At 42.7% G+C, this 144,179-nt stretch overlaps 2 protein-coding genes across 6 annotated transcripts; both read left to right on the top strand.

The window, feature by feature from the left end:
• Positions 1-74,140: 74,140 nt before the first annotated feature.
• On the top strand, positions 74,141-105,989 carry KCNJ16 (potassium inwardly rectifying channel subfamily J member 16). 4 transcript variants are annotated; one of them, XM_048964898.1, is made up of 4 exons: positions 74,141-74,170; positions 78,330-78,414; positions 79,704-79,799; positions 101,982-105,989. In XM_048964898.1, the coding sequence occupies exon 4, from the start codon at positions 102,058-102,060 to the stop codon at positions 103,345-103,347; it is 1,290 nt and encodes a 429-aa protein (XP_048820855.1). In that variant the 5' UTR covers positions 74,141-74,170; positions 78,330-78,414; positions 79,704-79,799; positions 101,982-102,057; the 3' UTR covers positions 103,348-105,989. The 4 variants fall into 4 exon arrangements, with proteins under 4 accessions (XP_048820855.1, XP_048820852.1, XP_048820854.1 ...); XM_048964895.1 differs by lacking the exon at positions 79,704-79,799; XM_048964897.1 differs by lacking the exons at positions 74,141-74,170; positions 78,330-78,414; positions 79,704-79,799 and adding exons at positions 85,596-85,690; positions 88,596-88,793.
• Positions 85,591-128,706, top strand: KCNJ2 (potassium inwardly rectifying channel subfamily J member 2). Of its 2 annotated transcripts, XM_048964899.1 has the most exons (3): positions 85,591-85,690; positions 109,223-109,394; positions 123,311-128,706. In XM_048964899.1, the coding sequence occupies exon 3, from the start codon at positions 123,527-123,529 to the stop codon at positions 124,808-124,810; it is 1,284 nt and encodes a 427-aa protein (XP_048820856.1). In that variant the 5' UTR covers positions 85,591-85,690; positions 109,223-109,394; positions 123,311-123,526; the 3' UTR covers positions 124,811-128,706. The 2 variants fall into 2 exon arrangements, with proteins under 2 accessions (XP_048820856.1, XP_048820857.1); XM_048964900.1 differs by lacking the exons at positions 85,591-85,690; positions 109,223-109,394 and adding an exon at positions 118,286-118,418.
• The last annotated feature ends 15,473 nt before the right edge of the window (positions 128,707-144,179 follow it).

The raw sequence follows: 144,179 nt of genomic DNA, 5'->3' as shown, positions 1-144,179 counted from the left end.
ATGAAAAGCCGTTTTTTCTTGAAAAAACAAAAAAAAAAACCAAACAACAACAACAACAAAAAACCAACCGACCTGATCTTGATTACTGGTATTATTGAGAAAGTTCACTGGGAAATGAAAGCAATCACTGCTGTTGCCATTAATCTCATTTTATGTTAGTTTGGCTTTTACTGCAGAAAGTAAAAACTCTTTGGTTTTCTTTAAACCCAGTGCCATATGTGAGTTAAAGCAGAATTGACAGGCGAGTCCTTGACGTAACCTCACGCACGCTGTGGTTAGAAGCTGTAGAACAGCAACGGCCCAGATGTGATTTCCTCACTTTATTCAAATTAATTGGGCTTTAATTAAAAACGCCACGCTTTGTTTTGTTTTGTTTTAAAGGGACAGGGCTCGGGGAGATCATTCATTTGTTAGTTATCTGCGTTTTTCACGGTAGATCTGGTCTGGTGCGTGTGAGAAAGAAAGTTCATCGTTTTTCCATGCTGTCATACCTCAAGCATTTCGTGCAGGGACTGAGAACACGCTGCTGAGTTGCTGTGCTCCATAGAGCAGCGCCCCGTGATGTTAGACCTGACTGCACTCCCACCTTGCCTGCAGGAATGGGGGCCAGTTTGTCACTGTCTGATGGCTTAATACTCCATCCCAGTGGATGAGCTGCTTCTCCATGTCTCCATGCTGCAGACGCTACATGTTTTAATACCCTTTATTGCACAGCCCAGTGGAAGTTGGAGCTATAGAATTTATTAGATGATCTTCCTGGATATTAAAATTATACAATATGTTTATACAGTGGAGGTACTCCTTATGAACCCCAGAGGATGCGTTTGACAAGCACAGGACTTTTTCTGTCTGTGTTACACCAGGAGCTGCCTCCTCTATTTATTGTGCTGGGAATAAGGAGTAAATGTTGGCTCTTGAGTGTCTGCTTTTCAGAACAAGTGAGTTAAAGGCAAAATAGCAGTGACCCTCAGACAACGTGAAGAATAAACATGGTGAGAAAGCCATCTGGGCAGAGAGAATCTGGTTCTAAAAGCAAAGGGAACGCTTTGGGAAACACCTCCTTCCCAAACCTGTTGTGTTCATAGTGATAGGAGAATAGGTTTTAAACTCAAAGAGGGAAGATTTACATTAGATGCGAGGAGGAAATTCTTTACTCAGCAGTGAGGCCGTGGCACTGCCCAGAGACATGTGGGTGCCCCATCCCTGGAGGAACCCATGGCCATGGAGGTCCCTGGGCAGCCTGAGCTGGTGAGGGGCACCCAGCCCACGGCATCCCTGCTGGTCACTGTCACTCATTAGGCACTCTTTTATGAGCACCCAAAGGCTTGCGAGGTCTCAGCCACTGTTGGAAGTGATGACTTTTTAATGGCAACCATCGCGCTTGAAAAATTCCCCAAGCCTGAACAATGTTCTGGAGACGGTCGTTTCCCTGGGGAGCCAGCTGCCCTCCCTCTTCTTGCTCAAATATTGAGGTTAATTGGGGAAGTGGTGAGCTTTTTGAATTACCACTGCAGTATACAGACATCTATGTGCTTCTTTTTAATGTTTTGTTTCAAAACCTTGTAAAAATACCAATGCAAGCTTTTGCTATTACTAATCACATTAAGCTAGTGGACACATTTTATTATTTGGCAGTGAGTTTATCCTATGTACTGTAACTGAGTCCATGACGAGATTCCCACTGTTTGCTTACTTAGTAGTGCAGATAGAAAGAGGATGATGAAAATGAAAACTTTATTTAGGCCACATAATCCCCTTCATTAAGTGTCAGAGATGCTGGATAAGGCTCACTTGGAGACCTATTAATGGAACCACATCTGCTGCATTCATAATAATAAAAGAATGGCTATAAAGTGATTAATTGCTGCTAACAGAAGCAGGCTTTGCTTTGCAAGACAAATATGTGGCACATTTGGATATGCAAAGTGCTTACGGACAGGAAATACAGGGCAAGGAAGCACAGTTCTTGCTGAGTTTGATTTGCATCACCATAAGGACAGCTGCAAGGACAAGCGATGTCCGTGCTGGGGTGGGTCATGTTGGGCCACTGTGCTTGGCAAACCCATCCCACCCAGACCTTCCTGAGTTAAGAGATTACTGGAAAAGCAGCATCATTGCCTTTTCCTGATTCAGATGCATTTTATTCGCAGTATTTGTATTACGGTAGTCACAAGAGACCCTAATCAAAGTGGGGCCCTCTTGTGTTAGATGCTGTCCAGATGCATAATATGAAACAGCTCTTCCTTTAAAGAACTTCAAGGGTTGCAGATAAGCCAAAGCATGGGAAGGGAAATCCAGACACGAAGAGGGGAAGTGCTCTGACCTGCCTGTAAGTTTGGAAGACAGCTAAGATCCTATAGGTCTCAGTACAGGATTACTGGACTGTACCTTCTTAATGACTGAAAAATGATGTATGAAACCCTTAACAGCAAGAAATCAGCATTTGGCCTCAGCAGAGCCTTCTGCCCTGTGCCTGCAAGGGTCTGGCATGGGAAGGCAAGCAGCACTGAGCAAGAGAACATAAGAACTGGAAGATGCTCAGGCTGCTTGAACAGGGAGCTCAGCAATGTTCCTAGCTTACAGTGACTCTGTAAGAAGGCATGTTGTACCCTGTCAAATGGATAGAAAGTATGAGCCAGAATGGCAGGAAAATTCTGCTTATTTCCAGGCAGAATGCTAGCATGTTGATTAGAGTCCAGATGAAGACAAAAAAGCCAAAGATCCAATGCGCAGTGCTGGAATTGTATGTTTCTGTAGAAGATCTAATGTATTCATGCTGTCAGGTCACATACATTAGACCTAGAAACCTGATGTTTTCTTTTTTCTTTTTTCCCCTCTTTTTGGAAGCACTTGGAGCAAATATATTGAATGAGACATTTGCAAGCATGGAGCCCATTAATAACACAAGCTGAATGCAATGCTGCAGTCTCATTCATACTGCTCTTGGGAGCCAAGGAAATTAAAATCCTATACGTTTCTTTTCTGCACAGGGGAAATCAAAGCCAAGCTATGGGATGGGGCTGATTAGAGACAGGTGAAATGTCTGTTTGTTTTTAAAGCTTTACAGCTCTCATGTTGATAGTCCCTGAGTTTTCCAAGTGCATTCTGCAGATATCTCAGAGCAGAGATGGCTGCAAGAGAAGAAAACAAGCCTGAAGACCATCTGAGAACCAGGACCTTTTCAGATGCCAAAGAACAAAGATGCTGCAGTAAAGGCTCCTGCTGACAGCTGCTGGAGACATCCATCTCGTGCTTATTGCATTCCCCACATCATATACTTGTGGGTCTAGGAACCTGTGGTCCAATTTGTGTTACAACTGCAGAAATAAAGAACCTGCCGTAATCTAATGAAAGCAGGAAATAGTGTGAATGATAAAAATTACCAAATTCTATACATGAATATATTATGTAAACAAGATTAACTCATCTATACATGGACATACTGTGACTGTACATATCAGACATCTCATTCGAGGTGCACACAGAGCCATGTCTGTGCCTACATAACCCTCAGTATGCAACCCATCCTTCTCCAGGCAACCACTGTAAATCAGGATGCAGCTGGCCGTTAATTGGGTATTAAGTGGACAGACAGACATCAAAATGACTTTGCCACGAATCCGATGTTCTCATCTAAGTAGACTGAAATGTTTTATAACTGCTTCCTCCAGTCAACCTCCCATGATATCCTAGACTTGCTAACGCTCTTTTTATTGCTGCCATCTGATTGTATAACTCTCCACTGATAGCAGCTCTTCATATTGCATCGATTATGAAGAGAACAGGAAAATGAACAAAATGTACTCATTCTGTTTATAGTTTGAACTATAATTTTGTGGCCCTCCTTGGATGCCTTAACAGAAGAATCAGAGGCACTTTTCTCCATGTTTGGCAACACGTTCATAATTTGGCGGGGAGCTCTGTCCAAGTTTTCTCAGCTCTTGTGCTCGCCTGTTTCACGGATGACTTTTTTTAGGACATAGGAGGTGGACAGGGCTCCTAGTGCAACTGCTGAGGCATGGCACGAGCATCTGTTCAATTGAAAATTTCCAAGCAAGAAGGTTGTTTATCAGCCTTTGACAAGGCAGCCTCTGTAAAGCAGCTTTTTCTCTGATGCTGCATTGAGCACAAACCCCAGCTGCCCACTGGTGTGTTGCTGGGGCATGGAATGCCACAAAGAGACAAGACCCTGATAAGATATGAGGGGGTACGGATGGGGATGTACTTGGCAGAGGTTATGTTTGTCCCCAGGGGAAGTGCAGGCAGGGTAAGAGGGGCCATTGCCTGTTTGCATGGACAAATCTCATTCCCTTCTCTGTCTCAGCTGCAGACTTTGCCTTTTCTTGCCTTGAAGTGCTGAGGAGGACAGCATGACCCATTGTCAGCTGTGACAACCTGACTGCTTCGCTGCACTTCAGTCAACCCAGTGTTGAGTGACTCAAGATTACAGTAGCCTGATTAAATTAGAAATGTAAGGTACAGCGAACCTGGCTTTTTTAGAAGCTGTAGGAGACGAAAAAGGAATTTATTTATTTCTCTCCTGTATGCTAAGAATTCAATGTAAATCGAATAAGTTTGTATGAAGTTGCTTATTTGCTTTGGGCCCAAGTGGTAGAAATCTCTTCTATGCAGCAAGGAAAACCCTTAGACCAATGTAATAACCACTGAAAATGTGAGTGCCTGTCGTGAACAGGCAGGTACGAAGAGAAAAACAAAATGTTGGATGAAACTGTAACTGCAATTCTGTTCAAACTGGGCTGCATTTTCTAATTCTTTCTAGGCATAGAGCTAAGCTAGAAGATCGCATGAAGCTAATGCTATCCCCCAGGTCCCCAGTGAGAGACCACCCTGGGCCATCCTTGTGCACTGCCGCTGGAATGTGTGCACTGCAGTTTTTGTGGGAATATGGCTTTTTCCTATATCACCAATTCCTCTGTAGACAGTCCTGTATAAAAAGGCTGATCAAAGGAAAAGAACATTGAGCCCGGTTTCCTCAGTTTCCAGGTTTACTAAACAGCAACGTTCAAAACAGTGTTACTGGTCTTGTTTTTGTTTTGTTTCCATAGACTTTGTTGATCAAGGTTTCTCCAGGCGTTTGTTTCCCAGGCCCCAGCATCCCACCCGTCCCACAGTGGTCCATCAGCTGCCAGCAGCCCAGCAATGGAAAGGGACATAGAGGGAAGATAAAGGGGAAAAATTCCTGTCCTCACAACAAAATGCTGCAATAATTGGGACAGTGAAGGACAAAGAAGCCATAGGATGTCACATGTGGCTGTTTAAAGGGACAGCCCTCCTCCCATCCGAAGGAGCAGACCTGCCTTTGGTCAAGCTATCAAGCTATCAGCTATCTCCCAGGATTTCATCTAGTCTGATTTTCTGAGGCAGGGTGAAATTTGCCATTGGCAAAGATGAAATAAAGCATGAGTAATGTGTATGTAGATCTGGAAGATATCTTGGCACGGAGATCAATTTCCTGCCCTGACGGATTTAGAAGCGCTCAGGTTCCTGCTGCGCCTGGAAAGTTGTTTCAGAACATCTTTCCTGTGATGCTCAGAAACCTGCTTCATGTTTCCCCCCTCTATTTACTCACAACCAGTTTGATTCCAGGCCAACATTGTCCTTCAGCTTAAATAACTATCTCCCTTCCCTGAGGGGTTACATTGCCTATTTATAGAAAGCAATCCTTTTCCGAGCCTTTCCCTCCTTTTCCGAGCCTAAACAAAGCTATTTCTGATTCTCCTCCACCACCCTGTTTGCCCCACATCTTCCTCTGCACCTGCTCCTCTGTGCAGTGGGGTGAGCTGAAAACCCAGCACAAGGCAGGCCCTTTGCTTTTCTTTTTGTGCCTTTGTATCTGCCACAGTCTTCAGCTCTCACTACACCCACTGTCATCGATCTTTAGTACAGCCACATCTTTCTCTTCCTATTGCATTTGCAACTTTGGAGCGCTGCTTATCACAGACGTTTTTCTTGGTTGTCCCTCCTCTCATTTCCATGCTGTCTTTATCGGCAGGAGGAGATACAAGGATGGGCTGTGGCACAGAGATGCTATTTGGGGATTTTGATTGCTCTGACAATACAATTTTCTTGCATTATTACTGCACTCCTGTAGATACGTTGCTGACACAGCCTGGCTCATTATCCAGCAGCTCTTTGCAGCCCTTTGGAATCATAGAACATCCCAAACTGGAATGGATCAGCCAAAACAATCATCGAGTGGAAGGTGCAAGTTTGATCTTATCCTTGTGTACTGTTGGTCAAATTGAAATTTTGGAGATGTCTGTTGTTCTTCACAAAATATAAAGGAAGGCCATGCCCAAGCCCAGGATTCATCAGCCAACTCTGGACACCTTGGAGTTGGGTAAGATGAATTTTACCTTTGTCTGTAAGCATGCACATCAGTAAGATGGTAATGGTTTTGGCTAAGCTGCTTCCACCACTGAGCAAGCAGATCAGGAACTCCTGAGACAACAAATATCTCTTTTATCCGGAGATGATATATTCTGTTTTGGGCACATGCATATGAAAACAGAAAGAGGACCTCAAACTTCCCCATCATTACCCTACATCTTCTCTTTCTAAAGTGCATACGTTTACCACTGGCTACAAATAAGCAATGTGACACTTCTAGAAGTGCTTCCCATTGTGCTTGAAAAAATCTAGGTAGTTTGGTGTTGGTATTTGTCACCTTTCTTTTAGAGCAGGGCCACCAGATCCAGGGCAGCAGCAAGTCCCATTCCAGGACCTCTGCCCTCAGCCCTCAGCCTGCCTTGGGCACAAGGCTGAACCCTTCCTCTCCTCCCTCTATACAACCTGTGCGTCAGGCTGTCATCACAAGGTAAGTGAGAGGCCCGTAAATCTTTGGGCTGTTTGTTGTGATGGAATCTGGGCAAGAAAAGGGACTTGGAGATCATGATGGAAAATACTTTTAAAAGCAGTTACTCTGTGGCAGCAGCTTTGCTCATTGAGCATAGGAATTATTTTGGTGTACAATAAATCTTTGTAGTTCCGCAGTCTTGCTTGTCAGGTATCCCAACGAGCATCATCCTTGGGCCAGATCCTGACAGGTTTAGCTCTGGAGGCTGTGCCTAGCAGGGCTGTTATGAATTCATTAAGTATTTTCTTTTCCCCTGTTCCTCACATAAGCCTTCCACGCAATGTAAACTGGAAACATGTAAACTGGAAACATCTCTTTCTGTTTACAGGAAGAAAGGAGCTTGCTCTGCATGTGCCTGGGAACAGCATCACTTCTAAGCACTGGGGTGACTTGCAGTGCATCCAGTGGGGCAAAACTGGGAAAGCATCTGGTTCAACTGGTGTTGTGCCCTTCCCTGAATATTTCCCCAGGCATCTGAAGAGAGCTACAGGGTGATGGCATGGGCACAGCACTGACTCAGGAATAGGAAAAGCCAGCATCTGGGGTTTAGTTTTTGCTACAGCTGTGGCCCCACTGGCACAGGGCTGCTTTGCTGTGGCCTTGGAGGTAATCAGTGTGCCAGCAGTGCCCTAAGGGCTGCTCAGATGACTATGGATAACTTCAGCACAAATCCACTGGCACATTTCTGCACAACAACGCAGACAGAGTTCAGTCTAGATTGTTAGCAGAGTGGGAAAAAACCGACAGATGGGTTGTAATTCATCTTGTCCCTCGAAATTTGCTTATGCTATTCCTTTCCTTCTTTAAGTTTTGTTTAAAATCTTCAGTGGGGGTGGAGAGCTGAGAGGACATTTTACATGAATGTCCGAGTCCTGAATAGCTTTTGGAGACAAAAGGAAACAAAAACTTAACGGTCTGAGCCTGGCTGTTAAAGACTGTCACCTTGTTTTTCAGATCCTCAAGGAGATCCAAGTGCTTATGTAGCTAAATTCCAATCCCTTTCATTTTCAGGCTATTCCCTTTGTGCTTTACTTACACCACTGGGCAGCTGCATCTTTTGGAGCTCTGACTCAACGTTATTTACAAGTTCAATTGATACAAAGGATTTTATTTCCAGTGGGGCAACTGTGGATATGTGTTTTTTAATATTAAGAAAATAATCCAATAATTATTTGCAGCAAGATGGCAGATATTCCTTTGCAGAAACTGCTCTTTACTCTTCACAAAAAATACCAAAAAAGTGTTTGGAAAAAGTGCAGCATGCTTTATTTGAAACCACTGTAGCAATTTTTCCCAGTCAGCTTTGTCAGGAGTATCTTTAAATAGGAAGAATTTCATTCTATAGATGGTGGGAGTTAATCATTTCCCCTTACACACACACACGTTTAGTCAGACTTTGGAGAAGCGGCTCCAGGCGGTGGGAATGGAAAGCTACCAGCATCCGAGCAGGAGCGGAGCCTGCAGAAACCACAGGGCTGTACATGACCTAGGAAGGAAGCACAGGGATGTTTCCGAAACCCATAGCATATAATAATTCACTTTAATGTTCCGTTGTTGTCTTGCCTCTATGGCAGGGAAATAAAACCAAAAAACTTCAATGGAGCTGCCTCCTGGTTTTCTGGCCGTCAGCTGCAGGAGAAATGCTCTCCAAACTGCAATTTCTGCAGGGACAGAGCAAACTGCAGGTCAGCTTAAAAAAATCTGTGCTGGGCCACACAAACCCATGGTCTGCTCTTTGGGAAAGGCCCAGGAGACAGGATTTGTACAGCTTCAGGTCAGCGCTGGACCATCTGCAGAAGTGGCTGAAATGGAAAAATCCCTGCACAGTCTCACTTGCAAGCAAACAGAACTATAATAACAAGACCTCTCTTCATGCAGCAGAGGAGACCAAGATCTTCTTGGGTCTGTTTGGATAGCCCTGTGAACCATAGCCTGAAAGTGCAGCTTGTGTTACCAGTCCTGGAGCGCTGTTTGCCAAGAGGCAAAAAGCAAATCACTATTTAAGACATCACCAAACTCCCATTGGGCCTCATCACGTCCGACAGATTTGTGAGTCAGTAAGAGGAAGTATTTTACTGCTATCCTGTTTGGTCAGCAGGTGGAAGGGAAACAGCTCTTGCAAACCCTGGAAAAAATGAATTTAGCAGGACTTGAATTTCAGTGTAGTCTTATTGCTTTCAGCCTCTGTCTTGTTTCATGTTGTGCCAGCAGATTTCTGGATATTTTACAGATGAAGACAACAAGATTCTTTTGGCACAAAGAATTTCTTTTTACCCTATATAATTTTTCTGCTGCTTCCCAACTTTTCATCCCATATCTTCCTAATGAGCCCTAAATGCTCTCTTCTCTTGTTAACTTTGCCTCTGGTGTTTGAGTTTTTACTTTCGCTCTCTGTGAAACTTTGCTGCAAGGTGAAAACGGTTAGACTTCCTTAAACTTTATGTTTTACAAAGGACTCGGATAGTTCATAAACTGCAAAAGACACAAGTATTCCCTAAGGAGAAAGTGCTGTGTTTTATAGGCAGGCAACTCCATAACAGAGATCAAGTCTTGGGTATATAGTGGGCATTCAGAAGGTACCAGGAATATTTGGACTTGGATGTGGATCTCTTATATTACCACTGGCGGTCTCCTACCTTCCTCTTTATGGTCCTCTGAAAGGTGAGAGTAGGATAAACCAGGTCCTTGACGAACCCTTGAATGTAAGTTAGATTTAAAGACCCTTTAGGGCCAATTTTTCCCACTGTTTCTACATTTCTGCTTCAGCAGATATCCATCTCAGAACAGCAAAGAAGAAATGGGGTTCACTGTTCAGTAAAGTAGATCAAAGCTCTGAAGTTTCCTTAAAGATGTTCCAAAGGGATGCGCGATCTTGAGTGCTCAAATCTGCGTCATATAAGAAACTCCAAATAGTATTCTAACATAGATTGAGTCGTTGGGTCAGTTCTAGCAGAGCTGATGAGAGAACAATGTATAAAACACAAAGTGACCCTCTGACCCACATCATGTGCTTGTTTCTGTAACTGCATTCAAAGAGTGGATTTTGGAAAGCCCAGCGATCTTTTGACGCACGCAGACATTTCATTTTCAGGTTCCACCTGGGACTTGTAGTAGCTGCACAGCAAGGAGAGCAATTGTTTTTTGTGGTTTCTTTCTGGCTCGGTCCGCAGGCTGATGCACCAGGAGTCTTACGAGAAATTCTGCTTTGTTGGGATTTCCTGCACGGTTCTGCACACAAAAGCAGTCCAAGCGATTCAGCTGACACAGTTATTGGAACCTGCAGATGATTTTCCCAACACAAATCAATTTGGGAACTCTGCTTTTCACTCACTGCACTTTGTTACATCCTATGTACCTCCTGGGTCATATGATTTGGAGGCATTTTTTATCATGAGCCATCACAAGTGTTACAAAGTACCACTGTATTTCCTTCTTTAACGCTGCCAGCACAGGGAGAGCAGAATTTTGATTGCCAGGAAGAGATTTCAAACTACTGAGATTTAGCAGAGTTTACCATGCACCGTCTGAGCTGCATGAAATCTCTGTTTTGCTTTTTGTTGTGTTTTCTACATGTGACCAAATGCAAACCCAAGTACTTAGCTTCTAACCTCTCTCACTGCGTGCTGAACAGAGTTAATGTGCAACAACCATAGACTATGCCTGCACACACTCATTAACCACGAGAACATGAGGCTCAGCATCTTATGTTTGGCTTGAGATGTATCTCTAGGTCTCAGGAAGAGTCAGCACATTGCTTTGTACCCAGCACTGGCACTTTATTAGCAGAGGGAGGAACTTCTCACCCTCACCAGCAGCAACACCTTAAACACCTTACAGCATCCTGTGTCTTGTTTTGGGGCACAACCCCTATGGCCACAGAGGTGGTGTGGAACAGTCGTAGTCTGACCTCTCATTATGTTTAACTGTTTCTTCTATTGTATAATGATCAGCAAGTCACAAGAATACCAGTGCTCCTGTTCTTCCAAATAGGCAGTAAAGACGAAAAAATAATAATAAAAAAAAAAGCCCTAACCACAACCAAACTGATTATTAGACTGGGAGGTCTGCCAAACAAAACTCTCCCTAATGGATGTGCATGGGGCACTTTCTTGCTGCTGCTCGGGCCAACACTACTCCGTGTGGTCTTTGCTTTCCTCGGCATTATCTGCAGCCTTCATTTCTGCTGCCAGAGCAAATCTCTGCCCCAGCTCAGGGTGGGAGGAAATGAGATGAAGGAAAGAATGCACTTGTAAAGCAGAGTTAGGACAAGTTTGTTAGCAGGAAAATATTCAGCTTGCAAGAACAGAAAAAAACCCTCTTGATTACAAAAGAAAACCAACAGCAAAGGCCCTACAAACAAAGAGAAGAACGAAAGCACTGTGATTACAGTGAGTAAATAAGAATCATTTTGAGATCAAGAACACATTAACGTACTTAGCAAATGAAAAGGAAGGACATTTCATTCTCTCACCAGCCTCATTTTATCCGCACATTGAAGAGATCAAAGCTGGTGTCTGGTATTCTGAGACTACACTGAAGGTAGCTTGTGTTTTTCTGATGCATGCCCCATTTTAAACACAAAGGATGATGCCTCTGACCAAAAAAAAACTTCATGGGATCAAAGCTGTAGGGAGCTGGTGTCTGGCCCAGCCCAGGGGAAAGGCTCCTTGGGATCAGGGAGGTGTTGAGGATGGGAGGAATCTGTTTCCCTGTCAGTCCTTATTTTCAGACTATTGTGGAGCTCTGATACAGTGATTGGCATTGGAAGAGCTTTGATTTTTTATTTCCTTTTTCCAAATGAAGAGCTGAAATTGAAAAGAAAAAAAAAAGCCAGCTGGCCAAATATTGCAGATTAATTGCAGAGAGATATGGAATGGAATGAGTTAAATCTCAATTACTGCAGTATTACTCCTAAATGGTTTACTGTATGATGTGAGTCATGGTGTGGTTTGATCTTCTGTCTATGCAGAGTTTGCAATTTTTATTATTATTGTTATTATTTTAAGCAGAAGGTTCATCAAAACAAATTACACCAATGGCTTTATGGAGCCCAGCAATGCAGCCTGGCAGCCCCATGGTATCGATCCCCCAGAATGTGAGAAAACCCTATTAGAGCACCTCCCCAGCTGGGCAGCAATATCCTTTCGAGGAAAATTCTTTCCTGATCCTTGCTTTAAAGAAGTGATTTGAGATTAATGTAAAGACCATTTGTCATTTTGGGTATAAGAAATGCTAATGGCTTTACCAGCTTCTTGCGTTTTCTGCAAATTAAGTTTGCATTGTGAACCTCTCTGTCAGGTACAAAGCAGTAAAGAAATAGCAGCAATCAAACTGACTCACTCATCAATTCCCTGCTAATTGTCAGACGTGTTTATTGCAGGGGAGAATTGATAACCTGTAGTAAGATGTGATGGATTTAGCCAGCTGTGTTTCTACAATTTCAGGCTGGTGCATGGCCAACAGAAACCAAGCAAGTTAGACGAGTTCAGAAAGAGGGAAGAAAAAAAAATAAGAAGTACAGTAGTGTTGATTCAGCACTGGTGTATTTTCCTCTCCTGATTATTTTTGTAATAATAAGTGTCTGATAAGTGGGCTAAAGACTGACTGGAGGAGATGGGGTTGGAAAAGAATTGCCATTCTGTTTGTTGATATTCCACCAGTTAATTTGAAATGTAGGCAAGTCATGGAATAATTTAGACTGGCAACATATTTCATGAGACTTTCCTTCTCAACTTCTCAAGCTTAAAAAAAAGAGAACATGCTGTCTCTATTAGTAAGCACACAACGGATCTTGATAAGTAAATGGAGTCAGAAGGAATACTGCCTACACAAGAAATAAAAGGAGACAGAATCCACAGCACAGAAAGCTCTGCTCCTTGCAGACATTTGCATTGCCATGCCACTGTAAGCTGGCTGCTGCAAAACCCTGCCCCTGCATTGGCCCCTCTCACTTGGGATGTCCTCTCCCTTTGGGATGAAAATGGTGTCCAGCCCTGTGCCTTTGGGACACAGCCCCTTCCATGCTGCTGAGGGTTGTGCACTCAACACAGCCGTGGCACATGTGCATGGCTCAGAAATATGGCTGGAAGGGGCTGCTCAGGTGTTCTGCTGCCAAAACTGGACAAGGCCTTGCAGGGCAGAAGTTCAGCTCCTGACGTATCGTATCCTGAGCACAGTGATGTGGCACCCTTGTCTGGTGATGTTCTCATCTTCCTCTGGCAAATTTCCTCCTACTGATATCCCGCCAAACCAAAGTTAATGACCCCAAATACTGGGAACACTCAGATGGTATTTGCAGCTGACCACATTCTCCCCAGTCTTTCTTCATCTTGGCCCACTCAGTTCATGAGCTTGCAGAGAACACTTCATCCCTTGCCCAGTAGGGTTTGAATTCAACCAGAATTCGCAAGCACTCCAATAAAATTTGGGCATGATCTGTGAAAACCTAGTACAATCTTAAAAACCAAAGATGTCCTGATGATGCCTGACTGATGAATGCATCGTGGCCAAAGACAGCTAATGAGGCAAGACCATGTTAGTCCTACAGAAATCCTGGCAATTAATCATACAGTCAAAGGAGCAAAGATGATGACAGAAGCCAATGACATCTTCACATGAGACTTAAATGTCTTCCTGACAGATAATTCATTCAGGACACAAGATTACTGAGCTTCATGCTCTGAACTTCATGAAGGCCTTTGATCTGTGCCACATGGGGTTAGATTAGAAAAGGCATGAAATGTATACAGGCTCTTCAAATTGCAGGAAAACTTCTCCTTGATCACAAAAGAAGATACGAATCAAGGAGAATTCCTTAAGGAAAATCTCAAAGTTGAAGTTTTCAGCAGTGCCCCCAAATGCAATTAGGATGTGGTGAACCTTGGTTTGCTCTTGAGCTCACCTGTGTGAACAGAAATCTGGAAATAGAAACATTAGAGCAGCTTCCTGCATATTTTGCAACCTGGATTTTATTAATATCTTCCCCAAGCTGGGATTATTTTGCTCATGACTGTTGCTCGAGCCTGCCCAGGCTTTGTTTGGAAGGAGAAAAACACTCCTTATGGAGGCACTCTGTATTACCAAATAGAAAATGATAGCATTCAACAGCTTTTATTTTTAAAACAACCATTAAAATTTAATGCATAATCATACCCCGCTATGGAATCCTGCAAGAGTGTTAAAAATAACCCAACAGGAAGCATAAAATCACTTATTAAATTCTACAAGTATTTACAGTAATTTCTGCCATGGACTCTATAAAATTCCTTAAGCACCCTCAATTCCATCTCTACCAGATTCTCCAGGATTTTTCCAAAGTGCTCTGCTATTTCTTCTCCATTTTGATGAACAAAGAAGCAAAGCAGCCTGCTGCAAATCTGAGATGTGATGAGCTCAACGCTGGTTGTTGCAATGCACAGCACCAGGCTTTCAGATGGCGAAACTCATCATAAGGCTGCTGCCTTCAGCTCTGGGCTCGGGTCTCCAGTTCATCCTCTGCCTAACACTCATCCCAGTTCCCTGTAACAAGATTATAAACCCATGTGGCTCCTGCTTTTTGGCTCCCAGTTAGTCAACTTCAAAAGCTATTGTGTTAAACCTCGGTATATTTTAGTAGCTGTAAAATTAGGTGCTTTGGTTCATAGCTTATGGGAGGGGCTCCTGAGATGTTCTCTCTAACGTTTCTCTTTGGAGGTGGACAAGGCAGCCAAGGGCTGAGCTCATTGGGACTTCGTGCTGAGCAGGAACGGGGGGATCAGCAGTGCTTGCCAGCAGACTGTCTCCCAGTGACTGTCAGGGTTATGCAACTGGATGTCTCCATGGTGCCCTGGAAAACTGCTGCACCTCTGCTAGAGATGCTCTTTCTGAAATAGCCTCTGTGTTTCAAAGAATGACACTTGCTGGCTGCCCAGACACAAAGGCACAATCGTTTCCATTACAGAGCTTGTCTCATCACCCCAGGTTGTGCTGGCCCCGAGGAGTTGCTGTCTAGAGACTGTGCAACTGGGCTGCGATGATGGGTCATGCTCCACGGTCGGCTGCCAGGAGTACTTCTGGGAACAAAGACGTTCCCTGATTTTTCTGCAACTGAAGTAAATCTCAGACAAAAAACCCAGAGGGAGCTGTTGGCACACATCACGAGGCCATCAAACAGGAATCCTGCTCATGGATCAGCCAGCTCCTTGGCAGGCAGGAGCTTAGGAACCATTTAGCACATGAAAGCTGGTAAATATGTATATCTATGTGGATATATGTATATGAGACACTTACGCATAGGGAAGCTAGGCTAGGCATATCATTTTCCATAGCTGAAAATGTGTCACTCAGCCATAATTGCTAAGCTAAGAGTAATCAAAATGATTGCTTTAAAGGTTGTGATGGGGAGCTCAATTACAGCTCTCAGAGATGCTTACATCCACAGTTGTAGTTTCGATAGGGTGGCTCTGACGAGTGGCTGAATAGAGGCAGCAGCATGAACCTGGTGAATGATGGGATATTCTTTTCAAAATCACTCAACAACATGCTATCTTTGCAGGCTGCAAACTTCCCAATAGATGAGGGTTCACTGTGGTACTGAAATGAAATATAAACAGATGCTCTTCTGCAATTAAGTCTAAAGAAGCTGCACATTTGCATTCATTTCACACTTGCTGGTAGAGTTCCTCCAAATTACTTCCAGGCAGTAATGTCTCTGGTTTGGGAGCCCAGAGCTGAGGCAGGAGATGTTTTCTGCAGCTCATGTTGTTTTGCAGCTGCCCTCGGGATGGACTGCTTGCCCACTCCAGCACAACTGATGTCACCTGAACACTATGGGCCAAGCTTCCTAAGCCAAACACAGATTGAAGACCAAAGACATTTTGGAGCTTTGCTTTTATCATTTGTGTGTCTTCAGCCTCTGTTCACCTCTTCCTCGTGCAGAACTGGTGCTGCTCACACGGTACAGCCTCTGTAGAGGGACAGATGGGTGCTCAGGGAATTCTGACAGGAATTACAGGGAGCTCCAGCACTCAGCATTGCACTGACTTTAAGTACTTGATGGACTTTGGTTTTCCCAGATGAGTTTTCTCCCTGGCACTTGCTTCTACCTCAGACCTGCACCGTGCGTTATACTGTTTGCATGGCTAGCATCCAGCCCTGGCCTCACCACAAAGGCCAGGTACATAATAAGGTGTGCGTTCCTTGGGTTATTTATGAACTAAGAACACATCCCCGAGCAGGGCAGAAATACTCTGTCTCTCTTCAAGAAGCACTTCTTTATTTTCCAGGTGCAACCAGCGTTTCTAAAAGTTCAGTTTCTTCTTCCAATTCCTGGTCATCCTCCTTCTCCTCATGGAAGATGTATGCATTTGTCACAAGCTATTCCTTGATGGGGACATCAGTCACCCTGTAAGCCAGGTTGTGCCAGGAAGGATGCAGGTAGCAGGGATGGGGAAGACACAGGCGGCATGATGGCTCTCGCCTTTGCTTCTCAGCGCGTTTGGAGCAGGCAAGTCACCTCCTCGCAGCATGCTCCTGCACTTCACCCCAATCTCACCAGCCTGCTTGTCACCACCATTTCATCATCCCACACGTAATACAGCAGGCTTCGAAACACTGAGAGTGCTTCTTACAATGCACAGAAAGAGCAATCACGAGTGACAGCTTGTTTTTTAATTTTATAATCACCATAAAAGTCCTTTCCATCTTGGAAGGAGAAACATAATGGTGAGGAATCCAACTGTATCCTTTGGAAATTGCCCAGCTGACTCCAGAGGAGGATCAAATCTCCAGAATGCAATAAAGTAGACAAATTTGTCCATGTCAATGGGAAAGTCATTGGCCTCTAGTCAAAAGTATATTCTGTATTGACCAAAGAAACGGTGCTTGGGGTCAGGAACTGAGCAGCTTTGGAGGATTGAACGATAGGAGAATAAAGGGCTAAACTGCTAATCCTATCATGAAAATATAACTTAATCTGGGGCTAGGTATTAAGGATAGAATCCAAATCATAGCAAATTCACCAAATTTGCTTCTGTGTGCTTGTGCTGACAGAGGTACCAGCTGGCTTTTTTTTTGTTCTGCACAGGGTTGCATCCAATTACTTGCATTACATCCAAAGCACACGATATTTCTCATGTGATAACATTTAGAAGTTTAATCCTTGCGAGAGGATTCCCAGCACTCAGAAGCCAGGCTTTTCCTGTCACCCTTAAGAGAAAAATAACTTTGCACAACTTGCATTCTGCACACAGGGCTGCGCACACGAGGTCCGCAACTCACCGGGGACTAAGCCAACCTTGGCTCCTGCTTTGTGACCTTCCTTTTCATTTTTTTCCCCATTCTTTGCTTTTGTTTCTCCTAGAGGCTCCTCCTCTTGGCCTGTTCACGGCACATGTACGGGAATTCAGATGTTTGATGCTGAATTAGGATGTGCAGCACTGCACACAGCCTGAGCTGTGCACTTGGCTGGGGCAAGGCTGCCCATGCTCCATTGATGGCACAGCCGCAGGATGCAGGCAATGATACTTGCTAACAGCTCATCCCCCGCTGATGCTGTCATCTTGCTTCACCATGCAGCAATAAAAACTAAAAACAACATGTAGCGGGGGGGAAGCAATTCACCTAAAGATGAAGGCTTGAAAAATATAAAAGCAGGAGAGTCATGCACTGGTGATGGTACATGGTGTTCCATGAGCCCTGGCTGTCCTTCCACAGCACTCAAACTCACTGGTAGCAACGGATCTTTAATGCTGTTTGCAAAGCAGCTGCCCTGCTGATGGTTTGTGAGCATGGAGGGAGGACAAGCACACAGCAGGCTCGAGCCACTCCAGGGTTGAAAGCCACTCAGCAAAAAGAAACTGAAGCACCACTCAGCTCTGCATTTGAGGGAAGCATTTCTTGGAAACGAATGGAGGAAATAAAACACCTGTTCACTTATACAGAACAGAACAGGCATGCTTTTGAAGAGGAGTGCATTTAGATCCTAGGTGTAATTATAGCAGCACTGGCGTTATCTCCTTTCTTCCAGAGTCCATGCATCTGTGGGATGTGGCTAGTAGCAATAGCAAGGCCACATCCCACCCATTACCCTCAGATGTGTCACTCAGGGGGTGCCCAAATTGTCCCAGCTGCCCCCAGATCACCTTCAAGAGGCAGCAGCACAGCACCCAAGCTGGCCCTATGCTTGGTACTGGGCAAACCCATCAGCCCTTACAACAGAAAGACTATCTGCTCACATAGCCTTTATATTCCTGTCTCCTGAGCTGATCCTTCAGCACACATCGAGCCCACACAACAGCTGGAACAAGCATGAGACAAACCTGTTCTGCTGTAGCCTTGCTCTTCTGTGCCTTGCTTGTCCTGGTGCCCGTGATCCTCCAGCTCTCTGCATGCTGGAACCACAGGGTATCTTACTTAGCACAGATGTAATTCATTAATGGGTAATGTTAGCATGATTGACTGCAGATGCTACAGCAGATTTAAGCACTGGGTCTGCATCAGAATTCCTTTAAGTTTGCTAATATAGTAAACTGATTGATTAATTAACTTGCAGACCATCTGACTTCCCGCTTTTGTGGCAGTTTCAGTTGGAATATCAAGTCACTTGACAGTGACTAGGGAAAGAAATATGTGAGATGCCATGCATACCACAGGCAGCAGATTGATTTTTTTTTTACCAGGAAAACAAACGTTTCACGTCTGATTGAGAAACGTCTTGTTTGGAGATCGCTGCAGTATAATTAAATGCAGGAAAAGCCAAAAACACAGCTGCCACCTCCTTGCTCCACTGCTCACAACATTTGGAGGGCTGAGGGGCAAGGCAGGCCAGGTTTTTGGAAGAATTCACCAGGCTTGAGGTCAACTTTGTAGTACCAGAGACTGGAGCCAGATTCTCAGTCATGCTCAGCCTCCTTCTATGGAGAGGAGGTGAAAAAGAAAGCAAGCCTGCAAATATTCTTTCAGCACAGGCGTTTCTATTGCAATGCTGAGAGCACCTGGGATTGTTGCTGGTGCTGCTGGGGAACTCTGCCCGCATCCTGCCTGCTGCAAAATGCCTTTGACCAGCGGGCTGCTGGCAGGACAGCAGCTTGTTTAAATAAAGGTATTTGCTCAGAGGAAGCTTATTAATTCTCACTCAGTGTCAGCAACAGCGGAGAAGCAGCGTGACGGAGAAGTTCAAACGCTAGGGAAATGCAGTCAACCTATAAACAGGAAGTGAACAAAAAAAAGCCCAGATCGCAAGGCATGTCCTGCCCTTAATCACTGTGGGCTCAGCTGCCCACTGCTGTTTTCAACACTGGATGCTCTGGTAGCTCGTCCTTGGCTGAGTTTCCTAGTCCTAGCAGCAGCCAATTCACAGATAACAGCACCTCTGCCTGGAGGACATCTTCCACCCCCAGCTATAGAAAAGCTGGTTTGGTGCTACCAGACTGCAGAGCTGCTCATTGTGGTGGTGGCATGCCAAACTGTGTGTGCATGTAGGTGCTTAGTGCTGGAAAAAGCCTTGTGCCTGCTGCCTGTGCCATTCCAGAGGTGATGGACCCCATCCTGTTCCCATTTATTGCCCAAAGAAAGCATTGTTGTCTTCCTGGTACTGTGGTGCAAAGCTCACGTTCCCTTCTGGTTGGATTCCTGGGAGTCTGAGGGCCATTGTGCATTGATCTTTTTTTAGGAATGATTGCACTGAATTCAGCCCTGTGCAAACGATTTTAGAAGAGCCAGGTACATCCTGACAGAAAGACACAAGCTGAGCTAATAAGAATTCTAGAAGATTTTACATGCACGTTGCAAGCTGTGTCCCGAAAGGAGCAGGACAGGGTGGAAGAGGCAGCAGCCACTGGCAGAGGAATGCAGGGCTGAGTCACAGCCTCATCGTGCCAGCACTGCCTGCCTGCTGCCTGCAGTGCCTGGGAGAGTTCTCCGTGTTTCTCTCTCTTCCCTTTCTGCACAGGAATCGTTACTCACTCTGCACACAATGCCAGGTATGTTTTATTGTAAAACAGGCAAGGACAGGGAGCGACTGGGCATGGGAATGCAGTTGATTGGAACTCTGGATTTCCTACATGACTTCAAATTATAACAATCCCAGATATTAAGATTTTGGCATCGGGACTGGTTTGGAGGATAATTATGTGCTATGATCTAATTTTTGGGATCTGCATGTAGTTGCCGAATCTCCATGGCTTTCCTGTCTCCCTCGAGAGCAGCTCAAGCTATGGGTTCCTTAACTCTTCACCCCCCAGCAAATTGTTTTTCTCTTTTTCCCCACCTCCAAGATCTCTGGGAAAGCCTCTCTCCAAATGTAGAATTCAGGCTCTGTAGTCCTTATCACCATAGTCCATGGGAAAAAAAAAGGAAAGCAAAGTGCAAAGTGCTGGCATGATGGGCATCTTTTGAATTTAATGCACCATTCAAGAAGTTGGATTCAATGATCCTTATGGATCCCTTCCAGCTCAGGATATTCTATGATTCTGTGAATTCTGTAAGTTAAATAACTGATGCCAGCATAGAGGTTTATGGATATGCACACACACAAAACACTCCAGCTTTATCACAATTGATTAGAAAGCCTTTTTCCTAAGCACTTGTAAGAAAAGCACATAGCTTGGGTGGATTGCCATGTCCCAGGGCTGATGTACTCTGAGAATGAAGCCCTAGAGATGAGAAGTGAGGTCCCCCCGGGATGAGGACACCTCTCTGGCCCCCTGCATACTGCTGTGTTCTTTGGTCCCAACAGCTCCCTTCCTGCCCACTGCCCTGCCCCAGCTTTGCTCCAGCAGGCACAGAGCACAGCCCTGGAAAAGTTCTTATTGCCACCCTGCATCGTATAGCAGCTGTGATCAATTCAGCCAGGCTGTGCTCATGGAGTGATTTACGCTCCTTGACTGTCTCTTTTCATTTAAAGTTGCCCTGGATATTATCTCTGCTGTGATTCACTGCTTTGCACCAACTTAATTCTCCTGAAAGACTGTTTCACCTTCTGTGACTAATTGGAGGCTTTGTGTTCAGCTGCACCTCTGGCGGTAGGTATGGAACAGCCCAGTAGTGGTCATGGCACCGAGTTGTTGGAGCTCAGGAAGTGTTTGGACACTGCTCTCAGACATAGGGTCTGAGTTTTGGATGGTTCTGTGTGGAGTCAGGAGTTGGACTTCGTGATCCTTATGGCTCCCTTCCCACTCAGGGTATTCTATGTCTCTGTGATGGCAGCAGAGTGTAGCCTCAGGGCTTGACCCCAGCCTCAGCCTTTGCTAGGGGACATTTCACATGGAGACAACACCTGCCTGCATAGCCTGAGCTTGCTTGGGTAAGTTTATTCTCATTTCCTGATAAAGCAAACCATCCCCCTTCAGGCTTGCTGCTAGGAAAAAAAAAAAAAGAAAAAAAAAAAAGAAAAAAAAAAAAGAAATCAATCAAACACTAAAAACACGTTAAAATAAACAACACACACCAAGAATCTGTTTTCCCTTGTTTCCCTTTGTCGGAAGTCAGCAGGGCTTTGATGTGGGGATGCGCGTTTGATGCCAGTGTTGCTGACTGACAGCCCAGTTCTGAGGAAGGGTTGGAGTTCACACAAACACTCCCACGTTCACAAACTTGTCCACAAGAGCATCCAAGAGCCCGGAATTGCCAAAATCTGCAAATCCCAGCGCCCGAGGGCTGGCAGGAACAGGCTCCCGCAGGCACCTGCCACAGAGGCCCCAGTGCAATCGCTGTTTTTTTCCACTTTGGTTCCTGTTCTGGCTGGAGATTAAAACGCGTGGTGTCAAGAAACTGAAGCAGAGCCCCTCCCTAAGGCCTGGTGGATGACTGGGGAAAGGTTGGTTTGCAGGGAATTGAGCTGAACCTTTGTGAAAACTCAGCTGAGCAAAAATGCCCAGGAGCGCACAGAGATGGAGGCAACAAGGGATTTGAAGCTTCTTATCTCCTGAGAGCCTCTCCCAGGAAAGATCACAGCCCTCTACAGCAGCGTTCAAAGCAGTGAGAAGAAAGCTCTTCTGTCTTTGCTGGGCGCTTGGGGCTGCACTGATCTGGGGTTTGCCTTCTCTCCTTACATAGGAATACCCTGAGGGTTAATAGAGAGCCACATGGTTCAGCACTGCTGAAAACTCTCCTCCAACTCTTTGTCCACCCAAAGCTGCTTAAACCGGATGCATTTTTGCTCCTGGAGCTTCAGGAATCCTTTGCCCAAACCCGATTGCCAAACTCCAGGGTCTGCTGATGACCAAGTCTTCCAAACCCTCAGAAAACAGAAAAAAGTGTAAAGTCATCTTAACTTTAGACAAGCGGGACTCTGCACGTTTGGGTGGCACCTTTCTTATTACAGGGGCTGGAATCAACCCTGCTTTTGGCCCAGTGACTTTTCAAACAACATCCACTTGTCCCAAGCTGTTGCTTGACCACGAAGATGGTTTTTGTTGACCCCAGATGGTTTTCATCTAACATGGTATTTTTGTTCCGAAATAATAACATTGCCAGTTGTGAATGAATTAAATTGTCACTGCCCTCACTTTCCCACCAATTATAGTGAATTATGAACAACTCTTGAATGAGAGAATTTCCCTTGTAGTTCTTGATACTGGAAGATATATTTGCCTTGTGGCCAGCCCTATATCATCTGGCTGATTTATAGAACCATAACTTATGGCATTAGAGGTGATCTTTTTCTCAGAGCTTTCCCTCAAAATGATTTCTTTTTTTTCTTTGAAATCACGTGGAAAATGAAGATGATAGATTTTCCCTCTATATATTTTCCTTCCTTTAATAACAATTTGAAGCTGCCTGGAGGCCTTTTAGTCTGCATCCTCATTGTACATTGACTCAGAAACACACCATTCCAAACACATTTCTCCTAAGTTGAAATAGACTTCACATTTTCTAAAATATTGATCATTCTCTATCCTTGCAAAGAGTGAATATGACACTCAGGACTTAATACATTCAGGCATATAGTAACTTTTTCCTATTGAAAGCCAACCCCTGGAAACAGATTTTATAAGAAAAACAGTTTACCACTATGTTATCAGCAGAAATCACCTTGCAATGAATGCTGCTGTTGCTAAAACATTTTTTGTCTGATTTCTTCAGGATGCAAGAAAAACTTGTTTTCTATTTCTTTTTGAATGGAAAAGACACGATCCTTAAAAAGCACCATGGTATAAATGGTGAGAAATGCTAAGACTAATTTTGAATTGAGACTGAGAGTGGAAATATGGGAATCAGAATGACTGCTCCCTTCGAGATGCATGTTTCTCATCTGTCTGATGGAACTTACGAGTTGTGTAGCATCATAGAATGACCTGGGTTGCAAAGGAGCACAATGCTCATCCAGTTCCAACCCCCTGCTGTGTGCAGGGTCACCAACCACCAGACCAGGCTGCCCAGAGCCACATCCAGCCTGGCTATGAATGCCTCCAGGGATGGGGCATCCGCAGCCTCCTTAGGCAACCTGTTCCAGTGCATCACCACCCTCTGTATTTCCATGGTTAAACTGAATTTGGAGACTATTTCAGCAGGAAAAACTCTTCTACAATTCTCAGAACCTAAGGCAGAGTTGCAGTTTCCTCCAGAACAAATCTCTGCTTTGAACTATTGACAAGATTAAAGAAGAAAAACAGTCTTATATTTCCAAAGTTATTCTGGGATTGAAAAAATCTAAGGGATTTAGAGATTTTTTAAATGCTCTCTAAAGAAAACAGGTCATTTGGCTTCCTCTTCTGAAGGCTGCTAATCTACCAGAATAGATGTCTATGTGAAATTTTGCTCCTGTTGGGCTGGAGTTCAGTTAGATTTTATTTTCAAAGTTATTTTTTTTCTGGTAATATCTAATAACATAAAAACCTGTCGGTAAAGATACCTCTGCCTGGCCCACCTGCAAATGATGTCATGGAATTTCTCCATTCTCCAAAGGCTACTCAGCCAAACATCTCATTAGAGAGGAGGGAGGGAAGTGTTTGTTGTGAAATAATAGAAAGAGAATATTTAATAGGTCAGGCTCTCAGAAACACCTCCAGACAGGCTGGGCCAGTCAGGGTCAGTTCATTCTCCCGGGGCACGAAGCATTACTAATATTTTCCATGGGCTAAGTACAAGGGCGAATTTGCTCTGGGTGTTCCTCCAATACCTGTGCTGCCTACGTTGACTTTTTCCTTTTGAAATCTTGGTATAAAACATCATCTGCTGTTGGAGCCCTTTGGATTGGGTTACAAAAAGTTGGTGGCATTTTGCCTCTATTCTTCAGTTTATTCTGTTATCTGGATCTCACTTTCCTTGACCCCAAAGTCATCTCTTTGCTCAAGCTCCCTCTACATGATGATGTCCCATTGGGTGAAGCTCACTGTCAACACTGCATTGCTCCTGGGCATGGGCATGCAACATTCTTGCTTTGCTCCTGTGCAGTTCCCAGCTCTCCCAGCATGTCCCACTGATGGATGATGTAGGCAGCACTCCCGCTCTGCACCTGATGGGGTGAGGCTCACCAGAACATTACATCCCCATGCTTTGAATGGGGTCCTGGAGCCTCAATGACTCTTGGACAGATGCCATTCAGCCACTTCATACTTCTCAGGCTTGCGTTTTCCTGCCATCTGCAGATGATTATTGCAAAGCTCGGAGACCACCAGCTCCTGAGCAGCCCAGTCCAGTTATCCCAGTAGGCTAATCTGCTGTGGTGTGCTGGCAGGGCAGGAGCTGGTATCATTCATCTCATGAACGAAAGGCACTCAACTCTGGTTTGGTTGGATGGTGCAGCAATCTCAGACTACTATTATGAACAGGTCCTCAGCAGCACGCCAAAAACCCGGCCCTCTTGTGAGAGGAAAAGAAAGGAATAAAGTACTTGAGAATCCAATATCTTTGGTGCTAATTTTAGGCATGTGTGCTGGCATGAGGGGCTTGTTTCATCCACTCAAATCTGGTGCACTGCCACAGAGTCAGATTTACAGACTATTGCTGTCCCAAATAGCACTTCATGTGCAGGAAGTGAGGGGAAAAACACTGGGTCCCTCATCTCTGAGGGGTTTGAGCTGAGTTACACAAACAAAGTTACGTTAGCAGTGGAGTTATTTACAGGTTGGCTCGATGAAGCCTTAGTGACAGATTTAAATGAATTAATTCTATGACTTTCGTTTACTGTCTTCCCTTCTTCCCCCCTCCAGCTATTACATGTAATTACAGGAAAGCTTAGTGTATCACATCTTCAAAAAGACGTAATGAAAAGCAACAGCAAAGATATTCATTTCTTCCTTCTTGATTATTTGCCTTGGCTGCTGAGGTGGGGTGTGGATGGGCTGTTCCCCACAGCCCCCCGCAGTGGGCACCCACATGCTCAGTGCAGACAAGGTCTGTCAGCCCTACAGCAATTGCTTCGTGCTTCCTTGGCCTCTGAAACCATTCTAATGATTATGTGAGACCCCCATGGTAAGCAGCCTGAATAGGAGCTTTTATTTTTTTAAGCATTAAGAAATAATGTAAGTGTAAGGTCTCATAAAATTCTGTACTTGCTGGACCCAAAAAGCACAAGCATCATTCTGAGCCCATAGAATCGTGGTTCCTGGCCACCTCCAGGGATGGTGACTCCACCACCTCCCTGGACAGCCTGTACCAATGCTAGACCACTCTACCATCATTAACTCAGGAAGAGGAAAGACATGAGCATGCCTGCAAACACCTCCAAAAATGATGGGATTGAGGATAGAGCTGTGGTGGACAAAGGGGGAACAAAACAATGGCTGGGCACTGACACAAGCGACTCACAGTGCCATCAAGCCCAGCTTATGGCCCACAAGGCCACGGACCAGTGTTCCACCATTGCCATGGGAGTTTCTCTGCAGTTCACACTGTGCTGTCTGCAACCTTAACTTCCAGCATATGAGAAGGACTTACTTGTGAGGAGCTACACATGGCTTAGGGACGTGTTTTAGTGGGTGTTGTGGTGATGGGTTGATGGCTTCACTTGCTGATCTTAGAGATCTTTCCCAACCTTAATGATTCCATGATTCTATGATCGTTTAAGACAAAAGAATACGTCTTCACAAGTGCAGCTGATACAGAGTGGCCACATTCCCCCCAAAAGCTCAACTATCTGCTTTTTTCACATGTGTAACAACTGATTTTTGAAAGAAAATACAAAACTGGATTAAGAGAGAAAAGCAATTAAGTGATGATGGTGGTGGACATATGGCTGGATAAGAGGAAATAAAAAGAAAAAGAACACTGCTAGATTTGTTGCCTTCAAAGAAAGAAATTTGCTTTTTAAGTGAAAAAAAGTTTCCACTGGAACCTGGGCAGAAAGTCAGATTCAAAAAGATATAATTTGAGACGCAGTCCCAAATGAGGACTTACATTACTGATCCTTTTTTTCTTTTCTAAATGATCCTTCTTTTACATACAGTCAGGAAAAATTCTTGAATAAATAAATACTGCTGGAAGTTAAATTGTTATGAAAAAAAATCCTCTCTTTTTTCTTACCAGAGGCAAGTCAATGGTAACGGTCTTGGTAGATTATCTTTCACACGTGGACAGATGTGCCTGCAACATGAAATGCCCCAAGTGATAAGAGAGCTAAGAGGAGGAAGTCGCACTAAAATTTTCAATGTTAAAGCACATATTTAGATGTTATACTGATCTTCAGCTGAAGTGATGCAGACCCTAGCTCTCTGATCGGCACAAGGGCTGATAAACATTTCAGGTAGCCATGGAGGAGTCAATGAGCCCAGTTGGAAGTTTTTGCTGATCCCTAGGAAAGGCTCAGCAGCACCAACATGATCTGTGGAAAACGATCCCCTTCTCCCAAGACAGCATCTGGGATATGGAAACAAATAAATGAACCTCTGCCTTATGTTTCCTTAGAAAACAGGGTTTGAGAGCTCAAGGGTCCTCTGTGGGGACCTGAGCTTCTCCCAACACTGCGGTGCTGGAGCTGGATGAGCCCCACTGTTTTAATCATATCACTGGAAACATACAGACGCTGATCCGAACCTAAATGAAAATCTTACATTAGGAGAGAATATGGTGTAGGTGTTTTGGAAGCACGGATGTGTTCAGTGAAACACTCTCCCTCTGCGGACACGAACCTCGCTTGGACTTGTTTGTTCTGCAGCACCTTTCTTGCTCTGTATGGTTACAATTTAGCTTGCATTTTTTTAACCTAAAAAAAAAGGGGTAAAGTGAGAAAACAGAGGGGGGGGGGGGGAAGAGTGAAAAAAAAAAAAAAAAAAAAAAAAAAAAAAAGATTTTTAAATCAACTGTCATTTCTGGCAAGGCTGAGGATCCCAGTCAAGGTATTTGTTTATTATCAGGTATTTCCTCAGGATCAAATCCAGAGGAGAGAAGTCTGGTACTAGTTAAAGTCTGTTTAAAATCCTTCTTGAAAAGAGATTTATGCGAGGAAATTACCTAACCTCAGGACAGAGGCTTAGTCAGAGGCAGCGTGGTTCAGCCGCTCACAGCGCGCGGCTTTTTTTAGCCCCAACGAAGGCACCCAGTGAGAACAGCAGCAGATTTTCGCTCACATAACGGGATCAAAGCTCCCAATTGTTTCGAAGGAAATGACCCAGTGGGAGGAGCGTGGCGGGCACTGCTGTTTGCTCTCAGCCTCCAAAAGGCTCTGGAGATGGATTTGGGCACGTGGGCATCTCGCCTAGTGGTCGCACTGCTTGTTCCCTTCTTTGATGGGACAGCATCCCCCAGATCCCCTTTAATTCTACGCCTCTGGGATGCTTTTCTGGTCCTCGGCTGCTTTTCTCTTTGTAGTAGGAAAGGGACACATAGCTCTAATGCAGTGGCAGGAGAGGACAGTTGGAGGGCAGCCCAAGTGACCACTGCGAGTGTGCTGCGGAGTGAATGTGCATGGGTGAAGTAACGGATTTAAGATACAAGGGAAGGGAAATGTGATCCAGCTCAGCAAACAGCAGCAGAGGGTGTGTGTAATGACCGAGACAGGCACTGGATTTAAAGCACAAAGGATGGAAAAATCTATTAGTTCATCCCTGCCACTTCCCTGCCAGTAGCAGTCGGATGCATTTCATTGTCTCAATGATGGGACTTCCACTTTTTCTTTGGGAATAAAGTTCCCATCCGCAGCCTGCTTCAGGGACGCTTCACCCCACGGTCAGGACAAGCCACTGCAAAGCACGTGGCCAGGGTTGAGATGAGGTTTTGAAGGCAAAACACCGACTGAGCAGGTTGAAGTATTATTTTTTCAAGGTCACCACTAAAATATCTGGCAGGCTTATCCCCTGGCTGGGAAATTTTACTGTACTTGCAGAAAACAACCAATATTTTTTATTCTGGTGCCCAACTCTTAGCTGTCTGTGTTGGTTTAACTTCACTGACCCTAAAACACAAACTTAGAGTAGCGTAGTGTTGAACCGGTTCCCTATATGGATATGAATTATGTGTGTAATACAGTAAATTATTGTGAAACAAACATCCAGCAAGCATCCTGTATGGAAACTCTTTCTTCTTTCATCTTCATTGATCATTGACGTATCTGCTGACAGAGTGTGGTTATACCGGCCGCCTATGATCACTCCGAAACGTCTCAGAAATAAGTCTCCATGCAGTTAAGGTTTTCCGCTGCTAAGAAATATCTTAATGCTAAAGGTTTGTTTACAAGGGGTGGCTGTTTCCACTTGCTGGTGCATTAAAGAAGTTGTTTTTTCCAACCACTAAGTAGATCTAAACATTAAGTGTTTCTTAAGTTGGGTTTCCAGCTCCTAGACTGCTATAAACATTAACTTTTGTTGGTTTAAAACAAAACGAAGCAAAAGAAGTCGCTGCTTTCACTTCTCATGTATGAAAACAACATATGTATGTATTTTTTAGGTTATTTCTAAAAGAATCCTCGTGCTGCAGGCTTTGGATCATGCAACATGGGTGGATGAGGTGGGGAGAAGTGGCTGGGAGAGATCAGGGTGCTGAAGTCAGTGTTGGGTGCTTTGGGGTCTGCAAACTGTGGGGTGTGAGCTCAGCTTTGGAGTTCTCTCGTCACTCTGCTCATAATTGTCCTGAGTGTTGATGTCACTTTTCTGTACAAGAAAAAAAGCTTTTGCTAAGCTGAGCTTCAAGATAAATTGGGGGCTGAGGTGTTGGGCAACTGAGCAGAGGATGGTGACCCCAACCCTTAACCCAGTTAGCCACCCATGCCACATGCCCTAGAGCATCTCTAAGGGTCTCAGTACCACCACATTGGGCTGGAGTGTAAAAATATCACCAAGGTGGGGATTTCCACTGTCACCTCATCCCAAGGGGTGGGTGGTGGGTCTGGAAATGACTGGATGCACTGAAAACACAACCAAAATTGGTGATTGGTGAAAATGGCTGCTGTACCATCATACATTTCCAGTTAGATCCCTGGAAATGAATGGTCAATAGTACAATAATTGCTGTTTCAGGGTGGAAAAGCCAGTGTCTGGAAAACACAACTGCAGTATAAAAACACAGCTTCAATCAGCTGCAAGCAATGCCACGAACTGCTCGAGCATCTGCACAACCCCCTTGGTACTACAGAATAGATTCTTATTCATACCCATGTTCTATTTACTACAACATTTTTCCAATCTCTGTAAAATTAAGGAAGTTCTGGTGATGGTGGGAATTAATTCATGGCTTGAGCGCCCTGAACCTCCGTTGAACTCTGCATAGCTGGAACTCATTGTGGCTGAATGATTAAACTCGAGCAGGGCCAGACGGGCTGCTAAGTGTTGGGAGATGCCTTTCCTCATCCAGGAAGTGAGAGCCACTTTCTGAGAGCTTCACCTAAGGCTCAAGTTACAATAAATCTGCTGCAAGAACTCACAGCAGTAGATCAAAACCCCACGACAGCGCACACCCAACGCTCCGTCCTGCTCCCATCCTGGGCTGGGTCTTTATGCACCAGCACTGGGTGGTCTGCTGATGCATAGATGCCACATCAGCAATTATCTGAAAAACTTCAGATTTTTTTTTCCTTTCTGGTGTATCCTTGCTTCCTTTATGGAAAGTTTGGGAGCTGGAAGCTGTCTGTGAATTGATCTGAAGTCATAAAACTCCTTTAGAGGAGGCAGAGGGCACGTTGGAGGTAGCCTGCACATTCCAATTCAAACACTTTAAATTATTCTTATTAAAAATGGCACATATCAGAACATCAGAAATGTTCTGAGTACTTGAGGGTGGCTCAGAAGAGGAATCACATTGCTTCTATCTCAGACATCCAGAGGAAGAAGAAAGTCATGAGTTGTCAAACACGCAGCGTGGTCAAAATATCAAAATTAAGTAATTTTTAACAGAAAATATGAAAGCAAAAACCTGTTTTGTTCCTCCGTTGCTGCTGTTACTTTTAATGAAAAAATTGCATAGAAGTTTTCCTGATTAGAAGAAAAGCTACTCATATCTCCAAGACATTTCAAGTGGAAATTGCAGACACACTCTCACGTTAGCCAAAAATGTAAAAAGCATTTCACTACTATAAAGCAATAAATATCTGTCATTCCTCTGTGCAGTCAATTCTCTGTTTCCCTTACTACACTGCTCATTTAAAGGCAATGACATCCAAGTTTCCTATCATCAGAGTTTGTTCTGGTCCATCTCATTTCCCTCTTTCATCACTGAGGGATCTTCATTTACTTTTCTAACTCTTTGATTGCTCACAACCGCCGGAGGAAACACCATGCGTGCAAGTAAGAAGCACGAAGAAGAATATAACAGCATCAAACAGCCTCTTCCTCCAATAGTTTCCCTGATGCAAGGCAGCCCAAAGGCAGTATGATGCATGACGTGCACTCTTGTTGGGTTAATTCCCTGTCTGAGCAGGAGCAAGGCCACCAGCACAGCCTCTCCTGCCCCGTGTAGCAAAGCACAATGCACGGAAGCTAGCGAAAGTTTATCGCTAGCCCCTCAAGCAGGGATGGTCACAAGGAGACAACACATGTTCCAGCACTGAGCAGAATGTAGAGCCTTACAAATGGCACATTTCAGAAATGGGAACAGGATATGTTTTTCCCATGGTTTGAGAACAACGTGAATACTTTCTCACATGCTGTTGGTGAAGTATTTTGACACACCTGTGTGTTTTGAGAGCTCAGTTGAACTTCAAGGTCTCCTAGTCAGCTGGTAAGGACACTTTTCCTCTCTAAGAACATGGATGGATTACATGGAAATATGATTTAGTTTTCTGTTTGTACTGGATCACAGATCAGGATGTTGCAGCTTTCTGCTTGCAAGTGAAAGACAAGCAAGAACACCTCCAAGATGCTCACACAACTCCCTTCTTTATTTTTAACCATACTGAATAGGGAAAATCTGTTTACATGCTACAGAGGATGTTTTACTGCTGTTACTTCCTACAGAAATGTCCTCAAACTTCAAGTGTTGGCAGAGACAAACTGCTCCCCACATCTCCTCCCAGGAGAGAAAGGATGGATATTGCCCCTCTCAGCACCTTCAGGCCTGTAACCACCTCTTCCAGCTCTGAACAAACCATTGCTGCTTCAGGGCAGCTGCACCTTGTTATCCCAGATGGCAATTTGGGCTGCGCAGTGATGAACAGGAGCCTCAGCCCCTGGGTGCCTCCAGCCCATGGGCTTCTGCAGGGAACCAGGCACTTGTTCAACACAGCTGACTTTTTGAAGATTAATGAAATCATAGAATTATACAATCATTAAGGTTGGAAAAATATCTTTAAGATCCCCCCACCTCAACCCATTCCCACCATGTCCACTGACCACATCCCTCAGTGCCAGTTCTCCACAGCTCTTGAACACCTCCAGGGATGGTTGCTCCACCGCCTTCCTGAGCAGCCTGTGCCAGTGCCTCACTACTTTTTCTGAGAAGGATTTCTTCCTAATATCCAACCTGAACTTCCCCTGGGGCAATGTGAGGCCATCACCTCCTGTCCTGTCACTGTTATCTGGGAGCAGAGGCCAACCCCAACCTAGCTCCAACTTCTTTTTATGGAGTTGTAAGGAGTGATGAGGTCTTCCCTGAGCCTCCTCTTCTCCAGAGCCAGACCTTAAATTCGTTTGAGACCTCTTTGTATAATGAGTTTGGCTTAAACTCATCTGGGGCCGTGGGTTGGGGAGCAGGGCTGTGCAAGGTGGATCCTTCATCAGCTCCTGTTCAGAGGGCAAACAACAGGAGGATTTGCTTGGTTTTACTTACATCCAGATGGTCCGACACCCAACACATCACTCAGCACTGCTAGAAGTCTATATTTAGAGGCCATCATATTTAAGCATCCTGATTCGGGCCAAATTTTCCGATGCACTGAGCACCGGCAGCTCTGGCTGCGCTAATGCAGTTGCCTTGCCCAGGTATGACAGCAAAGTCCCTGAAAGAGAGCAGTTCTGGAGGTGTTTTTCTAAGCTGTAAAACAGGATGGCTGCAGTAAATTGAAAGTTTACAGGTTTCCATCTCCACAAAACAGTTAAACAGGGCACAAAAAGCCAGAGAATTGTGATATTTTCCCCATAAATGTTCTTTAAAAATGTTTTCAATGACCATTTGGCACCGGAATATAATTTCCATCAAAACCTGTTGAGGGACAAGAACAGTTTCCCTCCTTTCCTTCCACAACCGGGAAGAATAATTAATCTCTGCAAAGACTATAAGGAATTTTCCAGATTAGAAACCCAGCTAAAATCAATACCTGGCCTCACGTGTGCACACACACGTGCACGGCCGTCTTGCAAGCTGCTGCCTCCAAGAGCTGCCCCTCTGCAGCCCTTGCAGGGCGTCGGGAGAACTCAAATGAAAAAACCACACGAGGCAGCATCACGCACAGCCGCCCGAGCTACCTGTGTTTTATAACATCCACTCTGTTTCCAATTTCATCAGCTTGGCAAACGTTCTCCTGGTGGAAATAATTGAGGCCTGAAAGTCAAAAGCAATGGAGGAAATATCTAAGCTATGAAATGTCAAGGCGCTTTCCAGAAGGGTTCCGATCTCCAACCACATCAAGAAGGGTGTCTGAAAAGACAATCAGGCCTTTGGTCAATTAAGCCTCTCTTTTTTTTTTTTTCATTTTCTTTTGCTTGGGAATGCAATGCCGGAGGAATGCCCGGCCCCACGGGGTGCTTATCTTCCCCAGGCCTGCAGCCCTTGCTTTTCAGCTTCAGGTTCTGTTTTTCCTCCTGAAATATTTGTATATTACATAGAGCTCCATTCTGATTATTCAAAGGGAGCAGTTTAGGATCTTGTTGTTTTCATTTTATTTTTGTCTTGGGAAGGTAAAACCTTTGACACTTCTAAATGGAACCCAAGGAACCAAAACCTGAGCTAAAAATAAATACTCTTTCCCCACTTAACTCGTACTAAAAACACATTTCAACTGAGCCAAGAGTGTTGAGCCTCCTGCACAGAGGGATTAATTTCACATGAATGTCAGTCACATCTACTGCCCAGCAAATCTTCACATTCTATGGTTAAGGCTCAGAGAAGAGTCACTGAATGCAAGCTGTGATGCATCACAAGAAGATGTTCTGCCTGACGTACTGCCTGACACAGCCATGCCAACCTCTTGCTCCTCCATGTGCCAACAGCTGCTCCCCTTGGAGAGTCATGGTAGCTCGGTAGCATGTCTTTTTGTGTGCATGAAATCTTTTAAACTTTAGGAAACAGGGGAAAGAAGGATGAATATATTCCTTAACTTACCAAAAAAAAAAAAAAAAAACAACAAAAAACCAACAACCAGAAAAATAAAACAAAACAAAACAAAAAACCAAACCACCAAAAACCTAAAAAAGATTCAGCTTTATTTTCCCAGGGGAGTTTAACTATATTAGTTTACATCCTGTGGTATGAACAAATAAACAGTTCTTAACCGATTTCAGACTTGCTGCTGTTTGGGCTGGCAGAACATACAAGGCTCTGCTGAGGCTGGGGCTCCCCGTTTCTGTTCCATGCACCCCTTGGCTGCAGTTTTTCTTCTGCTCTCCTGCTCCCTTCATGCTCCCCACTTCCCTCTGATGTTCCCTGGTCCTTTTCTCACTCTTTTATCTCTTCCTCCACCCCATATTATCTTTCTCAGTTGCCAAATTACCTCTTGTTCCACCTGCTCCAACAAGGGGCTGGCTTTTATAAAATTAACGTGGACTAGGAGTAGGGACCATATTTAAGAGAAGTCCACTGAGCCCCGCAGGCTCTGGGTTCAATCCTTTCCCATCTCTGCTGGCCCCTGTGATGTTCTCCAGCATGGCTGCTCACACATCATAGAATCATTGAATCATTAAGGTTGGAGAAGACCTCTAAGATCCCCAAGCCCAACCCACCCACACCATGCCCACTGACTGTGTCCCTCAGTGCCACATTTCCAACTGCTCTTACGGCCAGTTGCATTACACCAGTGTTGCCTCCAGCATGATATGTGGTGCAAGGAGGTTGCTGCACTCCCAGTTGTGCTGTTTATCAGCCTGCAGACCCCTGAGGAGCCTTGACATTGCTCTTCACTGCAATGGGCTCCCAGCTCGCTGCTGCAACCTTCCAGCCTCCAGCACAGGCTCTGCAAGCATCTCTACAAAACCACATGCTGAATGCATGCCCTGACAGGTGCAGAGAGCATCAATCCTTGATTTCTTTGCTCAGATAAAGCCTGAAAGGAAGAAAGTAATCTCAGAGGCTGAGATTGGTTGGAAATCACTGTTTATCCCCTTGAACTCCCTGCAAAGGATACAATAGAACAATAGGCTCACAGAGCTCGGAGAGGCAAAGCCCTGAGGTCACCTACGCAGCCTCCCAGCTGGAGCAGCATTGTTCCCTGATGGGAATTTCTGCAGTGACCATGTGTTTCCTACCACTGTTACCCTGTTTCTCCCTCCCCCAGTCCTTCCTCCTCTTTGTTACTCCCACAGAGGCTTCAGTTTGTTCATTAAACTTTCACACCAGTCACTGAGGGAGGCGGGTATTGGGAACCCTTATCTTACAGATAGGGAAACTGATGCAGAAAGAATGAGAGTGACCTTGTGAAAGCCACCATGGGGCAAAGCTAATGGCAGCCCTTGGAGCAGGACAGCCCACAGCAGAGACATAGGCACAAGGCTGAAAAGTGCAGCCCGGGTGCTTCTCTATGTTTATCAGCATCCAGGTGCGCTCGAGCTAAGGAGATGTGCTAAGGGACAATGGTTACCAGTTTACTTGAATGACACAAACTTGCCTATCATCCCTTTGGGATGTGAACTAGGATCTCTGCAAGGCTAAGGACATTTCAGGATGGGAGGGAAGCATCAGCCAGGCTGCTGACATGGGAGGTATTCATACCAGTACACTGATAGGACTGCTGCTCCTGCAGGTACAGGAGACAGAGGTCTTCAGGAGAAAACTTGGATCATTTATCACATTTCTGACACCCCTGTGATAAGAAGTATGTATATATATGCCCATATATAAACACAGATAAATGGTATGATACGATAGGATATAATTAGTATAGTACTGTACAGTATAGTATGGCACAGTGTAGTATAATGGCTTTTGCAGGATTCAAAGGGTGATGTTGTTCCAGTTGTCTGAGCTGGCGGTTTCCAGTTTGTGGCCATGTGGTTGGCTGTGAACTTGACTAATAAAAATGGAGAAAACTTTTTTCTTTTTTCCTTCTTTTTTTTCTGTTCTTCCTGACCCTCGTCAGTGCCATAAATACCTGTGTGTAGCAGAGGGTTTATAAATAGCATGGTAGCATCCACTGATGGTGGAGTAGTATTAGGTCTGACCGGCAGGAGCCAGGCTGGAGCAGCTGGGAGAGGAATACATAGCCAATAAAGATTTGTGAGGCCAAAGCCATTCAGGAAGCCCAACACCAGGCAAAACTGGGCAAAAAAAATACCAATCTGCCATGGGATAAGTTTCTGAAATGGAAATATCTTAAGCCAATATTGCCCCTGTGAGATAGCACTGAAATTCCATACGAATTTATGGTGTAGCTGACAGTAAGCTTGACTAACTTGGTGTGTCCGGACATCTGGCCCAGTCCAATAATAACATAAAAGAGAATTTCGTACATTTTCTTTGCTGATCCTGAGACTTTGGACTCGGTTTTTGGAACTTTATTGTTGAACGCTTGTCCACAAATTGTCAGATTCTCAAATGAATTTGTTATTCTAAATTGTTCATAAATTTCCTCAGCAGCAGCTCTTGGTATGCAAGACCTTTGCAGCTCAAGTGCCATTCGTTGCTTATTCACTTCGCACAGTAATATTCTGGTTCCTTCACTGGAGAGTCTGTGTTACGTTCTTTCCAAAGTATTAAAAAATTCGAGTCTATACCCAAAACTTGAACCCAGATTGGCTTCAAAATATTATTATTTTTAGGAAAAAAACACCAAATTTGGTGCTTTTTATTTGCTTTCTTGCTACTGAGTCTCTGGGGTTCACATTTTCAAGTCCAGTTTGGAAACCAACCTTCAAAATAAAGTGAGCTGCAGTTCCCACAGAAATTCAGTGCTTTGAAAGTCAGCAATGAAAGCTTTCTTGAGAAGAACAGAACTCCTGAAGCTCAGTTTTTGATGGACTCTTTGATGTCTAACACAAGCTGGATTCTTTGATGTCTAATATGAGCGTGAGTGCCCACTGATGCTCCTCCAGCACCTGGGACTTTTCCTCATGCTTTCCTTCCACCTTGGTTCTTTGGGTTTTTCAGATGCAGAGCTCACCCAGAGCAGACCCCTCAGCAGAGGCAGTGATAGCATCTCACTGGCTGCCCACCTCCAATACGAGTGGCTGACTAACAGCTGGTTTTACAGTCAGAGTAACAGCAGCCGTGCTCAAATTGCACTGGTTCACTTCAAAATAAACTATTTCCAGGAAAGGAATTTGGAAGATAATCCTTATCTCAGCTATGGTTCAGCACAGCAGCGTCAGCTCTAAGCTGAACACACGCACACCAGCCTCCTCCCTGCATACATCAGACACCCCTGTCCTCATGAAGAACAGAAGGAACTGAAAAATCAAGTGGTTTAAGGGGTGGAAGTCGAATTTTCCTCTTGAAAAATGAATGGTTCTTACCAGGCTGTCTTGTGAGGATACTTATATCTGGAGAGAGAGCAAACGTAAGGACTCAGCTCCATTGAGAATAACTGGTATTTTGATCCCACCACCTCTGCACATTCAGGGCGCTGCTAGCAAACCTGGAAGCATCCTGTAATCCCATGCCACACAGCACATAAGCAGATGGAAATGGCAGGAGCTTGAAGGACACTGTGCTCCCTGTAAGGGCAGATGCAGACCCCCTGCATCCTTTTTCTGCTCCTTTTTGCTTCAGTAAATTTCTGGATAAGAATTATTTCTTTTTCCTTCCGTCATTTGTTTTAATCCTCCTGGTGATAAATGCAGGTTTCAGTCTCTGGCCCATATTGCTGTGCATTCTGAAATACTGGTGTAGGTGAAGTATCATTTAACTGAAGGCAGGAGTGCATTTAATGACATCTGCATCACATCTCACTGTTAGGCAAGATCTTATCTCAATACGTGTAACCCCCTCCTTCATTTTTTCGACTCTAAACCACCTCCCTCAACACAGCTCTTCTTTTTTCTCCCAGCATTTTCACGGAAAATCACGAGTTTATCTTTCAGATAAGATGCCATTCCTCTTCCAACTCTTCTCATTCCTTCTTTCCCTACTTTTCCAGTCCTTCTTCCTCTCTTTTTATTTTTCCATTAACAGAGAAAGCAGAGACCAGAAACAGCAGCCACAATTTTGACGCTCACTGCTCAAATCTCAGATCATTTTCTTTTTGCTTTGCTTTACAGTGTAAAAATTTTCCAACTTCTTGAGCAAGTTTAATCTCACAGAAGAAAATGGTGCTGAGCTTACACATAGGCATTCACAAGCCATACCAGACACAGCAGTATGCATCTGAAGAATTGCCTTCTTTAAGGCTCAAAGCAAATTCCATTTTACTTCATGGATTAAAGCAGATGGGAAATCATTTGAGCCTTCTGTGTATGTCAAGCCTCTCCAGTAAGGTAAATGTTTTTCCTACAAATAATGCCTTGCATGTTTGATCAACTTTGTAACCACAATATCTATAAGAGCCTCAAATGTTAAACAACACAGCAGCCAAATATATTTACCAGCCAGGAGATTTAAAAGCCATTCTTGACGTCAAGCTGTGAAGATCAAATATTCTAACTTGATGGCTGCCAATACGGTTCCCAACAATTGTCAAGGTCCAAAACCCATTGTACTTGTTTTTGTTTTTGTTTTTTGGCATCTGAAATCAGTCTTTCATTCAGACCACTTATGTTCTTAAATAAATACGTTTCTAGGTCAACTTGCTGATGGATGTTAGTCTAACTGTATTTTAAACCTAATGGTAGTATCAGCTTCTAGTAGGGTAGGAACTAGATTTTAGGGAATCTGAGTTGTGCAGTACAATATGAAGTTAGTGACTTTTCCAGGAAGTCTTTGCTACTGCTAGTGCAGAGGCCCAAATTAGGAGATTTAGCTTTGTTTTTCTTCATGCTCTCTTTTTTCCTTATGCCTAACTATACCACAGTCTGTGCAGATGCCCCAAGAAGTGTTAACCCCAAGGTTAATATTCCCCTTTCTTTCTTCCATATTTGATACTCCTTCCCTCGAAGAGACAAGAGAACAAAAGCTGCTTCATCCACACATCCTCAAGTGTCTGTCCTGGTTGTGAGCATATAGCAAATGTCCCAGGTTTCTGAGCAACTTTAAAACAAGCTGGGTTAGATTTGTACTGAGGATGGAGTACTTTTCCCTATGCAGGCTATAGAACACAGGGCCAGACTCTGATATCATTGCTGAGGCTTAATGATAATAGATAGCATCAATCAGGGAGGATGCTTCAGGAGTAAATGGCTATTAAAGGAGAACAAGTGTGCTAGCCCGAGCATCTCCACCCACTGCAGTCAGAAAGAACATAAAAGTCTGACTCTGACACCTCTGGGACAAACACTGCAACCTTTCCATATACTGATAACCAATAATGGCCTTCGTGAGATTACAGCTGGGAGTAATTATTACTCATAATGGGTATGGATTGCTGAGTCAGACCTCGAGATAATCTGAAATGCCAGTGCATTGTTTAAAAGGCAATAAACTTGATTTGCATTTACTCAGCTCTGACAGAATTTATGGCAAGGACCTCCTTTGAGGAATTTCTGTTTCTTTCTTTCTTTTCAGCTGTTTTAGGAGCAAACCTTTTTCTCCCAGATGCATGGGAGGCCACATTCCCCTGCCTGGGGCTGGTGGAGATGCATTACCAGTTCCCTCAACATCACCCCCAATCTCTGAAGGAGCTGTGTTCCCTCCGGAACTCATGCCCTGCAATGTGCTCAACTGGTTAATAAACCCACATGGAATACTTAAAGCATGTTCTAAATTATATTTTACAAATGAAGAGCAGGGAGAAAGGATAGAAGAAGAAAGCTTGCACTGACCATAACTGTTCAGGTTAAAGAGTGAGAGAAAGAAGTACCTGGCTTAGTCACCCACTGGGTAATCCAGACACCACAGTGCTCTGAAGCATCTGCACTGCCCCAGATTTAGTTTCTCAGTTTGATGCTGTTCAGCCTTTACACCTCAGTTCAAGTCTGAGCTGGATGCCCATGATTTGGTGCTTGTTGTATGTCCAGGAACACAGGATGTGTTGCAAGGTACAGAGGAATGGCCTGCAGCTAGCATCCTCTGCTCTAGCCCCGAAGTACAAATTAGCTAGTCTGGTATTTGATCACGGGCTGTTCTGAAAACACTTTTTCATTCTGCACTTTGATTTTCCACAGCTGTTGCCAAGACAGAGTCCTCTCCAGGACCCCCTCCCACCCCATCCCATCCCGTCCAATCCCCTGGTTCTCCATCCTTGTTTTTTGCTTTTTATTTCCCAGATCTAACCTTGGCTCCTTCTGCCCCTTCCCTTCCACACTGGCTTTTGTGGCCTGCCTGCGAACTTGCCTGTGTGCTGTATGTGTGCTCATGGAATCTCTTCCCTCTGGCACTGCACCGTCCCAGTGTACTCTCACTGGTTCTGATTTTTTAATATAGAGCTGTTTTGCCTTATTCCTGGGCACTGGACTGTGATGCAAAAGGCTTTGAATTAATGAAATATCTATAGCAGCTGACTTTAAATTAGCCTTAAAAAAAAAAAAAAAAGAAACTCTAAGTTCTGCTTGTTCTGATTAGCTCAATTACCTGCCAGTACAGGCTTCTTCATTATATTTCCTAATTCTTTGCCCAATCTATTATTAAATGTCTGAAGGAATTGCTTTCCTCTGTTTTCATTGAGGAAATAACTCTGGTGCCTAATAGCTCTCCCTGGCAGGAAACCTCTCCTTAAAATCATCTTTTTGCACCTCCTCCCTTCACCCAGACTACACCAAACAATTCCTGTCTGTCCTTAAGGAATATATGTCTTCACATTTTCATAGGCAATTATTATTTTTCCACTTTCCCAAGTAGCTGGCCACAAAGTAGCTACATTTAGAAGATCTCTCTCTCAGATGCTTCGAGAATATTGCCTCATCTTTTGCAGAGTAAGTGGCAGAGGTAACAACACATCCAGCTTCTCGTGAAGCTCTGAAAGCTTCCATGCAACCCAACAAAGTGGTACTTTGAGCTCAACCCTTGATGGTACAGGATGCTTTGGACCAATTGTTTTTGGGAAATGACTCCCAATCCTGGCAACACTTGCTTTTCCTGTACTGGTAGAAGCAATGGGTCACACAGCCCCAGCCCAGGAGATCAGGTGGAAAGTGAGCACGATGGTGGTGAGTTGATGGTTGGACTTGATGATCTGGGTGGCCTTTCCCAGTCTTAATGATTCTGTGATTCTAAGATGTAATTAGTAACTGCTGAGGGACCCACCATCAGCCTATGGCTGCCCTGAGATGGAGAGGGATTGCTGGGGTTTATGGGGCCTTGGTTTGCCTGGGCTGTCCCCCACCAGCAAAACATGCAGCACATGAATTGTTTTGTGGCAGACACTTCCTGTAACCATGCAATAACCACCTCTGTGGTCTGACAGAGTCTCCCAAGAATGACAGCTGGGTCTGGCTGGCTTTGTCACTGAGATGTAGTGGAATAGAAATGGAAGAGAATGAAGACTGAGGGATGTACAGAAGGCCCTGCCATCAAAACTGCATTTTCAAGGACTCTAATCTCACAGACAAACAAATATGCTTAATTGCTACTTAAGTTGTGTTTTTGACATTGCATTTTTAATAAGAAAGAAATTATTCTGGTTGCGTGTGGGGCTGTGGTGCAGCACAGAGCCCCTGCAGCCCCAATGAGCCCACAGACACAGCCCTGTCCAGCCCTTCTGGTTACCAAAATCACTTGTAGAGCAGTGTGGGCTCTGCTGCCTTCATTTGGGCTGATCAGATACAGGATTCCTTGCTCAGCTATTATTTTATAAAGAGCTTCGTAACCGAAATGATTTAAGATGTTACGGGGGCTGGGTGGGATGGCTGAGCATCTAAGCACGCCAGACTCCAGGCCAATGGGAATTTAAATAGCCATGTACTAAACTCCCTGAAAATAAAATAGAGTTGTGAATGCTTTGAATGGAAGTTATCCTCTGCCACAATGGCACCTGCAGAAATGCCAAGTTTACCTACTTATAATGTTATCTGTGTCTAAATGCCCATAAATAGCTAAGTAAAACACTGCAGTTATATGTATGTGTGGGTATGTCTTTTCCAGCCACTGAAATGTTAAATCAATTTTATAACAAGTTGCTTTTCCAGCCACTGAGTGGCTGTAAATGTTAAGTGTTTTTACAGGCGATTTTTTCCCCAGCTGCTAAGCAGCTTTAAATGTTATCAAAAAAAAAAGTTGCTTTTCCAGCTGTTCAACCACTCTGAGCGTCTTTAATGGATTTTTTTTTTTTTAACTAGCAAAAACCTATTTATATTTTACTCACAAAGCAAGTGCAAAATTGTCCTGGCTCTGTCTAGGTCTTGTTTTTATTGTATTTTTTTTTTCTTTTTTTTTTTTCTTTTTAAACTGTGAATAAAAATTCTTTCTCTGTCTCATGAAATTTTTTATTGAGAAGAGAAGGGGTTCTGGTTTAATGAGTCCAAGATGAACATTATGAACGTTCATCTTAGCATTTAGATACCTCAAAAGGCACCGTCCTTGTGGTATGTTCAATGGAAACACTGTTCTTGTGGTATGTTCAATGGAAATACTGTACTTGTGGTATTTTCGATGGAAAAAATATTATTGTGGCTTTTCCAATCAGGAAATGCTGGTCGGTCTTTAAACCAGGGGAAAAAGAGAGAGTGGAGGGTGAGAGAGCTAAAGTGAGGTGACAGCGAAATGGAAGAATTATTTTATTGTAATGAGGTGGGGAGAGATATACGAAGAGTTTAGGGCAGGAAAACGGAAAATTCTTGTGGCCCTTGAGGATTCGTAACAGTGGGAGAAGGAAAAAGATCTGGGATAGAGTTAAGGAAAGGTGTAGGGCAAAGTTAGGAAGGAAGCAAATAAGAGGTTGAAGAGAAAATGAAAATGAGAATGAAATGAGGCGGCACAGAGGTGAGTTAGAAGGAAGGTGAGTAAAGGAGAGAAAGCTCTTGTTAGGTGCAGTGATTAAGAACACATCTGATTTGAAAGGATGCAAGGATTCCCTTAAACTTTGGGTGCCAAAATCAAACTGGAACGTATTGCCACACGTATGGAGAATTTAAGAACTAATTCAAGTTAATTTTGATATCAGTCAATTCCTTAGGGGAAAAAACAACAGTATTTAGTTTAGACAGGAAACAACCAAGGAATTCTTTCCAGTCTGATAGTCCTGATTGTTATTATTTTCAGTGATAATTACAGGCATGTGCAGGAGACCAGCTTCATTCACCTATGCTGAAGTGGGATTGCTTCTCAACCAATAGAACAGCAAGTTTTGTCCCTATGTATTAAAAGTACATAACCTTTTGGCTTTAAGTGTCTCAATCCAGCTTGAGCTTATATCTTCAGAAAGCCTGAGGTTTCTATCTGCTTTAACAGCGATTCACAAGCTCTCTATCTTCAAATCTATTCTAGATTTGAGTACACTGTTCTGTTCTACTGCAGTTTTAATGTGTCCTTTCACTGATACTAGACTCATTCAAATTTGCAATAAAGCACTTCGGCCATGTTCACATCACTTTGTCCTTGCTTTCTAAGAACTTTTGAGTTATCAGGCTTTACTGGCCAAAAACACAGTGGAGAGCAAATTTTAGAATCACACACAGAAATATTTACAGCAACTGACATTTCGGTTTCTACCAGGAAATATTTGCAGCAGATGTGCTTACACATGCATCCACTCAGGACTGGAAACACCGCCGTGTGATCCATCTGACCAGTCACAGTGGAGCAACTCTGATCAAATTTTGGAGACTCATAATGAATCCCTCGAGTAAACTGTTCGAAAACACGACGTTTACACAATAAATTTAGGCTGCCTGATAAAATCCAAAGACCCAGCACAGCCAGTGGGCAGATTTCTCATCTCTTCAGATCAAAATCATGAGCAGATTTTAAATGAAATAACCTATAAAAAGAAGAGAAAAAAAGCAGCAGGTGGACCAACATACAAAACTGCTAATCTTGCTGGTGAATCGTTACAGCAGTAAATCCTGCAGTGTCTGCCTTGCCCCGTGTCCTTTGCCATTACTACTTAAAACAAGCAATCAATTAGATTAATTAGATCTCAGATAGCAAGTTATCTACACTGCCACTAATTGTATGAGCCTCTTAAACACGTACATTTAAAGCTCAAACACTTCTGTGAATGTTGCACTGACTATAGTCAGTGTCTTACTGTATATTTATATATTCTATGTTATTATTAGCCAGTGTGGCAGCAAATCCGCAGTTGCGCTCTGATTGCAGTGCTTCATTTACACTGCTGTTATTGCTTCTGTTAATTGACAAGCGACATCAATGCACACCTCTGTTTTTAACTCATTATTTTTGCTTTCTTGACATCCTCAATTCAACCATCAAGCACTTCGATACCAGAAGCATACGCTCTGGCTTTCAGACACATCCTAAGGATCTGTTTGACAACTTTCCATTTTCTTGTTGTTAATTTATTGTATTTTCAGCTGAGACTGGAAACTGCTGGCAGATTTTGCTTCCTTGTACTGTGTAGACTTTCTCTTCAGCAGGTAACAGAGTGAAAATCCATCCGCACAGTAAGTGAACTCATCTTTAGACATACACATCTCACTGATACTCTCACTCTGCATGGACAGATCTGTGATCAATGAAATCGAAGGAGGTGGCATTAGGAACATGGACTTGGCCTTGTCAGCTCACACTCTTTGCTAGTGCAAGCTAGTTTAAGATACATAGTTTTAGTCCTCTGTCCAATCTAATGGCAAACTGCTCAAATAACGGAGCTTCTCCCACATCCTTTGGAAGAATTTTCCACAGTCTAATAAGATTTCAGCACTTGGAAGTTAATCCCGTTATGTAGCCTAAACTTTCCTTTACTTAACGTTACGCTTTTAGTCCTTATACCCCTTCCACCATCCTAAACAATTCATCTTCTTCTCAGTGTTTACAATCCACAAGATTTCCTTCTTCCTTCCAAGAAGAAGTTTCCAATCAGTATTTATAAAATGGAAAAATAAATGACAAACAGAAGATTCAGTAGAAAAGAACCTCCTGCACCACAGCAGTCAGATGTTTGTGCAACAACTGTGTGTATTTCAAAATACATATTACTTCTATAGCCTTCCTGCATCCAAATATACCATTAAAGGTGCTGGGCACATCCTCAGTCCAACTGAGGTTTATGAACTAGAGAGCTGCATACCTTTGTCTTCCAAAGTAGTAAAAAAAAAATGAAGCCAAATAAACCCAGGATTTTTTTCTTGTTATTTTGCTATTATTATTTTTGACTAAGCATGGAATGATGGAGTTTACATGGTCAAGGGCTTGTTTGTGAAAGGGAATTGTGTTATGGTGCTGGGGCATCATGTCCATATAAAGAGTTAACCTCCCAGGATACAGAATCTTTGTTGTGTCTGATGAAGGCAGACTTTCATTAGGCCTTTTACCACCAGTTCTTGGAACTCTTCCACTTCATGCAAGTAAAAAAACCACAAATATTCCTCTACTTATATCAGTACCAGAAGCTGGGAGCATGGAATGCTTCAGAATGCTTTGAACCCCGTAATTGTCTCTTGTAATAATACATTTTTTACATTCGAACTCGTGAGTTATCAAGGAGAAAGAACGTAGCAACTTGGTTAAAATGAGGAATTAAATTATGGTCATGGAAAAAAGAAAAGGCACTTTCCACTGTTCTCAAAAGAAAGTGTCCTTGGGAAAGAATGAATCAGAATGGATCCCTGTCCTTCTCTGCAAGGCTTTGTTTTGTATTTCACATACCTGGGGATGGGCAGTAGGAAGGGCATGGTTGGATAGATCTGAGGTCAACTTATTCCTATTTTGGAAGATCTTCCCAATGTGTATCACAGAATTTATCCTGGGAAATCCTCTACTTTTACACAAATGTATCCCAATAAAATGTTTTGCCATAGGAATCTTAATCCTTTCTTCACACACTATAGGAAAATGCATTTCTTTTCTTAGAAAGCCCATGATGTGGAAGTGAAGAGGAAAGGCACAGTGTTTGCAAGGACAAACAGACATCTTCCAAAAACTAGCTCATTGCTTCAATTTGTACAGACTCCAAATCCACAAAATGTATAAGAAAGTGTAAACAAACAAACAAAATGAAACCTAGCAATGCTCTGAAAGAATTTACAATAATTTATACTAAATTGAAGGAATACTTATATTTGAAATAATTACACGGAAACAGCATCTTTTTTTTTTTTTTTTTCTTTTGTAAATTGATTTGATTATGTTTCCTGGGTTAAAATATCAGTATTCAGGTCAAAACTAAAATTGTTGACCCCTTTGGCTATCAAATTAACTGGAGAAGGGAGTTAACGCTGGGGAACAACAGAATGTAGGTAGTCAGAGGTCTGGACCCCAACCACTTCACAATTCCTTGAAAGAACACGAAGCTTCAGATCCTACTGCAGGGTGACTCAGGGTTCTTCGGTCTGCATGCACACATGATGCCAAATTGTCTTTTGAGGAGGAATTGGCAACATCTGTGAGCAAAATGCCTATAGATAAACCAGTTCCCAAATCTTGGCTCAATTCAGACTTTCCTTAAGTAAAAGAAGCCACAGCAGAGAGAGCAAGAGGTACTTGGGAAGCAGCTGAAGGGTACCAGTAAGGGAATTGAGGAGAGCTGTATAAGGATAAGAAGGCTCTTTTCAGTGTCTTAATCTTTATTTACTATATAAGAAATTTTATTGTAGAACCCGGAACCTAATCATGGTTCAATCCAATTAAAACTTGATTTGAACTTTGCTACTTTATTGCTTTGTCCTTGACCTATGCTGGTCTACTTTTTGAGAAATATGTCCCTTGTTTCTCTAAGGGGAAATTTGCCCTTCTGCTGCCGTGTCCCATGTTCTGCTGGGATGTCCCATGAGGGACCCAGCCACAAAGATTGCTCTGTGGCAGAGGATCAGAGCAGAAGGACCTCTGAAATGGAAGAGAGAGCTGCCTGAATACAAATGGGGTACAAAATCTTTTGTTACCAGGCTGCCTTTGGTATCAGGACCAGAGTCAGATAAGGAAAAAAACTCCATTTCTCTAACTCTGTTTTATGTCGAAGACGTCCATTTTGGCTTCGCTGTCTCGCGTGGTAATAACTCACTGCCACATATTATCAACCCCAATCTGTCTCAAACAGAGCCACACACAGCAAACTCTGAACGAGGGAGGGAAGTGTGCCAGAGGAAGGAGATCAGAAGCCCAGGGAAAACAAAACCCAACAGTCTCAAATCCAGAGAGAGCATAAAAAAGCCCTTGGACATGACTTCACATCCCACTCAAAATCCCAGGAGCCGCCTTTCACTTGTGCTCAGTCACACTGAAGTGTGGCCCACACTACAGCCCCTGGGGAATAAAGAAAGAAACCAGCAAGTCATAGCCGTTCTTCTGCACAGGGATCTTCTCCCTGTGGGAACCTCCAGCACTGTTCCTGCTAATACATGACTTCAGCCACTACAGATAGGGGAAGTTTTCTGTGCTTTGCTGCCTCAACAATGGGCTCAGGAACCCATGCAACCTTTCATTTCCGTCCTTTTATTTGTAAATTACTTTCCTTTAGGAATATTACTATTTAATAGTTGGGTTATGATGTCAAACTCTTTAATAAGTACTATGCTTTTTCCTCTGCAGTTTTGTTTTTATTCTAAACATGTCTTCTTTCCTAAACAGATACAATTTTAAGGGGGAAAAAAAATAAGGCCAAACATGACCAGAGAAGACCTTATTTGTTATGGAAAAATTATAACAAAGATTTTCTGTGGGTTTTTTTTCCTCCTTTGCTCTTCCTGTTGTTGGTAATACAAGAATTTTTATTGTTCTTTGGTGGTAATCCTAGCTTTATGTTGAAAATCAGAGGGATTTTTTTGCTTCTTTTTCTCCTCTGTTTCTGGTTTGGTTCTTTGGTTTGTAGCCTGAATGGAAGCAAACCAAGCATTGAAAGCGCTTGCCGCACACTGTCAGAAATGGCACTCAGGCAGCGCGCTGAAATTGCTCAGCAAAACATCGGTTCCCATGCAATGACTAAGAGGGCATGAGGAGCAGCTATGCATGTTCTGTGCACACTTCTTCACCTGGGTTTACACTGTAAGCGTGCATTAAAGTCACGGAGTGAGTATGGAAGATTTTGGCCACGTTTGCTGTGTGCTAAATGAGATACTGTGCAATGATGTGACCGTGGAGATCTGGCAGATGTCACCAGCTATGGGCACTACAAATGACTGAAGTTTCTGCACTGAAGTTTTCACCAGATAGAAAGCCCTTTGTGAGAGGTTCTTTTGAGAGATTAGGTTCTATTCCATTCAATTTTGTTTTTCCTTTTTCTGCCCTCTTGGTTGGGGTGGTGGCAATCAACAAAACGTGGCTGGAAATTTTGCTTCTGCAAAAATGGAAAACTGAATTTTATTTTTCATACAGAAACACCAGCAGTTGACATATTATAACTTCAAGACTAACTGAACTGACACATTGCCTAAGTAAAATCTTGTGCTTACTGCCTTTGTTTGCCTCCTTCCATATAAGCTGCTCTGCCAGTGTTTATATAAACAGTCAAGGCTTGGATTCTTGCCTTCTTTAAGAAAAAAAAAATCCCATCCTTGATTAATAAACATAAAGGATAAACCAGAAGCAAAACAAAAACTAACAAGCCAAGAGAAGGCACTTCTCCTCATTCTGCTCAGACATTACAGCACAAAGCTGCCTCACCACCATCTGCTCAGTCCATCCCTAAGAGCTCAGAGCATGAATGAAGCAGAATGAAAGATGGAGGGGAGCACTGGAAAGTGCTGTTCCACTTGCCTTTACCCTTCCATGATAATGCCAAGAGGAAACAATTAGAAATAATGTCTCTTGTTATAACTAGGTCTATAGCCTTTCAACATGACAGCTCTGGCAAGACTTGGAAAGACATCCAACAGTCTAATAAAACACCTTTAAATATCAGTTTTGAAAGTTAATTCTTTTGGAGCCACAGATTTTGCCAGAAAGGGAATTTTTTTGCTGCAAATATTTGTCGATTTTTCAGACGAGTGGAATAACACAGAAAGTCTTCTGGAAGTTATCAATACCTCATTTGCCACATTAGCCTACTCATTCAACCTGCAAATGAACTATGAGCATATCCTTTGTGGTGGGAGAACAGCAGAGCTGTATGCACTGTCTGAGCTCTTGGGGAAACAGGGCAGAAGGGCTTCTGATGCTTCTCTTCTCCTGTGCCCTTCCCAGGGAAAGAAATGACCTTGGAAACTGCAGAGGCTTTGCTGATTTTTGCAACCAACAGCAGCACTGGAAGTGGTGCAAATAGCATTTCCACTGCTCACTACTTTACATTGAGAGAGTATTTTTACTCTGAAAGACTATTTTCCTTGGAGCATTCATAGCCTTTGGGAAATTTTCATGTTCTTTAGCCATTGTGTTTGCCTCTTCCTCGCTTTCTTCCAGGGAAAGCTGAAATGACTTGTAATTAAAATATTTACTTATTTATGTATTTGTTTAAAGCAGCTTTCTTCTGTTGCTCGGGAAGACAAATTTTGAACAGTTGGAATGATACAGTGCAACCAACTTCCTTTTCAAATAGTTTTCCCCTTCTATCTAGAAGTCCTGCTTGATACGGATCCAATCATTTGCTTATGTAAAGAGGGAAGACAAGACTTCATTTGTAAATAGACCTGGAGAGATCTGCACTAGCTGAAAATATTCATTGTTAACTCAATGGACAAACATCTTTGTGCTGGGCCAGATTCTGTCAGCACTGTTTGGTTGCCTGCTTTTTAATTTTGCAGGATCAACTTGTGATTCACGCTGATACAGCTGAAAACAAAGCCTGGTCAACTAATTGAAGGTGCTAATCACCAGCCAGTCTATGACTGGAGGTGAAACAGAGTCAAACTGCTCATGTGATCCACACTGCAGAATGTGAGAGGATTCGAGGTTTAGGAGCCTGGTTTTACCCGTTCCAGAAACAGAATATAACTATGGCAATTCCAGGTGAAGGCAGGAGTGCTCCGCTCCCATTTCAGCTCACTGTGACATTCACAGATCACCTGCACGTGTTGGGCTTTCCCAGTTTAAAGTTGGGACTCAAGTTCCAGCCCACACTCAGCAAGGCACCTCTGCAAAGGCAGCTGTAGGGCAGCCAGGTCCTCTGCTGCCATGACCCACACTCACCCCACTGTTCCACTTCATTGGTGAAACAGGCATGGTTATGTTCCTCAACGAGTATATTTACTTGGAAGATAGGCACATAAATCACTTCAGTCGAAACCCAAACAAGCATATGACAAATACGGTGTTTTCAAAGGTTAGTTGTTTTGCATTGTTTTGTTTTTGTTTCTTAAATGAAGGAAAAGCAAGAGGATGGGGTTGTGCTTTTATGATGTGCAAAAGAGGTTGTAACCACAGAAAAATCTGCCTCCAAAAGCCAAATATTATTCATTTTGGTGGAATGCATTGTTAAAATAGCTCAGCCTTTTAGGAAGAAGGAGGCTTATGTAAACCATCTAGTTTACGTTCTTTTGAACAAAAAATCTAAAAAAAGAATTGCACCTATATGCATATATGATGCATTCCTCATATACATGTCCATAGACTTGTACACATCCACATTAGTTAGTTAACTTCTTCAACAGACTTCTAGAGCACATGTAAGAGAAGAGATGATCACAGGAAGGGCAATGCTGTGAGCTATGACAAAGTGCTGATGACCTTGATTAAAAGCAACAAACCCCAGGGCTTTCATAGGAGCCAACAAATTTATGCACCTTGCTGGGATTCATTCACTATTACCAATGGCACAATTAGAGCTGAATCCTCCCCACCCATCCTCTTTGGTAAGGATTTGGAAATGACAGCACACCCATCAGAAAGGATTGGAACACCAGCATATTTTCAACTCTTCAACAGAGTCTCTTTGATTGACATCTGACTGCCTCAAGTTTCACGTTAAAGTCCAGCAGATATGACACTGAAGAATTTAATACTGTAGGTGCTTATGCTGAGATTTTCTGCTTCCTTAGGATTTTTCAAGTGATTACGGGGAGGCTTGCATACATTCAACTTAATAATGCATTTATTTTACATTATTTCCATATGCCTTCTGTGTCATTTTTTCCTTTCCTGTATTTTCCCCTATATTATTCCAGTATTCTTCCAGTATATTTCCCCTATATTCTTCCAGTACTCTCACACAGTGGACGTTGATCTGCGCACACCCAAGAACAAAAACATGGATCCTGCTGGAAAGCAGCTCCGTGCCCAGTCCCCTGCTGACATTATGGTGCTGTTTAATTCCCTCCTGTTGCATATTTCCCCTTATCAGGCTTGGGATCTTCCAAAGCCAGAGCATTGCCCCTCCCAGCTCCTCCCTTCCATGTCAGATTGGAGCTGGGAGATGCTCTACGTGGAACTCATCATTTTCTGTGATGTTCTTGACTGCCTTGGCTGCAATGGGGAGAAGTGTAAGGGAACCAGCAAGTGGGTTATTGCATTCAGGTCTAGTTGCTGTCCATAAAACAGAAGAGGAGCGCTGGGGTCTCTAAAACATACAGCTTGCTTTTCAAAACAGAAACCTCTGAATCTTCCCCTTTCTTCTGTTTCAGTTCTTAACACTGTTGTTGGCATTCATTGGAAAAGAGCAGGAAAAACCTCTCAGCCTCAGAACACAGTTTCTTTCTGCAAACAACTCTGATTTAATCATATTTATCTGCGCCTAATGGCATCTGCAATGACGCTGCACTAAGGGTAACAGAGATGCAGGGCAGTGGCGAGGGACAGTTAGGAGGGGATGAGGATGACAGCCTCACTGCTGTCATGTAAAGCTGTGGGCACTCCTGGAGGCCTCTCCCAGTCACACAAGGACAGGATAAACAGCAAAAGTCAGCTCAGATTTATCAGCAGCAAATGATACCTGAAATACCTGATTGCTTTCTGCTACGAAATGATTAGCTCCATGGAAAAGGGCAGAGAGGTTGTAAGATATATAATATGACACTCCTCGTTATCATATGAAAATGCGCAAAGCAGTTGAAAAGCCATTTCCCTTCTTAGCAAAAACTATGTGGAAAATATATAAACTTGGATTTGTAGTTCTTTCACAACTTGAATCCAACAAAACACTTCAGGTATCTGTGCTTGCTATTCCAAAGGGGAATGTTTCTGGTCTTTCTTTCATCCAAACCTTCCCTCTGTTCTCTCTCTTCTAGATTAAGACCCATTTTCAGGACAGTTCCTCTACAGATGCCAAAGGTCCCCACATGCACGTTATTAGAGTAAAGTTTAGGAGCATTCCTGAAAAGGATGCTCCAATGAGTGACTTTGAGGTCATTGACCCAACAGCCAGGAAGCTCAGAAGTTGAGCTTTGAGAAGTCAGCAGCAGCAACACGAAGATTAAACATTCAAGCTTCTATTCTTCACCCTTGGATTTTAGTCACACGTAGCTACAGGGGGGGAGGGAAAGGCTCAGAATCTGATGATTTAATTGAAACTTTAATTTGGGAAAGCTCAAAAATGTTTAAAATAAAGGCCAAAGTAGTTAGTGTTCTTTCTCTATACTTCTTGTTGTTAATTTGCATACTCCAGCATCTCATCTCCCTGCAATTTCTGTTCCCATCAATGAGATTTTTTTTTTTAAATCCTATTTCATTTTTGCTGGGAGTAGATGAAACACTGTGGCTGCTTTCCTTGGCCTAAGGGAAAGTTATATGCGTGCAGTAAAACTACTCCCTGCTATTATCACCCGAGGAGTTACACACATAAAACCAGTTTTTATCCATGAACGAAAAGAGAATTGGAAATGCTTGTAAGTTATTATAATTGGTGAAAAAGATTGGATTCAATAGGTGATTTTCTCCACTCTTCCAAGTGTAAGTAGAGCCCTTCTACCTCAGGAGAGCTGTGCTGATTTATAACACTTAAGGATTTTACCCACAGTAAGGAGGGAAAAGCATAAAACTCTTTTTTCTTTTTTTTCCCCCTGAAAAAAAGAAAAGGAAAAAAAAAACACAAACCCTTCCAGCCTCCGAAATCCACTGAGTTTTAAAGGAGAAAGAGTGTGAAGACCATGTCTCTGTGAGAATCTAGGATTTGAAAGGTGACAGAAAAGCAAAACAGAGGAGAATGGAAATAATCCAACACAGGTGAGAGAGATTTAGTTCCCTTTTTGATTACACTCGTGATTAAATTATGCTGACATACATGCATTTTCAAGGAATTCTTTAGGACAAAATAAACTCTTAAAACTGGCAATATTTAAGATGCGACATTTGAGATGATTTAAGGTGATCAAAACTTAATGAAAGAGTGTTCTTCAAAGAGCCATGGGAAAATTCCTGGTTAAAATGAAAGAAGTGCCATACTTCAACACAGCCAATATTTATGGGTCACTCACTTGTGCAGTATAGTGCCACTAAGCCACTAAGGCTGGGAGGTATCCACACCACAGGGTATTTAGGTAGTAGAAATGGGGCTCACTGCAGCATTTGGTGAGGGTTCCATCTGACATTTGATCAATTATTCAGCTTTCATTATTGCATGATCACAACACAGCTTCCCCATTTGAAGTTAGTGCTGGAACCAGAGATCCTCTCAGCATCCCAGTTTGCTGCACTGGCTTTAGCAGGGGAACCTTCACAAGGGATCAGCTGTGCTTCACATTCTGTCTTGTGCAACACCCTCTCGTTTACCAGACAGGGATGTTAGCAGTGCGATGATGAGGGTAAAAGAGCTTTGACAAACACCAAACCCCATCATCATCTCATTTTGGTGAACTCCACATTTTTTCCTAAATAAACTCCATGGAAAACTCATGTAGGAAACCATAACGTGCTACAAATGAGAACCCACAGATTTTTTTTCCCCCTTTTTTTCCTAATATGTGAATGCAGGGATAAAATTACTTCATTGAGAAATACATGATACAAGAAAGAACACAAGGGTAGAAGAAAAAAATATCCCAAGTCTATCGATGTCTAAAGCATTTGGTTTTTCCTCAGGAAAAAAGTTCTGTCTTAAAGCTCTCCTATGCCACAATGCCTAAAATTCACTGGAAACTGATGTACTGAAATGACTGTTCAAACCAGTGAACAATCATTTATCATTACTTCGCTCTTCTGTATGGTACTGATATTCCTTCAAACTGAAAATACGTAATAATCTTTCAGACATTAATGCACAAGTGACCTTCAAAACCCAAACCAAAACACTTAACCTGAACTTCTAATGAAAATCAGTATTTTTCAGATCAAGCTCTGCTCAGGATCTAGAAACAAAGATCAGCCTAAATGCTTTGCAGTCACTCAATGGTGGTGTTGGTACTTTTTGCAGTTTTACCTGAGAGTGACTCAAGTTTACTCATGTATCACTAAATGGATTCTATTGCTGTTGTGCATCAATTCCCTTCTCTGTTGAACTGTTCACTTCCAGTGTTAGCCAAGCATAATAGCATGGTGTTTGATACTGTGGAAACATGCACAAATTACAACCCAACAACCACAATCCTGGACATATTTCTATAGAGGGTAGCAAATATAGGTCTCTCTTCTTAAGAAAATCAGTGCTTTGTCATTTCTTTTGGTCTCCTGTTGCACAGGATGTCTATCTAGTTGGAAACTGCGCTATGAGAATCATTAGAATATGCCAATTTTCCATGTTATAATTTCCTGATAGAAGTTTCCATGAATGTATCTGAAGTTCAAGATGATAATCATGAGAAGCCAAAAAACAATATCCACTCCAAAATGAGGCAATTACTGGGCTAGCCCTTTGCATCCAAAAGGCCACGTTTAGGCTCTTGCTCTGGTCTACCCAATTCCTGTTAAGGTACTCAGGATTTTAGCTAGAACTGAGGTTATAATCTTTTAGGGTAGATATTAGGAAAAAATTATTTTCTGAAAGAGCAGTTAAGTTTTGGGAAAGCCTGCCCAGGGACTAGCAGAATTTCACATGGGCCCACTACCATATGGTGCTGTGAGTTGCAAATTCCTCTCCTCACTTTTTACATAAATTCTTGATATAATGTCAGAAATAAAACAGATTTAACTGATTTAATTCTTTATTGTGGCTATAGAGTCACTTCAGGAATGGCAATGGGCAACATCCGACTCCAGAACGCAATCTAAGTCCCTGTTTGTAAGTGCAGTCTGGTGCTTTCAAAGTCTGCTCACAATGGGTGATGTAAAAGCTCAGGTGCTTCAACAGCCACAGCTGCTCCAGGCTTCATTTCCAATGCTGTTGTGAGGAATTCAGAACTGCATACTGGATGTGATTTGCTACGCAGAGGGTGAAGTCTGAGCAAGGATTTTCTTGGTTGTAATCTAACTTTGAGATCATGTGGCACTATTTCTGTTCCAGTAATGAATATGTTGGCAAGCATGGTCCTTAAATTCTGCCATGTTCATGTAACACAAAGGCAAACTGAAACATGTCTTGTTTAATGTTTAATATCTACTTAAAGAGAAAGGTTGTTTTCTGTAGAACTGGTCTTGTCTAAGCTCCTTTTGGTGAGCAATCAGGTTTTTTACTTTTTTCTTGTTGATGTAAAAACAAGTGTCTTTCATTGGAGAACTTTTGGGCAAAAAGCAAAAATATTTTGGTCCCAAACCAAAAAAACTTGAAGCTTAAAATGGCAAACCTCTCATTTTCAGCCAAACAATGAAAACGTTGGTTTTGGCTGAACATTTTTGGCTTTTCAACAGAAGTGATCTTTTTCTCGGTCAAAATTTTTCCATGAGGTGAGGAATAAACATTACGGTTAAAGCCGAGTGTAACTGGAAGGAAGGAGCAAAGGCAGAGATAAGGAATAAAAACAGTTTATCACAACCATCATGAAGCTACTGTTACCAAGGTCTGCTAGCAGCTATGCACCAATCCAGTAAAGAAACCCTGAAACCTATAGCCTGGTATATTTATAGCATGATTCACGGTCACTGGATGTTCTATAAACACATTTATTGAGCTGTTTTTCTCGCAATTGTTTCCTTTTTTAGAAAATTATCACCAGGAAAAGCACTTGCAGACTATTCCTACCTGCGCAGAGATTTCATTGCTGTCCTGGTGATCTCAATTGCTACACAGGCAATAAATAGTTCTGTGTGCTTGTGACCAACCTTGTTACTTCATGAAAATTGCAGTCCCATGCAGGCATCTGTCAGGAGATGCCTTGTCACCCCTTTCCCACCTGCTGTATACAGTCTCAATCTGGAGCAGATCGGGATGTGTTTAGGGATGGCAAGATGAGGGCTTCCTACAGGAACAGGGCAAGCTGCTCTCACCCAAATTTCCAAAATGGTGTTCTCTGCACAAATCAAAATCTCTGTGTTGGGCTCTGCAGATTGGCTATTCTTGTGGCACGGATTGCATCCAGCTCCTTTGTGGCACAGATTGAGTGATCACAGCGAAAGAGGTGAGATGGGAAAAGCTGGTGGGTAGGAGGATGGGGATCCTCCAGATCAGCAGAGGCAGAAAAGATGTTCTGCACTCCAGAGCTGGCCTGTAGTGAAGTTCTTACTGATGGTGCATGTCTGATTTCTATACTCCTTTTTTTCTTCTGCCCAGTACTTGGCTTTAAAGAGCAAGTTTTATCACAGCACGGCATGAGTGCTAGGCTACTCCAAAGGCTGTGCAGTGTCAAGAGGAGAGCATTCCCCTGAATGACCAGGGCATGCTCCTGTGCTTTCCTTTTCTCTTTACAAGTCTTCAGGAAATACTTGATCATTGAAAGCACTGCTGCCAGCATCATACACAGCAAAATAAACTCCAAGTAAACTACAAAGACCTGATGCTTTTGTCCTCTATCTTTTGTGCAGAAACCATGATCAGAAACTTTTTTAATCACCGACTGTTTTAATGTTTCCCAACCAGTTCATAAAGCGGCTTTCAGGACATGACGCAAAACAGCAGTTCAAAGCCATAGATCTTTCTAGTTAATCTAGAAGATTAAGCACCTCACAGCCACTGGAAAGTGCTCCTTGGGACTACAGTATTATGGCCTGGATAAATCTGGTTTTATAATCCTGCTTAGTCAACACTGATCTGGATAAACGGAGACCCATCGTTTGAGAATGAAGCTCAGAAAGAATGATTTGGGCAAAGAGAGGAAAACAGCAGCACATGTTTTCGACAGGGACAGGAAGGTGGCATAGGATGTTGAACCACGCCAGGGACAAAGGATAATCCCCAATTGCCCTTTACAGTGGTGTTTCACAGAGAGTCACCTTACTGTGTGTCCTGGGGTGAGCGCGGTGGGCAGGGCCAGCTTGGCTGTGCTGAGACAGCTCAGTCCTGCAGCCAGCAGCAGACTCTGGGACAAGGTGCTACCTGAGATCTGGCACGGTCTTGAACATGCATGAATGCCACCGAGATCAAGGAAACTTGCAGGGCAGCCAAAGTGCTCATTTCTGAGGGCAAAAATAGATTATACTTATCTGCCCTCCTCACCTTGAGGGAAGAACTAAGAATAGAAGTAAATATGCACACTAATCAGTTGATTTCCAGGAATCCCAGCTTACCTACCAGCATTTGACATATGAGTAAATGTATTTCTACCAGAAATTCCTCATGAGAACTCAGCTAAACCATTGCACCACCCTGCAGCTGATAACAGCCTTTAGCAACCAACAGTAGAGATTTTATTTTTTTTTACCCCCAAGGATAGCAGTATTTGTCCTCCTTTACTTTGCTGATTTGTCCTTTACCAGCACTCCAGGAAAGCTGAAAAGAAGCTTGGCTCATGGATGTAGCTGAGGTAATTGTTTTCCTCTTTATGTTTTTTTTATCATTTCTGAAGTTAGAGACATGTAAAGACAAAGCACCTTACTTACAAAGCTTTCTGATGAAAGGATGAAATGCGGTCTGTACTCTTGACTAAAAAAAATACCCTCAGTTCTACAAAGGCTTCAGTTTTCTAACAAGTTTTATATTCAACTGCAGCCAGCTCAAGTTTGAAGTGCATTAGATTGTTACATCAGCAGCTTAACTACTGGGTTATTAAAGCACTGATCAGATGAGTGAAGAACCGAAAACATTTATTGCAAGTAAGAATTTTAGGAAATACCTTTTTTAACACTTGTAAAAGAAACACTTGTGTGTACAAATATTGATAAATGGTGCAAAAAAAAAAAAAAAAAAGTTAGAAATAATTGTATTTAAATCCAGGTTGCCTGTATTTCTGAACATGTGCTGCTAAGGCATAAATTATTGGCTTAGTACACACATTATGGCCAAAATTCACTTGTCAATGTTTTGCACATTGTCAGATCAGCTGGTCACAATGGCTTTGTGTTCTAGAGGAGCTGCTTTATTCAAACAAAGATTTTGCAATTAGCTCACAAACGAAAATCAATTTGAATTATAGAGCTTTCTAATACAGAGCATTTGTCTGCTCTGAATCGATGCAAAACCTTTGCCAGTAAACACAGAGAGAATGGAAGTGTTGAATGTGCAAAAGTTTGCTCCTACTCACCCAAAGTGATAATATTAAAATAAGTGTTCCAAGTACTTCATGGCAGCAAAACCCAGAAATGAGAAAAGAAAGCTTTTAGAAAACAAAGCAGCACGTGAAATTCATTACCTGAGTATCATATCATTTTGGCTCAGAAGTGCTGCCAGGGGGACACAAGAAGGAAGGAAAGATCCCATTCCTCACACATTTGTTGCGATCCAGAAACTTTGCTTTCTTGTGAAACTTCTGCACTAAAATCACTGGAGCTAATATTGCAGAAAACTTTTGGACATAGATTTCTATTATTCTCCTCATTTAAATTTTTTCATCAACTACATAACAGAAAGTGTCAAATCAGCACTGAAGATTCCTCTTTTTCTTTCTGTTCTTCTCTTTCCATTGCCTTAGAGAAAACTGTGTCTTAGTGTTAAAGCAGCGAGATCCATCCAACTTAAGCAAAGGTTACACAAGCTAATACAATTACTACGGTCTCCATATTTTCCCAATAATGAATCTAGCTCTAATTCAGAAGATATGCCCTGCCTGGGAAACAATGTGAGGTTGAATGAGGACAGAGCAATGAATGAGATGTCATAAAAGCCTGACGTTCTTGAGTGCCAGCAGAATGGTTCTTTTCTGATGGGTGCTCTTGGGTTGCTAATTTGAGACATTTGGAGCATTTGGTATACAGCTGTTCAGCTCTGAGTGCAACGGCAAGCATTTTCAAGCTAAAACCACAAGAATGAACCGATGAGGCCATTTGGAAGCCATGTTCAGAGAACTTACCTCCTCTGAATACATTGTTAGATTTTAGGAGCAGAACCCCCCTCCCTTCCCTGCTGGTTTTCCTTTTGCACTTCTCTAAGCACCTGACCTTCCCAGAGATGCAGATATTGTAGGCAAAGAAGCTGGGAGCAGAGTTTCACCATGCTGGGTGATGCCAGCGGTGGGGTAGAGGGAGGAAAAGGGGTCTCATTCCACAGACAACTCCTTATTCTTCATTAGAGAATCTGTAGCTATAGCAATTGATATGGACTCTTTCATTTCTTCCCTAACACGTGCACATGCAGTATGCAATATGCTTTGCTGACATGTTTTACTGGCAGGAACCAGCTTGGGATTGTCCAATAGGAGGAGATAAGAATCAGTGACTGCTTTTTCCATAGTTGATTGGTTTTGTTAACTGTTAACCTGTTTACTGATCTTGTGGTAGTGGATGACATCTATCCGAGCTGTCACAAACAGAGATATTCAGTGCACTGCATTAAAATGAAGAAGATCAAGGCCAGTGTCATAGACATAAGGAGAAGGTGTTTTGGTCAAAGGGTAAAACGTGTGAGACTGGAATGCATGATGAGTTTCCTCTGGATCAGTCACTGAATTGACCTGAGTTTAGAACTTTCATCAGCAATCTTGGGCCTGTTAAAAAATTGGGAATGAAATATGGATTCCGGAGGAAGGAAATACCAAAAGGGGAAAACCAAGCAGTCTCGATGGACTGAGTAATGGAAGTGGGCTGGAAAATTAGTAACACATAGTGTCAAACCACAAGTGGTCATAGCAAGAACTTTTGCTATATATTCAGAATACACCAGATAGAAAAAAAGGGAGAAGAGGAAGATGTGGTTATGAACAGTGGAAAAAGATGAATCCAATCCAATGTATCAGAGGAGGTAACTGCAGATAGGAAAGTATTAGAGTAGTTGTAGTACTGTAATTACATTTTTAATTGAAAGACCACGAATTTTTTCTCATATTCTTTTTTTTTTTCTTCCTTCTGAACTGTAGTAATTTCCTTGACACTCTGCACATTTCTCTATCTTTGACTGCATGGAAAATCAAACATGAAATTGGTGCTAAAAACGGGGTGCACCGTTTGTTCTTTAACCAACTCCTGAAACCTTCAAAATGCTTCATTGTGAAGTGCAGGAATCTGAAAATGACCACCAAAGAAGAATCGATGTTATTACATTGTTTCTTTCTCCTTTTTTAGTTTTTTTTTTTTCATTTTCTTTTCCCCCTGGTATTTCTAGAAAATTTTATGATTGACTTTTATGCCATCAGATTGCTGACAGTAATTTCGCATCTTCAGTTTCTTTATTTTTGCCTCTTAATACTTGCGCTGCTTTTCTATAACCATCCTCAAGAATTAAACTGCTTTTAGAAGTCTGTCAAGTTTGTTCAAAGTTCAACAGAGTTGAAGACAAAAAGGGAAGACCAATTCACAAGAATGGGCTGATTCATCTGTTTACTGTTTCAAAAACTGCACATCATGTGCCCTTGATAACTTTTGCTAGGGCATCTCCTTAGATCTCATTCTATAGCTTTCTCACTCCCTTATAAAGAAAAATGAAAGAGAAAAAAAAAAACAAACCCACAATACTAATTTCAGCAACCGACTTTAAATATTGTGCTTGAGCTTCTAAGTCAGTTTGAAGAAAAACACAGAGAGGAGAGCATAGCCACACAGAGCACATGTAAGACTGATATCCTTCTTCGTCCACCCTTCCCCTCTACTACAAGCATTCAGTGCCAGTTATTCTGTTACATAGCTGTCTCTGAAAGCTTGCATATGCAACTTTATCAGGATTCTTATGTTTCTTTCTGCTGCTGATGTTTCCATCCATTCCTGCATTTAAGAGTAAATCAAATATAAAGTGATGTTCACCATGTACATGCTGTGCACAGCACACTTGCCTGCCCATTTTTCACTTCCTTTTCACATCATTCTTAATAGGCCTTTAAGGACATATCTGTATTCCCGCAGTGTTATTTATGGTTCTGACATCATCCCTCAAGGTGAACAGTACTTTGCTGTAGAGTATTTACTCTTTTATAGTAAATCTGCCTGCTGCTTTCTATAAAAACAGGAAAACAGCTGCAACTTTTATAGGTGAGAATGAAGGTTTCTCCCCCCCTCCTAACATACATTTCATCATGGGGAAGTTAAAAGTGATTCTGGGAGGAGAAACACAAAGCATGAGTGTGGTCCTTCCTGACTGAATTCTATCTGTATTCCTTCAGCTGACATTAAACAAAACGCATAAAGCCTCAACAGATGTTTTTATTATCATGCATTACTTATGTGAATGCAATATGGGCAAGCACAGTACTGAATAAAAGAATGAAGTGACCTTGGACCATGGGAGTAGGCCTTTCTTTACAAACATCTTGTTAAGTAGTTAAGTGTATGCACAGTGTCTTTGAATTAACCAGCACAGAGCAAAACAAAATCTGTACAGAAATACAGTCAACAAATCACAGGCGTTGGGTACTTTCACTACAGAGGCATGGGAGATTCAGAAGGTTTAACAGCTTCTACTTGCCTCTCCAAGAGCACATTTGGTAGAGAGAACTTGCAAATACCATGTAAAGAGTAGCTCTGGAGTGGTTTCTAGCACCTGCATCTAATTAGAAACAAAATAAAGCATAATTATTTTTAGGTTTTTTTTTTTTCTGTCTCTTTTGTAAGTGCAATTTTAAAAGGAGTCGCTCATGCTATTTCCACTTGCATCTGATCTGAACAAAGTGTGATGCTGTAGTGCACAACACGTGCTTCAACCCCAACTGCCTCCAGCGCTTTATGCACTTAACACAATGAAGCTTTCTGACAGCTGGAAAGATCTGAAAGGCTGGGGGAGACGAATGGAAACTTCTTAGTATTACCACCTCTGGGATATGTCTTTGTATTAGCATTTCAGATGAGGAATTCTTATGAATGAAACCCCTCATCAATGATTATCAATGGGAAGAGTTCATGTGTCAGTCCACTCCAGTTAGTGTGTATTTTGTTAAATTTCATATACTTAGAACAACGTGGAGCAAATCAGGGTCAAACCAAGAATCAACATTGTTTTAAAGCAAAATATCTGCTTGCTCAAAGCATCAGTGCCCTTAAATGAAGCACTGAATCCAGATTGTCTTTACCCCTAGACTGCAGTCTCTGCTGGTGTTTAAGCCTCCTAAAAGTCCATGCAAAGCCTCAAAGTTCTTGCCCAAAATGCTCAGTATAGTGTTTACCACATTATATGCTGCTCTATGTGTTATCTCAGAGGACTTTTAGGCCCAAGTTTGAGATTTCTCTTCCTGACATAGGCAATCCAAAATATCACAGTTGTAATATAGCACTGCTGAACTCCTCAAGGCTTCAACGGAAACTAGAAGCTTTATTTTCTTAGCTGGCTGATCAAGCATTATGTCTGAATCTTCGGACAACTTTTCTTCCAAGTGCTCTCCACGAAGTTAATGGGAGCACAAATGTGTTTAAATAAAGACAACTTATGGAAAACATTCATAAAGACAAACTTGTCTCTCGTGATCAGTTTTGCTGATGTGTGTAGACTGGACACTGTCACTACAGCTTCATAAGAACTTTAGAATTTGCTCCCTCTTTTGTTCCACTGTCAACTGGCCAAATATTTCAAACATTCTGCCTTAACAAATGTGCCCTTGTGGGGGAAAGTCCATTAGTAACAGAGTACTTGCATCTTGTCAGGACCAGACTTTAATGGCTGTTTGAATTTTAACTATTATTTGCTAGCTGCTCCTGCTCAAGCCAACTACATCCATAATAAAAGCCATTAAATACCAAGTAACTGGCCTCAGTGTAGCTGCAGGGTATAATGCTGAGTATGATCTGAATTTATCCATTGCAAAGCAAAGACTTTGACCCACACAAACCTTCTGGAGATGGAAACTGTTTTTTGGAAGGAGATTGCCTATTGCAAGAATAAGAGTATTCTTCTTTGCCACAGGGAAGATTACGCATAGTCTGAAGGTAACATGGCAGATTGTGAGCCATTTTCCTATTTACAGGATGAATGAAGACAGTGTAAAATATTTGGTAGTGACTTACCACACTAAACATGAGACAAGGCAACCTGCTGTTTGAATCAGTGGCAATGTACACTGTGTAGAAGACAGAAAATGCACTGCATTGGCTCAGCAAAAAGCAAGGCAGCTGTCAGATTCCTGGATAAAAAGGCCATGTGAGTCAAGCTGAACTCTGCATTTTTTTGTCCCTTGCCATTATTGCTACTCTCTGAGAACCAGAAAGCCCTCACTGCACAGAAAGCATAACTCTGATTATCGCTGCCCAGCGATACTGCAGGGCATGAGCAAAGGAACTGCAGCAAGCACAGATAGAATGGTAAGTTGTTGTGGTTCATATGGGTAAGTGGGGTTCACATGCAGTTCATGTGGGCAAGTGGGCACATGAAGCCTTGATTGTGCAACATCAGAGAACACACCAGAAAAATTCTCAGAACATCCATGGGTCAGAGTAGGTGATTAAAGCCTCTTCTCACCCCAGCAAGGAGAACACAGACACTGCTCAATCACAGCTTTGTCCTGCTGTAACCTAAGAAAGGAGGCTGAGATAAAAAGGGGATGTGCTGTCCATCTCCTGAGCAATAGTTGAAGGAAAGCATTGCATCACAAGCCAATGGAAAAATGGCACTGCCCCGTGAGAGATCTATCTTCCCCAGTCTTTATGGTTTTTTTGCAAGGATGTGGGGTCTAAGATGAACACTGGCAGCATTTCCACTTACACAACAAATCTGATTCTAAGCCATTTAAAGTGGTTAGGAATAATAAATCAAAAATCTGTAGAAGAAAAATTAAAGGCATGGTGATCAATATGAGAAGAATGGGTATCTCTCACGTAGATGTGAGGTAACAGAGACAAGTAAAATACTCAGTGCATGAAAGCAGAAAGGTAGGACAAAGGTTAAAATAAAAGTTTTCTGGTTATTTACTCATGACCCAATCAAAGTCAACTGAAGAAAACAGAAAGCCTTAGTGAGCTTTGGGATAGACTGCTAAGACATTTGCACATCTTAAATGCTTGCTGGATGCAACCAGCGCACTGAGACCAGAGTACTGAATGCAGAATTAAAAATAAACAACACATTAGCTCAAATGTGAGCATAACACAGAGCTCACAAAGCAGTTTTCCATACAAAGCCCTTAACTCACAACAAAACCGACAACAGAAGAAAAAATAACACAATCAAAACCAAAATTCAGCCCTCACAAGTGATGTTCAAAACAATGCTTGGCTGGAGAGATGAGTTTTACACCATATTCCAAATCCAAGCAAGCTCCACAGCTGGAGACACTAATCTGAAAATGTTCACTGCATGAACTGATCCCTGCAGGGGTCAGGAAGAAATTTATTTCCCTGAAGAACAATAACGTATTGGCAAGGTGTACCACAGGAATGCTTCACCTTTTTGAACCAGCGAGTGTTGCTGGTGGCTGGATAGCAGACTTGACAGACCATTACGTATCATCTGTTGAGGCAATATCAGTGTAATATTGAAGGTGGCCCTGGAAAAAATGTTTAGCTGAAAGAACTTCATATTCCTGTAGGAATAGCTTACTGAGGCTTCACTAGCAAGTTACTCAAGCTGAGATTAACGATACTTTGCTCGCTATCTTAAGTAAATCATAACACACTTTGCTTTGAAGGTGCTTCACATAAAGCATGCAGCGTGTGGGGGAGCAACAGAGTTCACCTTCTTTGAATTAATTGACTTATGCAAAATTGGCTCTCTCTTTCACTGAAAAGCATAATGCTGTGTAATTTCCTGGGGCTGGAAAGCACATTCCAACATAGGTTAAAACTTAAACTGCTTCCAGAGTGCTTGGATCATCCCTGTGTTTGAGTGAAATGTGCTAGCTGACATTTAGGCCCAGGAAAGCCCTGAGAAAGCAGATAATCACAGCTATCCAGTAGTGGTTTTCACAGAATGATATTAAAGTGCTTGAGTTACAAGACTAATTTGCTTCTGTATATGTTCTTTTTTTTTTTACTATTTTATTAGAATCAGCTCAGGAGTTTGCATGATTCCAGTGATGTTGAATGGGGATTAGTTTGAAGTGAAAATGTGTTTTCCATTTGTCTGAGAAAGACACAACAGGGAGCAGAGCCCAGGAGATTACTGAAAGCTCTGGGTGATTCTGAGAGGCCAAAGGCCGAGTGACTTCAGATTTCAGTGGAGTGCAATAATCCCTTAGAAATGCACAGCCTGGTGTGTCTGATTGTGCAATTATGGTATGGAAACTGTAGTGCATTGCTGAGCTGTGGATTACTCACTGTGTATCATTAGCACAGGTATGATACCAGCGCTGGGCACTCAGCAGTACCAGCTGCATATGGAGTTACCTGCAGAAAAAACTTCCAATTCCCTTTTCCCTGCTTCACTGGGATGCAGTGTCTCTTCTTAAGTTTGACAGCAATTCAACTACAGAGTAGCAAACGGTGTAGCTGATTAGCTGATTACCTGATCTGTGAACGACGAGTTAGCCATTTTGCCCACCTCAGGGCATTTATGCAGTTATTAGTGGGAATAAAGAATTGTTATTTCAGGGATCAAAGAGGCTGCACTGTGCACTGTTTTCCTATTCTGTGCTATCTGTGACATATGGTAGACTTAAATCTTTGTACTTATCACATGCCTTGCCAGCGCAGGAACATATTGGCTTGTTTCATAATGTGTCTTTTATTTATTCACTTCAATTTGGTTGCTAAAACAAACATTTTCCTTGTCTGCATAGCAGTGTTTTCTGTGTGTTTCTACAGGTGCACTTAGCAGCCCCATGATTCTCCCTGCATCCATCCTGAATGCCAGCTCCAGATGTGGGTGCCCTGAGAGACATCTCAAACATCTCTGATGCCAGATGTGACAGACCTGAATCTGGGGAGCCTTCCCACCATGACTGCTCAACATCTCATATCAAGAGAAAAATGTTGTGTCTACAGGGGCAGCAGCACCCATATAATCCTTAATTATACTTAAATTTTTGCTTTCAGAGAGCCAAAATACTTTATCCACGATGGGAGTAATACAATAATGTTGTCCCTACTGATTTTTCCTTTATTCCAACTATTTGCTAGCTGCCTTTCTGTGGATAGATTTGAATGCTGTTAGTGACCTTGTGAAAACACTGTTGTCATTACTAGAACCAGGTCATAAATACCCCTGAGCACAATGAAATGTCTCACCTGCAATTCTTCAAATAGTTTCCACTGCTGTTAATACTTTGAGGTGTATGAGGTCTCACACACGTCTATCCACTAAATAGCTATCACCTGCACACAATATTTTGGCATCAAATATCTTCTACATAGAATTCATAGAAGTCTTACTTGAGGATTTATCAATGCACCAAATTCCTGATTTCCTGGAATAGTTCATCTAGAGGGAGAAAAATCAGCTTCAAATGGGAAACGGAACCTTTCCAAAGTTCATTGGTGTTGGAGGTCAAGTTTTAGTTCAGCTCATTACAGACACAGATGTTAAATTCAGATTAGGAGTTACATTTTGGAAAAGTTTAAGATGTTTTGGGATCTGTGGTTTTGGCCTAACCCTCTCTTTAATCAAAAATGACATCCCTGGGCAAGAGAGTCTTCAGCTTTTGCGTACCTCTCAGAAACGTGCATTCAGACATACAGAAGCTATTTCAGTCTTGATGAGGTAACTCAGGTCATGTTTATTACCACAGCACAGTTGAAAAATCTCCTCCTGTTCAGACAAAAACCCTCTTCCACACCCACATTTCATTTTTTGCCTACAACTTTTACAACTTTTTGGGGAGTGTTTTGTTTTAATGAGAAAAAAAAACAACACTGTTTCATTATGATTGTCAAATCAAATACATCACATTCAAAGAAAAAATTTAAGTGAAGACTTTCTCTTGTTCGTCAGCTGTGGCCTCTGTGAAAATAGTGGTTACTATAAGTGAGATGCTTTTGGATGTGAATATTTTCCTTTGAGATCTTTTTAATTACTTCTATGAGAAGCACAATGACTGAAGTCATGTTAAATTTAGAAAACAGCTTCTTCAAGTCTCCGCAAGAAATGCTTGCACGCTCATTCCTCAATGCAGGTTTGTATTTTGTTTATCCTACTTAAAGGGCTGGAGAGTCCTAACATACACCTTATGTGAAACACTAAGACACCAATATGGGCCTGTGGAAATACTTTCATGTGGTATCCCTGAAAGATCTGACTCTGTGTGCTTTCACTTTCTGAAACTTTCTCGTCTGAAAGTGGTGCCTGGTCTCTTTGCACAGAGTTCAGAATGCACTACAGAGAAGGGCACCAAAAGAGGGACTGCGGCAGAAAGCCAGCTTGTGCAGGTCAGGCAGAACTGCCTCACTGCTGTGCTGTTCTTCAGCCACCTGCCTTCAGAGCAAAGGCTGGGTTGTATCCTTGTTTAAACAGAAAAAACAGCAACAAAACATCTTATATAGCAGTCAATTTACAGGATTGTATTATAATCACAGCTAAAAATCTGATAATAGTGATGTATGATGTAAACAGCATTTATGAGTACTTATAAAAGTGAATGTAGCTACTCAGTGTTATTTCTTCCTAGCAGGTAAATAAAACTTTCATTTGATATGTGGGTGAACAAAAGACTTAGCCACAGCCATGTGAAACCTGGAACTGACCCCAGACATTCTCTGTCTAGCATTACACAAGGTAGAAAAGGAATTTACTAAATATAGTATTTTCTGCCCAATATATGTGCCAAACAACTGGAAAAAGAAGTTAAAAGGATACACATGAAAGAAAAAGAGTACCTCAACTACTTTATGTAAAGAGATGAGAGAATTTAGTTTGAGTAATTTCAGAACAAAATGATATCAACGGATTGGACAGCATTCAGAAGTGACCAACAATGATTCTGAGCTGGAGAGACTGATTCATAAAAGTAAAATAATACTGCTCATTTGTACATCTTGTTTTACCAAACATAACATCAGCGTTGGAAAGGGATGGTTTAGTGGGGTATATGAAACAGCTATAATTAAAGGGATGAGGTCAAGGAAACAAACGCCCCAGATAGCAGGGAAAACTTTCTGACAGTGCTATCTCTTAAGCTGCAACACTCTGCAAGGAGAAGTGATTGAGGCCACATCTCCTAGAATAGTTGAAATTAGATTAGCCAAAGCACCAGAAAATGCAGCACAAAAAGCAATCCTGGCTTGGCAGGGGAGAGGACAGGATTAGCAGAGGTCTTTCCTACGGTTACAGAGGAGCTGTTGTAGGGGTTCAGAGTTATTTTTGTCTTTTACAACAACTGTTTGATGAACGACTCCATTATTTCCCAGCTGTCAGTGAATAAGAAGAAAGTGTTTCCCGTGGAGTAAAATCTTTCCTGTAAGGTAAAGAATCAACTGGAGAAAAATGCCAATGTCACATTCCAGTGCTTCACTCCTTATTGTGCTTGGCATGTTGCTTCCTCTGTCCTACACAGCAATTGGTCCATACCAGGACAGAACCAGCCTGTTCTGTCTAATAAAATTTTATTGCATTGCTTTTCAAAATAATTTCTATACTAGCACTCTGAAAGCCAGGAAGGCACACAGGCAAGAAAAAACATGCTTACAACTCATTATGAGAATAGTTGCACAAAAGAATTTGACAATGCAGCACAGTTTGTCACATCAGTTTCGTTCCACTAATTGTTCCTTTTTTTTATTTAATGAAGAACCATCACCCTAAAATAGACTGTTTCCATAAGAATGCACAGAAATGAAATTGAAAATAAAATCATTAAGTCTTATTATCTGCACAGCCAAGCCAAATTCATTTTTTTTTTTTCCAATGACCTTCTCAAATTCCTTTCTCTGTGTCAATTGTGCTCTCTTAAATATTGCGGGTAAGGAGGCAAAAGGGGTGAAAGGAAGTGGTCAAACCACCATGTTCTCTGGTGTTGCAATAATGGGAAGCTGACCATTTTCAGCATTGTCAGTAATTACAACGTGGGTTCAGCCCCTGGAAATACTCTCTCATCAGCAGCATGCTGTTTGTAGTAAGCCCCCCTCAGTCCTTGACTTTAAACAAAATCTATCAGAATCTGGGCTGGAATTTGCTTTGCCTCAGATGCCACAGTTCCCCATCTCGGGTTATGGAAGCAAAGCAGCTTCTGAGGTGACTCAGTAGACTAACAGTGCCCCATGCCTTGCTACAGACTTTTGGCTCTTGCTCAGCCACCTGACAATGCAAACCTGTCATCATCCTTCATTTTTATGTTTTTCCTAAAAGTAGGCCCTGTCACAGGAAAGCTGAACACTGTTTAACTCAGTCTCTCGCTTTCGGTCCCCACCTGAACTCTACAGAACCCTGAACTTGGGCTGGAGGCAACCACGCAGCCTTGTCGTTAGAGATGGCTCCCAGCTGCTCCTCAGGCCTCGTCTGAAGCCCTGTCAAGCTGCTAAGGGCTGCTTCGCCTCCCTCACACACACTTTGCCTTCGTCATTTCTGTGGGCTGTTCCCCTCCCTCTTCCTCCTGTTCTCCCTCAGAGCTTCCATAAGCGCAAAGCTTGCAGCTGTCCTCAAGGCGCCATGCTGGGCAGGAGGGTGGGCCAAGGGACTGCATGAAGACCCAAGAGGTGCAGAGGAGACCTTAGGGACATGTGTAGGCCGTGTGCTGTTATACCACTCTGTATGAAGCACTAAATATCCCTCCTATGGCCTGGTTTGAGGAATTCCTGAAGGTATCCTGGGTGGAAAAGGATCCCGTTATATAGCCTGTGCCTTCAGGCAATCTGTTCCAGAGCCCATTGAGCCTTTATGGACTGGTGTTTAATTTATTAATTTTACTATTTTTGTAATTTTCCCATCACAGCAGATTACAATGTTGTCTCTTCCAGGTCACCCTAATTTCCTTTTCAGTTCCAGTTCAGGTATCTCCTTGTTAAGGACAGAGGAACACTGGTTCCGAAACAAAGACAGGTTTATGCAAGGCCCCATGAAATCCTGGGATCTGCAGAACAATGATGTACACCAAAGGGCTCCTCCAATTCGTCCTGGACATGTTGGAAAGTAGAGGAACTGATTCTATTTTCCAGGTTCCAAATTCACTTAAACATATCAAGAAACTTTCTTTCTCTCACAGCATGGAAAACACAAGGAGAAGTCTATGTTTCACAATGAGGAAAAATGGTTTTTAGATGGCTGCGAATGAACTGTTTAATATGAAGAGAGACAATCTCCATTTAATTTCCTCTGTCTCCAGCAAGATAAGTCCATCCTCTTCTTATATCAATGGAAGTTGTGGTCCGTAATTTCTCCTTCCACCCTTCTAGATGAACCTAATGTCCTTCACTCTTGCACAGGTTGATGACGTAGAGTCACCCTCACAAAGTCAAGTGCAGTTCCTACCTGTTCAAGTTCCATTAGCAAACACCACTCCAGAAGGGCCTGAGAAAAAGGTGGGTCACAGCCAGTCACAGCCCATTACATGCACTTAAAGGCTGGTGCATAGTCAGTGCACATTGATCCTTCAGGCACAAGTTCCTTTTTAGGCCATGCATCTCCACAGCATCTGCACTTGCAAGCAGTGACAAACAAACACCATCAGGCTGGTGGGATCGACTGCTTTTGTACTGTCTCATTCTGTGCACCTTCTGTTTGCCTGTTCTATTCTGATAGTGCTGAAAAGATTCCAATTTTTAATGGGGAAAAAAATGGAAAAGAAAAGCATAGTGCCATTGAGTCCTAAGAGTGCCATTGAATCCCTAACTCATTCCCCAGCTGTTTGCTCTTAGGCACTGGGGAGTTGTAAATAGCTGGAAGCAAGACTGCAGAACAGTGGTATATACATTTTGTAAATGGAGCTCTGAGTAATGTCCTGGTTTCAGGACCAGTGAAGTCAATAATGGCCTAGAATATACCTCCATGTGCAGATTATTATAAAATGGAATAATAATAAAAGGGGTTCTGGATTTTCACAAGTTCAAGTCATAAAGAGGAGGGAAATTATATATTTACTCTGCCTTCCAGTCATTTTTTGTAGCTATATTGATACTTTTCTCAGAGAAGAGAAGGAAGAAGCAATGCTGTCATCTCTGGAGGAAGAAAAAGGAGAGGAAAAAAAAAAAAAAAGACTTGAGTCTAACTTCAGTTCTGTAGGCATCTTTCAAGTTTAACAGTACTGCAGTCAATGGCAATAATCATTTAAGCAAGTCAGTATCTTCCAGTGGCTTCCAATTATAGACAGCTTTGCAAATAAAGGAATCAGTGGCAAAACCACTGTTGATTATCATGCGTTATTTGCCAGAACAAGTCATATTTCTTCATTACTACTAAGCAGAATTACAGTGAGTCATTCTATCAGAAAATCTGAACCATGCGCAATATTTAGGAGTAACTGTTCTATATAATATGGCCTAGGGGGGAAAAAACAAAACAAAAAGCATCAACAAGAAAAGACATAATGGAGCCATATTTGTTATAGAACTGAGTACAAAGAATTGTGGATACACTGACTATAAAAATAGCAGTGTCCTGAAACCACATATTTGTGTCTGTGTGTATTAAAAAAAATCAGTTAATTGAACTTTCCCCGTTGGATTGTGCTTTGCTTTTTTTTTGAGTCAAGTGGAATTATATTAATGGAAGCCGTTTGTCAGCTTTGCAAGCCAGTTTGCTCAGCACAAAATGGGTCCAACTGTTCTTACTGCAAGGTAGAATACATGGAATTGTGGAATTTTAAGATACTTTGTTAGTCAAGAGCTAAATTTCTCCTCTGGCATAGGTGTTTTTTGAACCTACCTTGAAGTAGATTACAGATGACATCTTCATTCTGGTGGATGGATGACAGATGCTCTTATTGCTGTGGCTTACCCCAGCACTGCCACTTTGACCATGAGAAGCTCTAAGATTGTCATGGCACTGTTTTAACAGTCAGAATAATCTCTACAGTGGGCTGTGGCCTTCACTCCTGCTGACTTGTGAGAGACTTCTGACTGGTAACCTGCAAAGCACGTCTGAGGCTTTGCAGAGTAAAGAAGATAGTGAGTAAAAAAAGGACTGTCTGAATAAATTGAGGCTAAAAAGAAATACAGCACTGTACAAACACCAGGCCAGGCAAACAGTGATTGATTCAATGCAAGAAGAGACAAAATGGAAAGACTACATATGCAGCTGCCACAGTTGGAAGTGGTGTGCTTTGCACATGCTATGAAGCTCCAGCTTGTGTGACAGAAACAGTCATTTGCAGGAAAAGGGTATGTCATATTATCTACTCCAAGATGATCCTGTTTTCATTTTTATCTCGCGTGTGTTGTCATCTCCTGCTTTGTAGTGCTACAGACTGTATTTGCTACAAGCATGAGGCTACACTCAGCAGTGTGTGGTAATTAAGCCCTTTGAGGGTCATGCATATTTTAATTATTATTTCATTGTCGAAAGCTTTCCCACATGAGATGCAGTTTTGTATCTCATGTGGGACTGAAATAGGGGTCCTTCCTTCAGAACACCAAATATTAAGCAAACATTAATTTATTTTGAGCTATGCACATTTTAGATGAGTGTAAATCAACATGTATAGTTGGAAAAAAAATTTCCTCCATGTATTGGAAAGTTCAACTGAGACATCAGAGCTAAGTGACAAGAAGTGGTGGCTACAACAGAAAATGATTAAATGATTTGTTTAGCATTTATGTACTGTATGAGTGCACCTTGTCTGTGTTAAAGTAAAGTAATCATAGGTTTTCCACCAGCAAGGGCTGTGAATTTTAGCTGTATTCCCTTCTGGGATTCTGAAGTTCTCAGGTTCCGGCTTACACAACAGCAGAGTCTAAATACAGACCAGTTTTTCATCCATGAAATGGAAGTTAAATAACACTTGACTGAAGTAGACAAAACAAGAAGATACGTAGACTAACTGGAAACATCAAGATTTGAAAATTACCTGATAGGAAAAGGGAGGGAAGGGGGATCAAAGACGTCCCAGGGAATGAAAAATTCCTTCACAGCACTTCCTGTTCTCTCTGTTATGCTAACCAAGGTAGGATTAGGTTTCAGCTGCCAAAAGAAATAACACTAGTAGATTTTTTTTGGTCTAGGGAAGTGGGATAGAAAGATTTAAGACAGCTTTTTCCGAACTATTTGCTTTTTGTCAAGCAGTCAAGTCTAGTTATTGTTATTAATTTGTATTACAGAACTACCAAGCTGAGACTGGATTTCCATTGTATTAGGTGCTGCACAAATATCCAGTCAAAGGCTGGTTTTACCTCAAAGAGCCCATAGTCTAAATAGAGCAGACAGACAAAGGGCACTTTGCCCTGAGTTGTATAGCTGCTTAGCAGTTGAGCTAGGAATTATCTCTCCTGAGTCATAGCTTATACCTTAGCTACTGAAGAACTATTCCGGAGAACAGAACTATCATTAAAAGAAATGAGCTTGCCTTCTTGTAAGCAAACATGAGATTGTATGAGAGTGATCTCATGAAGTTCATTGTCACCATGCAAGCAGATGTTTATGTGTCTACTTTAGTTCCTTGTGTCATGTCTCTGAGATTTCAGGGGAAAATGTTAGGCATAAAAAAGTAATACATGGTTGTTGGTTTTTTTCAGTGTTCGTGGAGCTCTCCAAAATCTGTTAAGGAACTTCAAGCTGGCCTCAGCCTTTGATAAACTATTGTCTGAGTCAGCTCCTCTAAAATTACAAGGAGTACTTAAAGGACTTTGAGAGCCTGGACTGCATCTGTGCTTCTGTAGATCCTCAGGGCTCCAGATATGAAGCTTGGAAGGTAGGGAGAGATACCTGAAACTATGCTGAGTCTTTTGAAGCTCCTATTACTTACTATGTCACCTTGGCACATGACAATGTAACTTGGCTACAAAAAGTTGCCATCCCTTCTTTAATATATACTGGAGGAGGGACAAAGGCTGCAGACCAACACATCTGTTCCCAGGTATCTTCTTAGCAGGACCTGAGGTTGAATGCTGCATGTTGTGTGACTAGGACAGAAAAGGAAATTGCGCTTTCATGTTAATATAGAAACAAAAGAATTTTCTTTATTTCTGTAGAAATAAATTGTCAGCACAACAGAATGTATTGACTTGAGCCCGTTTATTCCTAAGAGGTATTTCAGTGGATAATTCCAAATCAAAATTCCAAATCAAATCCTGTGTGTAAATATTTGAAGTACCATTTGAATGGCGAAGGGCTTTTCTTACATGGCAGAATTTCCTGCCTGTCGTTTTTGAAATCCTAACCTAGATGTGCACAGGTGACTGTAGCTGTCTGCTGTGCAGGTCTGAGCTGCAGACAGAGAAGTAGTGGGGCAAGCAGCAGATTGGCTGTCGCCCATTTCTCAAGATGCCAGCCGTTATCAAAGCAGACCCTCTGAGTTTGCTCATAGGAACAAGCTGAGGTAAATGTTTAACTTGAGTCCTTAGAATCTATGGCTTGCACCTTTCTTTATTATTAACCCAACCCCTGTTTTTCTTTACAGTTGCACAGCTGCTGGCACACAAGAAACAAAGGACCCTTGACATAGCTTCCTCATGGTGGCATGAGTAAAGGTAAAGTACCTTTTATATTGCTTCCATACCTATGCATAGGAGAGAATGATTGCATATTTCTGCTTGCCTTTTCTTTTAGGGCAAAACAGCCTGCCAATAACAACCACTGCTTTCTTGTGCTTATTTTAAAAGTAAATAACTGGATAGATCCAGATGACTTCACCCTATTTTGACGTAAAGTGAAAAAATGCATATATACATTCTAAGAGTAATAACAGCAAATTCATTTGGAGATTCACTTTTTCAGATACGTGCACGTATTTCCATTGCTCTTCTCTTCAAGCTAGTAGCCTTACCTCCGTCACTACTGTTTTCCTCTTGTTTTCTGTATTGCTGAAGTCTGAAAAGATCTGCCTCTTCTCCTAATGCTGCACTATCGAGATCTGAATTTCCATGACTCCTTTCACTAAGCTCACAAAAACCAGATGCACCATTTGTTTAGCTTGCATTCTGCATCTTCCTTGATTTTTTTTCTCTTCTCTTCAGTAATCTGTGAACTGTATAATAAAATGTCTTGGTGAGGCAGGCACCCAGCAACACTGTACAGAAACAACTGGGACACTTGTCTCACAGTTGTTCTGTTTATTATGTCAGTAGTGTGAATACTTGCTTTAAAATAATGTTAAATACCTGTGTATGCTATGTGGAGCCTCAAAATTGGTTTGGAGAGAGAATGTTTAACTTGCTCAACTCATTTTTATTTGCTGTGACATAAACTTACATGGAAGATGGTATAACTGAGCTTTAGCTGAAGTAATGCTTCAGTGGAAACTAGAGTGAAGATCAGAAGAATGACAATTTAAACAAAAAGCTAAGGCATCCAGAAAATACTGTTGCTTGTGTTGTGTTAGATACATGTGTGCATGTATACTTAGATAAATATAACATATTTTTAGCAAAAGTAGTTTAATACAAATATATTTAACAAATTTAATCAAAAGAACCAATTTTTTCTTGTCTCCAACTGCCTGGAATATCATTTAAGTCCATGAATGTATCCGGCAGGTCAGGTCTGAGCTCCATCTGAGCAGATAATCTCTCAGCCCCAGTACATTCTTTAGGAAGATCCAGGTAGAATCTCCTCTTTGTTCTATTTGTGCATGTGGTGTCTTATGAAGCTGAGCATTTCCCAAATTACTGACTGCCACTGTAAAGGAGATTTCTACAGACACTGCAAATACACTGCTAGCATTTTGCTTTATATCACAGAATTGCAGAAACACCAAGGTTGGAAAAGACCTACAAGATCATCCAGTCCAAGCATCCACCTATCACCAATAGTTCTCACTAAGCCATGTCCCTCAACACAACATCCAAAAACTATTAAACTAACAACAAACTATTAAACTACTAAACTAACAATTACAGCGTGGTATGGCAATGAAAGTATTTGGCTTGTAAGTACTTAGGAATGTGTGAGGAAAGGTTTGTGGGCACATTGTGAAATGTGAAAGTGTGTGATCAATAGCAATATGAAAACACACTGTACTTCCTCAAAAGAAAGTATAAATAGCTGTTTGGGAGTAGTTCACACATCTCTGATTCTTGTAAACCTATTAGATTAGGAATAAGACTCTGTTGTTCCCTGTTACAATGAGATCCAGCTGTTTGCATAACCCTAGAGATCATTGGCACTAAACTCAAGGGATATGCAAGGAAGATAATCACAGACAGAATGACAGAATCTAGCTATGATTGATTAACTCCCATTGAAGTATACTGAAATGAATGCTAGTGTTGGTGAAATAAATTAGTATTAATTGGAAGGATGTTAGAACACGGCCACAATTGACTATGAAAATCTGAGTCATAAGATAGAGAAGGTAAATTATTTGCATTCATTTCAAGAGACTGGCATCTTGGTTATAAAATGAGTGGGATGTCAATTGTGAAGCTCTGAACCTATTTCTACAGTGGCTGAATTCAGATATCACAATTTACTCAAAGATCAAGAGGGAAACAAGCGAAGAATACACAACAAAACACAAGCCTGTTCTTTAAAAGAATGGCTGAATTGGCAAGTTGATAAAGAACATTGTGTTTGTTCAAAGGTGACCTAGGTCAGCAGAGGACAAAATATGCCTTCTTCTTCATCAGCAGTTGAGTCTTTGTTAAGGGCTCATGGATTTCTCTATTTCCTCAATATATACTTTTTTAAAACCTGGCAATTCTACAAAGCATGTGTTGGACTTTAAACGTATTTGCCTAGCTTATTCTGAGTGCTACAAAATGCAAATAAAGACGCTGGCATCAAAAGGGGATGGAGTGCTTTGAAGATGAAGGGCTTGACAGGAAGCCAAGGAGCCAATGGGCCACTGAGAACTGTAATTCCCATAGGTCTGTAAGGACGCTCTGCCTGTTTGGTGAGACCGAATATGCACCAAAAAGGAACTGGGGAAGCTCTTCACTGCTTTTTTCTGATAAACTCCTTAGGCCAACAGAGTTGGTTTAAAATCTTACTTGAAGGCTGTTCAAGAGGAGAAAGTGTGAAATGAGAACTGGCAAAATTCTGTATTGCCTGTATTAAAAGTGGACAAGCTCATTGTGCCTGCTGCTGTGACAGAAGCAGCATCAAGAATCCCAGCCCAACACGGTTTCTCCTGTTGTTATTGCTTTGCTATTTGTTTGTTTTTCTTTTTAGTGTAATGCTGACAGCCAGTTCTAAAAACATTCTGGTGATATTAAAGGATATGATAGGGAACCTTATCTTGTTTCATTTTATGTATCAACAGAAAGCAGAAAAGCACCCTTCTCCAGCACAACTGCCCCATCTAGGCTCAGTAGCATTATTCTGACAATAAATGGATTACAATTTCTTTGGAAAAAAGGCAAAGCCATAACTCACTTTTTTGCTTCATTCCAACCCTTAACATGCTTCTCACCTCTCGTGTAACTCCACAGCAAAAGAATAAATTGGCTAGCAAGGAAGTACAGTATCAAGTGTTAAAATGTAGTGCAATCACAGAAATAATAGTAATGTTATTCCATGATGTGATCAGGGTTCCTTTTTGAGAAACTAATGATGTTAAAATAAATGGAATTACGTTACTTTTCATTTTTTAAGTCAGTAAATTCCAAAAGAGGATTTGCCCCTTTTCTACAATATGCTTAAAGACTTACAGTGCACGATCAAATGCAGATTTATTAGGGGCATGAGGGGTTGGCATACGGCATTCTCTGCTCAAAGCTGCTCAGTGCCTTTTTGTTCTGGTCAGTGAGGATTTTTTTCATTTTAATTATTATTTCTAGACCATATGTGGCCTTGCATTTTCCAGAGATTTTTTTATTGCACACAAAAAGCGATTAACACTTTACTACTAGTAGCAAGGTAAACTGATGTTACAGATAAAGAGTATGATGGGATCTAGAAAACATGAATTAGAGAAAATATTACAAAAACAACTCCAGTGCAAGGTTTTCCCTACTTTTTATTGACTCAGTAATTAGAACACTTCCCCTGACTTGCGTGGATGTTGGATCAAATCACAATGTCTCTCTAACTCTCCCCCTCTGCTGGCAATTCAGCTCTTGCTGTGCTGCCAGAGCTGCACAGTATCTTAGAGCTTTTCAGAAAAATCCTTTAAGTCATACAGCAGTACTCCTCATTTGAACCAAAACACGAAATACAGAAGAAAACTGTGGGCCAGTGGGGAGCAGAAAAACTACACGGATGATGGGGAAGGACAAGTAGATTCTGTAGTCTTGAATAGTATCTATTCACTTTCACAACCAAGCAGACAGGCTGTGCTTGATAGCACGAGATCAAGAAGACAGTATTTCTGGTTCAGACATAAGGAGAGCTCAGTAAACACAACCTGGAGTTTTACTTCACTTGATAGCCCAAATCAATTTTCACTACTAAGCCGGCAAACCACGATGTTCTTAAATTTAAAGCACAAATAATGTACAAAACAGCAAAGTGCAGACTAGATTTTTGTAAGCTTCTCCAATTTACAGAATGCTAAAGGCTGGCTCACTGGATAGTTCTATACAAAATGTTTCACTTGTATGTGTACATGATGTGATTTCACTGGTGATATAAGCTGGCTTCACAATAGGGATCAACATGATGACACTGACAAAATTATTTTCCTGCTTATGCTTCACGGCCTTTCTTGTTGCACATTTTTTATTATTATTAATATTCTGCTCTCCACAGTTCTCTACTTTGTTCAGCACAAAGGCATGGACGTTGCCAATTATAAATGACAAACTAATGAAGGAAGAGAAATCCACTTCTTAAAGTAAGTAAACTTTTCCAACAGTATTTAGAAATTACCTCTCTCAATAGAAACAATAATTTCTGTTCAATATTTCTTCTGGTCAGCTATAAATATGTTTAAAATACATAATACAAAAAACTGGGATACTGTGGAGACCCTGATTTTGATAGGAATGTAAAATTCTCCATCTCTGATGGAAAATTTCTCACCTGAATATAAGTATACTTTATATTTTTGCAGTCATAGGAGGCAATTGATTCCCTGATATCTGATCAGTTTAAAGAAAGCTTTGTTTCCCCCCCTCCAAAACCAACTTTAAGGAATAAATTGAGGATGCAGTAAGTTTATTTTTTTGGTACATAGATTACTTCGCAGTAGCGAAGTCTGCAGCAGAGTTACCCAAAAAGGAAATTATGGATATTCATGAGAAAGGCAGATGTTTGTCATTGATTAATCAAGTTTTAAGTTTCATTAACCCAATTAATTGTTTTATCCAAATTAATAGATCAAGTCCAGAGATTGTATGGCTGCTTAGTTTTCTTTTGGCATAATTCTATACATGGAAATATGTTTTGTTTTTGTTTGTTTGTTTGTTTGTTTAGAAGAAAACATAATGAATACATTAATGAAAATAGTATTCAGATAATTCTTTCAAAAGAAAAAAACCCACAGCTTTTCTCTATATTCTTTTAGTGCTGAAAGGTCTTTGTAAAACTACATTCAGGAAGAGCTTTTGCTAGCCTGGCCTATTTCCAAAATTCAGACACTTTCACCTTGTCTTTTGTTCCTAGCTCAAATTCAGAAAATCCTCTTTGGTTAATTTGTTTTCCAGCATAAAATCATGCGAAATGTAAAACACCAGAAAGGCATTTTCTTCTCTGCCGTAGAAGAACAAGTTAATCCCACTCAGCACGAGTGGGCAACGTAAGGCAGAGCCCAAACTCCGGAAGCCACAGCAGGTCGAAGCTTTGACATAACGGCTAGGGCAGGGTGAGCTTTACCACTGGCAGCTCCCACCGTCAAGGAGCACGGGCAGTTGGCTGGATGTCGGTAGTTTCTCTGTCACCCTTCCCAAGGCTGTGTGCAGCCCTGCCTGCCGGGCGTTCGGCGCGTGGTGCTGAACGGATAGCGCCCACCCGGCCGGGACCCTCCTCATTGTGCGAGTGGACCGAAAAGAGAGGCGGTGACACAGGGCTTCTAGAGGAAAAGTGCTAAAAGCAGAGCTCCTGCCACAAAGTTTGATTTACTATGCTCTGTGGAACTTCTTTTCTCCTACCGAGTAAGAATTACTGACATTTTAAATATTACAGAACTATTTAATGCCCTTAGTAATGGTCTATCGTGCTGCTTTACCAACGGAGAGCGACGAATTGGTCTCCAGCCTGAATTGCCTCCAGCTTAATTAGGTATGACACGTATTACTTCTTGTGCTAAACTGCTGCAGGGGGATGTTGTACGTTGTTAAACAGCTGCTGGATTCTGCCTGAGCGGGAAATCTATTCATAGGTTGTATTTTGGGTTGTAAAGTTTGCAACTCTGCTTAGGAAACAGCAGCGCTATAGAACCATGCTGAATTATTAAGACTGTTCAGTCACACAGAACAATAACCATAAAACAAGGGGTCAGACATTGGCTGGCCCTATGCGTGTGGTGTACAGAAACGGAAAGCATAGGTCATCCGGAGTGCAAGGGCTACTGCCGAGTAGCAATGCCTAAGTGGTCAGAGATCATTAACAATTACCCTCTGGCCTGTGGAACTAGCTGGATCCAGACAGCTCAAAAATAAGCCCCATTGCAGAGACTGTGTTTATGCAATAGGAACCTCTGGGGGAGATCTTGTGACTCACTGTGGAATCTGGGATCTGGAAGTGCGTACATTAGTGAGAAAACCAGATTTTTGCTTCCTAAGGTACTGTAGATCTTCAGTAACGTCTTAAGACCTTAGGTATTAACTATGCAGTTGACAAGAATTAGGATATTTCTATTTATCAGGTATCCCATTCAAATTCCCTTGCCAATAACTGAATATTTAGGATTTCCATGGCAACATATTTCTAGACCCAGATTACAGTCAGACTAATGCATGTCAACTGATACAGAGATGCAGAAGGTAGTGGCTGAATTTATTCAAGCAATCACATTCTCTTTTCTAAGACTAATGCGCATGAATACTGAGTTAACAAACTGAATTGACAGGGATTCCATCTCAATGAACATGTATAATGCTCCAGCTCAGGAGAGTAGCATTTAATTTATAAGTGTGATTATATTTACACAGCTATTACAGAAAAGTCGAGGTTGGCTTTATGCAAAAGACCATTTGCTGTAGTATCTTGCTGCTTGGTCATCCAGTAAAGCTGTTCCTTTGTGGTCAGGAAAAAAAAGATCAGACCACATGCACTCAGCTTCTATATATGCTTCTTTTCACATGCTGCAATTGCTCACCTCATGAAACCAGCTCAATAGTCACACTGTTGTTGCCTTAGAGACATACATTAATTTACTCCATTATAACTTAGATGCTGATCTTAACTACACAAGTATTAATAGTTATTCAATGTTATCCTCAAATGGCTGTTCAGTGGCTAATGTAAAATGAATAAGGGTTTACTCTCAATCTCATATAAGTCAATGGATATCCTTCTCCTCATTTCATTCAGAGCTGGAATTAGCTATCCCCATTGCAGTGCCAACAAATATTAATTTTTTGTCCTTAAGGCACCTCTGCAAGGTAGGGTAATGCCACTGACTCCATTTCACATACGAGAAATTGGGGCAGAAAGTTGATCTGTGATTTATCCAGCAAATAAACAGATGTTCTGCCCTCAATCTGGATTTCATTTGGTGGATAGTAAGGCTTCTACAGGTAGTAAGGAGGTTACACATGCTCATCCTTCTCTTGAACTTTGACCCCAGACAGTGTGTTGTAGATCCATTTTTGTTACTTTTGTTATTGAGATACAAGTTAACCTTAATTTTGCTTGCATAAGTGCATATTGTGCTTGAGACAGGGAAATAAACTTGTGTCTCTTGAGTCTTTTATAACCAAACGAGTTTTCTTCTCTTAATATAAGCTTTCAGTGCTCTCAGTCTTATTACTGTGGAAATTGTCTCCATAACTGGTATGAGAATTACCTTGTTGATATCATTAGTAAAGCATGTAATTGATAGCTGAACTGTTATGATATTTATCTTTAGGTCAACAGCTATTGAAACTCCAGAGGCAAATTAGAAAAAAACATAGACTCTTTATTAGTAGAACTTAATTTAACTCTATTTAAACTTAATTAAGGAGGGAAAAAAAATGACCTTTCTTAATTCTCTCTTTATAAAGTATGAAGTAAGGATATTAGATTAGTTTGATCCTGGTTGTTATTATGTATGCACAATAGATGAGAATGCAAAAATTCTCTCATTCAGTTAGGTACTCTTGAATGTCAAATCAAAGACCAGGTGCTGCACAAGCCCATTTCCTTTCTTCAGTGTTTTATGTTTCCCAGCCCTGTAATTCCTCCCAGGAAACCAGAAGAAGTCTTAATTTCTTATCCCCCTTCCCCCATTAAAGTAACAGCTCTGGTCATTTAAACAATCAAGCACATGTTCTTTCACTGTCTGCACCTCATGCTATCCATAAATGGTGATGTGGTAAGAAAAACCATGGAGGAAAGGAAAGGAAATGACATTAACCTTTTCCATCTGATAAATAAGGGCTTCATTCAGCTGCAATAATCCACATCCTTCCCCAGAGATGCAGTTAATTTAATACCTAAGGGCTCAGTTCATTTAAAATTATTTCCACACTGGCCAGCTGATTTCTTGGTGAATTATTCAATCCCCAGACTGAAATATTCTCCCTGTGCAACAGCATGAGAAAGGACTACACCACTTCTCTAGTTCCCAGTAGCCTGAATGTCCTGTCAGAGTAATGCTACAAGTGGCTCTGTGACATCCACAGGGCTTCATCTATGCCCTCTAAGTTGACAGGAACTTTTGGGCTGATTTAGGACCACTAGTCTAAATGTTTGTTCTATATGCTATTCTTTTCTGCAGAGAATTTCACACCCTCCCAGCAAACTTTAAGCACCTGCAGTTTACAGGTTATAAAAAGAGAATCTGATCTTTGAGTGAGTGGAAATTTAGAACAACGGAGTTACTCTAAAATAGGCAGCCTGCAGTTTAAGAATGGACATGGATTTGTGAGCCCTGCACTGCTTCTTGTGTGATCCCCTCTCCCCAAAGCCAAAAGCAGGGAGCTGGAATGTTTTTTTTTTTTCCCTTTTGCTCCTTTACTCCAGTGGTATCTGTTCAGCCATACCTGATGAAGATACCTGCAAAAACAAAGGACCATTTGTATCTGTTGTATTTGTATCAGATGATTTGTGAGCACCACAGAGCAGCAGGGCATATGAAACCAAACTGAAGATCAGCAGGAAACAGTACTCTAACATCAACAGTAATATTATATTAGTTGTGTTGATTCATTGTCAATATAAAGCCATGGGAATCTCGTAATGGGCATCAAGAAATTTTGGATTAGATTCTTACATTATGTGACATGCTCTTTGCTCTATTTTATTTTATTTTTTTTTTTCCTATTTAAAGGGAGTGTAACTAATTGAGAATGATGATCCAAAGTTTATGCAATTTTGTAGCCTTTCTGATCCTGTAATAAACTGAGCTCTGAGAGCCCTTTATTAGACTGCCTTGCAACTTGGTAGTTAAACAGGAAAAACGAGAAATCTGACCTCACTTAGTATTTAATTGAAGTGCATTTATTGACTGTTTTTAAACTCTTGTAGCAATATTGTTTGCTAAGAGTGGTGGGCCAGCTCTTGGATTGCATGTACCCTTAGCTCCCTGGATAAACACAGCCTTGTAAAGAAGGGGTAGGGAGACTGTAAAGTGTTTCATACAAAGTGTTTCATCACACTCCCAGCTTGCAGGGACTGGACAGGGACTGAGCAGGAAGCTATAGCTGAAGATTGGCACATTCTCTCCTCTTCCACAGGCTGGCCAGACCATGTGGGATCAACATGCCAGAAGTAAAGCAGGAGTGCTTTAATGGTCATGTTTGAGCTCCTGGCACCAAGCTGTTGGGGCAGTCAAAATAAACTTCTTTGGATCTATGCTGTTTCCTTAAGCATTCTGCAAGTTGCAAAGGATGCAGATCTCTAGCCTCATAATGCTGAGAAGGGAGGACTGAGAAGGCTGTCATGTAGGAGTGCCAAAGCAAGCCACAACTTGATAGCTCTGCTAGTAAATCTACCCTTGATACTATAAAGCTGAGCCTGGTATGCAATTAATGCTGATAACATTCTTATCTCCACCCTATCTATCAGAAATTGAGGCAAAAACATGAAGGTCTTCACAATGCTGTAACCTTAAGAACAGTTTCCCACTTCATAGAGGCACTCAGCAGGCACTGGTGCATTCAGCTATGGTTCACTATTGCTGAACTTTGGGGCTGGCTATGGCCAGTTCTACCTGGATTTAGTTAGCCTGCTCTACTGTCAGGAAACACTTCTTACATTTATGTTATCTCCCTGAAAATCTTAAGTAGGGACCTGAACACGACTGAGAGCAGTTGCCTGATAAAAGATTCAGATCCTGAACAAAAATCAATTCTGCAAGAAACTGAGGAGAGGAACTGAGGAACTGAGAAGATTGTTCTGGAATGATGAGCATAGCACTTCCCTGGCATAGGAAATAGTGAAGAAGTTTAGCTAGTGAGACATGCAACCAGACATTTTTGCATATGATGTCATACTGACTTTGTGTGTGCTCTTTGAATTCACCTATAATCAAGTTCACTGCAATGTTGAATTAAACTGGCTGTTTTTATTTCCCAAAAGTTTTGGAAGCCTTATGGCTTTGTGGAGCTGTTGCTTATCAGCACGCTGAATGCTGTAATGCTCGCCGTAGTGACGCAGGTAAATGAAGTCTAGGAGACTTCATTGTTATAAACCAGCTGCAAATCTGACCCAGAGGAGATACGGATTCTATTCGAGGAGTCTATGATGCAAATTTATGCAGATGACTGTCATTAGTCTACTGTATGTCTGCTTGAAACAGCAGGGTAAGGAAGTGACAGCTACTCTGCAGAGAGCAGGCTGTGGAAATTACAGATTTGTGCCAAAACTGCCATCCTAAGAAAAACATTATAGCACAGAAGAGACTTGCCTCTCAATCCTTTTGATCGATTACAGGAAAGTAGAAATGCAGAGGATGTTTCAACACCAGCCATAAACTTCTTGATTCCTTCTTCTTATCACTTAATAACAAATGTCTCTGCACATGGGTCTCCACATCCACAGCATACAGGCACACAGCAATGGGAGCAGGCTGAGCTTCTTTGATAGTGCCCTAATCTGAAGGCCCTATTAATAGGATCAAGGAAAGAACACTATCTGCATCTTGGGTGTGACACTCTAATTAGCTAACTTTAAAAAAATAATTGATGTTTCCAGGAAAATATAACATCTAGGTGGGCCAAAACACTGGTAAAGGCCAGTGGAAGCACACAGCTGTGACAGCACTGCCCTGTGCTGTATGTGCCCTCTTTTACATTGTTCTTACTTCCATGGCCAGTAAGGCCTGCGAAAGGACTCTCCCAGGTCTCTCTGAGATACCCAGCAGGGATCACTGTTTCAAGAGACAGTGACAAGCCAGCAACCAAGTCAAAGGACAGAGTGAAGCAGGAGTTTAAAATAACCTGTTTTCTGCTGCAAGTGCAGGCAGGTTAGCAGGAGCAGAAGAGTCTGGGAGGAAAAGGAGGATGTCAGATGTCTGCCGGTGGCTTTTATGCAAAGATAAAGTCTGAGGCCCAAAGACATTTGTGCTGTTTGTAAAATCCATTTCCACTTCTACAGAAATTGTTGTCGAGGCTGTCTGAAAGGGGCTGTAATTATCTGTTGGATCAGTTATCAGAGACATGGGAAAGATCTGGGGTCAAATTAGTTCCTGATGCAAATCCTCTGCTTGCTTCATAGTTATTGCAAAGTAGACTTTGAGCCTTTTTGAGAAAAAAAAAATAATAGGAAAACTGCTGGACTCCCAAATGTAGTATATTTCTCGTCAGATCTAATGTGCTGAAAGGATGGGATTTTCTGTGAACTTTTCCCAAGCTGTCTTGCATTTTTTTTCTCTCTTTGAGAGGGGGAGGAGTTGTGCCTAAAAAAACAAACCCAACCTGTCGTTCTCAGCTCTGCCAACCTGTCAGTCCAGCCATGCAAGAGAGGGAGAGAGAAAAAAGGAGGGAGTGAAGCAGAGATTCTTTCAGATCTCAGCAGATATTAAGGTAAAACCCATTTCTGATTTCCTGAATTATGCTTGTCTGTGTGTGTGTATACATGTAAATAGAAATTGTTACCTCACAGAGTTTTAAACTTACTAAACGACCTGTATGCGAATAAACAGTTTATCTTGTTCCACGGGAAGTGTGTTTTGCATTGTATCCTGGCAGCTTGTTAGCTGTTGTTTGGAAACATTGTTCTCTACAACACAGAAATTCAGGAGACTTTGTGTTCATTTGAGTATTAAATACGAGCAGACCTACAGTGCTTGTACAGAGACATGCTTGGGAAGGATATTAAGCCGTGTAATTTCAGGGCTGAGTCCAGCCTCTAATTACTGAAGAGCAGGATGAGAACTTGTTTGAGGAGGGAAGTTCTTCCAAAGCTGCCTTACTGCAGGGCTCTTACACCTTCTCCTGGAGCATTTGGTATTAGCCCGTGGTGGAGACAGGATACAGAACCAGACAGACTGTGGGTCTGATCCACATTGGCAATTCCTACATTCCTCTGTTCCTGGCTGTCCATTTCTGGTGGGTTTTTCCAACTTGTCATTACCGGAGGAGGAACAAAGCAAAGGTGCAGAAGAACCGACCGCGGGAATTTTTCAGTTAGGAGGGCAGACCAGCAGAGGCACTTTCAGCTAATACCAGAGGAAATTGAAGGTTACAGACTATGAGAAATGTTGGCTAAAATGAGTGTGAGTCAGAAGAAATCATTCTGGTCCAAAGCTTGCCTTATGAGTCTGGTCTGGGCAACCAGTTTTTTAGAGCTATTGTGGGAAGAGGGGCCTAGTATGAAGGCATGAAATACAGGAATGCACACAATTTTATTAGGGCTGAGTAGCTGTGTGCAAGATCACGTATTAATTTGTGCACAAAACCATATCTGCAATGAGTCTGATGAGAGAAGCTGGTTTGTTATAAGAATCTACAAGCAAAAGTAAGCAAAGAATAATTATTTTATCCCCATGAGATATAACCCTGTTTCTGTATTTCTAAGTCCTGGATAAACATTTCAAACTGTAGTGAAAACTAAAAAAGTTTTTCTGAGTAGGTTGAGGCTCTAGGAAGGTCATGTAGAAGGCAAGCTAGTTGGTAGGGTTTCCTTTCCTCACTGTTTTCATTCCCACTCTCATGGAGTGCCTGTGGAAGATAAGCTGTCTAGTAACACTAACCCAGTGGACAGAATATGGTGGAAAGATGATTAAGACAATACAATTGTTATGCTACTCACTGCATGGCTTGCAATGCCAGGGATTTGATTACACTAGCTTCCTCCTGTTGGTAAACTTCCTCTAATACTTGTGCTTGTTGCCATAGGTTAGGAAGGAAACTCTCCTCCTGCGACAAGTAGCCACCATAGTGCTCTGAGCCTGGAAAAAAGATAGAGGTGATCCATCTTAGGGGTGGTCTGAGGGCAGTTTGTCCTCATTGCCATATTGCAAAAATACTTCAAAAGCCCTTAGATTGCATCTCCTTTCCTTTCCTCTGGTTGCCTGAGCTCCTGGGAGCATTCAAACTGGTGTTTCATATTACTTCTGACACACTTGTGGTCATACAGAATGACTGCAAGCTTTTAATTGAGCACAAAACAAATGTTTTACAGATTGTGTTTTCTGTATTTTTATTCTAAGCTTTCCTGCCAGAACCAGAATGCAGAGGTGAATGCTTTTTCAAGTGACTTTAGGAGATGGACAAGAAGTGAGGATGCACACCCCTAACATCTTATTACAGTCACAGAAATTAGTCACTGAAAGAAGGAAAGGGGGAGAATTAATTATTTTTCGTTATCTGCAGACTGTACTAATTGGTCTCCCAGCACTTTTGCATCTTCCTCTTGCTTTCTCTTTTGTTTCCTTTTGCTGAGGTGATTTAAAGTAATGCAAAGAAGGCTTGAGGCATTTACATGACACATTCTACAATATTGATGGGCATTTTTGAAATGGGAGCAGGCAAACATCCTGATACACTTGTTTCCCTACTCTTACAAAAGGGTGTGAATAGACTGATACAAGAAGGCTGTTTCCACTAAGTCATGCATGCTCCCTAGAGATATGTACTGCCAAAAGCAAGGATTATAGTACATTTTGTTAAATTGCTTAGCACTGCTTAGCAAATGTCAGTTGATCAGTCAGAGTAAACCAGCAGCACACTTGCTAAATTCAGGCAATATTCAAGCAATCCATAGGTTAGACATATTTCATCAGTGCAGCTATGATGACTCAGCACTACAAGAGAAGGAAAGAAATATCAGAAATACAAGTTCAATTCTTACCAAGATTTCTATATGTTTTCCTTCTGGAGGAAGAAAGATCCGGAACTGATGTATCAGTCATTTGTTCAGGAAGCTGTTTCTCAGGATGCAACCTTTTGCAAATGAAATGTTACTAGACAAGGGGGCTGAAATCTCTGAGACACCCTTTTGGCAGAAGGGATTCTGAATAGTCCTTGGAAAGATCAGTTGGAAACCACTTCACACTGGGAAAGTTTCTGCCTTTCAGCAGGACACTGCTGATTCACTTCATTTTGTATCTTCTGGTAAGAAGATTATTCCCTAGATCGGTTGATGCCTTGTCCTTTTTTGTTTTATTAGTTACCTTTCCTCCCCAGCATTTCTACTATGAGTATGAAACTGTTCTTGGGAACAGAATATCCATTTCCATAACTTGCTGTGCAATTAAAATGCCAGATGATAAATACAAATAAGTCAAATAAACAGAAAACAACCTCAGATTTCTATTTGCTTCTTGAACTGGGACAGGAACTTAATCCAATTCTTTAACTGCTGGTCCATCCTGTCTAGCAGGAAGGAATGCTGCAACCCAAAAACCATTGAGCTGCTTTTCATGGGGAACTGTTCATTTTCTGTAGTTTGCAGTCATGATGGTAACAATGGTTCCTGTTTCTAAAGCAGCTAAAAGTCCTGTTTTCAGAGTGCAGACGGGAGAATATGCTTCAGCTACTCAAATGTGATTTGTGGTGGCATGCTGGATTGGAGAATTGGAACAGCAAAGAGAGTTTCAGTCCTTAATTTCCTGTGGAAGGATTCAGCTGAGGAAGCATTGCATTTTTGGTTTCTCTTTGCTGTCAACATGGTAGAGGATGGCAGGTAAGTGCTAGGCTGAGGAGGTCTAAAAATTGACATTTGATAAAAATCAACAGTCTGGGAAACAAATTGAGTAGAAGTAGTTTCAGTGAATGATTTTTCAGACAGGTTTTCCTGCACTCCAAAGGAAAAGCAAGGCACGGTCTGACTGCAGAATGTGAAATGAAGACTCATTAGGGTAAAAGAGTAAAACTAGCTGGAAATTTTCCATATATAAGAACTAAAGGCATCTCCACTTGTGAGGCAACTTTGAGCACAAAACATCTCCAGTTCATTTTAAAATATTCTCTGTCAAGCTGTTTTCAGAATGGCATCAGAATGAGCTGTGTACCTCAGTTTAAGAGCATAGATTTTGTGTTGCAGCTCCAGCATCATCTTGTTTCTCTGCAAGACTGTATCCTGGTTCTGATCAGAACTGATCTAACGTTACAGATTTGATTTCTGACATGGCCAGATGGTCAGTTTTTTTTTCTCCAAGAAGCACTGATCCTTAGCAGCTCTGGAAGAGTGTACATGTTTTCAAACTGGCAATTTCCCACTCAAAGATAGCTCAAATGAATTGATATACAAACTTAATATTTCTAAAAGAAGATGCCATAAAACACATTTCTGCTTTCCACCAGAAATCTCAGTGGGAAAATTCAAACATCCCTATTTCCACTCACAAGCATTAACCAGCTGTTTGACTATTAATGAAAATTCTTTTACTTTTCCAAAACTGAGTGAGAGCTCTTTCCAGCAGTGGTCTGTGGTGAGATTTCTAGTGCACTCTTGCATTGGATAGGCTAAGAATATTCATCTTTTCATGGCATTTTATCACACAGCTAGCTATTCCCCGAATAAATGAGGCAATTACTGCTTCCTGGAAAACAAAACAAAACAAGCAAACACACAAAAATCTCCAACAAATATTGCTGAAATAACTCCTCTGAGTTTCTGTTATTCACGTCTCAGAAAGATTGGATTTTGACTTTTTCAATGAGAATGAATACGTAGGTCTTTTTTATCTACAAGAGTCTATTCAAATCAAGTTAAATGATTGGTGCAGCAGTTTTGGATTGAGGTGCAGTTGCCCTGGTAACAATCAAGAGTGAAATCAGAACCTTCTGAACAGCCAGTGGAATGTGGTTCTACTTGGATGACAATAGGTCAAAGCATTTTAATGAGTAAAAACGTAATCCAGTACAATAGGATTTATTGCCACTATGTCATCAGATTGACACTATTCCTACAATTTCTTTAGCTTGTGACAGCCTTTAAGTGAAAACTGTTTAGTGGAAAACCTTGTAAAATGCTATTAATCATTTTATTTTCCAAATCAACCAAAGAGTCTGTGTCTCGGGGGCTTATAAAGAATATCTTCCAAGTGAGTGAAATTCAGCCTCTCTGCACAAAGCCTTAATGAATGGCTGTTCTGGACACAATGGTTCTAAGAACTGAAGGCTCATTTCTGCAGGGCGCTGAGTACTCTGGTCCCAGTCTATTGGAGAACTTAAGCACTTCCTCAATTTCTTGCTAACAAAATAGTTTCTGGTGATTTCCAGGATGGTTTTTCATCCTCTTAAACCTGATTTTATTTGCTGACAGACAGGACCTTGCGGGATTAAGTCCTAAACCAACACTAGAAGAAAAGACTCTCTGTTCAGCAAAGCAAGGGCGTGGGACAATATTTCATCCTTTCTAATGACATTTTTCCAACTTCCCCCCAAACAATCTTTTTATTCCGAAAGACTCTGAAGTGCTTTCTAAACTGATAAAATACAGCCTCTGCTAGGAGCAACAACGCATAAAACCAGACGAGGAGAATACACTGCTGCAGTTTTAAGGAAATATCAGATCAGGGTTTGAAAGTCTTCCACTCTCCCCTGAAGCCAAAAGCATAAGCAGTTTGTCTTGGCATCCTTGGGGATGTCAGTGTGGGACTCCTGTCACACATAGACATCTAGAGTTATCTGTTTTAATGACAAATGGTAGAAATGGCCCTTAGCATTCATTATAGATGAGTACCTCACTGAACCTTCAACTGATTTCCCTTTCAAATAGATAGATGTCAGTCACATTCATTTTACTTCAATATGAAAAACAGATTCTTCTCAGTCAAAGCTCTGTACCATGCATATCCTTTCATTGTTGATATGAGGCTTTTACAAAAATAAAACTTAAAGCTAGTAAGTATTGCTCTCTTTGGCATTGTTATGTAGTTACAGAGAACAATTGAGCCAGACAATGACACAACCTGTTTCTTGTCTTCCTCAATGGGAAATGGGCTTTGAGTTTTGTGAGGTTGTTCATAAACAGCCAAGGGTGTGTAAGGAGAAGAATGACCTCAAAGCTGGGTTTTACATAGGAGAACAAAGAGATCTCAAGTCCTGATTTGAAAAACACTCGGAGACCAAATCAATGTCATAATGTCATAATTACCAACACGCGTCATAATGTTGTTGGAACCCACTTGCTGCTTCTGCCTTTAAACACAAGCTCCTCTCCTAATAGCTGTGCAGCTGTCAAGCTTTGTAAATGATGTTTGTGCTGGCAGTTAGCTGGGAGATAACTTCATCTATCTAGCATTCATATGGACTGGAGATTCATTCTTGTTTCTTTCTGTGGGATGTTTTGTGACATTATTGTTTTCAGATTGCTTGGCCTTTGTTACAGTTCTTCTGGCTTCTTTCCAGGACCTTTCAGGTTACTTTTTAGTCTCCTTAATCTGTACTTTCCCTCCTGAGCATAATAAGAATTGCAGTTGCTCCCAGATTTAGACACCCAAGTAGTGTGACTTGCTTTTTCTGTGGGAAACACCACTTCATGTTTTTCACAGACTTAATTCCCTGAAGATCTTTTGAGTATGAAGTGAATACAGCTTAGCACTACACAAAATGTTCCTAAGGAAGAATGCCACCAGTCCAAGTTCACATGATTTGGAGCTTGCCAGGCCTCAGTAGTGTTCTGAGGTTTAGTTAATAACCTACGGATTTGTGGATCTTTTGAGTGACTCTGGCTTTGTGGCAGGAGAAAGTGATGCTCTGTATCAGTGAAAACAGGAGGGGAAAAAAAAAGATGCAGGGAAAATAAAAGCCAAAATATCTGTCATATAGTCAGGGTGTATCACTTCCGAATTTACTTTTGCTGGTTAATTACTCTTCTAACTCCCAACTAGTTTGAAGAACATTGTGGGGGTCGCTCAATGAAAATTTCAAACCAAAGAGTGAAATTCTGCTTAGGATGGTTCAACAGCATGCTGACTACAGCCCTACAAAGTTAATATGTAATACATGAGAGAGATGCTTTTCATAGAGGCATATGAGGTAAAACAGAAAAAGTTGTTTCCCAAAATTATCCTTTGGCAATAAAACAAATTAAATTGCAGTTTAGGCCTCTTTATCTCTCTCTCTCTCTTTTTTGGTGTTGACATTTGTAATGTAACATTTTTATTTGACGTATTTTTGTTAACATCGTTGTGATAAGATCTGCTCACTTGTTTGCAGTGTTTGCCTTTGAGAAGTAAAACAGGAAAAACACGGCTGACTGAACAGGTTCATTACAAATATCTTGAAATGAAATGAACCTTCCACAAGTAGCTCCTTCAGTCAGTAGTACTGCGGAGTGAAAATGTTCCATATGAAGATCAGGCACAGAGACACAGACTTTGGGCACTGAGGGAGACATAGACAGCCTCTGTGCAAATCACTGAAAGACAAAAATCCAATGAAATAAATCCTAAACTTATATTTATAGTTAAAGGCAAGTTTTATACATAGGTATGTACCATTAAATATGTGATATGGACTACTATTAAAGAGTAGGCACTGGCAAAAATAAAACACAGCTCTGATTCAAGATGAATGTTCCCATCTTTAAAGGAACAAGTAACTGAGCTAAATGTGTTTTAAAAGATGGGGAGAAGAGACAAGAATTAAAGATTCTGAATTTCTTAAAATACTACTTGCTGTGTTCAGAGCCTTATTCAGGTGGTCAGGAATAAGCTTTGGGATAGCTTAAGGGATCTAAAAGGAAGTTTTGCAAGTCACACACTGAGGTAAAAATCAGGCTCTTGGATGTATGGTCCATACACGCATAGACACACATGATTTTCCACTTCCACATTAATTATTCTTGCACAACTTCAACTGTAATTTGGGCTACTGAAGCCTGGAAGAGAAAAACAGTTGAAAACGAGCAGCCAACACCATGCTGAGTGTAAGTTCTGAAAAAAAAATACAAGCAACTATTGAAATTTGTAGTAACCTGCCTTTCCAGATCACACGCATCCATGCTGAGACCAAGGCTCATGAGGATGCAGACACAAAGGTTCAGCCATCTGCTCTACAAGGGGTTGAAAGTCATCTCTGAAAGAATCTTCCTGTTCCCAAATTTCATGTAGATCTCAGTGGAGTTAAGTAGGAATATGGAAAGTCTATACTCTGCCAAATTATGCGAACCAAAGAAAATGAAGATTAGAGGAAAGCCCTTGTTCCTTAGAAAGTATTGCTCTAATTCCAGCAAACCGAGCCAATTCTGACGGTGGATACTGCCTGTGGTGATACTAAGAAACCCAACAGGTAGCCCTGATCCAAAATGAGACATTGAAGAGAATCACTTTGCTGACTTCCAGACTTTGGATCAGGCCTCTGATCTCTGAAACCATTCAATATATTTCACAAGCTTTTGAAAAGTGGTGACAAATACAGTCTGAAAAATGTGGAAGCACATCTTGGTTTGGATGAAGTACCTAAACCTTGGGATGCCACGTTGGACTATGGGCTTTGGCTGAGCAGCTCCAATCTTAGTCTAAACTAAGCTACATGATACCCTGTACCAGACTTGAGATAAAACCACATTGAGGCATTTCAGAGGTGGTCTTCTGTTGTTTCTATGTCCACATCTGAGTCATACAAAGCTGCTCAGAAAGCACCCTAGTGATGATTGATAAACAGATTTCTTGAAGCATAGTTTTTGATTGCCTGGTTTATCTGACCACAGATGTTAATGTCTGTTACAGAATTTTCTGCTGAAAAAAAAAAGCATGGTACATTGTTTGACTTGGTCCTTAACTAATACTTAGCTTTGATTTGGGGAAAGGCCGGACAGCTGGAATCAACACTTTTGTTTGTTTTTTGTTTGTGACATTTCCTAATTAGTGTGAATGGGATTCATTTATTTACCTGTTCTAATTTTTTTTTCCTTCTCCTCACCATTTTCTCAGGGCAGTAACATGAAATCATCACTATTTGACCATATTTTAGGTTCAAAATGCTAACGGCTTTTGTGATTTCATTGGCATTTGAGATATTTTGTTAAGTGCAGTGAGACAGCTTCTGAGAATTAGAAGGGAATTCATGCTGAAGACAGCAGCTCAAGGTTGGTTTGAGTAGAAACCTACAGGTGCTCCCCTTTGCACCTGATAGCCATTACAAGTCAACAACTGGTGTCAAGCTCTCTTCAGGAACTTTTTACCAGGGTTGAACAAACTTTAACAGAAAATCTTTGATCCTCGTGCTTCCTACTCAGGTCTTATTTCCCTCTTGAACACAGTTCATGCACCACGTTAACTTGGGATTCTCTTTTATTCTATTCTAATCCATATACAAAACACAGTAGTAAGGCATCTAATCCAAGCTCAACTGACACCAACACAAGCCTCTGCATTGTCAAAACTGCTGCCTTTTGAATTGGCAGGATTAAAATTTGCACAAGCCATATAAAGAGTCCTCTGATCTTCAAGTAAGCCTTTGGCTAAAGACATATAACCTTTTCTTCTCTCAGTTGTTTTTGACATGTGTACAGAGAGCTGGGAACACTGGAATACATGGGATCTAACTGCACCTGGTGTCTACTCTCCTTTCTTATTCTAGAGACATATTTGAATAAAGAGTGCAACAGGAAAGATAGTGACTGTGTTCATATGTCCCCTTCCCTGGATATTTGATTTACAGCGTACTCCAGAAAACAGAAGAAAAGGATTATGCTTTCTGTTTCAAGGAACAGTAAAGAAAACAGCCCCTGCAAGTAGAAGAACCCCTGTAGAATACTGTCTCTTTCCTGCCCCCATACTCATACCTTATTAATAACCCCCTGTGTTTAGAGAAGAGGTACAGCAACACTGAACTGCAGCAAATAACAGAGCTGAGGGTGTTGGTCGTGTTAACCGAAAGTGGCGGGCATGATCTGATCTCATTCTGTCATTGTTCATGCCCTGCCACTTACCTATTGTTGAATACGTTATTACATCATGTCTATTAAGAGCTGCAACAAACTGTTCTATTATTCCCTGCCAGCAAGATACAGTGGAAAAGTTCCTCGAAGATTTTTTTCTGTGCTCGTGTAGGCTGAATAGAACTCACAAAGCTCAATGTGTGGAGAATATTGCCAAGCTATTGAAATTAACTTTCAGTGTGTGCAGATTTTGACATGAGTGTGTCAGGAAGAAGGAAACTGTAATTAGTCCTAATACTTATATTCAATTGCCTCACAGCTAACTTAGATTAAAATTAAAGCCCAGGGGGCTGTGCCTGCTGAAGTTACTGAGAGGTTGGCTGCTGAATTGCGCTGGAGGAAAACTGGACATAAAACGAATATTTTCAGTTCCATATCTGCATAGCTGTTACATGCATCAGCTTTACCACTTTCTAGAACTGAGGCTGCAGGAACCCCACCAGAGATAGAAGCTCTGATCCTATCAGCTCAGCCCTGAAATGCACAGGGTTCATACCTCATGGGCTAAGAACCAGAAGGAGGGCTTTTCATGCAGCAGGAAATGATGATACGATGATTCATGGACTCTGCTGCTCCTCTGCAGGGGGGTGGGCAGCACTGGTCGCACAGCAGGGTCACCTTTAAGGGTTGGCCTCCTGTTTGCTGTGCTCCTTGTTTGGGGATGTAGCATATGAAGGCAGTCCCAGCACTGATGCAGGGAGGTGGCTGCTCCCTGGCTGAACTCTGCCTGTGCACTGCATGTCACATGTGTTTCTACCACCTACAGCTGCACCAGGAGATGCTGGCATGGGTCTGGAGCTGTTAAAAGCATGCTGTGCCCAGCTGTCCTGGTATAGGAGTGTCTGGGAGCTCAGGGCTGAAAAGGGGAAGAGAGTCCTGAGTGTGAGCAGTTTCAGGTTTCACCCCTGCCAAACTGTCTGAGACAAAGAATGGCAGTGAGGCCTGAAATAAAGAGTTTCAAGTTGCCAGCACTTTCCATTTCTCTTGGTATTTCAGTGTTTCCACTGCTTGCTCTTGGCTACGACCAAGTAGTGCATACGGTGTGAATAGATTAAAATAGACATTTTCAGCTTTCTACAGATTCTGGGAGTCTCTCTGAGTTGTAATCAGGGGCCTTGCTCATTATAAACCTGTCCCAAGGCTCTGGTATCCACTCTTCATCAAGAAGTAACCATCAGAGCCTGTCATCTCAAACTAAAGGGGCAAATTTCTTTCTTTCTTTTTTTCTTTAGTTTTAAGGAGATCTGGTTTCACTTAGATGAATTAAATGCCAATATATCTCCTACTGGGAATTGTTTCAGTGTCGATTGCAGCACAGTTGCATTACTTTAAAATGCGTGCAAATGTCTGCTGCTTTGTGCTATTTGTATCTATCTTAGAAAATGTTTAATAAATACTTATATACTGATATTCCAGGTCTTCTTCCTGCACTGAGGTTTTGAATTAGAAGTCCAAGAATTATCCTTTTCTCCGAGCTTAGCATATTTAAAGTGTGCTTTTATTTCTGTATTTGGAATCTTTGCAGTTGAAAGACCTATATTCACAAAATGATGGAGAGGAATGGTGTTCCTTGTAAGACAACGCTCTCACAACTGTGTATTTCAGTCACACTGCTGGTTGAACTGCAGCCCGGCCAACCTCTGCTGCATTCAGTCATCTAATCTGAAGTGATTAGTACAAGGAAACTTTAATTTTAGGGAAATTTGAGCTGTTTTAAAGCTTTGCTCCAATGGCTGCATATAAATCATTGTGAATTTAAGAGTTTTGCAATCAAAGCTCATGGTTTGGGTGTGCTCCTCTCATTGAAGTCAACACAAGAGCATGAATGATCTGGCAGCGCTCTGGTTTGTATTCGGGGATGGAGACTCCTCTCCTTCAGCTCTGATCCCCAGAGCTCTGGCTCTGGGAATATGTCAGGCTCAGTTTAGGGGAGTTTGCTTTTTCCCTCCCCTTGCAGAGATACCCTTTAGTAATCTGTGGGAATCTAAGATGAGATGGAGATAATTAAATATGAAAGAATATAAATATTCTTACTCTCTGTGTTACAGAACAAGAATATGACTTTTCTGATGCAAGTATTAGGGGTAGTTGGTTCCCTTTCCAAAAATGAAGGGAGGGAGGCAGGGAAGGAGGAAGGAAGGAAGGCAGGAGGGAAAGCAGGAGGGAAGGCAGGAAGGCAGGCAGGCAGGCAGGCAGGCAGGAAGGAAGGAAGGAAGGAAGGAAGGAAGGAAGGAAGGAAGGAAGGAAGGAAGGAAGGAAGGAAGGAAAAGAAGAGTCTCGACTGTTCTACAATAGATTTATTTAGTTTCTGTGATGGCTTTTTGTTGTTGTTGGTTGGATTTTTTTTTTAGGGAACAAGTATTTGAGTCAGTTCCAAGGCAGCTCAAAAGGCTTCTACTTGTCACATTTCTGGTCTATGAGCTCAAAGACTTCCAGGGTTACACAACAATGACTAAAACTGAAAACCTTTCAGACCTTTTCCAAAATGAAGTGGGAAACTGAGGTGATTGCTAAGCCAATGCCAGAGAGGGATCCACTTCCACGTGTGTGGAATTGAGCAGAGAGGACCCAGCTTCATTTGGAAGCTTCGAATTGTCTTCTTTTTGATTTAATCTCATATTCAGAACATAATTATTCTGGAACCAAGATCTTCACATTGTTTTGCTTAATGCTTTACAAACAGACTGTTGACTGAAGTTGTCACTGAACAAAAATTTGCTTCTACATGTTTACATAATGGGAAAACACAGTCATAAAATGGGTGTAACAACAACTCGTTAGGTATTAGGTTAAGGTGCAGTACAGGAATTATCCCCATAAAACGCTAAACCCTAAACTCAAAATATCACAACGAAGTTGCAGGTTACACTTACTGAAAGCCTTTAAAAGTCTCTAAGCCTTAACATGATGCTTAAAGCTTCTGAGAGAGCTGATGACAATCAAGAGTGCTTCTTGTACAACTGCTCTGTTCAAGAGGAACCAGATTAAGATGATAAATATAATACAAAGGCTTGATTCTAGTATTGTTTGCTTTGTTGTAACTCTTAAATGGATGTAATTGGGTGCTGAGTTTGTTCCTAGTTCTGCCACTGCACTACTTTATGGCCTTTTAAACCAGTGTATGTACTTACCTTTATCTAATCAGGGTGGGAATTTCAGAGATACCAGTTTGGGGGTCCATGTGCTGACCCTACGAACACAGCTCTCTGCAGCAGCAATGCTGCAGTACACAACACAGTAAGATCCTAGCCTTGGCTCAGATAATTTGCTCAGAGTATTTGCTTATTTTCTGAACTCTGAGACTGATTCATAAAGAAGACCTTCTGAACTCTCTCTGGCATTTACCCTAATGAAATCTTTGAGATTTCTTAATTACTCTCTTCCTTCTATCCTGCCTAACTTTGCTGCTCAATTTTTATCTCTAATAAGCCAGTGTGTAGGGGTTAAATATGCCTATATGTATGGTTACTAAAAATACTGTAAATTTCCATGCACTTCTTGCTCTGAAAGACAGGATAGTATGCAAGAGGAGGCTTATAATGTGTACAAACATGCCCAGAAGCAAAGGGGAGAAAATAAAACACATACAGAAAGTAAAAGCAAGACGAAAAAGGATGAGGGTTTGTGATTGTTAGAGGAAGGTGAATACACTTCCTGGCAACATCTGAGAATCATTTACAGCAACTGATCCATGAGCCTTAGTGAGTAGGGAATGTTTTTAAATCCTCCCCCATCCTCTTTGTTAATCTTTACCAGGTAGTAGGGTCTTTAATGCAATTCCTACGGGCATCTCGGGATGTGTAAAATATTTTGTCCGTTTTGAAAAATAAGATATTTGACATGGCTCCAAGATTGAGATGCAGAAGCCTGCTATAAGTCTGTGGTCTTCTCCTCTTTAAACTGAGGTAGTAATAATAGCCTTCAGACTGCTCTGCAAAAGGCAGAATGTCTCCGTTTAGAGCAAGCGATGAACATCTGGCCTCAGTGCCTCTTGGTTGAAATAGGAAAATCACTTTCAAAAGTGTCCCCATGAATGAAGTGCAGATCGTAATACAAGCTTACATAATTCAGGAACATTGAAGGATGTTTTTTTTTTTTTTTAAACTTAAAACGTTCTGAGCAACATCAGACAATATAAAAGAGTTATTAATTATGATGCATGATTATTATTGCACTCAGGAGACTTGAAGAGGTAGCCTGGAAAAGTTCAGATTTGGCTCACCTTTAAGCACACCCAAAATACTGGGCAACATTTGTAGATGTTTTTGAGTGACTGAGGAGGCTATTTCCTAAGACTTTCAAGCACATTTGGGATTTTAGGTCATTTGGGGCACATCTCCACTGCACAATGCCAAATGGCTCTGAGCAAGCCAATTTTCAACACGATGGAGAAAGATTAACTGAGAGCAATATATGTGTTACTTTTCCTCTGCACTGATTCTGTTCTAATCCACCTAGCTCCAGGGTTTGATTATTTGGTTCTGGTTGAAAAGGCTCTGCATCATGTTCCTTCTTCTTATAGATCTACTCCCTCTATATCATATATCATATATTACATATTATATGTTAAATGCTATATATGTTGTATGTTATATATATATATGTTATATGTTATATATTATTTTGTATATTATGTTATATATTTATATTATATATTATATTATAGGCACACTCATACCATTGTTTTGCAAAATCCAGTCCAGCATCTGACTGCATGGCTTCATTTACACCAGTCAGAACCCCACCTGAGGCACTCACAGGAATATATATATAACCACCACCTGTACTTAAGAGGGACCCTAAGTAGGGTGGGATCTTAATGCATGAGGAATCACAAAGTTCTCTCCAGTGCATCATGGACTACTGTACAATTTGGGTGGACTTTTCCACTTAGTTGCATGTCTGACAGTCTATCGCTGTTGCCAACACCATCAGTACTTAAAGATGGTACCAGCAAAACACCATTTCTGAAATATGATTATTTGCTGAAGGCAACAGCAGCAAGTGGAATCAACTCAGTAGTCTTTTGTTCATGAACTGGGAGCTCTGTTTAGAGCAGCAAGATGTTTGTGAGTAATTTAAAGGCACGCTCGTCCGAAGCAGTCAATAAGAAAAACAGCATAACCCTTGGTATGTGTTGTGTACAATGACATACTGACTCCTGCTTACAATGTGCTTCATTTTCACACCTCACATCATGAGCTTCTTAAAACAATTGCACAACAGTTTCTAGCTTTTGTTTGTTGTTAATTATGACTTATAAGATGTTAGGTCAGGAGTCGTCAATGGACTAAGCTAAAGTGTTTGTTTAAAGCAATGAGTAAAGCAAGTCATATGAATGTTTCCAAAGACTGTATTCCAAGAAGTATTTTTGGAAACATTAATGTTGTGTTTTTTAATGCAGGCCACATTCTGAGGCTACGACACCATATGTCACATTCATTTCTGTACTGAAAAGAAAAAAAAAAAAAAGAAAAGAAAAAAGAAATGGAAACTATGTTTGGCTTTTAAGTGTTTTTGGAATAGTGTCTATGCATGCTTGTCATTGTTACTTGGATGGGAGAAGCTTTCTCAGTCTGTTAATCTAGTCCATCCAATGTATATTACACTCTATGGGCCTGACTCTCTTCTGCCTTAAACTGTGTGCAGTCATTTATACGTTTGCAAAGTGAATGAAGAGCTGAGAAAAAAAAGACTACGGCTGGGAATCATTTTTGTAAATTCATTTTCCATGAATACTCTGGCTTCATTGTATGCCTACATCTGAACTCTTCTCACATGAAACCAGCTTAAAAATGGGAATAGTCTTTGCCATTTTTCCACTGAAAGCTTACAATTTTGGAAAATGAGAGTTTTTCCTCAAAAAGTGGTACATGCTTTGGATTTTTCAGCATTATATGTGTTAGGGGTTGGGATATAGTAGAATGAGTTGGAGAGCCGTAGGAAAAGGCATCTGCTTTTTTCAGTGCTGTATCCTACAAGTAATTCATAAGCATCCTGTATCACTTCAGCTAAGTCCTTGCTTTTTAATGGATTTCAACTGACGAGGTCTCAGTTTCTAACACAAACTCTTGTTATTAGTCAATGAATGCACAGCCTGGCACGTCATACTGCTGAAATTCATACGGTTACAATCTGCCAAGACATCAATTTTTTCTCTGATCTGACAGAGGAATCTCCTAATTCACATCACTTTCTAAAGCTGTGTCATCCACACATTTTGTTAGCGCATGTTTGTTCCAAATTTGTTAATAAAAATCTAAACACTTCTTGGCAACTGGATTTTTGTTGTTATTGTTTTAAGGAATTATTTGTGAGGGTTTGCAGGACCTCAGAGAGGTTTCTTTTTCATGTGGGCTGCAAATATATTTCTTTAGCTCTAGATCAGTAAAAAGAAATCGCTTGACCCATCTTTTTTTCTGTGCCATATTGAAATATCAATAATGACAAATGTGTGGTTGAAACATTTTCTGGTTAAAGCTGAACTTGTCAGTCCATGACACTGTATTCTATGGCTGAATGAGAACGTTTACCTAGGCATTTCTTCTAGAGTGGGAAAACAAACACAGAACAAAAAGGAACAACTGACTAAATGCCTAAACTGACTAAAGGAGCAAGCCTAAATGCTTGGCTACCTTTCAGAGAGCTCATGCCATCCCTGTGAGTGTTCATGAAAGCCCATCCTGATTTGATTGCTACTTCACCAGAACTTTGGAAGAGATACAGTGGGGTCACCACAAAAGTTTTGGATTCTGCTTACATCTAAATAACAGATTTTAAGATTGATGTGGACATTTCTAGCTGGTTGATTTTCTAGCTGAATTTCTGAGTTTTTGAGCTATATGGCGTAATCAGTGTCAGAGTTTGTACTCTTCAGAAAATTGCTCATGATGGCCAGAGAGTGTATTTAGTTTTAGTTTTACAGAGTTTGGCATACGAAATTAAAAACAAAAATGAACTTTTTCTTTTATTTCATAGATTTCCAATGAACAAAGGAAACAAATAGCCCCTGGGACCACAAGTGTGTTTTGTAAACTGATGCCACGAGGCAGATATGAGAAAGATGACTGAACAGAGTGGTTGCTATAGGCCTGTAAACATACAGGGAAATAAGATCAGTTACAAAGGCTCTTGCAAAAAAAGCCCAGAAAGGGGGATGAAAAGACAGCAGAAGCGGTTTCTCCACAAGGATGGCAGCTGCAATGTGTACTTCAAACACATCTTTGGGGAATGGGAGAGCTACGTGGTGGACATATTCACCACCCTGGTGGACATCAAGTGGCGTCACATGTTTGTCATCTTCTCCCTGTCCTACGTTCTGTCATGGCTGTTCTTTGGACTGGTCTTCTGGCTGATAGCAATGCAACACGGAGATTTATTGAATGATGAAGAAACAACCCCCTGTGTTGCAAATGTCCATAGCTTCACGGGGGCATTCCTGTTCTCCCTCGAAACCCAGACGACCATTGGTTATGGTTACCGCTGCGTTACAGAGGAGTGCTCTGTGGCAATCCTGATGGTTATCCTGCAGTCGGTACTAAGCTGCATTATAGACACTTTCATCATCGGAGCAGCCTTGGCTAAAATGGCCACGGCTCGAAAAAGAGCCCAAACCATTCGTTTCAGCTACTATGCTGTGGTAGGCCTGAGGGATGAGAAATTTTGCCTGATGTGGCGCATCGGCGATTTCCGACCAAACCACATGGTGGAGGGCTCTGTACGAGCTCAGCTCCTGCGCTACAAGGAAGACAAGGAAGGAAGGATGACAATGGAATACAAAGACTTGAAGCTGCTGAATGACCAGATCATACTTGTTACACCAGTGACAGTAGTGCATGAAATTAATAGTGAGAGTCCTTTGTATGGTCTGGACCGCAAAGCTTTGGCCAAGGACAACTTTGAGATCTTGGTCACATTTGTCTATACAGGGGATTCAACAGGGACTTCACATCAGTCAAGAAGCTCATACGTGCCCAGAGAGATTCTTTGGGGCTATAGGTTTAATGATGTCTTACATGTAAAGAAAAAGTACTATAAAGTGGATTGCTTGCAGTTTGAGGAAACTACAGAGGTTTATGCTCCTCACTGCAGTGCCATGCAGCTGGAGAGGAAGGAGCAAGAATGGAATCGAACAGAGAAGATGCTGGAAAAAGAAGCAGAGACATCAGTGACAGAAATCAAATCATTAAGTGAAAACCAGAAATCATTTAGTGCTGTTGCCCTCATCACTAGTTGTGAAGATCCAGAAGACTCAGTGGCAACTGCCAGTCAGCCTTCTGGAGAAGCATCTTATCAGAAAGCAGCTGTGACCTTAAGCAGGCTATCGCTGGAGTCACAAATCTAGCTTTTCACTGCAATTAAAATCAGTTCCAACAATTTCTCCTAGCATAGCTTTTAGAGTATAAACAATGAACTCATGTGCACAAGTATTTACATTATAAGCCTCACGCTGTCAGCATGCCTACATTAAAATACTGCTAAAAGGAGCTTCATAATGGTTAGTGTGGGTATCAGTAACAGATTAGTGCTGGCACAAGAAAACAGCTTATATTTGGGTTGACTAGACAGCTACTGTGCTTGAGCAAACTTATTCTAAACTTTATTACCCTGGAGGGACTAATGTTGAAGACACCCAGAGAGAGATAATGATCTATGCAGAGAACTAGAACAATGAAGCGTGCCCTCTAGGTCAGACATTTCAAAACTGCCTAACTTACTTGGGAGTTCAGTTCCCTGCCCCTCTGGGAGGCTCTGAAATTCCCCTACTATCACAGAAAGTGATTGCTCTTGTGTGACAATTGCCCCTCTCTGGCAGTTCAGGTGAAGCCCCTTTCCTGGGGTTGCACTGGGGAAAATGCAGGGCTGTTCTATGTAAGAGGGAGAGAACTGGCAGTACTGGAACCCAGTGTTACTGAAGTAGCTTTGAGAACCTGCTTATACCCTCAGTTCTCTGAGATACCCAATGAGATCCTGCAGAGCTTTTCTCATTTCTTTGTCATGAGCTGCTCCCACTAATGCCACAGCCTCACAATTCAATCTATGTGCTCTGTCAGCTGCATGCTATGGTGCTGCATGCAGGCTTGGCTCTGTCAGCAAGGAAGGCTGGTCAAATGGGTTCCTTTGCACTCTTCAGAAATCAAATAGAATCTCGAGCCTGAGATGAAAATCAGCACAATCGTGTTAAGCCTCAGGACAGAGCAGCCTGGTTTTAGAGGGAGCTTTGCCATTCTTAACATCAAAATGCCTTTTCATTTCAGAATGCCAGTCTTGCTTTTGCTTTTATTGTGTTACACTGCTTTAGAAAGAAATCGTTAAATCTAGAGACCAAAAGGCATGATTTTGTCAAAATGAAATATGTTTATTCATCTGAAATGACTGTAAAAATGATCCTTTGCAGAGAAATTCAACACACTCAGCTGTCAGCTCCATTTGCAAAAAGAAAAAGAAAGAAAACGTCAGTGTTTCAAAGTTGCCATGACATGGAAGTTCCACACCCTGCACACCTCTGTTATCCAATACACAATATCTCATCATGCTTTTTTTTCCCCCTGATGACGATCACATCTAATTTACGTTATGTTTCATTATCCTGCTGATGTAAAAGTTATTGACTCTGAATTTATGGTTGCCTAAAATGGAATTTATCTCACTTGACCTCAGCCACCAAGAGGTGAAGTACCACCTACTGGCCAAGGCTCTCTGTAGTTGCTGTAACTTTGCTCTGTCTTCACAGAGGACTCCATTCCATCCCCACCTGAGTGGTTGGGGAGCTGAAGGCAATAGGATGGTATTATCCTGGAAGTGCTCATCCATCCCTGTTTGTTGTTGAAGGAGATGAGATGACTGTTTTGGAAATGCTGGCTAACTTTAAGCAGCTAAAATTAGGTCTGATGAGTCATTCCCATCGTGCTGACTAATTCAAAGTTTTTATGAGTTAATCACATTTAATGAAAAGAAAACCAGCAGACTGATTGCTTTTTCCTCTCCTCTCCTCTCCTCTCCTCTCCTCTCCTCTCCTCTCCTCTCCTCTCCCTTTTCCTCTTCCTCTTCCTTTTCCAGAACTTACTGCATTATTTTAATGTATCATGCATTTCTTTCTGCTCACACTTGTACAAGTTCTGGATGCTACGTGATCCCTTTTGGGTAAAACCAAGCGTATTAAGAAGCCTGAGTGGAGGTTGTTATTCTTAAGCTCATTAATTGGCCCATTTCATATGCAGAAGCATCACTAGCATCAAAAGAGAGGGATACTCTGTATCTGGTGGACAGGATAGAAAGATGTGGGCTTAAACTGAAGCCAAACAGATGGAAGGTGGAGTTAGGGAGCACTGCTGCAAAGAAGGCAGGACAGGCTGGGGGTGTGTAATCTTGGTGCAGGTGGATATAGGTAAATCTACTTAGAGATTTGAGATACACAATCACAATTGCCCAGTTATCTTCAAAAGGGACACAGTTCAGGTGCTGTTTGTAAAGGCAGTTTCCCTTACCAAGCTGTGAACTGCAGCTTTCCCTCTCCCAGCAATGCACTGTGTGAGCCTCTTGCGGTGAAGAAAATTCTTTCCTTGGAATGACTTTCCTGTAAGTGAAAGTACCAGGAGCCTGATTTGGCATTTGGTCACATGCTTCTTGGTATAGATAGACATAAATACGTGAGTGTGTATAGTAATGTATGCTTTGGCATATAAGTCAACCACTAACTGATGAGGGTCAGGAAGAAACTTTTCTCCTGGGCATGTTAATTCGTAACAGGCTACTATACAGTTTCTCCTACTTTTATCTGCAGCATCTGATACCAGCCAGTGCTGGAGACAGGATACTCTTTGAACCACTGCTCTCAACCCATCTGGCTTTCTCTGGATTTCTCTGTTTGATATTTTAATTTCATTTATCAGAGTATAAAAAAAAGATGTATTATAATGTATAGTAAAGCATGTGTTGCATTTTTGTGAATAAAGAAACAGAAATAAAGAACATGCCTCTACCGCACACACCTTGTGAGAGCACATGTTACTTTCCTTCCATTTGGTCACTGTTTTAAGCTCCCACAGCTTATACACTCAGAAGTCATAGGAAAGGTTATAAGGTGCAGAGTAGGCTTTTGACTTTAAAAGATGCCAAACCATGAGCAAAACCACAAAGTTATAAACACGTTTTGCTGCAGCTTCTTAACGTGAATTCTGCTTATTTGGTGGAAGGAGCCACACATAAATTCTAAGTTCCATGTGAGTTCCCAAGGCCCACCACACAGACATCCACATGCACACCTGGTGCATAGTATTTGCATCTAGAGCTTGCAAAGCAGTACCCTCACCTGATGAAGGACATCTGAGAGTGCCAGGTGGATAAAATGGGAACGAGATGGAGGAGCACTAAGTGCAGAGAATCCTTTAAGTACGTTTAGATAGGGCCAGTCCTCTTTGTCTAGGGGAGGATCTACGAAAGACACTTGCAGTATGCTGTTGTACTGTGATTTTGGGTGAGTAGAAGGGAGAATTTTCCACATTCATCTGCTTGCTCTGGATGAGGATATTCTCCAAGGTTTCTCCGTCTTTCTTTCATTCATCCCCCTTGCAGAGCAAGCAAGCTTCTCAGAAACCCAGCAAAAGCAATACATGCATTGTCATGGCAGAAAAACAGCCCTAATCCTCAACTCATTCCCACTGAAATGGACAAAACAACCCAGCAAAGTCCCAGAGAAAAGTGCCTGGCTGCATTACAGGTTGGGAGCTGAAGTGAAGCACGAGCACCCTCCTGCTCTCCCTTCAAGAGAAAGCCAAAGCGTTGGGTTGAAGCTCTGCTTCTTCTTCCCAGCCACCCAGAGGCAGCGGTTGGCTGTTCCTCCTGCCTTAGCTAGAAGCAGTTCACTCTGTTCTTGCCTCGTCCACAGCATTTACCAGATGAAGCAAAGTGTGAGCAACAAAGAGAAAATACAAACCAGCGAGCGCTGGACTCCTGTATCGTGATTATAGCTGCGTCTCAGTTATTTTCTATTGGAGAGCAGCAGTATTGTTCTGGGTCAGAATAAGTTTATGACAAAGGGAATATAATACAAGATCATTCTATAATTTATTTTTCCAGATTTGCCTACCACCATTCATTAAGGCAGCTGGCATTTCCTTCCCCGTTATCATGTATCATTATGCGTCATTTAGTGCATATTTCATGTGAAGCTGATTTTCAGATGTGGGACATAATACACATCCCTTCATTTATTCCTTGTTTCTAAAACACTGCACGGGAGGTCTGACTTGAGCTGCCTGTCTAGCAAAAGCATTACATCGGTACGGTTACACTCAGTTCAGGAGATAAGAGGCACAACTCAGCATATCAGAAGTGCTTGTGTGGGATGCAACATTTGGTTGTAAGCCCTTTTTAGCTCTTAAATCTTCACTGGTTTCCAGCTGGGAACCTGCAAGCAGGGAATTGGTGTCTCTGTGGTGGGCCCAGGGGGCAGCTGGCAGTAAATTCACTTCCACTCAGACAGCAGGAAGCAGGACAGAAATGAAACACGAATGAAACAATGAGCATTTATAGCTTTAGTCTGGGCTGCAAAGCGTGGATCAATGCTTTCACGGGCCCTAAAGTCACAGCACTTCTGGAATTTAAATCTTTCCAGTCTGAATGGTTGAGAGGGAATCAAACAAACATCGGGAAAAACCTGCAGCGGGTCCAGTCATTCCAAGCTCCCCAGAAAGCCAGGAGATTTGGGAAGCTGTGACACTGCCTGCCGTCAGTCAGCCTTTCACGCTCCTCAATCTGCCGTTACCCGGCACTATCGGAAGCCCCCGCGCCCCGACCCCCCGCGGCAGCGCCCACCCCGTTCCGCCGCTGCTGCCTCACAGCGCGGCCGCGCCGGGGCACTTGAGCGCCACCTGGTGGCCGCCAGTGGAACTGCCGCATCGCCCCCCCGCGCAGGGCCCTGTCCCGCTGCTGCGGTGCGTGGCTTGGGGTGGATGGAGGAGGACGAAACGACGGCCCTGCGCTCACCGACGGGGCTTCCCACTGGGTTCTGCTACGAGCAGAAGGCCATAAGTTCGACTGAACCCTACATATCTTTCTGTATCCTTTTCCAGCACTTGTTCAGGGGTCAGCTTTACGGTGCTACCTGAGTCTTAAAATAATTCAGGAGGCACAGCTGCTGTCCACGGAAATTGATTCCTCAGCCATCCCTAAATGGCACGTGGAAACCTGTTGGCAACCTTAACGTTCCTAGTACTGCTGGACCATCCCATCCAAACCTGAGTTTAGGGCTTCCTATAGTTGCCCATTCAGGCTCTAAAGCCGACTCAGAAAGCAAAGAATTTTGGTATAAAAATTGATATGACATATGCTCCGTCCAGCTGATTTATTCTATATCATTCCTCTTTATATATAGAAGCAAAAGCTGAGAGGTTGCTCGATTTGCCAGCTTAGGTATATATAGCCAGTCAAAACTGGCTACACTCCACTAGGAACTTTTCAAATAGGGCAATGATCTATTTGTGGCCAAAGATACTTAACTTCGAGAGGTATCAGTGACAAGAAGCAAAAAAGCTGTTGTTTGTTTGGGCCGGGGATCGTGTGTGCGTGTAGAAAGGCAACGCTAACATTTATTATGTAAAACTACACACAGAAGAGCTCCAAAATAGAAATGCCTTAATAATTATCTCATATTCAGTGCCATGTCCACTTCTGAACGCACATTTTCCATTGAACAGCTTCGTGCGTTCTCTCACGCATGGGAGTAGCTCCAATGAAACATCTGCTGAGCCATCTATATCATCATCCTCCTTCACATCCTTTCTTCAGGCTCTCCTTCGCAGCAGTGCGTGGAAGAAGCTCCACAAGTGTCAGGCAGCTGCTCTGCTGCGACTACTGGGCATTGTGTCTGCTTCCCCATCTTTGATCACAGGGTGTCTCTCAGACTTGCCTGACAGGGCAGGAACTATTTTTGGTCCGATGTTCATTCGGTATGATTTGTGCTCAGCCCAGGTGCCAAAATGAGCTGGCAGCCTCTATGTGACCATTGTGCAAAGCAGCATAGAGAGGAGACGGTCCCAGAGCTTCCCCAGTGTCACTGCTGCTTGCTGTGGCTTGAAATGTGTCTCCTGGGTGGGGTTGCCTTTTGGGTGTGTTGTAAGTTTTCAAAACCTCCACTGATAAATGTTTCATTGAGATAAGCGTGCCCTGAGAAGGGTGTGAAAAATAACTTGAGTATAAGCGGGCAGGTCTCATTTCAGGTCTTCAAGTGGAAATCAGAACAGCCCCTGGTGAGTGTACTACAGGGGAGGCTTCCTTGCACACCCGGGTCAAGGGCCTTACTCATGTTGAGTAAAGGTGACCCCACCAAATTCAATAGGACAGCTTCCAGAGTGACCTGTGGTGGGATGTGAGCCTGGCAGGAGTCCTCTGGTAAGTACTTCACTGCAGATGTTTCATTACTTGCTGTGCGTATTGCTGAAAACTTTTTCTCCTCAGTGATCTCATTTTTCCATAGGCAAAAAGTCCACCTTTCCCTTGCCATTGGTGTCATGTAAAAGGGCACAGCATGGTGTCACTCCTCAGCTGGCAGCCACTCTGCTTGGAGAGCACATAACCATAAGCTCACTGGACACTATTTCTCTTTCCTTCCAGTTTATCCTTCTTTTTAGAAGAGCACCAGGAGAAATATCAAATGTAGTCCTTCTGAATCCTACTGTAGCCCTTCCGGATCCCCCACAGCCACAAGCTGTTTCCCAAAACCCTCCAGCAAACCTCTGGCTGGTAGGACAGAAGACCAAAGATGTGCAGGGATGACTGTGAAAGCCCTACACTGGCATTGGCAACCTGCAGGAAGCTGGGTGCCAAGCTCTAGCAGGGAAAACCTGTCACATACGAGTGCATGTGTCTACACGTGTGGATGTGGGACTGAAATAACTCCCATCACTTTCCTTATATCAGCCTTAATAAGTGGGGCAGTGCCTACCAATTCTATCTCAAGTTTCCTCCCTCTGAAATATGTGCACTTTCACCAGCTGATGTTTGGCACAGGGTAATTACTATAGTGCTAATTTTACCAGAGATAATGAAAACACTGGAACAGCCTAACCATATGAAGGGAGGAGATGCGTATTGCTGATTGCTGAGTCTTCTGGATCCTTTTTGAGCATGGGAAATCATGACTTTGACTTGTAGATTTTCTCCTTGGGGAGGCTTCTTCTTACAGAGCTAGCTGACACACAAGTGGGGTTAGAAAAGAGCAAGGTCAGGGATAGTTGTGTGCTGGAAAATAAAAAGCACTGAGCACTGAAGTGTTGCCTTGTAGTAAATTACCTTACACAGATTAAATTACTCAAACAGATCTGCTTCTTCTCTTTTCTCTCCTGTGAGAGAAGCCACTTCCAAACACCAAAGGCACAAAGATGCTTGAAAGTCTTCTATTTCTCTCTGGTCCTTCCAAAAAGATTCAAAGTCAATTGAAATGTCTAATGAGGATTCAGAGCAGATATTTATTCTATCCAAACCAGTTCAGCTTGAAAAAATTAGAGTGAAGTATGGTTGGAGGAAAAGCAATTTGCCAGAGCCTGAAGAGTGTGAATAATGAAAAGCAAACAGCTCTCTGCAGCACTCACTTTTGCTTTCAAGTCAAAGGGTTTATATTTATTGTGCTCCCACCCTGCCTTTACCTGGTGACCAGAACTGGGAATGGTGATGAAGGAAAGCTGAGCTGGTTGGTGGTTTCCAACTTCTGAAAATGTGCAGGAGAGTTCTTAACAAAGCACCCAGAAATTATGGGCACTGCTGGCACTCCATCCTGGAGTCACCCCATTAGGAAGGGCTGAACAAAACTGGTCCACTGAGCCCTGTTCTATTGCTCTACTGTACGGAGGTTTTTGTGTCACCTTTGCTGTCAGGGAACACAAGAACCTTGCAGAAGCACAGCAAGCAACACAGCAAGGCTCTGCTCATTCTCTTCAGCTCTCTTTTGCTGTCTCCCTCACTCTCTGACTGTCACTGTCATTGAACAGCCTGGGTTGAAAAGGACCACAATAATCATCCAGTTCCAGCCTCCTGCTGTGTGCAGGGTCACCAACCAGCAGCCCGGGCTGCCCAGAGCCGCATCCAGCCTGTCCTTGAATGCCTCCAGGGATGGGGCATCCGCAGCCTCCTTGGGCAACCTGTTCCAGTGCATCACCACCCTCTGTGTGAAAAACTTCCTCCTAATATCTAACCTAAACCTCCCCGTCTCAGTTTAAAACCATTCCCTCCTTGTCCTATCACTATCCACCCTCATAAACAGTCATTCTCCCTCCTGTTTATACGCTCCTTTCAAATACTGGAAGGCCACAATGAGGTCAGAACCCGAGTGCTGAACGTCCCTCCTGCCTGAGCCACCACGAGTGTCCTCGGCAGGCATTTGGCTCTGAAGCTGAACTGAGGTTAAAGCAAAACACGGAGATCTATGCACTGCTCTGAGTGAAGGTGGGTTTCTGGTCTCAGGACTCAGCAGTGTGACCTTCCCATGATCAGATCGCCTTCCTCATGAGCCTGACAGCATATTTCTGCAGATCGCTTCACGCCAACAACAAAGTACAGACGGCTCTGAGCTGCGTCAGCCTGCAGGCAGGGAGGGCCCTGCAAGCAGCCCTGCCCTGCCAGGCACACCACTTTTGCAGCACCAACTGCATGGGCAGAGCGAGCACAGCCCCTGGAAACCACCAGGACCTCAGGACCCGCAGTGCCACCACAGGCCATGATGTAACCGTGGGCTGCAGCAACTCTGACATTTCATGAACTTCCATATTTTTTAATACTTGATGAGAAACGGCACAATCTTTTTCCCTCCAGTCTCTGTCACAAGGTTGCTTAATAGGGTTTGGGCAGTAGCTCAAATAATATTAGAGGATCAAAGCCAACTTTTGAAGTATTAGAGAGATTACAAAGAAATGCATGGCTCATGCCTTCACGGGCACAACATCTACTAGCACCAAACAGGGGAAAGGCTCCTTCTGTGGCCACCCTTTCCCTCTCTCTATGTGATTTAATCAGGGCCCAAAGGTGCAGGACGTGCAGTTTTAATGAAGGATGCCCGGGGCTGGGTGGGGAGTCCTTCTTCCCCTCTGCATCTGCACAGACCAGAGGTAGAAATCAGCCTGGAGGCACAAAATGACATCAGAAAAGCAAATAAGCAGCACAAGATTACGATAGAAAAAGAAAGGAAACTGCGGTATTTTCTTGCTGAAGATTATTTCCTCTCTGACGACAGATTTTTCAAATGACAGAGGTGTTTTAGTGGGTGGGCCTTGAAGGACCAGTCCAAATAATCAGTCAAAAACAATATCAGGAAGCTTAGCCAACGGTTTGAGCTTGGTACGATTTTACTCATCTGTTCAATTTTAGTTTTAAGGGAAATCTAGGAAGGTGCCAGCTAATTACATTTCTCAACCTCCTTCCCAGCCACGCGGGCGTTACGAGCAGGGTTGGGCTGCCATGTTGTGCCTGCTCCCCACAGCACTCCTGGCTTAGCACAGGGCAGGGAGATGTGCCAGCTCAGGGTGGCATCGCTTCCAAGCCCCTCTGCGTTCTGTGCTGGAGAGGATTTGCTTGGAGGCTGCAATGCCCCGGGCCAGGCAGCACCAATATGGGTCTTCAAGATGGAGCTTCACATTGGATGTAAATTGGCACAGCGTCGGCTCCTCAGGAAATCCGAGCTTGTTTGCTACTGTATGCTGCCATTTTTCCTTCCACAATGGCCAATGATCTAATCCTCTGTTTTCAGCAAAGTTTATTTGCTCTCCGGGAGAGCAAATAAACTCTGATATTGTCATTTACATTGCGGCCGCACACTGCAGGCGAGTTTAAAGCTTCTGGTACAAACTGATAGAAAACATTGAGGACATTTGCATCTCAGCTACTACACTAAAGCAGAAAATGTGAGAGAGTGAGGAGAGCAGTTGCTTATGCACAGAGCACTGTTAACACAAACCATATGCTTCCGAGTTTATCGATGCAGTTTTCACTTGAGTGAACACACTGATAGGCAGTAAAGCACAGTGGTAGATAATGAATGACCAGCAGCATAAAATACAACACGCACATTGCAAGGCAGAGAACTTCAGTCACTTCTGAGTATATCCTACTGCTCCTGGAAGCAGGAAGCAGTGTGTACCCATGTATTCACATCATCTTTCCCTCAGGAATTGCCAAGCATCACCTGGGAAGTGAATCACACAGGTGAAAATAAATGAGTTGGTAGGATAGGTGAAGGAATACTGTATGTTACAGATTTATAGCACTTTCTACCACATTTTTTGCTTTTGTTCTTTATTATCATATTTCTACCTACAGCGACACACAATGTAACAGAGACCAAAGCAGATCTCAGCTTCATCCCTTGCAGCAGAGGTGGAATTAGGGGGAATACAGGCTGGTAACATTGCTCCTTCCTTTCTGGTACACAGCACCAAAAGGTAGGTTGGAAAATTGATTGAACACTACGTGGGCTTTTGAGCAAGCAGGTGCCTTGGCTGCTGAGAGCCCATGGGAAGGTGAGAGCTGTAAACCCAGTGAGGACCTGCTCCCATGACAGCCCTGCTGCTTCTTCACAGCATTTGCATAACTACAAATGTGCAACCCAGAGAAATGCAAAGATATTCCTGCCCTACTCTGTTCAGCTGAGCCTGAGCCTATCCTGATTTTGGCACACTAATAAAACTAAACAACTGAAGCTGTAAGTCAGAGAATGAAAGTGTGGTCACATCGTTTTGTATGTGTAAATTGCTGGCTCTTAACCCTTTTCCTTCCAGGAATTGTCACGTTCCCTATGTCTGCTCCATGGGCATGTTCTCACCACTTTGGCTGGTTTATTAACCATTAACTCCCTTTCCCTTGAGACATCCAAAGAATGGGAACCATAGAAAATCATTTTGCAACTTTGAGATTCACAGGGAAATTTTATCCTTATTAAAATATAAATCATTGGGCAGTTTTATCACTTACACTAAGGCCCCTCTCATTAATCTGAACGTATATTCCCCTTTGAGGACATATGCTGCCTTGGAGGATAAAGTGCCACAGGTGATTGAGGGCTGAGTGATTTGAATTAAAAAACATTGCAACATCACAAATAATTCTAGCTGTCCCTGGAGCTCACTGCATTTCCCAAAGACGATCCATAATCCTAAATTATGGAAACAGATAACTAAAAGTTTATATAACTGTCTTGCTAAAGCAAAGCTTCCAGTAAATGAAGACTGTGCAAGGCATACATTAAATAACAGACTGACATTTCCTACTTGATTACAGGATTTTGACCCTGTAGAGGTAAGAGTTTGGAATAGCTCCCCTCTCCATTCTCTTTTTTGTGTTTGACCGTATCTTTTTGGGTCTAAAACTTTAGCTGGAAGTTAAAGATTCTTTAAATTAGGCACCTTAATTCAGTGAAAATTGAACCACATGGAATATGGTGCTGGAAGTTAAGTTTTCCTTGGCAGATCTTCATGGGTTGCATTTGGATTTCTGGCTATATAGTTACCATTAGCTATGGATTAGTCTTTGTAATTCATTATTTCAACATTTCTTCACCTTGCCTCCCACATCCACCATCTGCAGTAGCAATGACTGAAAGCCTATACTCCTATATTTCAAACTACAGTCACTAGCTGGTGGTTTGATTTTAGAATCAGGCTGAAGAAGACAGACAGAAATCTTAAGCAAAGATTTTGGGCACTCAGTGTCTGAGAAAGAGAGAAAAAATGTGAAGGCTGTGTGAATTCCACTCTTCTCAGAGATATAAAACAATTCAATTTCCTTTGTCATATTTCACTCCTTGCATGAACAAACACAGTATTATCCATTATAACTGTATCACCGGCTGCATTTCTGTATATCCTCTTTGCTTGCAAAGTACAAAATGTATTTATTTGCTCTCTCAAGTCTTATCAAACATGTAACCATCTCCCTTCAGAATTTACATTGGATTTACCGATTCCTTCTACAGCAAACATGCCTTCATTTTTCCTTGGAGATCACAGCATTAGACCTATAAAGATCCAGTTAATGTCTAAACCCCAGAGATTTACTGTGAATGGGAAAACCACCTTTTCCTGATGAATTTTTTCCAGTTGACTTAATGGTTAGAGAAGAAAGGCTAACGTGTGCCAGTTTACATGCATGGAAATGGTGAGACCAACAAAAAGCCCAACAGTTTATTTACAGCATTTCTTCTCATCCAGTGGAAACTGACGGCTTTGATTTGACCAGACTGTGTTTTCTTTGCAAGTACAATACAATCAAGCTATTTTCAGCTGGCAATAAAATCCTTGAGAACCAAAGCAGATTTGGCCACTTTAAGAGATGAAGACTAATGCAATCTGATAATTAGGCCCTTTCACCGCCAAGAAGAAAAACCAATTTAATAACATGCAGCAAGACAGGGGTTAGAGCCTCTGGGTTTCAATTGGCAAGAACTGTGCCTGCAACACAACTCTAATTTGCTTCCACGGGGCATCTGCAGATCTCTGCAAGACTGAGGAGATGCTCAGGAAATGTGAGGAGAAAAGCCTCTCCTTCCACTGCTGTGGCTGAGCTGCAAGATGGATCAGAGAAAGCATCCTGCCCTGGGATGCTCCTATTCTTACACCTCCTACACCCGTATGAAACATAAATATTCTGCTTTCCTAGCGCCCTTCTTATCTCCTGAGAGTGTTTTTCTTTCTGCAGAGAGCAGATCTTACCCTGAAAATTCCTCAGGCCATCTCACATAACTCTTCAGCACATCAGAAAGGAGGCAGTGAAATATCCCGCACCCAGACTGCCTTAAAAGAGAAAACATTGAGGGAAGCCAAACAAAGCCTCGCTCACTCTTGAGGGTTAAGTTTTCAGCTGTTCCTCACCCTCTTTGTCCTGGCTGGTTGCAACAGGAAAGAGTTTTTTAGAAACTTTTCTTGTAACTTCAACTTCCCCATTTGAGGGCTTTGGAAGTGCCTCTGCTGAAGCTCAGGCAGGCGAGAAGTGGCTTTGTTACAGTTCCTGTAATCTGTGTAATAGATTCAAATCGATATTTCATTCAAAGGAGAGCTTTCTGGACAGAGCAGCTTGGAGTTTAAGGAAGCTATAAACCAGCCCCGATGTGTGCATTCAAGTCTTCTTCAATACGAAACGCTGGTCTGCAGGACTGTGCTGCTGTGAATAAGTCTTACTCATCTCAGTGGATCTGGGCTCTCGGGTCCCGTAAGTTAGCAGTGTTAATCAGTCAGTTTGGTGAGTAAGGGTTGAGTAAGAGTCTGCAAGGTCAAGCTTTAATGGGTAATATCTCGTGGGCATTGTGCAGAGATGTGTCCAGCCCACCCTCCAGCACACTGCATGTATTTTCAGCAGAGTGCTTCTGAGCCTCGGTGTATCACAGCACCTTTATTTCCACTCCATTTAGATGAGCACATACTTCATCAAGGTGGGTCAGATTGTTGCTATTTTAGCTGCACTGACACGTTCAGAAACACAAGGGATTTTTTGCCATGAATCTTTGTAGCATTTGTCACTATGGACTTCAAATCTGGTGGGTGACTTCAGTCTTACTGGATGAATGAAATAATTGCTGTCTTTCCCTCTTGCAATTTATTATTCCTCAATCACGAGATACTCGCCCAAGTTAGAGAGCTTTTCTTCCAATTAAACATGGACAGAATCACCCAAAACAATGCAGGAACAACAATTGCCCAACACATCAGGTTGCTCAATGTACACAATCACTTGTCTTTTCTTTGCTCCCACACCACATACAGCCATGCATCCTGCACACACCACGCTGTGGGCTGCTAAAGGCAGCTGCATTTGGCCATTGTGTTTGTTGCTGCACCAATGCTTCCTCATTCAGAATATGGGGAACTCAACACATACTGTAAATGACAGCAAAAAAAAAGTGTTTTCTTAGTGTCATTACACGAGAAAGCATTTGGGGACAACATTTTCATTGAGCATTTCAAGACTTGCTCATGTCAGAGTTGCACGCTTACAAAGCTTAAAGCAACCTAATAGTGACTGCAAGCTTTGCTGTAGAAACATGGAATCATCTTTGGAGCCTGTCGGGGACACGGGAAGGAGGGGAGGATCCGTCTGTCCCTACAGATGCTGCTGTTGCAGTCCCAGGTGCAGCTCACAGAGCCCTCACCAACTCCTACAGCCTCGTGTGCTCTGTGTTCGACAGTCACCTTCACTCTGACTTTTCCAGCCCACCGCTCAAGGCTCCGTGTTGCAGCTCAGCTGTTAGCACTGTGCAGGGGACACCTGCCTCGGAAACTCACACCCCTGCACTGTCCATCAGAGCTGGAGTTTGGCAAACTCCAGAGCATGCTTACAAGGCTGTTTTTGTTCCTGCAAGGCTCCCGGCCAAACATTTCATCCCTGTTTTCTTTGTCAGATGTCTTAGGCCACATCTACCATAGGGAGGACAAGCTATTAAATGCCATTTTGATTTCTGCACTTTTCACCCATGGCCGGACAGGACAACCTTCTACAAGCGATGTATGGAACATAGAGATGCACCCAAACACCACAGCACGCCAATACTCTGCTTGCTCCAAGAGGTCTTAGACCAGGGGACAGAACTTTGCTTTTGAGAGGGACATCAGATATCAGTTTAAGGAGCAGTGATGGAGTGGAGTGTGCTGGACTTGCTCCGGGTGTGTGTGAAGGCTGGGTCTTTGTGATTAGATACCACACATTTCAGCATTTCGTGAAGATGGAACACGACTACCAAAGGAAACCAAACTGCTTTACCCCGCTATTGTTCCTTACTACACGAGGCATCACACAGGAGCCCAAGAGAAGACCAGAGCGAGCAGCCTCACCCGGCATCTTCATAAGCAGACCCACCGAACGCCTCCCGGAGGGGTAACAGCCGCGGGCAGGTGCTGCCCGGAGCTGCGGGGCTGTCCTGGGGTAGGGCCGTTCCCCGCGGGCTGCGCTCCATCTACCGCGGCACGGAGCCCAGAGGGGGCAGCCCCACATCGCCCCGCATCGCCCCGCACACAGCCCAGCATCTCCCGGCTTACAGCCCCGCATCGCCCCGCACACAGCCCAGCATCTCCCGGCTTACAGCCCCGCATCGCCCCGCACACAGCCCAGCATCTCCCGGCGCACAGCCCCGCATCGCCCCGCACGCAGCCCCGCACCGCCCCCGATCCGGAGCCGTTCTCCCGCAGCCCCGCAGCCCCGCGGTGCGGCCCGGCCTCCCGTTTGCCATTGGTGCGGGGTAGCGGCGAGGGCGGGGCCGACAGGGCCGCTATTAAACATCACATGGCAGCCCGCAAAAAGGGGGCAGCGGCTCATTGAGTGGCTCAGTTGCAAGCGGTGCGGCGGCGGCCGGCGGGCACCTTGGGATTGGCTTGGCTTGCTGCGTCCCCGCGGATCTTAACACCCTTTAAACTATCTAAGCACCTCTGTTTAAGCCACCGGCAGGTAAGGAGCGCTTTCTTTTCCCCATCTATGCGGGACGCCCCGAGGTGCCATCAGGGGTCGGGGCGATGCGATGCGTCGGGGCTTAATGCAGCATTGTCGAGTTAGCGCTTTTCGTGCTCGTGGATCTGTTGTACGCTTCGGCATAACCGCTCGGAGGGGGAACTCCTGCGTTTCTCGTGCACCATACACGAGCTATTCTGGGTGCCTCAAATAATTAGATAGGTATGCTGGGAACACTCGAGCATCTGCTTGCAGCATCTGTTTATGTTCATAACTTTCCATGCACCAGCTGCTCCCCCCGAGATATTTTGTTCGGGGGAAGGGCTGGAAGTTTGCATGACAACTCCGTCGTGCAGACGCAGCACCGCTCCATCCCTTTTGCTCTTCTTGCCTGTTGTTTCCCGTGTAAGACAGAGGTCAAAACTATCAAATCTGAGTTATCAGATGCGTCATTTATAGAGGAGTGTCCAAAATACTTCAGAGGGACATGAAAGGAACCTGTAGCTTCATTCACTGGCTTTATGGGAACGTGGGGTTTTCTTCATATGCGATCATTCTGCCAAGAATGGGAAGAAAGAAACCATATTGCAGCTGGGGAGTGTGTGGAGAGGATGCATTGTTTCAATTCAGTTCGTGACTAGGAAAAAAAATACCGATAAGAAGCGACAGATTTAGCGACGGGGGCTGAGCTGCTCTGTGCCTTTCCGGCGGGGCTGCAGGTGTTGGGGCCGCGCACCGTGCCCGCCCGCAGCACTTGTTCCTCGCTCCAGCCTTACCTTTACACTTGTTTGCTTTTCCATCCTCCCAGCCGGTGCACCAAGTACACCCCCTGGTGATGGCTATTTCACTTGTAGCTATTTTGTCATCAGCTAGAAATATCCCGAACCCGGCTCCTTTGTGGATATAGCAGATGCAAACGCCACTTGTGTCCTTTCTCCTGTTTCTTCATACCCATTTCCCTACATCATCTGCTTTTTTTTTTTCTCTTTTTTTTTTTTTTTTTTTTTTTTTTTTCCATTTTATTTTATTTTTACCTCTCACTGCCTGTTGGAGCAGGACAAATCCTCCTTGAAGACAGCTTCGGTGTAACCCGAGTCCTGTCCCGGTAAAGCAGTGCTGGGCAATGCCTTGGAGGTGACCCCGGGGCTGGGCAGCGCAATTGGGCGGTCGTGCCCAGCAATGAGCACGGGCTGTGGGATCGGGCTCTGCTCTTGCGATCATTCTTTGTTCTGTTTACCGAGGGCAGCGGGGGAAGGCTTTGCTAAGGTAGCGCTTCTGCTCTCTTAGCAACATGTGCCCCGGCTCACGGTGCGGGGCTGCGTGGCATCAGCCTGGGAATAGCTGCTCCGAGCGCTCATTAGTGCTCCTCTTCTCCTCTGCTCTTCTGGCACTTAATGGGTTTTGCTGGGTATCAGACCTTCTGCAGAAATTCCCTCCGAGCTGCTGGTTGTGATGTTTAGATATGCACTGTAAATGTCTTTCCTCTGGGGAAACGTTTAGGGGGGATGCTTGCTAAGTAGGGGCTTGGGAGTTGCACTGAATTTAGTTCAGAAATGCAGCAGACACAGCACAGCCCCCCTTTCCTCTGTTCCTCCAAGCATCCCCTTGCAGCAGAGCTCTCCCATCCCATCCCATCCTGATAACACTACATCAGTTCCAGTGCTGGTAATTACAAGCTGCATCACTCTAATCTCACATTCTCTTCCAGCAGGAAAGGTAGCATGCATTAATGACAATAACACACCTAGTGATGATTGAGTTCACAGCTCCATGCGTGTGTGTGTGCCTGGCTGCAGTGTGCTGGGCCCAATTACACAAAGGGCTGGGCTGGTTTGTGGGTTCTGGCTTGGTTTCTTTAGCCTGGTGAGGATTGCAGAGCTGGTCCCAAGCTAGCTGAGCATCCCCGGTGCCTCCAACACATTGCTGCCGGGGTGTGCTGGGGGAACGAGCTCATTTAGCCTTTGAGCAGCAGGTGGATTAGCAAAATAAAAAGTACTGTTAGATTTTCAAGCTTGCTTGATCGCCCGTGGGACTTGGGGGACCACTAATGAAATAGCTTTGTGAGTCAAGGTGATCACTGACAGGGGATGGAGCAGGACCAGGAGCAGACCCGCTGCCTGCTGTCCCATCTCGCATCCTCCCCGTGCTGAGCACTCACAGGGAAGAGCCAATCTGTGCTGTGCAGAAATAAAAGAGCTCTCCCACAAGCAGCAGGAGCACGCCAGAGCTTCGTTGTGTGTAAACTTCAAGGAGCAGCCTGCACACTTGGCTAAGCACATCCCCAGTCACACCTCTGCTGTGAGGATCTCAGCATCCAGAGGTGCAGCTCCTCTCCCGGCAGCACGCAGCTGTAGGCAGCACAGCTGGGCAGATGTGCAGCAGGTAGAAGTGAATGGGATGGCAGCAGCGTGTGCTGCATCGCTCAGCTCCCAAGCTTGTAAATGCAGCCAGCTTGCTGCAGGAAGTTGGCGTTAGGATTTCAGTGATTTATGGAATTCAAACAAACGTCCCCAGGTCAAGACTTTCGCTGGGGGGGGGGGGCTGCCTGCTCTGACACTTGAGACTTTACAGCTTATCTTTCCCTCCGCTGCAAGTTTTTCCTCTAAAATCCAAGAGACAATGCAGAGGGGAAATAAAACTCTTCAGAATGAGCTGTTTCCTGGGCTGTGTATTTCCATCAGCTCGGAACAAAACAGACTCCAAATGTGGAATTCGAACATGTCTGCAATTATAGGATGTGGTTTAGAAAAGTGATCAATTTGTGAACCAATGCAGTGGTTTTTCGGGGACGTTTTCATGTGGAATGCATAAACAATTTTACTTGCACCCTCTGCTCAGGTTTCTCTAAGTCCTTTCAAGTCCTTTTTTTTTGTTTGTTTGTTTTTTTTAAAGTGAGCATTCAAAGAATTCCTTTGTATTTTTGAGAAGTCCCGGGATTAAAAAGGTGTGAGGGGAAAAAGTGAGTCCTTACACTTATCTGACTATCTTGTGTGCGCTGTGTAAGGGCTATACCATCCCATAAATTAAACTGCTGAGAGTTTTACTCAAATGGGACACAACTGAACCCATCCAAAGCTGCCAAAATGTCTTGTTTGCTGCTGCAGTCACAGATGAGTAATCTCAGCAAGTGGGCGGCGGGACCCATTGCACAACAAACAGAAGTGAGGAAAAAAGGGAAGGTAAAAGTAAAACTCAAAGAGATCCTCCAGGGAAAAACATCCTGCACGCAACTGCAGGCACGCCGTTGTTTTCTGTTTATCACCTGCTCTTTTTCCCAACAAGTGTTTGCTGACCTAAAGCCCTCGTAATGCGGTGGAAGGATGTGGGAGGGCCGAGGAACTGCTTGAAATCCCTTCAGTTGCTGGAACACCTCTGTGAGGCTCTGGGGGAAGGAGATGGACTGCTATCTGCTGCAGTTGTCAGGCTGAGTCAGAGGAGCAGCCGTGGTACTGAGGCTGTGCCATGGGCAGAGGTTGTGCTCTTTGGCAGCGATAGATGTGTTGGGTTTGGGACAAACTCAGATGAGTTGTGATTATATTGATTTATGAAGAGGACGGTGATTTAATCCCCCACCAATGTAAACAGTACTTAAGTCTCCTCTTCTAGGGTAAATGGATAGCAGACATTCCTCGCTGCTTGGTTTTGGTTTTATTTCCTCCATGAGGTGAATGTATGGATGGAGCAGTTGCATTAATGCATCTCTTATCCTCTGCAGTACTTCAATTACATTTCCTGATATACAGTACATGACTTAATGGATGACGCACTTGTTAAAAGCTAAACCTGGGTCTAAGCCAGACCTCCCTGAAACAAGTCTGGTAGCTTCTACCCTCGGGAAGAAGGTTCTGCAGCCTCTATGCTGAGCCTTAGTTGCTGGCATCCAAGACCTTCAGGTGTTCTGAAGATGCCCATGCAGTCCTACCCCCATGCAGTCCTACCCCCATGCAGTCCTACCCCCATGCAGTCCTACCCCCATGCAGTCCTACCCCCATGCAGTCCTACCCCCATGCAGTCCTACCCCCATGCAGTCCTACCCCCATGCAGTCCTACCCCCATGCAGTCCTACCCCCATGCAGTCCTACCCCCATGCAGTCCTACCCCCATGCAGTCCTACCCCCATGCAGTCCTACCCCCATGCAGTCCTACCCCCATGCAGTCCCACAATTGGAGCCTTCTGTCATTCCCATTCACAGAGGGCCATTATGATGTTTAGTTTGCTCCCTACAACTCACCCTAATGTGAGTGTAAAAACCAGCCCAAATGCAGTGAATTGATGGAGTTAAAGGCACTGATGCAGCCTGTCTTCCTGCCATTCACAGAAAACACACAACTCCTTTTATAACTCCCACTTAATAGAAAAATCTAAGTTCTGTGCGGTGTAATCTCATGGAAATAACTGATATTTGCATTTTCCAACTTTATTGTTTTTCTCAGCACATGTTGTCTTCCCTTTGTACACTCTCTTGTTTGGCATAGGTAAAGCAGTCCAGGAGACAGACACTGTACGTCGTTTAAAAACCTGTTTCAGTATTATTTGAACAGAGGGAGGCTAATGCTAATTATTTGTTGCAAAATAAACAAAAAGCCCCATTGCAAACAGTAGATAGATTCTTTGCATGCCTAACTTTAAAGTGGAATACTGCTTAGAGACTTGTTTGACATGATCATTTTAGGGCTCTCATTTGGGAAGAGTGGCTGCTCTGCAGTAATGATGTCACTTTGGTCAATAGAGAACTGTGCTCAGAGAGCTCACACATTCCAGAAAATGCTGCCATTAAGAATAAAGAAACTTCCTGCAACTCCAGAGGAGTGATTTTTACATGGTTCTCACAGGCTTGATTCATTATCCTTTTCCTCCAGGATCTAATATGCCATTTCTCTTTCTCTTACAGACCATGCCCTCTCTATGACGGTTACTTGTTAAGCTAACTCTGCATGCCAGAAGACTGTCCTTGGTTGATCCAAGGGCTTTTGGGGATTCCAGCCTCTCCCCAGTTTTTCTGTGTGTGTGTGTTCCTCTAGAACTTTCAAAACTGTTTCTCCAAAGGGTTTTGCAGAAACTTAGACTGTTTTCTAAAGCAGAAGCACCTCAGTCCACAGCAGTAGTGATGGGCAGCGTGCGAACCAACCGCTACAGCATCGTGTCTTCGGAAGAGGACGGCATGAAGCTGGCAACCATGGCCGTCGCCAACGGCTTTGGGAATGGAAAAAGTAAGGTACACACGAGGCAGCAGTGCAGGAGCCGCTTTGTCAAAAAAGATGGCCACTGCAACGTCCAGTTTATTAACGTGGGTGAGAAGGGACAGCGATACCTGGCAGACATCTTCACCACTTGCGTGGACATCCGCTGGAGATGGATGCTGGTTATCTTCTGCCTGACATTCATCCTCTCCTGGCTTTTTTTTGGCTGTGTGTTTTGGTTGATTGCGCTGTTGCACGGGGATCTGGAGAACCAAGAAAATAACAAGCCTTGTGTCTCTCAAGTGAGCAGCTTCACTGCAGCCTTTCTGTTCTCCATTGAGACCCAGACCACGATCGGCTACGGCTTCAGGTGCGTCACAGACGAGTGCCCCATTGCTGTTTTCATGGTGGTTTTCCAGTCTATAGTGGGCTGCATCATTGATGCCTTCATCATTGGTGCCGTCATGGCAAAGATGGCTAAACCAAAAAAGAGAAACGAAACTCTTGTCTTCAGCCACAACGCCGTGGTGGCCATGAGAGATGGGAAACTGTGCCTGATGTGGCGTGTTGGAAACCTGAGGAAAAGCCACTTGGTTGAGGCACACGTACGAGCACAGCTCCTCAAGTCCAGGATCACGTCAGAAGGGGAGTACATCCCTTTGGATCAAATAGACATCAATGTAGGGTTCGACAGTGGGATAGACCGCATATTCCTAGTCTCCCCAATTACAATAGTACACGAAATAGATGAAGACAGTCCTTTATACGACTTGAGCAAACAAGACATGGACAATGCTGACTTTGAAATTGTAGTCATTTTAGAGGGCATGGTGGAAGCCACTGCCATGACTACCCAGTGCCGCAGCTCATATCTGGCAAACGAAATCCTCTGGGGCCACCGCTATGAGCCCGTACTCTTTGAAGAAAAGAACTACTACAAAGTGGACTATTCAAGGTTCCACAAAACATACGAAGTGCCCAACACACCCATCTGCAGTGCCAGAGACTTAGCAGAAAAGAAATACATTCTCTCAAACGCAAACTCCTTTTGCTACGAGAACGAAGTGGCCCTCACCAGCAAGGAGGAGGACGAGATCGACACGGGGGTACCCGAAAGCACGAGCACAGACACCCACCCCGACATGGACCACCACAACCAGGCAGGAGTGCCCCTAGAGCCACGGCCGCTGCGGCGTGAATCGGAAATATGACTGGCGAACAATTCCTCTCTCTTTTGGTTGAAAGGAAAGAAAAATAAATAAACAGCTATCGGTCAAAGGCACGCTGACCTGAGAAGTTGGCCCAGAACAGTTTTCAGACAACGGTACTGTTGAAGAGCGGCGTGAAGGCAAGCAGACCTGAGAAACCCCGGCTGGTTTGAGGGCTGTCCTCAGAGGAGGGACGACAGAGAATGAACTCTAAACACAAAGCACTAAACATGTCTAAGTATGAACAGAAGGCACATATGTTGTAGAATAAATTATGTATATATTTTTTTACAAAACTTGAACTTGCAGGCAAGCTTTGGTTGGGTTATTATTATTTTTTTTTTTTTCAACTTTTTCCAGAATGCTTCTCTCTAGGGAACAAGAATGTTTTTAATGGCATAACAAAGGCAAGAATCTGCCTTATTATTATTATTATAATTATTTTTTAAAAAGCTGCTGCTAACTACATGAACACAAATGGTTATTTTTGTTGCAGTGTAGTTTTTATTTTCTCTTGAGTAATTTAAAAAAAAAAAAAAAAAAGGAAAAAAAAAAAAGGTCAGTGTTGAACTTTTTGGGGTTGAAAAGCTCGTGATCACTTCAGAGAGGCCGACGTTGCCAGAAAGTCTAAACTCTTTTTTTGAGGCCAGTAGTTTGATAGCTAGAATCAATTTCTCTCTTTCCAATTACATAAGGGGCATTATGTAATATCAGGCCAATCAGTAGCCTCCAGCAAAAGTATGATTTTTGGGGGGAGAATTTAATTCTCTGTCTAAAGGAAGCGATGAAATAAAAGATTATATATATGCATAAGAAAAGTACTAAGTTAAAACTACCTACGAGGATACCAAAGAAAATGCAGTTTTGCACAGTGGAGTTTATTTAAGGAAAAAAGAAGAAAAAAAGAGGAAAAAAAAAAAAGAAAAAAAGAGAAGGAAAAAAAAAAAAGGAACAGGCTGCTTTAAACAAACAAAGAATTTCAAACCTCAGACACTTTTTTTTTTTGTTTGTTCATTTTGATTTCTTTTTTGATTTCTTTTTTTTTTTTTTTTTTTTTTTTTTTCTTTTTACAACTTTTATTTTTGCACCTTATTCTAAAAGCTTAAGACTCGGATCTATAGTGAGCTAGGGGTCCTCCCCACGCCCCTCCTCTGTAATGGAAGAAATCCCCTTCTTGTTTAAGGGGAAGCACAGCGGGGTGATGGCAGACAACAGACCCCCATCCCCTGCTTGCTCACCGGGTGCAGCAGTGCCCCATCTCAGCCCCAGCATCCTGAGCCACTGGATGTGCTGCTGGGGTGACACCTGGCCAGAGCTGCAACACAGCACGGCTGGAGAGGGCATTGCATAAAGAGCCAATGCATAAACCTCCCAAAGAGGAAGTGAGAGGGTGGCGGAGAGGGAAAAAAACTTTCCTGATGCTTGGGAATGGCACAGGGGTGATGAGTTTTTGTGAAGATGATTCTCTCCAGCAGGGCGAAGGTGTTGGAAAAAGTGAGGCTGTAAAGCGTGTTCCTGCCTCCTGTTCTCCACAAATATCAATGACTGGTGGATCAGAAGCACCACTGGGCTCTGAGCACACTTTGGCTCTGTGGTGTTCGGCTCCTTTGCCCAGGCTGTAGAGCCTCTGTGTCTCCAAGCTGAAGGATGCACTGCCTTTGTGGCACGGCTGTCTGCTGCAGAGGGGAGGTGATGGGGACAGCAACTCTAGTCCACTGTTACAGTATTGGATCACTGTATGCCATTAAAAAACAGCTTGTTCTAGGTCTAACGTCTTCTGCAAACAGACATCTGTGAAGGCTGCTGGCCCCTTCCAGCCCTGCCTGAAAGAAATGCCTGCAATGAAACGGTGTCTGGTCAGATGGGATCTGGGTGTGAAACGGTGGGAATTTGACATTGTAAACGTAGACTTGGTGACTGGAGAGGGCAGATGATTGAGTGCACGTAGAAGGCGGTGACTGGGGTGGGGGGAAGTAATGGAGAGCTGAATGCAATGCGACTCGGTCGCAGTTTCTGGGTCAACGTTGGTGAAAACAACTGAGTACTGCCAGTGCTGCTATTGTGATATACTTGTAAAAGGAAATACCTAAACCAAAGAGTATTCAGTGAAACAGAAGGGGCATGAAAATGCAAAGGGGAAGGGATGGAAGTGGGACGCCAAGGAGGAAGAAAGGGTCCTCTCCTCCAGGTCAGTGTTCCCAGGAGCACAGTGCTCTGCAGGATGATACTGGAGATGCCTGAGGGAAGAGATGGGGGAGAAGGGGATGCAGGATTCTGCTTGTTTTTCTAAAGAGAAATTCAGAGGGGGAAGAAAAAGAAAAAAGAAAACAACAGAAAACTACAAAGATCCCCTCCCCTTAACATTTCTGGTGCAGAAGTTTGGGGTTTGGGTGTTGGGGTTTTTTTTGTTTTGTTTTGTTTTGTGGTTTTTTGTTTTGTTTTGTTCTTTTTTGTTGTTTTTCAAGTCGGTTTTTCAGAACTATTTTTAAAATGTACATTTTATAAAGTTTATCAAGTATTTTCATATTTAAAGCCAAATGTAAATAGCAGTCTGTAAAGGAGGACAAGGAGAAGAAGAAAAAGAAAAGGCCACAAGAAATATAAATTCTGCTCGGCAGTCTCGGCTAGCTAGTACCTAGATGCTACCGGTTAGCATGAGTTTTAGCAAATAATTGCAAGCCTTATAGGATTCCTAATGCTATGAACTCTTTATTTATTTTTACGCATGGACTTTTGAGTTGAAAACACGTTCTAGCTACTGGCATTTTTAAATTTACCAGCTGTCCCAGTGCTAGTCTTACTGGGGGTGTGCATCGAGGCAATCCGTGGCACTCTCTGCAGAGTTCTTTTTTCCTCTTTTTTTTTTTAACCACCCTTTGTCTTTGCTGATGGACTCTCACATTGCAGAGCTGCACTCAGCCTCTGGCTCTGGGAAGCTGCTAGAAACTGACCTGCAATGTGCACGTTGTGGTACCCTTCCTTCCCCTCATCCATCATTCCTGTTTTTACCAACATGCCTTGGTGAGCCCAGTGTAGGACCGACTATCGTAGCACACTTCTACAGCAGCAGCTGGGTTGGTCAATTGGAAAATGTTATTTTTAAGGAGTACAGAGTGGGTGACAGCATTTAGTCCATTTCTGATGATCCTGGGTTAAGCTGATGTTTAAGGAGGGGCCCTTTGGACTGACTGAGCTCTACCCGTAGGCTCCTGCAGGGCTGCTCTCTTTACCAAGGACAAAGTTGGCTCAGCTGGGGCGCACAGAAGGTTTATACTGTATTTTGCTTAGGGTCTGGGGGGAATATGTTATTTCTGCCCTTCCCTGAAAATACTTGAACGAGACACTTGATGTCTGAAACACAATACTGCATACAGTGACAAAGAGCATGTCTGAGGAAGGTTGGGATCTCTTCTTTCCTCTGTCTCTTCTGTGCAAGCCGTCTGCTGGTAGGTAACAGGAGTCAAGTCCTTATTGGCTGTACTTAATGATACTCGCCCAGACGTGCTAACACTTGTGTGGTTCGTTTAGCACTTGCTTTTCCCAGGAAAGACAAAGGGTCCAGGCATTTGATTTGTTCTCTTAGGTCTTCTTTTTCATAATGGATTACAAGGTAAAACTGAGAAGTACTGTAATGTCTTTAAATTATGGCTGCTCATGACCCTTGTAAAGTAGAAGGGTGCTGCGTAGTTGCCATCCCACAGCCAATGAGAAACTGATTTTGTAATGACTTTTGGCCTCCAACTATTGTAAGGTGAACAATCTAGACATCTGACAGTTGTCCATTACTATTTTCCTGTTTGCAGCCTTTTTGTATCAAAGTCTTCCTAATGTACTGCACAAATTGTGGATTGTACAGATTTTTATATATTATGTCTTATTTTATTATTTCTAAATAAATAAAAAAAAAAAAAATTGAGAATGAAGTGGTGTATGCAGCATGCATGTGAATGAACAGGACGTTATAATACAGCTGTGTTTATGCCTGTCCCTAAGCACAGCCATTGTCTGAAGCCTTTAGGAAGAGACAGGTCGTTCTCTCCCTTGACAAAAGGCAGGAGGAAAGGTGATACGGTCATTATTTGCCAGATGGGAACACAAACACGACGCTGTGCAGCTTGCACCAAAAGAAGATCTGTCCCAGAGAGACTGACTGGCTTTCTTCAGGTCATACCTGAAACTGCAGAGCTCCACATCATTAGCTACAAGTTGTCTGAAACAGAAAGAAAGCTCAAAGTCTACATAAACTACAAAGCGTAGGGAGAGGGGAAGTGAATGTGCAGAGCATAAGCCAGCGTGCTGAAACGTTTGGAAAAGGATTAAAAAATTAAGCAAGAAACATCCTCAGTTCCCCATGTTTCATGTGTCCCTGGAGCATCCCACTATTGAAATGATGCTCTTCATTTGAGCAGAAGTGCAAACACATTGTCTGTCATCTCCATACAAGCCTAATTTATCCAGAGCCCTGAGCCTTTGGAGCTGTGTTCTTGTGCAGCAGGACGGGGAGGTGCAGTGGAACAGGCCTTGGGGTAACAGAGTGGGGGCTGTGTGCCCATCCTGGTGGGTTGGGAAGCTCTGTGCCCATCCCAGAGGGCTGGGGAGCTCAGTGCTCTGTGTGCATGTGTGTGTGTGGCCTCCAGGGCAGACACTGGAGCTGCGCAAGGGTGACTCAGCTCGAAAATGCTGATCTAATTGGAATGCAACGCTCTGCACAGACTGGGGACGGCTGTTCAGTGCTGCAACGCGGCTCTGACCTCTGCTGAATTGTCCAGCTTTTCATCAGTCTGTAATGCTCGTTAAATACAGCTCGTAAATGAAGCCTCTGATAGAGCCCTGACCTTATCTAGAAGAACTCCTTTTATAAATTCAAATTCTCTTTTCAAAATCTAATGGTCTCTCGAAAAGCTGATCATAATAATTGCAGGGCTGGATTTAGAGGCACAGATTGGCTGTCACAGCCTGGATCCGCTTACAGCCCTGCTGAAATCCTCCTCCAGGCAGCCCTGAGCCCTGGCTCGCTGCTTCCAGCCTCTGCGTGCAGTGGGCAGGGGCTTCATACTCTCCCTTGCTGCTGCCCTTCCCTTCTCTCGTTGAACACTCATCCAGGCAGGTGCATTCAGCATAGGTATGGCACAGCAAAGTGGCAAAGATGTATGGACCAGCTGCTCCCTCTTTTTCCTGTCTACTCACAGAATGAGTAGTGCTCGCAGATGGTTTTGACGTGCCAAACTCATGCTGAGGGCTGCAGGCTTCCTATTGACCAAAAATGTTTAAAGGAATGCCCATGCTTTCAGAGAATGCTGAAGCTGAACTAACAGCTTCAGGGGAGCCAGTTTCATGGGTTTAGACCCTCGGCAGGTGGAGGCCATCCTCTGCAGTGAAATTCCACTGAAAGTGGAAGGAAAACCACGAAAAGAAGTACAAGGAAAACCAACTGAATGGTCACGGAGTTGAGCTGTGGCATTTTGCTCCATGCTGTTTGCAGTTGGATGGAACCACAGCTCGTAAGGTAGACCTCATCTTGTAAGGAGCTAGAAGCAGTTCATCACCCTCATGGCCACCTGAAACCAGGAAAGCCAATCCCTCTGTTTCATCCATAGCACTGCCTTCACTTTGTCCTCTCCTGAGGATGCTGAGATGCTTCTACTGGTTTGCCAGTGTTTGGGGACAGGACAGAAAAGTGAAAGCAATGAGGATTATGGAAAGTTCAAGAGTACAAAAATGAATGACGAGTCTCAAATATATCATCCTTCTCCTTCTTTCAAAGTTTTCTCTAAAGTACAGTCTTAAATCCAGCACCACCATTGGCAGTGTTACTGAGCATACAAGTGCAGGCTGTTCCATGCAAGCCAATGCTTTTTATAGGTTTGGATGGGCAGGACAGGAAGGGACCAGAAATACACCTATTTCAGCAATATATGCATTTTACATTAGTCTTTTCCAAAATTACTGCTCTTAACTTTTCCTTCCTTTCTAGCTTGGATTCCAACACGTAAACTTTGGAAACTTTTAAATATTCACAATGGGACTCATAGAAATGACATCCATTAAAATGTGAAATAGCTGCTGAGTCCCTCTGGTTGAGGAATCGTGCAGAAGCAAATCCTGAGCTGTGGCAATGTTTGCATTCCACGGCACGAAGATTTCTGAAGTTACATAGCACAAAGTCGTGATGGAAAGAGATGAATCTCATCTTGGGGCAGAGAGATCACGTAGGGAAACAATACTTCAGTTCTATGTTTGAAGTCTTTTGAGATTCTTGAATGGTACAGTGGCTGTGAGCTCCCAGGAGGATGAGCTTCTACCTTTAGTCAAAACATTTTCATCTCCACCTTTGCATTTGTTTTTGTGCGAGCCCTTTGCATGCACTCCCATCCACGCACAGACAGGATTCAAGACAGACCAGCCAATCATTTTTTTTTCCTTCTTGCCATGTTGATACTTGCAGTGAGTCCATGTTACTGGAAAGGCAGCAGTAGATCAAAAGTTGGTATTTTCTCTGTTTACACCTTAGGCAAGAGTGCTTTGGCTCTCTGCAGTTGACTCAGGACACATCTGTGATCTACAAATGGAAAAGGTGGGAATTCCTTTTTTCCTTCTGCAAGAGTTTGGCAAGAGATGCCTGTCCTCTAATAAGAAGCCCAGAGGCTAATTGAAAGAAGAAAAGCTTTACAGGAAAATAAAGTGAACAAAGCGATGGAGCAGCTCAAATGCTCGCACTGCTTTACAAAGGTGATGGAGGGAAAGCAGCAAAGTGAGCGAATGTTGCTGGTTGCTGGTTCCAGCGAGCTCTGTAGCTCCACCCGAAGGGCAGCTCCCCTCTGGATCGGTGCTGTGCCAGCACTGATGCTTTCAGAGAAACCAGGGGCATTAAAAGCAATTAAAAGCCCTGACTTATCCTAATTAGAGCCAGTACTTGAGTTGCACTAGAGTCGTTATCTCAAGTTTTCCAAAGCTCTCTCCCAATGGGCCCGGGAGTTTATTTCTGCCCTTCTCATTCTTTCCCCATCCTTTTTCTCTCTCGTTTCCCTTTTGGAGAGCAGTGTCTCCCGGTGACACCCTCCGACAGGCTTTGATCTCAAGGACGCTCATAGATTTTGCATTTACCTTTATAGCTGCAACTTTTTACTGGAGCTGGAATTTCCAATATTTGTAGCTCGTTAACTCCTACAATGAGATCCTTCTGCTGTTCTTTCTGCTTGGTGCCTAATGAGGAGGGGCTGCCAGGACTGCTATGCCCATCCCTCGGCGTATTATCTGACAGTTTTTCTATTGAATTAACTCAAGGTATGCACTGACTAAACATCTTCAGAACTGTTGGACAAACAGACTGTGTAATATCCATAAATTAAGGCAGATCAGCTTCAGATATGTCAGACTCTTTCTCTGAGGAATCCCTGGACCTCAGCATGTTGTGACAGTCCTTGCTTCAGCAAATCTGGAGCTCTCAGAGAGGAATAATGAGAGTGCTTTCATCCGAAGCGGTATCACCAGTGAGACTAATCTGCCATTCTCCTTCTCAAAACCGTACTCTCATCAGATATGAATTAAACCACTGGGAGAGCAGGGAAAGAAAACCAAGTAGCATTTGCATGCATTGTCCCTCCTCATCATCTGCTGCAAAGAATCGCATCCTGGTGCCTTTTTAATGACAATACAGCTCTGACAGTAAATGATTAAACAGTTGCAGTCTTTCATATTCCGGAATTCAGATTTTGCTCCACGTGTAAATTATATGCGTGTATTTGATATGCAATTAATTATGTATTGCTTAAAAGCCTCAGGCTGCTCATTTCAATTCTTGCAGGGCTCCTTTCGTAGATATTTCCACATCCCTGGAAAGATGCAGAAGATGCTCATTGCCTCTCAGCACTCTCACAGGTGACTGTATCAGCTCTACAGGCTCATAAAGTTCCTTTGAAACTCAGCTTTTCATCCATGGGAGCAAGCAAAGCCTGGGAGCTTTAATAATAGCACCACTATTGCTTGTGCTGAAAAACATTAGTGTTACCATTCAGATATATTGCTGCCCCTGACACACCTTCCCAGCACGTCTGGCCCATTCCAACAGGGCAGATTTTGTTTCAGATAGGAGATATCCACATTCCATCCTTGAAGTTCATCTCCATGTATCAAAAATGTGAACGAATAGCCACAGTGTGCGTCCTGGGCAGGAGAGAAAGCTGCTTTTCTTTTCCTTGGCTGGCTTAATCCATGCTGGAATTGTGTGACTTTTCATCTCTGCAGTCAGAGGAAAAGGCTAACTTGCAGTGTAAAAGTAGCATGATAAATGGTGGAAAAATAATTTGCTGGCTTTCCTAAGAAACTCCAGATCCTCCTCCCCCTGTAAGCCTTCCAGCGCCCCAGAATTCAATGCATCAGTGCATGTTATGGCACCTTGGGGATGTGTTACTCATAAGCATGGAGCTACTGGTGCTTTGCAGGCGTATTTTAGCTTTGGCTCTCACATGAGTGCTCTGACACATCCGTGCTGTCTGCACGTCTGGGTAGCGTTTACTTGTAGGTGTCTCCTGAGATTCCAGTCCATACAAAAAAAAGGAAACATCTAATTTATATGTGCTAAGGTGTGCGTGAGGTCCTTCTGTTCCTCCTTGCATGTGGTGAGGGCTTTGGGTACAAAGTTAACGTGGGATGAAGGCAAGAGGGGTGGGAACTTTGTGCCACAGTGTCCAGATCCAGTTCTGCCCTTTCTCTTCTGAACACTACAGAACGGCCAGAAACAGAGGGGAGGCTGCATCCAGCCCTGTGTGCCCTTCTCTGTTGTTTTTGGCACAGGAACATGTTGGGAAATCCTCGTGTACCTCCCAGGCTGAGGGCACCTGCAGGTGGGAGCCGGTAAGTGAGAGCCACACTGTGCTCTGGGTGCAGGGCTTTTCTGCTGAAGGCAGCCCTGAAGGCTCTTTTGCTCTCACCTGGTGCACTCCTGGCTAATTCCAGTTTTATATGCAAAGAAAGGTGAGATTTAAACCGACTGCTCACTCTTCTTTTGCATATAAGCTTAGAATTTCCCTTTCTGCCCTGGGGCTGTAACAGCGGCCAAGCTTTGGAAGAAATTTGGAGGTGCTTTTGGGGCCAATCTCGTGTAACTAGCACAGATTGCTAAAATACCAAGGCATACTATTAAGCAATATATTTTCCATTATAAAGTATACTAAAGTTACTAAAACCAGAAACACCAAGGTGTTTTATCTTAAAAGGCATTACGTGTGCATTAGATCCTTTCATACCCTGAGCCATTTGCCAACGCTTTGCACATAACCACTGTGATTTTATGCAAAAGAAAGGACAGTCACAGTGTAAAATAAAACTGTTCTGGCCTGTCCACATGAGTTGTTCCCAGCTTTAAGAAGCTGGAGCACAAAGAGCAACCTCTCCGATATTTCTCTCCCTTAAATTGAATAAGCAGATAGAGATCTGGTGCACGAGCAGAGGAACAAAAATAAAAATAAAAAAGAGCAAAGCCCTGTATTTAGCAAAGGTTTTGTTAAGTAAAATGCCATTTTTGTGTTTTCCCTTAGGGAGCAATAAGAAAACTTCTCTCTGTACATGTTTCTTTCCGAGACAAGCTCCATGACTGGTCACAACCTGTAATAAAACTGCCATATCCAAGAGAATATATTTAATATCGGAAAGGCAAAATAGAATGATATGATCTGTTTGGGGTTTGAAGGTAAATGTTTAGACATTTTTTTCCTTTAAAATAATCTGTGATAGATGCTGGTTAGCTGACTGGGAAATGAAATCACGGAGGATTTATGCCATTAATGACAGGCTATGATGTCAAAGACACTTGGCCTGTAGCCATAACCTTTTGTGTGGTTCTGGGTTGATTCTTATAAATAAACAGGATTGCTCAGCTGCTGCCTGGATAGGAGTCCCCATCACTTGGGAACACTAAAAACCAGGGTAAGGAAAGTATTTAGGAACACTGAGCACAAAATTCAGGGGAAGGGATGCCTTGCGAGAAGCGCTTTCTCCCTTTACTATCTCTGGTTTTGCAGAGCAGGGTTTAGTTAATATTTAAAGAGCCTCCAGATCACTGAAATAACACCGAAACCAATCTTACTTTCTGAAACTCCACGGTATGGTGTTGATTTACAATTAGTCTAAAGCCTGGACACTTTGTCAATAATGTGCTTCAGCACAATTCTTGTTCCTCTCACCCCATTTGTAAGGTAAGGTAGCAGCCTGGTTTGGCTTGTCTGGCTGTGCCAGTGAGGCACCAGAGCTGCCCATTCCAGTGCCTTGTGAAAGAAAACTGCAAATCTAAATGCAGAGAGACAGGAAAATCCTGAAGTATATATAGCTTTCATATCTGTCCCCTAAAGAGCTTACAGGCATAATTTTAATCATATTTTGCCAGATAATACCCAGGATTTGCTTGCAGCCGTCTCAGCCAGTTGATACATGGGAAGGCTTCATTATGTTGTTATTGGTGTCATTTTTCTTTTCACATCGAGCTGTTTTCCTTTTGTATTTTGCCCTGTGGGAGCTATGTTGCTAATGGCTTACTAGGTGCCAGACCCTCTGCTGCTTAAGGCGGTGCAGCTGCCTTATGCTGCCTTGAATGTCACCACCCTGTAAGGATCTAGGTCCCTTTATTAAGATAATTAGCAGCCCTACGTCACAGATTTCTGCTTAAGCACGTCAACATCCACTCCTTCTGCTCTTCCAAGCCTTGCTGCAGTTTTGCTTTGTGCTGAAGGCTGCAGTGACGTGAGCAGGACTGGCAACCCTTACGTCAATCCTTTTGGGATCTCCACCAACAGCCCTTCCATTTTTTTTTTCCACTGGCAATTCATAGAATCGTAGAACATCTTGAATTGGAAGGGTCCCATAAGGATCAACGAGTCTGACTCCATTCTTTTATAGACAAATGATTTTCCTATGCAAATCTTCATTTTTACCTCTGCTCAACTAGTTCTGAAATGACTAAGGTGTAACTCTATTTGCTCAGCTTACTAACCACAGTCTATAAAATTGACGTGATCCTTACATAGGGTTATCTGTTTTGTCCATTAAAAGTATAGTTTCCCTTAGTTTATTTATTTTGGATGAATTTTCTCTTTTCCAGAAGCACAGCATTTTGCACTGGAAATTTTGCCTTATGGAGCCCTATCATTAGCCTGCTGCCTTTACATTTTCCCATGCAGCACAAATGGAGTGAATGGGACTGGCACGACAGTAGTACTTGGTCCTTTGGACTTGGTGATCCGCATGAGTCCCTTCCAACTCTGTGATTCTCCTGCAGGCAAGACTTGTATTATGGAGCAAAGCTTCCTTCTGTTGGAGTCCCAGTACAGATGGAATCATGGAATCATAATGGCTGGAAAAGACCTCCAAGATCATCTTGTCCAACTTTCCACCTACCATGAGTACTGCCCTCTAAAGCATGTCCCCAGGTACTATTTCATCCCTTTCCTTAAGCTCCTCCAGGGATAGAGACCCCACCACTTTCCTGGGCAGCCTGTGCCAATGCCTAACCTCTCTTTCTGAGAAGAGATTCTTCCTAGAAAGGTTCTTCTCATCCTGCTACCCTTTGTACACTGTTTGCATATAGTGTAAACATTTGCAGCAGAATAACTAAAAAAAGGAGATTTTGCTGGGATTCATTTGCTTGATTTGTTTCAGCACAAGTTATTTTGGTGGGTGCAAGCACCCCATTGCCTGGTGTTGTTACAGGGGTCCTTCGACACGGGAGTTACACGGGAGCATTGCTGTGGGCTGCAGATCGACGCCGTGCACAGAGGGGGTTGGTGTACAGCGATGGGATTGCCTTCATGGTGCTGCATGGCAGTGGCAACCTTCATGGCAATGGCAATGGCAACCTTCATGGCTGGAGCTGGGCACCCACCTGCCCCAGCCCCGTGGCCCCAGCACAGCTCTAGCTCCAGTAATGCCATCCAGATGTCAGCACTTCTCTGCTGCCTGACGGCTGCGTCTCACCATTAACATACTTGTTTTATGACAGAGTGGGATCATTACAATTGTCACATTATTCTGTTTCTTTTTTTCCCCTCTTCTATTAGGAGAGACACTGATGATTATTTTAATAGGAGGAAACAAGTTCCCTATGTCCTTTTCCAGTCCTAAAAATACAACACTCTATTTTCCAGACAAGTTTATGACTGTAGATTTAAGTGTTCAACTAGAATCCATTAAAACGCCCTCAATTTTAGGGCAAAAATTTCCTGATACCCAGAGAAAAGTAGGGTTCCTTGAATTGAATAACAACAGTATAACTGTTGATGTTTTCAGATCTTCTAATCTACAAAGTTATTCTTAGACACACATCTCATTCACAAGCATATTTCTAAAATAATTTCAGAAGAACTTCGCTTGAGGACTGTTCATTTTGGAAAAATATAAATCATTGCTCTATTTAAAAGTATTTCAGCTCAGAGAGCCATAATACTTTATTTGCGTTATAAGAAAGCAGGGCTTATTAAATATTAATATGTGGTTTACAGTATAGGCTAAAGTTTCCTTTTTAATATATTCCATAACTTTGCCCAGGAGACTTCAGTCCTGGAGGGAGTGTAAATTCCCGCTTAAGGGAGTTGGAAATAGACAAAAAATACGCTCAGAGGGCATTAAAAAATGCTGATATCCAATACATTTTCCTTCCAAAATTCTGCTGCATTTTGAATGTTTGAGGTAATGATTGACATGAGATAACTAACGGTAGTATATGAATGAGACCTGGTGTGGTGCACAGGCTGTGTGTCCAGGTGTGCCAAGGACAGGTGGTGACGTTAAAGGTTGGTCAACCAAAGGAGGGATACAAGAAGTGCCAGAAGGATGGAGCCAGAAAAGGACTGAAAAGGTACCAAGCGGGTACTGAGGGAATATAGGATGCTGTAGGGAGATGAGCAGTCAGGTGAGTGGGAATTGTGCCTTTCACTCTGGGAGCCAACTGTAAATCATGAAATGGAATGGGATTTCAGCTTTTAAATCATGCAGGGATTTTTGGCAACTATAACAGGAAAGTGTTTGAATCCACAGAGATGAGGGGAAAAGTAAAGGAGGAGATATTTCAAAGGCTTGATGAGGAGGTAGGTGTTATGGAATATTTATCAGGGCTTTTGGTAGCACGCAGACAGCTTCCATGCTAGTTCAGTGGCCATCAGCCCTCTCTGGACATGGACTGCTATGCAATACGGCATGCTGTATTATTTCCACCACTTTATACCACAGATTTGAAGAAAAAAAAATAAAATAAAAAAAATAAATAGATCTCCTTGAAGATGAGATAATCCTAATGGAACAATCCTGAACTGTACTCTAAAAATGACATGCAGGACCGGATGGAGGATTTCCACATGGGAACCTTCCACACATGCACAGTGTGTTGACTCTCATTTAAAATCCCAGAATTCTGTTCTTGAATTTTTTTCTCCTGTAGACTTAAAAGGCAGAACCACTTATTATTTGTGCTTGGGAAAGAAGTCAAGACCTGTATAGACTCAAATTTGACTTCTTTTTTTTCTTAAGGAAAAATATAATTGCACACAAACGATGATCCCCTCTAACTAACTGTCATCCTTTGGCTGAATTGTAAATATCTATGAATTGCAACTCCCCCTCCCCCCCAAAAAAAAGCAAATATACATATATATATCAGTCCATAAGTGAGTTTTGGAGCTGTCTAGTCTGGGGATCTGTAATTAAATCAAGGAGACTTTCTGATCTATCGAAGGGTCAGCGTAGCGGGGCAGTGCTTTGAACCACTGTCTCATTAAGATACAATTGCCTCTTCTCTTCCCAGATTGTTTACAACAGAGGGCTTATTCCTAAGCAGTCAATAATTGGAGAACATAAATCACAGCACAGAAGGAGTTGTTCCTGCTTTATGGGCCAGATCCTCAGCTGGTATAAATCACTGTTGCCCCAATGATGTCACCTAAGCTCTGCCTTATTTATACAATCCAAAGACCTGTCTCATACTGGTCTCCTTTTGTTGGCTTTTATTGACTCACTCTGTAGGCATGGATTCATATATATATTCATATACATATAATGAATCTGAAGATAACTGAGCTACGTGAAAAGTAGTTTTGTGAAATTTTCGAGGGAGAATCTGAATTGCTCTCTTCCTTCCCCCTCCATTTTGTTAAAAAAAATAATAGTCACCATTTGATTTTTGTCAGCTCATAACCACTTCCCTACGCACCATCTCAGCCACTTCGCACTCTTCCTTTGACAAAATCTTCCAGTGGTCTTTGTGTGATCTAATGAAGCTGACTGTAGATGTTAAATTCAGACAGGATGTCCCCAGGCTGGCTGTCGTGTTCACATCTGGCTTTCAGCACTGGGAGCCTTTGAATCATCCCATGCTTAGCGTTGGGCTACACCAGCACTTCGCTCCTCACAATATCACCTCAAAACCTCCCTGAGCAGCCCAGGCGGATGTGGAACAAGCAAGCAATACCCACCCAATCCTCACAGCTCCTCTAACAAAGCACTATTACTAGTAACCTATTACTAATAACCTATTACTAATAACTTGTTAGACTTACAACAGCTCCTTTTCATTTACGTTCCAGTGGTTGCTGTGACCAAATCTGGCACTATGAAGCCCCTTTTTATATGCCCTGGTTGTATTTCGTCATGCTGATATCAGGACTGATGTCACTGGTGTCAATATGGCAAAGAGATCAATGTTAAATAGTGGATTTGGGATCCATTGACAGAGTTATAGCTCGGACCACATTTGACCTTCTTTGGCCAACTGGAAGCCGGAGGGGTTTTTCCATGTCATTCAGTTAAAGGAGTTTCCACTGTCTGGCTTTCTCTTCTCACTGCACTGCACTGCAGTGGCAACAGACAGTTGAGAAAGGAAAAAAACAACAACAACAAAACAATAATAAAAAACTCCCCAAGGAAATAGTAAAAATTTATGAAAGAAATCCCCAGAGAACAAAACATCAGACAGGCAGAGGCTGAACATGAGAAAATAGCCACAGAATATTGTGAAAAATTGATGAGAAGAGCTGCAGATACTTGAAAACAATAAACAAGCAGAATCTACTTAATTAGGGAAGACTGCAATGTTATTTTTCCTGGTTTAAAAGCTAACTTTTAGGTCCACCCAGAAGTTTGGCACTCAGATCAAGATATGCCCAGTCATTTGAGTATGCTGCTGTCCTCTCTCAGTGGAGCCTTGCAGTACAACCATAACACGTGTGCTCAAGAATAGTTTATTTAATGTGCCTTTAACATGCTTTCTGTGTTTAGGGCAGCACTGATAACTTCAGGCCCTGTGATGTTCCTGGGTGCCACAATTTAACAAAAACTCAAGCACCATAACCTCTGCTTTGTTGCTGCAGGTAGGCTGAAGATCATACCTTTTCCTTCTGATATATATGTGAGTGTGTATGTACACATGCATCTGTATAGATATATATGTATACAGGTGCACATATAAGCTGGCTTCATGCTCACCACCTCTGATTTCACCCCCTTCACTAATCCATCAGTCTCCCATTGACTTTCTTGGGCTCTCTCATGCAATTTGGAAGATTCAAACTCTCACAGGTGGTGGCATTTCTTCCTGAGCTGTTGATGACGCTTTCCTTTAACTTCCTCTGAGCCTGGAGATCTTTCTTATGCTCCTAATCTGCCTGAAACCATCATTTCTTATCCAAAGCTGCTTAAGCAGTTGGGGAGTAACGTTCATTTCCAGGCAATATGTGTGCGAAGTTGGATGAGGGCTGGTTTGCAAGCGGAGCTGGCTGTAATCCGGCATAAAATTAAACCTTAATCACTGTGTTTGGAAGGAAAGATTTGTCACTGCCCAGCAAACGCGTATCTTAATAAACACATTAATTCCCCTGGAGCACAAATCCATTCATATCCACTGGCTTAAAAGCATATGCATCTGCACGTGGGAACCTGGGATTTTCCCCCATCTGAAGCAGTGTGTTGCATTTGAGAAAGGCTTACATACAAGCACTGGTGACCCTTCAGGAAGAGACATCACTGCCACTGAGCTCTGCATGGCTGCAGGGCTGGGAGCAGAGCTGAGCTGTGGGTGGGAGTGGGCTTCTTGCCTCTCCTGACACCGGACCATGGCAGGGGTCAGGAATCAACCTCCATCTCCTGGGTCACCACTCTGTGCACTAACCTCATTTTTCGTCCTCTCCATTTCTCAACTGCTCGTAATTACTCTCAGAAATGCTCTGGAAGCCAAAACAAACAAGGGAGATATTTCCAGTGAGCTTTCAATTTGTTATTAATCCTTCAAAGGCAGTTCTGTCCACAAGGCACTGCAGCAAGTGATTGTGTTGCTGAGCCTGCTTCTCCGCAATGAGTGTTTGCAGTCATTTCTCTCTGATGAGCAAACTTGTGTATGAGCTGACATCTCCCTCTTTGGACTGCAAGTTTTCCCTCTCCCATGATGGGAAAAACAAATTCCACACTGAATCAGAAGCCAGCCTGCAGAGCTAATATGATTTGGATTTGTTTCAGAGCACAGGGGTTTGGGTCTCTCAGGGCCCACCTCAGCACCAACTGCAAGTAATTCTTTGTATATTTACTTCCCACCCTTCTGCCACATTTTCCTAAGCACCACCTCATGAGCACAGCATCCTGGAATGACAGTAAAGATACTGGATAGAATTAATACAATAGATAGATATATAGATAGAATTTAAATACAATCCGTGGAGGAAAAAAAAAAGAAAGAGAAAAAAAAAAAAGGAAAAAAAAGGCCTTTACTGGATCTCTCTTTACTACATTGTATCTGCATGAATGCAAATTCTAGCACCAACTCATCCTGCACTGACTCACTGGAATGTGCTTATCAGAGGCAAATCTATTAAAGTCATCCCTATTGATAGTTAGCCTTCCTCCTTGGAGCTTGTTTGTGCATGACTCCACGGAGCTTTGCAGGAGCTGGGTGTAGTGTCCCTCTAATTAGCAATATTATCTCACCTTGCATCATGTATTACAATGAACAGACGTTATCTCAGTGATCTAATTCAACTGAAACCAATGGGAATATTTCAATTCTGTTATTGAATTTTCTTCTCAAGCTTTGTAATTAATTCCCCTTGCCTGAGGCAGGCTGTAGTAGTGGTGACAGATGAGCTGTGCTCCATCACAAATGTGAGTCAAAACCCAGGCTGCTGTTAGACTTGGCATCTTATCCCACCACGTACAGTACTCTGCTTTTGCTGCTTCTGATACAACCGGGGCAATGTAAAGGCAACACATGGTGACACTTTTCTCACAGATGATTAAAACCTAATGAAAATCCAGTCCAAATGAATGTGGCACATTTAACTTTCCTTGCCCTATCTTGAAGCCTTACACACTTCTAGGAATAAAGCATCTTCTGTCATTCTCTGAAGCTGAACACATTAGCATGAAGACCAGCTCAAGACCTTTTGGGCAATCAACAGTGAGTTCATCTGATGAGAATAGAAGAGAGTGCTTTCAAGTGTTTGGGCCAACAGAGCAGGCAAAGGAGGTGGAATTTCTGAAAGTAATTGCCTGTTAGAAGCCAGAGTGTCCATTTAAATGAATGAGATTTAGACCTAGAAGTCCTTTAGAAAATCCCATGAGGTGACTGGCTGCATTGTTAGGCTCTTCAGCTTAAAATCCAACTTTGATGCTTGTCTTTTCAATGGGCTTGAGGGTATTCTCCTAACTCCAATGAATAATTACATGTGCAGACTACATTATGTGGAGCAGAAGGTTCATATAAAACCAGTTAAGATCCAAATAAACCTTCTAAGGCAAAGACTAAAGACAAGCTGATGCCCAAAGACCTGTGTGGCCATTGAGACTCAACACAGTGTTCATGTTTTACATCAGAACTTATGACCTAATGAAGATGGCAATGTGTATAAACACTGCTGGCCTGCTTTGTGAGCAGCAGAGGACATGGCATCTGGCTGAGTTTCTGGGGTACAGCCAGAGCTCAACCAAAGCTGAACAAGGCCTGGATCAAGGTTTCAGACTCCTTCTGCGAGTCTGAATGTAAGTTGGTGAAAGGTGTTTTAACAATGGCCTGTGTCAAGTCTTTTACTGCTACAAAGATAGGTTGGGTATAGCTGCTATAAAGTGAAAACGGACTGACTCAAATTTATTTTTAAAAACTTAACTAACCAGATGATTGACGTTTTATCTGACTATAGGCCAGTGCAGCCCACATGAAGACAAGGCTACAGCAGAGATCAAAGATTTCTGCCAACATGGCACTGCTATTAGGAGAGATTTCCAGCAACCTCTGTCACAAGTTGCGAGATATTTATCAGAACCAAACGGAGTTTGAAATTTCATGACATTTAATTTTTTAAGACAGTAATTTCCTATTTCCTTACCAAAATTAGAAACAGAAAATGTTTTCAAAAGCCCTCTCTCCAGCAACCTCTATTGTGAGTCAGTTTCTTTTCTTTGCAGCTAGGGCATCGATCCCCTTTCCAGCAGCAGCCCAGACTCTCTCATTCCTGATGAGCTCAGCCCAAGGCAGCGGGCAGAGGAAGGGCAGCCCTAGCCCATGCTGCTGCCCGGAGGAGTGAGGTGAGCATGCTTTCAAGAGAGTGACCAAGGCAGCTGCAAGATATAAGTTTCACTTGATCAGTCTCTGAAGGAGAAAACAACTTTACTTGCCATTAAAGTCTTGGAAGCTACAATAGCTGTCCTTAAAAATTAGAGGGGATAAATGGGCTTTGGGGAAAGAAGAGGGTAAAAACATAGATATTGTGCTGGAGGTGAACACAGCAGAAAGGCAGTCATTATATGCAATTTAACCATCTTGCTAGTGTTACTTCCCCATCTCCCATCAGAGATGTCATATCAGCGCTCACTGCCTGAATTTGTGCTATAGACACATCTTACAAGTGAAGGTTTAACTGGCAAAATTATCCTTTGATGAATTAGTGGTAGGAAGGAAAAATTTATTTCAATTACAACTACTTTCCATCCCTTCTTTTTGCCACATACCTGAGCTGTAAACAGGAATAAAATATCTCAGTAACTCACAGAAGTGATTGTATCAAAGCTATCAGAAATTCCAGAATCCCACATGAAATCGTGCTTGGAATCAAAACTAACTCCTGGGCAAAGCAAATAGATTATCTGTATTCTTACAAGGACTTCACAGAGTAACCTGTGCTCCAGGGATCTCATTGTCCCTTCTGAGGTTTCAGAAGGATATGAAATGAGATTGTCCCAAGCACACACTGAATAACTGTCAAGTCCCAGCGGCATCAACGTGGGTAGATGCTGGAAGACATAATTAATTGGCATAATGGCAGGACGTGCAGATCAGACTGATAGGTTGTGGACAAAGGAATACATCATACGTGCTTCTTCTGAACACGAGCAGGCTTGCTCTCCAAAGCAG

The sequence above is a fragment of the Lagopus muta genome, chromosome 18 (genome assembly GCF_023343835.1).
Source record: "Lagopus muta isolate bLagMut1 chromosome 18, bLagMut1 primary, whole genome shotgun sequence".
Lineage (NCBI taxonomy): Eukaryota > Metazoa > Chordata > Aves > Galliformes > Phasianidae > Lagopus > Lagopus muta.
Note: the sequence above shows the minus strand (reverse complement) of the source record. Positions and strands in the feature narration are given on the sequence as shown.

What these genes read in the sequence shown, in the direction of transcription:
- KCNJ2 (XM_048964899.1), top strand. Translation starts at nt 123,527, where the DNA reads ATGGGCAGCGTGCGAACCAACCGCTACAGCATCGTGTCTTCGGAAGAG.
- KCNJ16 (XM_048964895.1), top strand. Translation starts at nt 102,058, where the DNA reads ATGAGAAAGATGACTGAACAGAGTGGTTGCTATAGGCCTGTAAACATA.